Below are 144,179 nucleotides of genomic sequence, written 5' to 3' on the forward strand. Positions count from 1 at the left end.
TTCACCACTGTGTAAACATGCCCTGTGGCCGTTTTTAGTTGAGAGATTAAGTTCATTTGAATCCTGAGGGTCCCTAGGGTCCAACTAGCCCACTAGGAACCTCCAGTAAGCGCCACAGAGCTGCGTTGCAGAGAGATGTAAAAAGTGGCACGGCCTGGACCACCTCTCTGCAACGCAGCTCAGTGGCGCTTACTGGAAGCACCTGGTGGGCTAGTTAGCCCCCAGGGGCACTCAGGATTGAAGGGGAATTATTTCCCCAACTTAAAACGCGCCATAGGGCGTGTTTGCACACGTCACCTCAGGCCCCGTCTCCTCCCTTCTCCACTGTGTAAACACGCCCTGTGGCCGTTTTAAATTGGGAGATTAAGTCCCCTTGAATCCTGAGGGTCCCTAGGGTCCAACTAGACCACTAGGTACCTCCAGGAAGCGCCACAGAGCTGCGTTGCAGAGAGATGTAAAAAGGGGCACGGCCTTGACCACCTCTCTGCAACGCAGCGCAGTGGCGCTTACTGGAAGCACCTGGTGGGCTAGTTGGCCCCCAGGGTCCCTCAGGATTGAAGGGGAATTATTTCCCCAACTTAAAACGTGCCACAGGGCGTGTTTGCACACGTTAACTCAGGTCCCGTCCCCTCCCTTCACCACTGTGTAAACATGCCCTGTGGCCGTTTTTAGTTGAGAGATTAAGTTCATTTGAATCCTGAGGGTCCCTAGGGTCCAACTAGTCCACTAGGAACCTCCAGTAAGCGCCACAGAGCTGCGTTGCAGAGAGATGTAAAAAGTGGCACGGCCTGGACCACCTCTCTGCAACGCAGCTCAGTGGCGCTTACTGGAAGCACATGTTGGGCTAGTTAGCCCCCAGGGGCCCTCAGGATTGAAGGGGAATTATTTCCCCAACTTAAAACGCGCTGCTCCAGCGTGGAGTGCAAAATCCCTCCCTCCGTCACAGACCAAACATCTCACATACACACATTATCCATACATTCGCTGGTGGGGCCCATAACACCAACATTCACTCACCATTAATCCGTGTTTCTTGGGAGGCGATTATCTTCCAAACACTGGCATGAAAGGAAATACCACTTTATCCTAATGAGTGACAAATCTACGCAACCTTCTGATACTCATTAGGCCCTGAACTTCACCTTTAGTATTCCTCTCATAAATCGGGATGGATCAGTTAGTTGCTGATTTAGCTCTCATTCTCTAATTAACCTTTTCATTAACACATTTCCAATGAATAAACAACCCAACTCATTTTTGTAGATATTCAATTTCAATCTTTATATTAATATTACAAATTAAATTGTTCATTTGATCAAGTTGCCATTCGTATTTACCTATTCTGGCTAATTGTCGTCCTCTATGTCAATCTGGCAGTCTCGCAAATCTATGCCTATCAAATTTAGTAAGTTCAGTTCATCAGGAGTTTGGGCATTAATTCAGTCCGTCAAAGATTCAGGCAAACAGCTGTCCTGCAGTGTCACCGTCCTTTCCGTCAGCATAACGTCAGGAAATCGAGAAAGGCCAGAAACGAACCCGCACCAACCTCTCTATTCTACCATAATTTATAGTAAAAATCATTGACAAATTGTATCAAAAACGGGTCTTCAAATGTTCTGATTGGTCAATTGAAATCGTCTGACAGGATTCCCACCAAAATAAAGTCTCTGAGGTCATTAAACTTGATTGTTCCGGTTTTTAGAAGCACATTATTGTTCTTTCAGAAAAGCTGGCTTGTGTCCCAGGGTAACCTTGAAGGGTACAGTCTGGTTAGGGTCATGACAAGGCCACTGTAGCTGGCGTGAGTCCAGGAGCACTTCACCCAAGCCTGGTTCGGCATCGGCAGTCGGGTTAGGCACCAAAGGCAGCCATCTTTCGATAGGCCCAAATGGTTAACTTAAGCAAAAGAAACACAAAACGTAATTAATACATAGAAATCACTAAATAAATGTTATTCCCTCACTAATACCCATATGTGTATGTATTTATCTAGCAATAAGCAACACTTAAGCGGGTTTATACTTACAAAGTGAAGCACAAATCACAAATACATCACCAAAGCGACATTTATCATGCAATATTCTAATTGTCTATCATTAGAATGCGCACATATTTTAGTTTACAAATTAATAAAGTTATGCAAAGCAATCCCACGTGTATTTCAGTCATTAATAAGGTTGATTCGTTAATTCCACTTCAATTCATTAATTCGATTATGAGTAATTAATTAATCTAATTAGTAAACATGCAAAGTGGGGTGGGTATACAACATTTTTGTATTACCCGCTCCAGCACACGTCACCTCAGGCCCCGTCCCCTCCCTTCTCCACTGTGTAAACATGCCCTGTGGCTGTTTTAAGTTGGGAGATTAAGTCCCCTTGAATCCTGAGGGTCCCTAGGGGCAAAATAGCCCACTAGGTACGTCCAGTAAGCGCCATTGCAGTGAGGTGTAAAAAGGGGCACGGCCTGCACCACCTCTCTGCAATGCAGAGCAGTTGCGCTTACTGGAAGCACCTGGTGGGCTAGTTGGCCCCCAGGGTCCCTCAGGATTGAAAGGGAATTATTTCCCCAACTTAAAACGCGCCACAGGGCATGTTTGCACACGTCACCTCAGGCCCGTCCCCTCCTTCACCACTGTGTTAACGCGCCCTGTGGCCGTTCTAAGTTGAGAGATTAAGTCCCCTTGAATCCTAAGGGTCCCTAGGGTCAAACTAGCCCACTAGGTACCTCCAGTAAGCGCCACAGAGCTACGTTGCATAGAGGTGTAAAAAGGGGCGTGGCCTCAGAACACCTGTCTGCAATGTAGTTCCCTGGCGCATACTGGAGATACCTGTTGGGCTAGTTGGCCCTCAGGGACCCTCAGTATTGAAGGGGAATTAATTCCCCAACTTACAACTGGCCAGGGAGCGCGTTTGCAGAGTGCTGCAAGGAGGGGGTGTGGCCTCCGGTGCGATGCCGGTCTTTTATTTATTTTCTTTTTTTAAGAAGGAGGGCTGTGTGGCACCCCTTCTTTTTCAAATTTAATGGCCCTGGGGACCCCATCCCCCAGGTCCTGCACCCTCATTTTTTTTGTTGAATAAAATACATTTGGAAGGGGTCCACATGGCCCCCCTCCCAAGGCCTTAATCAGCCCCAGGGACCTCAACCCCCGGGTCATGGCCTTTTTTTAAAAAAAAAATCTTTAGGAGGGGGCTGCGTTGCCCCCCTCCTCATGCCACTTATGGCCCCAGGGACCCCATCCCCGGGGCCGGCCTTTGTTTTTTATTATTTAAAAAATATATATATTTATAGAAACACCGAGGACATGCTGGACAAATCGTATGTACCTATCACCATGACGATTTGCGTGATATTCATTAAAAGGCGACTATGCATACAATGAATCCACGTGGAATGTATTTACACCGCTAGTGAAGCTCTGACGTGTCTGGCGCCCTACCGTGCCTAATCCCGGCACCCCCTCCGGTGGGTACTCTCCAAGTAGACACCCTTGTCGTTTATTTATACAAACATGGGTAGCTATTGACGGGCACATTTAATACAAACGCACACCAAGCCATTCAAAGGGGATTCGACAAAAATTCGACCAAACTATGCAAGAAACCCCCCTCACGGTTAATAAAACACACATCCACCGCCGGATGTGCAATACTTTTTATTTTACTCTCTGGAAAGGAGACAAACCTCACTTGAGAGTCACAGCATGCTCCTGGCTGAGCCCAATGCTGTGTTACACCCACCAGTGCACGCCGAGTGCCACACACCTCGGTGTTGTATTCCACCAGCTAGTGCGTATGCTATGACACTCTCTAGCCAATGTCCACTGTAACACCACCCCATGAATATGTCATACCACACTTGCCTTTGCATGGGTTATATTACCCCATCTAACGTGCCTTCCTCAATGCCTATGTTATACCGCACAGCCCTATGCCATACATATTACAATCTGGGATCCATATCTTTGTCACAGTGTATATGCAACGTTACACTCCCCAGCACATATTTTATATTACAACATATCGCATAGCATGCGCTAGTGCCTATACTATGTCGCGCTCTCCAATGAATCTGTCATTGCGCACAATGTATTGCATATTATATTTCATGCCCGGTTCATCTTATATCACACTTTTTGGTGCATAGTTTATACCATATACTATATCTAGTTTTCATTTTCAATCGTGCTGTCAGGACTATGTTCTATATAACACTGCGTGCACCTACCCTTTTCACGGGCATTACATTTTGCGATGTGGGGCGGAGGGTCAGGGGGTGTTTCTGCCAAGTGAGCCCGGAGTCACAGTCACAAACGTCCTCTTCTTCCTGAATAAAAGTGAGATTATGCTGCATACTTGTACATATTTTAAGTAGTTCGCTCAGACACACATTTTAAAAACAATAAAGTTCCTAATACCCACCTTCTCTGAACAGTTAGCTTGAAGCCCCATCTACCTCCTCCCTATCCTCTGTTGACTGAATCCATGGACTAGCCTCCTCCCTCCTGCCATGCATGGTCTGATGTGCTGCCACTGTCCTGCATTTAGCATGATGCACCAGTCCACTCCTCCTGCCCTCCATTGCCCAATTCTATGGCCCATCATTGACCTCCTGCTTAGCCTCTGTGCTTAGCTTGCTGCCCCTATTCTCCTTCCCCCTGCTGTCTGGTGTCTTTGTGCATGCCCCTGCTCCATCCTTTTTGCCCACCATGTTCCATGGACCTGCCACTCCTATCTACTCTGAGTGTTCTGTTGAGCTGCCACTCCCCTCCCACCTGCCTAGCATTGTCAGATGACTGTAACCTGTCCCTGCCACATCCACCCTGCCTGTCCAAATGCCATGCCCCTATCCCCTTCCTCCTGTCCTTAATGGTCCATTTTACTGCCACACCCTTCTTCACTCGCTGGTCTGGTGTGCTGCAACTGCTCCTCCTGCCTGCCCCACGCGGTCTGTTGTGAGGCCCCTTCCCCTGAACTCTCTTGTCTGTGCCCAGGTCCTGACCCTCCCTTCTATCCTCCATGGTCCTTTGTGCATGCCCCTGCACCCTCCTTCTTGCCCATCATAGCCATTGTGCTGCCACTAACCCTCCTGCTTGCCATGCATGGTCTTATGTGCTGCCATGGCCCCTCCCACCTTCCCTGTGTGGTCAGCTAGCTGCCCCTGACCCCCTCCCACCTTCCCTCCATGGTCTGTGTGTATGCCATCATAGTCTCACTGTTGCTCTCCATGGTGTGTCTTGTTTCTAGTGCCCATCCTGCCTGACCTCCATGGTCATCTTGCTGCTCCTGCCCTGCCCCCTTGCCCCCAGCCCTCTGTTTCCATGTGCAGACCCCTATTCCCTCCCTCCTGGCTTGTCTGTTCCATTGCAATGCCCCTGATCCATCCAGCCTGCCCTTTATGGTCTGTTATGCTGCAGCTTTCTCTCCTGTCTGTCCATTACGGTCAGCTAGCTACCATTGCCTCTTTCCCCTCTGTTCTCTGTTGTCCATGTGCATGGTCCTGTCCCCTACCTACTGCTTTCTATGGATTGTTGTGCTCCACTTCCGTCCTGCATGCCCTGTGTGGTGTATTGTGCTGCTGCAAACCCTGATGCCTGCCCTGTAGGGTCAGTTTGGCGCACCTCTCCATGTCCCTCCTGTCCTCTGTTATCCGAGTCCATGACCCTACCCCAATTCCTCCTGCCTACCATGATCCAATGTACGATACTTGCAAACATTTTGAACTTGGTAAGAGGGAGATTTTGAAAAACAACTGGGGTATTGATTTTCCCCTTTGAGTTACATTGAAAAAGAGGAGATTGTTGACGGGAGACAGATCAAATAAAGCCCATTTGAGCTTAAAAACATTCGACGTTTCCTGGCTGAAACGGGTCTGTTGGCATGAATGGTTGTACTACCACTGCCTCTTCCTTCTGCCCACAATGGTCTATTATATTGCCACAGCCTCTCTTGCCAGTCCTGTATTGTTGGTTTGTTGCCCCTGCCCCCCTTTCCACTGCCCTCCATAGTCTGTTGTGCTGCCACAGCCCTTCCTGCCTGCCCAGTGTGGTCAAATTGTTGCCTCTGTACTCTCCTACCTGCCTTCAATTTTCAGAGTCCTTGCCCCTGGCCTCTGCCTCTCAACAGTATCCCAATGAACAACTAGATTGCTAACATTCTATATTTATTACAAAAGTGTGGAACGCCTGACGTCAATACCTAGAGCATTTCCTTTAGAAATTACATATATGAGAGGGTCTTATTTGCGTCAAAATTATGGTTAGTGCTCTAAAAACTAAAATGAGGACATATTTTCTGAGTTTTCAAATAGCGACAAAGAACTTTTAAATTATTTGTAATCTTTATATTTTTTTATCCAGTTGACCACTTGATTAAATGTTGCACTTAGGGGAGAGGATGTGGTATTACTTCCAGAGCTGCAGACTTTGCAACTGGGGATCTAGGTTGGAGTTTCTGCTTCAGCTCAACATTCTGTGATTCTGGTCAAATCACTTAATCTCCCCATGTCTACAACCAAAATGAATTTGATCTTGTGTGATGTAACCAATGCTCATGTAAAGCACTCCAATACCTGACAAGTCTGCACTATATAAAACTGCAATTAAACAAAAAAAAGTGTTTTGCACACTTGTGTCATTGGGCTACATGTGGGCTACATCTGGGTGATATTTGTGCTGCATTTGGGCTCTTTTGTCTCTGGTGGCCATCTTGGGAGATTTATTTGTTGTGAAGTTTCCTTATTTCCTCATTTACTGCAGTCTCCTCAGTAGGAAATGCTTTCAGTTTTTTACTTTGATTCCATCAATAAGGTATTCAGATATGTCACACATTTGCCTTAAATTCTGAATGTTAGCACTCTAGTTGCTCATTAGTAAAGCTACTGTTCATCACGGAAGTCTGCTGCTGGTATTCAAAGTGCATGTTTCAGTCTGCATGTCAGAATTTTTTTATGAAATAGAAGAGGATTTGAGAAGTCACTCAAAATGTGCCCTAATTTTTCTTTCTGCAGCACTAATCATACTTTCTTTGGCAAAATGAATCCACTCATTTTGTTCCTTTGTAAATGAAATGTTTTAAGTGTTATCAATTTATTCCAATCAAGATGGCTTCAGGTGTGCCATACTTTTGTCATAAATAAGACTGTTAGTGCTCTAGTTGTTTGTTAGAACACTCTTTGACATTCTGTCATTGGGCGATACGTGGGCTACATCTGGGTGATATTTGTGCTACATTTGGGCTCTTTTGTCTCTGGTGGCCATTTTGGGAGACTTATTTGTTATAAAGTTTATTAATTTCCTCATTTACTACAGTCTCCTCAGTAGGAAATACTTTCAGTTTTTTACTTTGATTCCATCGAGAAGGCATTCAGATATGTCACACATTTGCCATAAATTCAGAATGTTAGCACGCTAGTTGCTTATTAGATCACTGTAGTAAAGCTACTGCTCACCAGGGAAGTCTGCTGCTGGTATTGAAAGTGCATGTTTCAGTCTGCATGTCCGAATTTTTTTATGAAATAGAAGAGGATTTGAGAAGTCACTCAAAATGTGCCCTAATTTTTCTTTCTGCAGCACTAATCATACTTTCTTTGGCAAAATGAATCCCCTCATTTTGTTCCTTTTTAAATTAAATGTTTTAAGAGTTACCACTTTATTCCATCAAGATGGCTTCAGGTGTGTAATACGTTTGTCTTAAGTAGGACTGTTAGCGCTCTAGTTGTTCTTTAGAACACTCTGGAAAGCTGCAGTAGAACACAAAGGAATCAACTGACAGTCTCTGCCCTTGTTGGATGTACATGTTTAACTGAGAATGTCAGACTTCATTCTCACATGACTGAGAAAGATAATGTGAATTTACAGAAAATATGCTCTCAGTTTAGCTTATAGATCACCTTCCAAACCTCTGTGGGAAAAGCATGAGAAAATAGTTTTCTCTCAAACATGATTCATGATATCACAGCAGAAGGCTTTTTCACATGGTAAAATCACCTTAGAACACACCACAATTCCTAAAATGAGTATGGTACCATCAACAAATGATTTATAATGTAACTAAAGTCTTAAAACCTTCTATTAACTGCAATGCTTTTTAATGAGGTGCTATCATGTATATTGGTCCCAAGATGGCTGCCAACACTTCTTGAATGAAGTACTGACAGCCAATCAGATCTCACGATGAGATGTGTTGTTAGGCTTCGCCCAGATATATCTATCTTTTTAACTCTAATTTTCTCAGGAACTACTGAACGGATTTTTACACCATTTAAGCAAAAGGCACGAGTCTGATCTGATGACTACCTCTTAGCCAAATTTGGTGTAATTCCGTTCAGCAGTTCGGGCTGTAGCTGCGTCAACAGGTTCTATTGGAAAATGCATGGGGAAAACGTGTTTTGGGACCCCCCTTTTTTCTCAGCCCCCGCTTGACGAATCACCGTGAAATTTTCAGGATAGGAGCGGACCGGAGCTGGCTAAAAGTTTGGGAAATTTCGCGAAGATTAATCAATCGGTGTCAACGTTATTCCAAATAGAATGTTGCAAATTTCCTATGGAAAATAGGTCCTAACTATACCTACACCAAGTCCGTGGCACTGACCACAGCACCACACTCCCTTCGATCAGTGACGCGTATTTGGATATGCAAGGCCGGTGACACGTAGTCTCACCAACCCTCTTTAACACAAGCCGATCCCACATGTGTAACCGTGTCCTGAGTCCTAAATGGCAGTGACCCCAACTTCATGGCATCGACCACAGCACCAGACTCCCTTCAGTCTTATTTGTTGTTCTTTTCTTTAAATATTTTTTTTATATGTAAATCTATACATGACTAAGATTCTTCTTTGTCCAATTGCACAGGGACACTTCCAGGCCCAAGAAGGTTGTTGGGGGTATGATGGTAATGTGGGAAGAGGGTGCGTTACCTGCTGATGTGGGGAGAGGCAGCGTCAAAGGGGTATCTATCACAGAAAGAACTCTGATATGTTTTCACAAATGCCTCGGACAAATGCCAGCTGACGGACTGAATCACAAAATGGTTTTTCAATGCTTATGTAGTGTGAGTTATAAACAGTTTGCACCCAGGCTCGCAGAGGGCCAGCTGCAGCCCGTCCGCTCGACTCACAGATGCAGTACTATGAGCCGTCCGCGTTATTGTAGCTATCCCTGCCCTGTTCCGTCGTACGCCTCGCCACTGCGATTACGTTCCGATGCAGGTTGGCACACACACCACACCCATCCGGCACATGCGTCACAAGCCATGTGACCACGCAAATATAATAGATCGACAATATCACATCCTTTATTGCTGGTGCTGACTAGATGGTGGACGCTCCACGTGTCTCAACCATGTCTTTGAAAGGTTGCGGAGAAGGTTAGTCGCACCCTGATCTGTATACACATTTGGGGCGCCTACCACCCCCTTGGCGCGGACTTCATATGCACAGGGTTAGTACCACCCAAAACTCATAAGGCCATCAGGGGCCTACCACCATGTGCACACACTTGAGTTCCACAGGCTTAGCGGCCCCAAAAGCTGATGTGGTCTCCGCCATCGATGACTCAGGACTCAGTGACATGTGTGAGATCTGCCAGGCCGCGGAGAAGCTGATGTGGTCTCCGCCATTCATGACTCAGGACTCAGTGACATGTGTGAGATCTGCCGGGACGTGGAGAAGATGATGTGGTCTCCGCCATTCATGACTAAGGACTCAGGACTCAGCAACATCTGTGAGATCCGTGGAGAAGCTGATGTTTTCTCTGCCATTCATCACTCAGGACTCAGCGACATATCTGGGATGCACGGAGGTTTGACGGGCACATGGAGTGCCCACTGCTCCACACTCCGGTGGCACCAGGAAATTATTTGCTCATGGATGCGCAGAGGCGGCAGTGTCTCTCTCTCCCTCTCTCTCTCCCTCTCTCTCTCTATCTCTCTCTCTTCCTTCTTTTCCTTCTATCTCTCTAACTCTCTCTCTCTCTTTCTTCTCGCTTTCTCACTCCCTTTCTTTCTTTCCCTCTCTTTTTCTCTCTGACTTTTTTACCTTCTCTGTTTCTCTGTGCCTCTCTCCTTTGATATGCCCATTACACAAATCCTTATGTTGTGCTTTATTTTACAGGCTCTGTCGTCGACATCCATGGTCCCCACAGGAGTGTTCCGCCTTCTTGTTTTCTATTATTTTTGTTAAATTTTTATATCGTTTTTGGTTGATCTCTACACTGCTATGTGACTCTTTCTTGCTCTTATTACAGTTATTTGATGGAGTCCACCATGCTGTTAAATTTTGGGGCACTTATCATGGGAATACTGGTGATGTCTACAGTTTACACCAACTTCTGAATAGTGTTGAAAAAACACGTTTTGGGACCCTCCTTTTTTCTCGGCCCCCATTGACAAATCACCACCAAACTTTCAACATCGGAGCTGATCTCAACAAAGAATTAGTTAAAAAAAATTCACGAAGATTCATCACTCGGCGCCAAAGTTAATGCGAATAGAATGTTGCCATTTTCCTATAGTAACTATGTCCAAACTATAACTACCTACTGGTTACCGCCAGTACGTAATATATATATCACCATGTGATCAAGACTCGGATGAGTTGAAACGCGTAATGGCGGAGGCATCTACGAAAATAAAAACATACATTTTGCACTAAAGATTGAGGTCCGTGTCCGTGTGTGGCTATCAAGGCAGAGACGCTGCGGATTCGTATATATATATATATATTCCGCTCCTTTGCACCGTTAACCAGCGCGTCACTCTTTAGGCGGGTGCTCCGTCGCGGCGATGCCCCGCGATAAATTTTTTCGCTACCAACTCCTTGTCTTACACCAGGAAATCAGCACTCACGGGGTCCGATTGCAGCAAATATCCTTTATTTAAAACGCACAGCTGTGCGTTTTAAATAAAGGATATTAAGACAAGGAGTTGGTAGCGAAAAAAAAAATATATATATATATATATGTGTGTATATATATATATATATATATATATATTTATATTCACTGAAAAAACCATAGGTTTCAGGGATGTTATAGTTACAAATTGGCATTTAAAAATCCTTTGAAATTCACTGAAAAAACCCTAGGTTTCAGGGACGTTATAGTTAGTTTCACATTTCAATCATACAAAACCATAGAAATTCGTCGGTTATAGTTAGTTGAGCTAACTATAACTCACGCCCCCGCAATGCACTGCTGATGACGTCACATATTATATCATTCATGACATGGTCAGTGACATCACAGATGACATCACTGATGACATCTCAAATGACATCACTGATGACATCATCCAGTGACTGTGTGTTTCCCTAAAGTTTAAATATGTTTTATAAATATATTGACTAAGGTATATTGAAGAATGAGTGAGTGTATAAGTGTGTGGATGGAGGATTTAGTAGGTGCGTGACTGACTGTATAAGTGAGTGATTAAATGCGTCTTACTGAATTCATGGGTTAGTGGCTAAACTGTGTGAATGTCGGTATCAGTTTGTCTATTGCTGTGTAAACTGCTGCATTGGTTGATGAGTAGCTACATGAGTGTCTATATGGTTTATTGATTGGTTGACTGAGTATATGTATGGGTGCCTGAGTGTGTGTGTGGGTGGGTGGGAGGTGTGTAACTTTGTGCATAGATGTGTGAGTTCTTTATTGACTGGGTGTATGGGTTCAAGACTGCATGTGGAAACAGCTGTATGGGTGGGTGAGTGTGTGTATGGGTGTGTTGGTGAGTGAATTGACACCTCAGTGCTACATGTCCAAGTAACTACATATGTAAAACAGAGTGCATGTGAGAGTTGGAGTATATAAATGACTATACGCGAGAGTCAGTGATTGTGAGAGTGCTGTATGGATGAGTGTGTACTTGTATCAGTGATTGTATAAGAGAATAAGTATATGTTAGTATCAGTATGAATAAGTGAGGTTGTGTGTGTATAACTGTATAGCTGAGTAATAGAAGTGTGATTGATTCTTTGCATGACGGACTAGATATGTGTGTAACTCTGGATGAGTGGCAGTGTGTAAGTGTTTGTATAGGTGTATAAGTGCCTATAATAGTGTTGTATTGATGAGTCACTGCATGTATGAGTGACTGTATGGGTGAATGAGTGGATGTGTGTGTAGACCTAGTGTTGTGTTTCGGTTTAGATACTCGTAAATAGGTTTCCCTGAATCATGTCCTTATATAGGCACAACTCACATTTCCCTTAGAATCCCATCCCTTATTTAGGCATTAGCCATGCTAACCAAATACAGGCATGGTCACCTACATCCGTTTATCCCACTTCACAACGAGTTCTTAGAAAGCAGACCCTTAAGCTGAACGGGACTTTCCCTAGCTAGGATTATTGATTTCTCCAAGAACTCATCTATTATGCATGAACTGCTATTCCTTAGGGGTTCATCCGTGACGTCTTCCTCTGCCCGACTTTACGTCAATGCTAGCATTCCTAAATACCTTCCAGGTATAAATATACCTTCCCTTACCATAGCAAACCATGGCATGGCACGGTGGTTACACAGCACGACTTGACTGCACGGTTCACCATGGCAAGTTCGGAAGAGATCAGATCCCGGCCTGACGCACTGACCAGATGCTGTCATCCCTGCTCGCAGAGAATCCAGCTTTCAGTGTTCTGACTCCCTTCGCGGGGTGTTAGAGTTTGAGACCAGGATAGAGATTCCTACCTCACTCATTCTAAAGGTATGGAACCGACAAGAACCTAGAGGGACTCTTGGCATACTAAACTCATACTAAACTTAGTATATACCATACTATAGAAAACAGCACCTACTTTTACCTCACACCACACTTAGGTTAGTTACACCGGGGTAGGACTATTTAGAAGCATCAATCGAGTATTCACATTTTATCCTGTGTTATTTATGTATGTATATATGAATATGTGTCATAGCTAAAAAACAATGCTATTGCAGTATTATTTCTTCTTACTACTTACGCAGTGCGTAATATATATTGCTTTCTGTCTAATGATCATGACAGCTCATATCTCTTACACGAGAAACAAGACTGTTCAATAAACCCTTTTATTGAAACGCCCGTCTTTCTATTGTCTGTGGAACTCTGGAGAAACTAAGCATGCACGATTAACTGAGTGAAACTGTTATCTATCGTTTCCACGATTCTGAGACGCATTCCGATTCTAAGGGAAACAAAGTTGTCATGTTTATGCAGTTGTCAGAAACTAATCCCTTCTTGTTCATTCGAGAAGTTTCTAGTGACCTCTGAGTTAGCTGGCACACACAAGTAATTACGTTTAATGTGCTTGATAGGAGCATACTGACCTTAGTCCTATGCAACAACTATAGTGTATATTATTCCAATGCGCAGAGCCTATAAGGGAAATAGGAACTACACTACATGGCGCCCAATGTTTGGTAAGGCACTAATTTAATGCTAGATACTGAAGTAACTCAGTCATGCTTTTCTCAGAGACCCCTACTCATCATACTGCATTAGACGTCTGGAGTGGGTAGTGATAATATCTGCCATAGCTGAGTAGGACGATGTATTAGCTGTTTGGTTTGATCAACGTTGAAGGATACAGTTTTCCAAAATATTGTGCACCTTATCTTTGTTTCCTTGAAACTTGTTATGCATTTTTCAAAAAACAATGTCCCAAAACGGGGATAGTACAGAGGTTGCGGCTGACCTAGTCGCAGCACGCTTTAATACTACAGGTTTAAATTAAACTGATGAGGGTGTTATACACATCCATCCAAATTTAAGGAGAGCCATCACTCTAAAACCTATAAAACATGGCCTGACACCTAGAGGTGGTAGAGCAGTTTTTGTGATAGAGGCACATGAATCTTTTCAGACAGAGGTATTCTATTTGTGGATTACATTCCCAGAATCAAATCCAATAACACGTGTTTCACTTCTTCAAAGAAGATGATCCATCAGAGGAATACATTTCCTTCGAGGATGTTGAAATTCCACTCACTTACCAAGAGCATCAGCTCTGGTTTAAAGGTGCCCTAAAACATTACAATTAGGCCTGGGCCAAAATTCCAGTCCGTTTGCGGAAATTGCGATAATTTGGCATTTTCGCGTTCCGCGGAAAGCGCGAAAATGTCAAAATTACCGCATTCCGCAGCTTAGCGATAATTTGTTTCTTGCTCGCGCTGTAAAAAAATACATTCTCGCGTGCGCGCGTTCGCCTTACCTGAATCCCCGCGTTCGCTGACAAGCATTCCCGACCCGGTCGCGTTCTCCACAAGATGTTGGATGTTGATAGCCATTTTGCGCTGTCTCGAGAGAGTTTGCGCCCGCATTAACGTCATTTGTCGCGCTATCACGTCTTTCTTCTCACGATCATGCACCGCAAGAGTATGAGAAGATTGAGATCTCGAACACGTCATTCTCCACCGCGAGCGAAAGAGTGAGGACGCGGGCACGTCTAATCGAACGCGAAAAGGAGAAAGAGACCCCGAACACGTCATATCCAACGCGACAGGGAGCGAAAGAACACGATCAAGTAATTTTCGACATGCCATCGACATCCGGCGGCAGTAATGTGAAGCTCGAGAACTCGGACACGTAAAATGTTCAATTTGGAGAAGAATATCAGCTCTAGCAGCATGAAACCTTCTGCAAATGATGATTTTGGATGAAAACAACTCCTCAGATTCACATTTGGCTGACCTTTTTTGTGCAAGGAGCCCTTTTTTAAAAAGGTGGGGAGAGGGAGGAAGTGACACAGAATCTCCAACTTCCTGTTACTGTCCAGCAGTCTCCTTCCAGTGGTTTGTCCATCTCCTACTCATTCTGCCTTTGGATTTTGAGCTGGAAAGATCACTCTTTTTGTCTGCTGCATCATTGCAATTGGATTTGAGGATTTTTTGATTTGGATATTTCACAAGTAAGTGGTTGTTGTGTCTGTTTGATTGGGGGCATTGCAGTTCTTGTAAATACAATTTATTTTTGGTAACTATCATTATTCCTTTTTTTTAAAATGTTGTGGGTAGTACTAGTCAGTAGTAGGCCCGAGGTAGTCATGGGCATGGCCTAATGGGTGTGTGTGTGTGCATGATGAAGCAACTGTTCCTTTAGTGTTTTTTTCATGTATTTCATTTTCAAGCATCATTTAAGGGCATGGATGGCATTGGATTGAGTTGGGGAAGTGTGTTTGTTTGGGGTGGCCTTTCTGATGTTGTTGGGCCTGGCCATGTGGCTGGTGGCCATTTTGAAGCCTAGGCCTGCAAGCTTGCCTGGCCTTGTCTGCCAACAGGCCTGCTTTTTCATCCACTAGGATCAGAGCAGGTAGCCCCAGCTTTATTAATCAAGTGTTTTCTGTGTGGTCTGTTGAATTTAGACATCATTTAGGGCATGGATGGCATTGGATTGAGTTGGGGAAGTGTGTTTTTTTGGGGTGGCCTTTTTTGATGTTGTTGGGCCTGGCCATGTGGCTGGTGGCCATTTTGAAGCCTAGGCCTGCAAGCTTGCCTGGCCTTGTCTGCCAACAGGCCTGCTTTTTTTTTTCATCCACTAGGATCAGAGCAGGTAGCCACAGCTTTATTAATCAAGTGTTTTCTGTGTGGTCTGTTGAATTGAGACATCATTTAGGGCATGGATGGCATTGGATTGAGTTGGGAAAGAGTGTTGTTTTGGGGTGGCCTTTCTGATGTTGTTGGGCCTGGCCATGTGGCTGATGGCCATTTTGAAGCGTAGGCCTGCAAGCTTGCCTGGCCTTGTCTGCCAACAGGCCTGCTTTTTCATCCACTAGGATCAGAGCAGGTAGCCCCAGCTTTATTAATCAAGTGTTTTCTGTGTGGTCTGTTGAATTTAGACATCATTTAGGGCATGGATGGCATTGGATTGAGTTGGGGAAGTGTGTTTTTTTGGGGTGGCCTTTCTGATGTTGTTGGGCCTGGCCATGTGGCTGGTGGCCATTTTGAAGCCTAGGCCTGCAAGCTTGCCTGGCCTTGTCTGGCAACAGGCCTGATTTTTCATCCACTAGGATCAGAGCATGTAGCCACAGCTTTATTAATCAAGTGTTTTCTGTGTGGTCTGTTGAATTTAGACATCATTTAGGGCATGGATGGCATTGGATTTAGTTGGGGAAGTGTGTTTTTTTGGGGTGGCCTTTCTGATGTTGTTGGGCCTGGCCATGTGGCTGGTGGCCATTTTGAAGCCTAGGCCTGCAAGCTTGCCTGGCCTTGTCTGCCAACAGGCCTGCTTTTTTTTTTCATCCACTAGGATCAGAGCAGGTAGCCACAGCTTTATTAATCAAGTGTTTTCTGTGTGGTCTGTTGAATTGAGACATCATTTAGGGCATGGATGGCATTGGATTGAGTTGGGAAAGAGTGTTGTTTTGGGGTGGCCTTTCTGATGTTGTTGGGCCTGGCCATGTGGCTGATGGCCATTTTGAAGCCTAGGCCTGCAAGCTTGCCTGGCCTTGTCTGCCAACAGGCCTGCTTTTTCATCCACTAGGATCAGAGCAGGTAGCCACAGCTTTATTAATCAAGTGTTTTCTGTGTGGTCTGTTGAATTTAGACATCATTTAGGGCATTGATGGCATTGGATTGAGTTGGGGAAGTGTTTTTTTTTGGGGTGGCCTTTCTGATGTTGGTTGTCTTAAAGACATGCTTTTGTTGTATGTGTCTGGTGTGTTGGTGTGCAATGCATGCACCCTGCAGACCTTTTTGGGGCCTGTGAATGTTCGTATTTCCATTTTGTTGCATTAAAAAGGAAAAGCAGTGTGCTTTAGCATGCAGCCTTTACCTGGCTTTTATAGGCCTTTGTCAGCTCCTGGTGTTTCCCAGGCCCCCTGCTTGTTTGTGTTTTGTGAGTGTCCATGTGGCTGGTGGCCTTATTTTGTGTTTGGACTGGGAGTTATTATTGTCCTGCTTTTGCCATAGGCCTGCATGGTTTTCCTATTGGCTATTTGGCTTACTGCTTCCATCCATCCACCCCCTTTGCCAGCAGCAGCTCCATGGATGGTGAGATGCTCAAAAATTTTAATGGCAAATAGGGTCCACCCCACTTCCATTACATTTTTATTTTGGTGGTTATTATTAACTTTCCTCTCCTTCCTGAGAGTGTAGTGTGTGACTGTACACAGTAGTATAACATAGCCCTTGTTTGCACTAGTACAGTACTAAGTAACTGAATCACAACAACAAATGCAACATTTCACTGAGGTTCTTCTCCTGGCTTATTTGGTTTTAGGTGCACAAAAGACAGAGGAGGAGGTGTCATCAGCATCAGCATCACCCGGCTACCCGTTGTACTACCAGCCAGACAGAAGTCCTGCTGCGCATCACGTCCACGTGTGACCAGAACTTGTTGTGCATCTGCATCCTGCCTGACATCTGAAGAAGATGGCCCCAAAGAAAGTTACCAGGTCCAGTACCAAGAAAGTTGCCGGTGAGAAGAAGGAACAGAAAAAGGAAGTGCCATTAACCACGACTGGTGGTGTGCCGGCCAATGTTTTTTTTGGCACCCAAAAAGTTAAGCCTCCAGCAGCGTTGTCCGGGAACCTAGCTGGGAGCAGCACAGCGGTCCAACCACACCAACCTAGGTCCAAGGGCTTTAGTGTCGCAGAGGTAGCCAGTCTACTAACGAGCAGCGATGTTGAAGAAATGTAATTACCTCAAAGTAGTACACAATCAAGTTCAACGCAGGCGCAAACTCAGCAGATAAGTGTGCAGCCGCAACAAGAACAGCAGCAGTCGCAACAAGAACAGCAGCAGCCGCAACAAGAACAGCAGCAGCCGCAACAGCCCACCATAGTAGTTGTTGCTCCTGACGTAGGGGCATTTCAGGAAATCAAGCTTCCTGCAGACAAAGTGGAGCAAAGTCAAACCACTGTTTCAGAAGATCTATTGTCTTCCAGACCACCAGCATGGAAAAGGAGGCTTAGTCCATCATCTTCTTCTTCAAGCCCCGCTTCTGATGATCGTGATGCCACTTGGGTCTCACCAGCTCAGTCTGAGAGTGATATACGCCACAAGACAATGCTTCTGAAAAGGAAGGTCCCTGAAAAACTTAGAGTTATGGAGGTAGATGTAGAAGAGGGGGGTGATGATGATGATGTTGATGAAGACGAGCCTGTCATCACACACATTACTCCCGCCCCAAAGGGATTGGAGACCAACATTCTCACCCTATCCAGAAAGGCTGCTACTGAGCGGGATGTAGCACGGATATCACCAACACAGCTTACACCACCACTACCTCCAGCTGCCATATTTTCCAAGGCCCGGCAGGGACCTACATCCAGCTCAACCATCTCAGTAGGTAGTGGTAGTAAATGTCACAGTCTAGGTGCACAGGGTCACATTTCAAGCACACCCTCCAGTTCATCTGGTATTGAAAGTGGCACATCCAGCAGCGCCAGAAAGTTCTCCTCCCCAGTTTGGGACTTTTTTTCTGTTAGCAACAAGGAGGAGAACGTTGCTATATGCTCAATTTGTCGTCAAGGTGTTCGGCGTGGTAAGCTTGGTACAAACTATGGTACCGGAGGACAAGCAAGTCATCTCAGAATACACCACACTATCGTGTGGGAGAATCACCTACTTCAGTTAAAAGAAAGTAGAAAAACTCAACCCATTGAAGTTGGTCAGGAAGAATCATGGAGCGATATTATTGCGGTGGAAGGTGAAGAAGAGGGAGGCATTTCTAGCCCTGTCCCCAGTAGTGCAGTGGTATCGCCCAAATCCTCCTCAGTAACATCAGAGTGGCACCGCAGTAAGAGCCATACTCTGAGTCAGGCTGAGACACCAAGGCGACCGAGTACCACAATGAGACAATCTGTGTCGTTGAGCCTAAGTGGGTTAATGAAAACAGCACCACAAAGGAAAGTAATCCAGCCTACCATTGCGAGCATGTTTAGATTGGAGGGGCAGTTCCAACGCAACCACCCAACGGCACGTTTGTACAATGCGAAGCTGGCTAAAATGTTAGTGCTGGACCTTCTTCCTTTTTCATTTGTGGAAGGGGTGGGTTTCCTTGAATTTGTGTCTGCCATCTGCCCTCAATGGAAGGTTCCCAGCCGGTCATATTTCGCAAGAATTGCTGTTCTGGCACTACATCATGATGTGCTGGAATTGGTTGGACAAGCTTTGCAGCAAAGTGTTGTTCATAATATCCACCTGACAACAGACATGTGGACCAGTTGCCAAGCCACAGATTACATGCACACTGGATCTCTTTTGTGGGAGTTAGAGATAAGCTATCTTCACGAGGTGCTGTTGACACAGCTGCGATTTTTGAAGGTACTCGGAAACATGCAACTGTAGCCATGTTCACCATGGAGAAATCTCATACGGCTGAAAACATTTTACATGAGTTTCGCAGCAAGGTTTTTGAATGGCTGCGGCCAAGAGGGCTTGGTATTGGTTTTGTTGCCACAGACAATGGCAGTAATGTACTCAAGGCCATGGCACTTGGTTCCTATTTCAGGGTTCCGTGTTTGGCGCACTGCATAAACATTATAGTTCAAGACTTTCTGAAAAAAGAACCCATAGTCAGCAATTTACTGGCCATCTGCCGAAGAATATGCACTCATTTCAGCCATTCTTTTAAAGCTCGGAAGCAGCTGAGGATCATCCAACGTGAACATAGAATGCCAGTCAAGGCACTCATCCAGGAGGTGGCAACACGCTGGAACTCAAAGTATTACATGTTTGATCGTCTGTATGAGGGGATGCTACTGTTAAAGGCATGAACCTTGAGCTGGAGCAATGGAGCCTAATTAAATGTCTGACTGAGATGCTTTGTCCTTTTGAGGTCTTCACACGTGAAGTCAGCAAGGAGGACTGTACAGTGGGCCAAGCTATCCCATTATTGCAAATGCTAGAGCATCAGCTGAATAATGTGTCTGAATCATACAAAGGTGTAGAGGACAAAAGGGAAGCTCATGACTTGGTGGAGAGCTTAAGCCGTCGCTTAGCTGAAAATGTAAGGATACAAAATAAAATTTTGTCACAAGAACATTACATTTGTGCTACAATTCTGGATCCACGTTCAAAATTTGGACTGAAGACATTCTTTGATTTTTCCGAGATTGATGTTGCCCGCCACAAAACTTGCATAGCTGAAGCGGCCAGTAAGTTGGAAAACGAACGGCTGCTAATTAAAAGCCCGCAAGATCAACCCACAAGAAGTACTGCAGCAGGCCATGCAGGATCAAGTGCAACTTCATCGGCTGAGGGCAGTGCGTTTGGAAAACAAGACTCACCATCACTATCGACCACAGCAACAATAACTGGATCAGTAGGCGGAGTACAATCATTACACGATTGGTGTGTAAAGTTAGGCATTAATAAGCACAGTGCTGATGCACAGAGAAAAGAGCCCGAAACCTCACCAGCAGCAACCCTGAACATTGAGCGGATGGCCCAGGCCTATCTGGACGACACAACAGAGGTGTACATTGATCAAAACCCATTGCAGTATTGGTATAGGAAAAGGTCTGAATGGCCACAGCTCAGCAGGCTGGCAATAAGCTTTCTGGCTTGCCCTGTCGCAAGTGTCTCTTCCGAACGTGTTTTCAGTGCTGCTGGTTCCATTGTAACATTGAGAAGGACCAGTCTATCGCCAAAATACGTGGAGAGGTTAACAATGATCCAAATGAATCAGCACTTCATACCACCGAATTACACAATACATGAAGCAATGGAGGAAGATGAGGACAGCGGCTCAGGTGACGGAAGTATTGTGTCACATGATTACCTACTACTGGCTGAACCCCCAGAGTTTGAGGACAACCTATACTTCCCTGACAATTAGGCTTGCACTTACTGTCTTTCTCCCTTTTTTCCTCCTTTGTTTGTGTGTCTGTCGTTCCGGTTACAAACTTGTGAATCACAACAAATCTATTACCACTGTCTTCTACTCTTCTAATTTAATATACAAGTTTCAGGTGTCTGCAATTTGACAGTACAGTCCTCCGAATCCAGCTCCTCCGCTCCAGCATACTGAATCTCCTGCTCAATTCCATTTCCCTCATGAATGATGATTGGATGATGGTAAAATAATACAACAACAAATTCAAACTTTCCTAGTCCTTCCAAAAGAAGTGGAGCATGAATCAGATGACTACTATAGCTATCCTCTTTTCAGAGCCGAGAGAGACTGGCCATTAACTGAAAATAAGATGGAACAGGTAATGATTGATGCCATGCATTGGACGCAAGAATGATTTAGATTTTGATGTGTTTGTTGTGCATGAATTTATGTAATTGTGCCCTGCCACTAATCAACTTTCTACAGAACACACTAAACTTAACTCAAGGTAAATTCAATTTTCCCCTTCTTGCAAATATTACATTTGTACTTCTTCTACAGCTAGGTGATACATTGCTTTTAATTCAATACAGGAAGGGGATTCACTCAATCTGCGCAGTGAGTATGATTGACACAACAGCACCGTCCATCATGATGATGGCGAAATAGACGGCCCGCTATCTTAAGATGAGAAGGAACAGGTAATGACAATTAATGGCATGCATTGGACACCTGACTCTGAGCGATTGGTCTTTGTGTTTTCGTTGTTTGTTTGTTGTGCACAAAGTGAAGTCAAAGTGTACTAGTAATCTATCTTACTGTACACACTAAAGAATGACTCAAGTCAGTAATATTTCTACTCTTGTTGTGTAATAAAATTTTTACTTATACTGCAGGCCGATCTTCACAGTCAGTCAGTAAAAGTATCGGAGATGATGATGAAGTCAGGAGGACTTTCCATGAGTGGCATAAAACGTAAAAGCCTAAAGGTAAACACGTCAACAACAACCACAGCAGACCCAAATGTCTGTGAAGAAGTGGAATAGAGTGTAGCAGTGGGATGACTGCGGTGCATTGATTTTACTAACTTAAACTGTAAAATGCTATGTTTGGAATGGATAATGTCCTTTGCGTTTGTCCAACTCTTTTAAAAAAAAAAAAAGTACTCAAAAGTCTTAACGTAGGATGTGCTACTGCTAAGCACTGTGGGCCTGCTCTCTCCTGTTATTGTTGAAGGTCAATGCTGGAAACAGACTAGAGTAGACTGAGATGATGCATACATGCCACCTCGGAAAGTGTTCTTGTTGCACTACACCATAAGGTGTGCATTTGTTTCAACTTTTTTTCTCAATATCCCCTTTGGTTTTCCATCTACAATTACAGGCCGGGCCTTGCCCTATACTTTGGAAAACATTACAATGCACACTTACCTTACCAATAAATCAACATTTTTTTTTCCAGCCGGGCGGTGGCGAGGCGCCACATCCAAGATTGATGGACGAGAGGAGCAAGAGGAATGCCGAGATGCAAATCCAGTCCACATTTTTTACCAGGATAACACAGTAACAGTATCCACTTTAATCTTCTTTTAAATAATTTGATTAATATTTTGTATACAATCTTTACAACAGTGCGTTCTTGGAGTTGTTATTATCATCATTAGGTTTGCTCTGTGTTTACGATTCTTCCCTACCAATATTTAAAATTTCTATTTGCTATCTGTAAAAGTATTAAGGCCGGAACAACAGAACAAGAACTAGAAGTGTATGTAATCCGGGTCTCTCATCATCATGCATGCATTTCCTTTTTCTCCCTTAACATATGGAAATGGTAGTCTTCAATGATTGTCGTTTGTTTGTCCATGCATACTGTTTTTCTATGTCAAACCTTTCCCCAAAACTTCCTTCCCATCCATTAAACAAACCCTAACCCTCTTCCCCCGGGCTGTGTGACTTATTGTCGAGGTGTGACTAAATTAAATGTACACCAATACTTAATCACACACTTGCTGGGGCGGATGTGGCGAAAGCAACACTACTTCAATTTCAAGGCAGAGCGATGATCTTCTTCTGCTTGCCCACCCATGAGTAGGATATTTCAAAGGTTATTTTATTTAACAAAGGAACATATTCCTCAGCATGAATTGCCGCCATTGATTGGATTTGTTTGTTGTCATTCCTCATATACAGCACTAACTGTTAGGCTGTAGGCCTAGTCAAGTGACTCGACACAACTATAGTTTGTAACTCTGTCTAGTAGGCTATCCCAACCACCATTATGTTTTGTTGTCAAATATTTGAGCATATTATTGTTGCTCGGTAAGTTCTGTACTGTACTTCATTCTACTACTCCTCTAACAGTCTCTGAAAGGCGATTGACTGTCTCCTTTTCTTTTTTTGCAAATGCTGCCGCCCTGCCAGTGTCTACTACTACTACTATACTACCACCACCACCACCCCAATCATGGCATGCATGAAAAAGGAAACCATCTTCACCATGCAGCTATTGCTGTGCCACAGTTGGACGTAAACATCAAGCACTGGTAAGAGAGAAGTTTGGGGGAGGCAGAATTAATAATGGACATGTTGTCAATGATTTAATTTTCACACACCAGTCCAGATAAAGAATGCATAGACTAGAGGACAGACTGAAAGTACTAGAAGGACAAGTCAATGAGTGAGGTGTGTCGCATCTATCTGTTTGTGTCTTATACAGTCAGCCAATTATTTAAATCAAACACAGGCTATGGGCGCCCATGCACCAGCAAGGAAACAGTGTGATGTAAAACAGTTACCCCACCTACAAAACATTAACAACATTGCATGTAACATAGAAAAATATATTTAATTTACCCTAACAAAAATAAACTAAACCCACAAAAGCTGACCCACCCCCCTCCCTAACCCCAACCAATGTCCATAGGAGAAAAAGTCCGTAACGCCCAAACAAGTTACCACCCACCCACCCAAACAAGAATTAAAAAGGGGGCAGAACAAGATGACAGGGACTAAGGTGTGGGGCGGGACTCAAGGAGGACACGCATCTGGTCCTCTAAAGGGGCGACGCGGCGTCTGAGTGTGTGGCAGTTGCAGCCACAGTGGGGGGGGCACCGGAGATGGCACTATGGTGGTGGCGGGCAGCTGCCAGACGGTGGCGCCGTACCGCTGGAGGGTGGTGGCTGGGGCCCGGGGCACTGGAGGAGGCTTGAAGAATTACTGCCGCAGTCTCCTCCTCCTCCTCGGCTAAGACCACCAGCCGCCGGTATTCCCGCTGGATTGCCTCCAGCTTCCGGCGCCGTGCCTTGGCGGCCAACTCCTTACGATTTAGTTTCGGAGTAGCTGTGTATCAAAAAGAAAAAAACAAGACAATTGTAAAATATACTCTTAGAAAAACAGTAAGACAAGTTAATTATTTATACACATAGTGGCATGGTAGAGTAGCATTGTCTATAAAGCACAGTAGTACGTAACATTTTAAATCTCGCCCGTCCTTCTTCCTTCCACCCGTCTTTCACTTTTTAGTTGAACAGTGAGTGCACCAGGTGCTCTTCTCCATAAAACTTTCAAAGCGGAGTTGAAATCAGATAGATGAGGCCATTGGTTACTCAATACTCCCGCTCCTATGCCAATTAAAGGGAATTCTAGTCTTCTAGTTCACTCTTCAAACGTCCCCAACAATTCATACTTTCTTACGACATCGGATGGCGGGCGGACGCACGCTAAAAAGGGTGGGGGTCCCATGGGGACAATTAATTAGGATGATGCACCCGGCACTGTGGTGGGCGCGTCCTGTTTTTTTTACATTCTGGTTGGCGTTGCCGAAAGCAATGCTAAAAATACATGTTGTGCTGCTTTTCCAAGCACAACATGACGGGCCCCGCACGGAGCCTGTCACGTTTTGCTTTGAAAGGCAGGGGGGGTACCATAGCATAGGTAGGTACCCTCCATGGGGGCCCCCAAGCATACTCTGCAATGTCTGCATGCCTTTCCGAGGCGGACGTCAATGCCGCCACGCAAAGGCATTCCAAAATGCAGATTATATGGCTGGCGGTGTGTTCAGAGAGACACCACCGCCATATTGAACCCTTTTCCGCCGGGTCGACATGTGGGGGGTCTGAATATTTTCTACAGTGATGGTGGGAGGTTTGCCCCTGCGGTGTCGGCAGTGAATACCGCCGGCCCGGCGGGGGCAATACACCCGCCATCCTAATGGGGCCCTAAGTCGCAACTGTACAGTATACATATACATACAGTAAACCCTTGCAGTGAGTGTACTGTCAAGTTCAACAATAGTTAAGGATTATGAATCTAACTTACCACCGCCCGCCACTGGTGCTGCCACTCCCCCTACCGCTCCGTTGCTATCTGCAGCAACTGCCGCATCCTCGCCCTCCGCGTCGCCTTCGCTGGCCCCGGCAATGGTGGCCGGCAGTGCGCCTGGAAAACATTACACATTTATTAGGCGTCATATACACCTCCCCCCTATTGATCAGTAGCAAGGTTGAAAAATTAGTTAATACTAACATACATCACTAGTACAAATCAGGTAGTAGTAGAGTAGACACTAATAGTTATATATGATCATTGTAGCCTTTGCTTAATTAGCCCTAGCCATGCTACCATTTTACCTTTGTGTCTTTTATTTTTGCACATGTGACATTACCTTGCAGCTTCTTGTATAAGACACCTTTGAGCCCACATGACCTGCCTCACACTGCTACTGTCTAGTCTACGCGCTGCGTACAAGCGGTCAACAAAAACATTAACAAGCCACTTTTTTAGGAAGTACTGGTGTACTGTTAGTCCATATTGCTCATCCATAAATGCTACACTTTTTGGCACGGCTGAGAAATGCTTGCAAGTTGCAATATACTAATGCACACCATTTCATTTTTCGCATTACAGACAGAAGATTCCCTTCTACAAACCAGAGCTTCTGCATGATGCAACAACTACCAGTACTAGGTTCTTCTAAGGTGAGGGGTCCCTTCACTCACATCTTCATTTATAAATTTATATAAACTAAATTCCTAGGGGATGGTGGTGCTGCCTTCCACCACTGTTCAGTTATCATGATTTAATTCCCAACTGTATAAGTGTAACAATGTATATTGTTTTAAAGTTATTGATTTTCCGGTTGGTGCTGCATTTTATAATAAAACAATGTACAGAGCTTTGTTCTCAATTCAAAATAAACATTTTGAACTTACATAGACTTGGTGGTATTTGGTGTGTACTAACTTACACGAGTGAGCAAATTAAAGTAAGGGTGTGCATGTGCATTGCTTCCACGACTGAGAGGTTGGGTGTGTTATGTTCTGGGTTGTCTACTTGTTGGGAATCTTGGGGGGAGGGTTCGGAGACCTAATAGTTATGACAAGACAGTACTATAGTCGAGCAGTGGAATTGTGGTGGGTGCTGAATTTCTGATTGAGGTGTGTGAGGAAGGTCCAACCTACCATCACCAACATCCTATTTTCTGGGGCAAATGTCTGTTTATGTGCAAGATCCCTACAACAGTAGTAGTATGTCCTATAGGCTATCATATCAAAATAGTAATACATCTGGTTGGGCTTTTATTGCTGTGAATTTTCAAAGCCTCAAGTTTAACAAAGACTCAAGATCAATAAGAGTAGAAGTAGTACAAGACGACGACCCAAAGGATTGGACTCAATGGCTCGAGCTACTGGTGAATATGAGTTTTATATTACAACCTTTTACATAAAGAGTGGCACTGGCCAACTGGCCAAGACTAGCTACTACAGTACAGACAGACTGATAGTATTAGTAGTAGTAGTAGTACTGAGAGTCATCATAGCAGAGGCAGGGATAAGATTTTTGAAACCGTACAGATCGAAGGATAATTGTTGGTAAAAAAATAGCATTTGGAAACAAACAATAGTTCGTGAAAAATATGGGGCAGTAAAAGTTATGGAATAAGAAATATTATTAAAAACAGGAAGACTTACTGGGGCCAGCAGAGGAGCCCTCATTGGTGTCCTCCTGGTGCTGTTCGGACGGTTGTCCCGCCGAACCCCCACTCCCTGTCTGTCTGCCCCTGGGTGCTGAATGATGAACAGGAAAGATATAAGAAAGAGACAAACATTGATGGATGGTGTCAAACAAATACAATATTTTTCAACAACGGTCAAAAAACACTTATGTAAACAACAATTGCAATAACTAAATTGACCGATCTCATCTGGTCAACAAGTAATATTGGGGAATTTGCAGATCGACTACTTAAGTTACTATTTATCAACAGTAATCCAGTCTTCTATTCTGATTCCAGAATACTAAGTTACAACTAAGCCTAAGTACGACGTACCACCCAACCTAGCCCACCTATTCCAGGCATGCCAATTGTACATTAAGTATGCATTTCCACTTTATTCCTCAACAATGCATATGGTCAAATCATGGAGGACACATGACTACATTTTTTGTATACACCAAATTTTGGGTTGATTGATTGATGCTGATGTTCTGCTAGAGCTAAGCCAATTACCACCACTCATTGAACAAACTAGAAAAGGTTCTAAACTTCTAATAAAGACTGCCGTACTAGCAGTACGTCACGTAACTGAGGGGGCATCACGCATACCACTAACAAATTAGAAGCTCATACGAAGTACCTAAACCTAAGTATCAATCCGCCCCTATCTATTAATCACAGGACAACGTAAGGAGTGGACTAGAGTCACTGTAGCATTATGTAACTTAATTTCTCTAAAATAAACTCGTAAAGAATCACGCTAAGCAAGCGCAAACGCAAAGTTGCAAACAAGTAAGATTATTAGTAGCGCAGAATAGCACCTGTGTCATAATCACAGAAGACTTTTAAACGTAATTATCCTGGAATGTAAGCAGTAACATTCTAGCTGGTTGGAAGAAAAAAAAGATATTCGCAATATAAAACACAGAGCAGAAGAACAGACACAAAGTTGTAATATTTAAATAGGTACTCACCAAGCCCCGGGACCTCCACTCCTAGCAGGTCCAGCAGGTCCTGCTCACGGTCCAGGATGTCGGACCTGCGCATAGGTGCGCCGGACCCCAGAGAAGCGTGACACTGCCCGGCGCACCTTCCCCCACCTCTGCCGACGCTCCCGGAGGCCGTACCCGGACCCAGGCCTGCCACCTGCTGCCGGGGTTGAGGGGAGGTGGCGCTGCACAAAGAAAATTAGTGCAGCCAACTCCACCTCCCCAAATAAGGCCCGTGCCTGCACCCCTTGTGGGCGCCGCCTTCCGCAAGGAAGGCGGTCGCGGCTCTGGCTGCATCGTCCACCAGCCCTACCCTTAGACATGGTTCTGGGGTAAGAAAAGGTAATAAAATTAAAGAAGTAAAGGAAAATAAATAATAGCAGGCAATAGAAAGAGACAAAGTAGCTAAAAAACAAAAAAAAGGAGATAAAAACCAAAAATATAGAAGCTGGAAAATAGTAAGATAAATAATAAATAAGAAAGATCAAAAAAAAGTGGGTTTAAACCAAGGATTGAAAAGATTTGGAGAGGATTGAAAAACAGGCCCCAGAAACACGCAATATTAATCACAGGACAAAGTAAGGAGTGGACTAGAGTCACTGTAGCATTACGTAACTTAATTTCTCTAAAATAAACTCGTAAAGAATCACGCTAAGCAAGCGCAAACGCAAAGTTGCAAACAAGTAAGATTAGTAGTAGCGCAGAATAGCACCTGTGTCATAATCACAGAAGACTTTTAAACGTAATTATCCTGGAATGAAAGCAGTAACATTCTAGCTGGTTGGAAGAAAAAAAAGATATTCGCAATATATAACACAGAGCAGAAGAACAGACACAAAGTTGTAATAATTAAATAGGTACTCACCAAGCCCCGGGACCTCCACTCCTAAATAATAAATAAGAAAGATAAAAAAAAAGTGGGTTTAAACCAAGGATTGAAAAGATTTGGAGAGGATTGAAAAACAGGCCCCAGAAACACGCAATAGAGTGAAAAACAAGATGGCCGTGCCCATTGCGACCACGTGCGCACGTTCGCGCGCTATTTTCTCCCCGAGCAAGCAAAAAGCAACGCGATCAAGTAAAAGCGGTTGCGAACAGGAAATATCGACCGCGAATGGGCGCGAACATGCATTGCGCGACCCGGAACAGGAAGTAAGCATCGCAAGAGGGCGGGACAAGTGAAAACAAGATGGCCGCGCCCATGAGCAACCGCATGGGTAAGTTGGCGACCCGCGATCACGCAAAAAATACCGCGAACAGGCGGGAAAAAAACGTCCGCGTCTTCGTGATATTTCCGTCGTGTTTGCAGAGATTTTTAGCATTTTCGCGATAAATTGCGAAAGTTAATTTCGCAAATTCCGCCCACCCCTAATTACAATCACATTACCAGGCTCGGTCCACTAGGTAAACCAGGAGCAACATGGCTGATTTTAGCCGGCTAAATACCTCATCGCGACATTGAGGCAATGTCGGATAAGGAATTACTTAACCAAATACAAGAATTAATAGAATTACCCAGTTAAACCACAACTGTCTGAAGTTCCTGAAAAGGACTCAAATTAAACACAATCCTACATCTTCTAAAAAGAAGTGGGAAAACAAAAAACAACATTCAAAAGAGAAACGTTCTCAATCCCGAGGTAGGTCTCCCCAAAAGGAACCCTCTGATAATTTGAAAAAATCCGACAGGTATCAAGATACTGATACACGTTCCTCTCGTACCTTTCAGACATCTTCACAGACATCCGAAAGAAGAGGACGGTCAGATCACAAAAAAGAACGTGTGAAGTCCAGAGACGATCAACACGTTCAGATAAACAAACCAAAACCTCAATTCACTAAGAAAAAGGTAGCAGGTCTGAAGATCAGACATGCCGAAAATCCTGAGGACACAACTCAAGAATGGAGAATGGGCTCAGACAATGCTGGACAGTGCAGCAGAAGTAACAATAACTCGCCAGAACCTGAAGGAACTTCTGGAGACAGTGGACTTGAATGAGTATATAACAGTTGAAACTGTAGACACCAGGATTAGTTCTCCACCAAGGTTATATGAAATAACACTCTGGATGGAGGGAGACATACCAAGAAAAGTGAAAGCACTCTTTTGGGAAAAACTTTCAAGGTGTTATGATATACTTCTAGCAGAAAAAGACTGCCCACCAGAATTTGTAAGGGAGTGCCCACACGGCAAAGACATCATTATGCCAGCCTTCTCCAACCATGTTCCTATAAATTTAAAATATACTTATGCCAGGAAATGGGCAGTAGCCCAGGCCCCAGCATTATACAAAACACATGTAGGATGGGATGAGGACTCACCTCACCATAAAATCCAATTAAAATGTCAGCCTACTGCACCAAGGCAGTACCCAATTAAGCAAGAAGCTAAAAAACAGGTCAGGGAGCTCTTAGATCAACTTGAACACCAATGGGTGTTTGAAACATGCACCTCATCATTGAACAATCCTTTGTTTCCTGTTTCCAAACCAGACAACACATATCATCTATTTTTGGATTACAGACAGCTGAACACTTGTTCTAAAACTTTTGCAGTGCAAAATGCACACAGTACAGCATTAATGAACAACATTGTGCGTAAAAACTATAAAACCACATTGGATATTTCAAATGGTTTCTTTTGCCAAAACATAGCACCTGAAAGTTGGTACTTGACAGCTTTCTCAATAATGGGGACCCAGCGTCACTTTTGCCGACTCACACAAGGGTTCAAGAACAGCCCAGGGGTATTCTCAGCAAGAGTAACAGAGTTACTACAAAATTATGATGACGAGGCATTGTCATATGTCGATGATGTCTATCTGACAGACGATGACCTGGATAGGCACTTGAACAAGGTGAACATCATTATACTGGGCTTCGCCGCTGAGGGCTACAAGTTTTATTTAAAAATCTAGAATTGCCCATCTCAGTGTCCTTTTCCTAGGATATGAACTATCAAGTGAAGGCAAAAGCCTGGCAGCGAACTTTTTAGAAAAGTGTGTGCTGCTCCAACCCCCGAAAACGCTGAAAAATTTACAGTCGATTTCAGGTTTCCTGAATTTTGGAGGAACTTACATTCTAAATTACGCAGAAAGGGTTAAACCTCTCTACGAAGTAATCAAACCTGATTTCAAAAACAAAAAATGGACTCAGGAACACACAAATATCCTGCGTTCATTACAAGCTGGCTTGTTAGCAACAAATCACTTACAAACACGTGTAAATGCACTCAATCTAGTGATCCGAATAATTTCGGGTCAATGCGGATTCACCTACTTAACTTTTAATGAAGGTGAAAAAGTACCAATTGAACACAAATCACATTTGTATACCCAAGCGGAAGCTTCACTTCAACAGAAAAAATTCTGACAGCAGTTCAAACCGCTGTTGCAAAAGAAAGAGCTCTAGCCCAGGGGAAATGCATTATTATCGTGACTCCAGTACCAGCCTTAGAGGCAGTAACAAAAGCGAGCATTCCGAATGCAAAAGCTTTACATCCAAGATGGATACAATGGGTTAATTCTCTTGCTGCAACAGATGTTGAATATGTTTTTGATCCTTATTTAAAAACATAAGCATTCCTGCAATACGAACACGAATGTCCTCTGCCTATTGAGATTCTCCCTCTTGACCAGTATGAATTCATAATTTATACTGACGGATCCGCACAACCCACTACGGAAAGTAAGCAAGCTTACAGTGTAGCCTGCACGATCGTTAAAGGTCGTATGCGCAATGGTAAATTCCGACCGATGGTTACTAAAACACAATCTCTAGGAGATTGCACAGCTCAGCGAGCTGAACTACAAGCATTCAAATTAGCAGTTGAACATACGGATCGCGAATTCCCCACACTTATAGTGTGCGATTCTTTTTACTGTGTACAATCATACAATCAATATTTACAGAATTGGCTTCAAAAATGCAAAAGGAGGCCCAATCAAGCATAAAATGCTTTGGGAACAAGTAGTTCAGTTGCAAAACGGATGACAAAACACTCATGTGATACACACGCTGAGTCATCAACGTGATGGCGTTCACGGTGCAGGGTACAAAAACGAAAATAGACAGTGAGATATTGTTGGCTGTCAATGCTTCAAGCAAAGGCAGTGGTGCAACATTACCTACAAAGTTTCCACTGAAATACTCGTATATAATTGATGCGAACAACGTTCCGTTTGCTCGAATCCCTGGAGTGGGGGCTAGAGTAATTCCAAACATGGAATGTAGATTAGGACTGATCCTAGCAGCACATGAAGGGATAGCCTCTGCTCATGCAGGTGTTTCCGCCACAGTATCGTTATTAAAACAGAGATATTGGTGACCTGGCATTAGGAAACAGACCAAAAACTATATTTTGGAATGTGAAATATGCCAAAAGATGAAAGTCTCTACAGTGAAACGTCCTGCGCAGACGCCCCTGTTAATTTCAGATAAACCATTAGCTAGCGTTTACCTAGATCACTACGGTCCCTTGCAAAGAGATGGTAACTATAAATATATCATTGTCACAGTAGATTCATGCAAAAGGTTCCTATGGATGTGGCCTCAGCGCTCGGCTGACGCTAGAACTGTTATAAAAGATTTGTGAGTCTTTATCGGCACATATGCAATTGGCACACTACACTCTGACCAGGATCCTGCGTTTAGCTCTCGGGCTTACAAAAAAGACCATGGCCAGTTTTGGCATTGCATTGTGGTACTCCTCTCCATTCCATCCTGAGGGAAATTCGGTTGTGGAAAGGAAAAACTGGGACATAAAGCGGTCTATAATAGCTAGGGTATTAGGTTGGGGTGATGGGTGGGTCAAACATCTTTATGGGGTCCAACGCTCATTAACCAATTTGCCAAGAAGTTCTCTAGGTGGGGTCACTCAATATGAGGTCCTATTTGGGACAAGAATGTGGGTTCCAGATCTCGAACGTGAAGGCACAGTGGTGGAATATAAACCATTTGATATCAAAGATCGTTTGGCTGTTTTACAGGACTTAAACGAACTAAGATCGAAACAACGCAAAGTGTTCCTGAAGCAAACCACCACTGGGGATAATCCAACCATCCCAGCAAGGCCTGTCTGGATCCCAAAGCTTGGGGATCTAGCCAGAGAAAAGATCGCAGACAAGAAGGAATTTAGGCCTTCTTACAGACAACCAGTACCTGTCCTAGAAATCCACAGATCAAGAACAGTACTTCTGCCATCCCTTGCTGGTAAAAAGGAGAAAAGATTTGTGTCCATCGACCTTATCAAACCACACTATATGGCCAATGCTGAACAGTAGGCCAAGTGGACTCCGACCAAGTAGCAGATTCACTCCTCTAGCTACTATCCAAGAGGATCAAACTGAAAGACTCATCACCATTGAGAATCCAACAGTAAGAAATGAAGGACTATGCAACAATGCTATGGAAGTCGTTCCTCTTGAAACCCAAATAACAGTTCATCCTGATACATCGGTCTACACCAACGTAGCAAGTGATCCACTGGTTCCAGCGATTTCAACAAATCCTGATGCAATTTCAACCATTGACAGATCTGCTTCTGGCTATTTCATTAACTTTGATACGTTTGTTTTCTGAGGATCCCAGTGAGCCTGAAACGAAGCCAGCCAAAAGAACTTTCAAAGAACAAGCACAAGACTTTTTTCAACAAGTGAAAAATACTTATCTGGTTTCACCATGGATTGAACTATGGATTATTTCTGGAATATTTTTCTTTCTGCTTTGGTTAGCTTTAGTAATAGCTCTGAGCATGTTGATAGATGGAAGATATATTCATTTGGACACAGGAAGTAAAAATGTGAACTTACTTTTGAGACCACACAAATCATCCCATCGTGAGGCAAGAGACTTGTCAGCAGTGAACATCACAACCGTTCCTATACAAGATGGTATAGTTTGGAACAAAACGGATTATGATATATTCGGTCTGTCTGAACTTTTGAAGACTCCACATTTATTCAAAATATCATTAAGTGACTTTATTACTTCCAGTACCTATTCTGATGATTGGGACTTTGAGACTGTTAATATCATGATGTCTGATCTAGAAAAATATGCTGCATTCTCTAACCATGAATACTTAGAGGGTTTAACAGACTATGAACAGTTTTTTTGTTACAACCACTATGGTCATCATTTCTTGCATAAATCTGCGACACCTAGAAATGTATTTATGTATAACCAATGGGAACATTGTCCTACACCACCAAGGGGTAGCTGAAAAACCTTCGAAATGAAGTTTCCATATTTTTCAGGGGACAATACATCCAATCCAGAAACGTTCTACTTTAAAAATGTGAACAAAACAGGAACGAAAAATATGTTAACTAATACGAACCTGTCCAGACAGGGTTGTGAAAAACACAATTGACACAAAATCTGTCTGGGGTAAAAAAGATTGGCAAGTCCAGTGGATAGAAGCTTTGTTTAGAGCCTGCATCATCCCACAGCAGATACCTGTATATAGGTTTCCCTGAGTCATGTCCGTATATAGGCACAACTTGCTTTGCCCTTATTTGGGCATAGAATCCCAGCCCTTATTTAGGCATTCTCCATGCTAACCAAATACAGGCAAGGTCACTAAGGGTGGGCGTAATGTGCGTAAGGGACCTACACGGAGAGGCACGGAGATGAAAACAATCTCCACACTCTCCGCATAGTTCCCTTACGCACATCCCGCCTCCTGCCCGCAATATTAAAAACATAAAAAAATAAATGTTTAAATAACCTTACCTTATCGGCGGCGGCCCCAGGCTTCAAACCTCTTCCAGCGCGTCTTCTTCTGAGAACACACGCATGCGCATTCCTTGGCTGGAATACGCATGCGCGGGCTCCCACGCATGTGTAGTTTTCAGAAGAAGATGCGCTGGAAGAGGTTTGAAGCCCGGGGACGCTGCCGATCAGGTAAGGTTATTTAAACATTTATTTCTTTATGCATTTAATACTGCGGGCGGACAACTTCCGTTATGCCCTGAGTGTGCCGAGATTTGCCCTGTTTCTCCACCTATTATCACGGAAGGGCAAATCTTCGCACATTCCGTGGGCGGAACGGAGTTATCCGCCCACCCTTAATGGTCACCTACATCCGTTTATGCCACTTCACAACGAGTTCTTAGAAACCAGACCCTTAACCTGAACGGGACTTCCCCTAGCTAGGATTATTGATTTCTCCAAGAACTCATATATTATGCATGAACTACTATTCCTTAGGGGTTCATCCATGACGTCTTCCTGTGTCCGTCTTTAAGCCAATGTTAACATTCCTAAATACCTTCCAGGTATAAATATACCTTCCCTTACCATGGCAAACCATGGCTTGGCATGGCGGTTACACAGCATGACTTGACTGCACAGTTCGCTACGGCAAGTTCGGAAGAGACCAGATCCCGGCCTGACGCACGGACCAGACGCTGTCATCTCTGCTCACAGAGAATCCAGCTTCCAGTGCTCTGACTCCCTTCGCGGGGTGTTAGAGTTTGAGACCCGGATAGAGATTCCTACCTCGCTCATTCTAAAGGTATGGAGCAGACTAGAACCTAGATGGAATCTTGGCATACTAAACTCATACTAAACTTAGTATATACCATACTATATAAAACAGCACCTACTTTTACCTCGCACGACACTTAGGTTAGGTACACCGGGGTAGGACTATTTAGAATCATCAGACGAGTATTCACATTTTAGCCTGTGTTATTTATGTATGTATATATGAATATGTGTCATAGCTAAAAGACAATGCTATTGCAGTATTATTTCTTCTTACTGCTGATGCTGTGCATATTATATATTGCTTTTTTTCTAATGATCGTAACAGCTGATATCTCTTTCACGAGAAACAAAAACTTTTAGTGAAACGCCCGTCTTTCTATTTTCTGTGTAACTCTGGAGAAACTAAGGATGCACGATTGACCGAGTGAAACTGTTATCTATCGTTTCCACGATTCTGAGACGCGTTTCGATTCTAAGGGAAACAAAGTTGTCATGTTTATGCGGTTGTCAGAAACGAATCCCTTCTTGTTCATTCGGAAGTTTCTAGTGACCTCTGAGTTAGCTGGCACACACAAGTAATTAACTTTAATGTACTCAATAGGAGCATACTGACCTTAGTTCTATGCAAAAACTATAGTGTATAATATTCCAATGCGCAGAGCCTATAAGGGAAATATAGTGCTTGCGTACGTAGTAACTGGTATTGGTGTCTCGATTGCTTCAAAAATAGTAGTCTGTATTTTAGAGTGTGTATCGAAGGTTTTATTAAGGTATGAGGAGGTGCATCAGATTTTCACGTGGATGATGTCATCATTGGTGTCATCAGTGATGTCATTTGAGATGTCATAAGTGATGTCATCAGTGATGTCACTGACCATGTCATGAATGATGTAATATGTGTCTTCATCAGCAGTGCATTGCGGGGGCGTGAGTTATAGTTAGCTCAACTAACTATAACGGCCGAATTTCTATGGTTTTATACGAGTGAAATGCCCAAAAGCTTTTTAAATGCTAATTTGTAACTATAACGTCCCTGAAACCTATGGGTTTTTCAGTGAATTTCAAAGGTTTTTAAAATGATAATTTGTAACTATAACATCGCTGAAACCTATGTTTTTTTAGTGAATTTCAAAGGTTTTTTAAATGCAAATTTCTAATTATAATGTTTATTAAACCTATGTTTTTTTTATTGATTTTAAATTATCATTCCATTCTCAACCTGGTGAAAACAGACAAAATCGCCAGTTTTCCAGCAATAGCTTCTGCAAAAAAAAAATTGCCACAAATGAGAGCAGCAACTAACGTTAATAATAATAATAAAACAGGTGATAAGCTGCGTTAGCAGTAGCAATGTAACATCTGCCTTTTATTGGTGTAAAGTAGAACAACTACCTACAGTGTGAAAGGAAGCCCAGCCCAGAATCACATCTGAAGACAAACTCATGTCATAGAGCTACTGATCATGCACCTCCCACACCCAAATAGGCCACAAAACCCACTGCCACCATCCTCAGGACCTCCCCCCTGGACACCCCCCACTACTACCACCGAGGCAGCGCACAGCAGGACAGCTGACCTTCCAAAAACAGCATGGCCCCTCAACCACACAATAGCTGAATGTGGTGAGATGTGGCAACCAAACATGTGTGAAGAACGCAAGTCACCCACCAATAATAATGCACACAATAACAGGTGTAGTGGTCATGTGCTGGACAGACCTCACTATGCAGAGCACAAACCTCTCCATGTGTACATATACTGCTGGTGCTTGTAGTGTTGTAGTGATATGGACAGTGGACGCAACCATGTTACCTCAGGAAGTGGGGAAGATCTCGGTCATGTACCTGTGTCGTCATCCCCTGTAAGCGGAAGCGCAGTGGGCTGGTCCAACGTACGCCACTCCAGCGTAGAAGTGTGAATAAATAGGCCGGGGCTCTGAGCATGATTCACTTGTGTGAAGGCAAACGCAGCCCTTACCCTGCCACGTGGCTGCCACCATGACCGTGGGCCTCCTCGACACAGGCCCCCTGTGAACACAGCGGCACAGCACCAAAGAGTTATGTCTGTACACACTACTGCCTTCGATCTACACTGTGGACAGCAGGGCTCGCAATTCAGATGGAGTCGCGATTGCAGAGGACGCAGTCCAGTAGGCAAGACACATTGCTCCCAGTGTGGCCCGTACACACTGAGCGCCAGAGGTACCACTGACTCAGTGCACCACAAGTCAATGCCACATGGCCTTATTAAGGCAGAAATCATTAGACACAAGACATTGCTACCGGTGTGGCCTGCCCAGACCATGCATCATTACAGGGTGCCCACACGCTGAGTGCTTCAGGTTCCACTAACTCAGTGCACCACAAGTCACCGCCATGTGGCCTTACTGAGGCAGAATTTGTTAGACAAAAGACATTGCTACAAGTGCGGCCCACCCGGACCACGAATCATCGCAGGCTGCGCACACGCTGAATGCTTCTGATGCCACTAACTGTGCAGCTCAACTCAATGCCATATAGCTGTGGGCCCTTGCTGACCGCTACCTCTGGCCTACACTGCGGTCAGCATGGCTCATAATTAAAATTGAGTCTTGAATCATTTATTACAGAGTCCAGTAGGCAACTTACTACAACGTCCCTGAAACCTACACAATATCATTTTAGTATCCTTGCTTCAAGAACTTTTTTGATATCAATTATAGCTTTAGTACAATGACCAAATTCATCTTGCAAGTCCAAAGGAACACTGAATGGCAGTGTACACTGTGGCCAGCAGAGCTCACAGTTCGAATTCAGTCTTGAATCATTAATTTCAGAGTCCAGTAGGCAACTAACTATAACGCCCCCATATTTTATCTTTTGTTACCTACACTGCGGTCAGCAAAGCTCACAATTTACATTAAGACATGATTTATTAATTGTAGACAGAATTGTACTCTATGTCTTCGGATTTTGTTAAGAGGAAGTGACAAAAAGCATTCCTCGATGTCTGTGCTGACTACTGCCTTCCATCTACATTGCGAACTGCAGGGCTCACAATTAAGATCGAGTCGCAATTGCAGATGACGCAGTCCAGTAGGCAAGAGACATTGCTCCCAGTGTGGCCCGCCCGGACCACGCATCATCGCTGGCTGCGCACGCGCTGAATGCTTCTAATGCCCCTATCTCAATGCAGCACAACTCATGGACCCTTTATGATACAATATTTTGTGTATAATTTCACATCTGGTGCCCCTACCTCAGTGTACCACAAGTCATTGACCCTTTATGATTGAATCTCTGTGTCTGATCCAATGATTACTGCTGTACTTGTTGCCAGCACCAACCATTCCCGGAGGTCTGGCTTACACTCACCCCACACGCATCCAGCACAGACATCACTGGACATGTGTTCCTGGTAATAAAAAGAAGTCAAGCGCACGTGCCCGTACCCAGTTCCACTATCTATCTGTGTCCGTGTGTTCATTATGTATGCAACATGCTGCCCTTGGGCCCTACCACATTACATTGTGCTCTGGACAGCGTATGCAACCAACATACCTTTGAAAGTTACATAACCAAAGTTGGGAGAAAACTTTGGTTATGTAACTTTGTCTCGGTCATTGTACAAGTACGTACGTAGAGACTGGATGATTAGAGTACTGCAAGGAGAATGTATAGTGAATGTATAAGTGTGTGGGGATTGGCAGAGTGATTGTATAAGTACATAGGTTGGCGCAGCCTAACTCCGACAACGAGCTTGTCTCTAATTGGCTGCCCCCCATGTCCCAAAAACTGACATTTGGGCTTTGCATGGCCCTGTATTGCACAACTGCAATACTACACTGAATGTGCAATACACATTCACATCCACACAGATGTATCATGTCCACCATCTTTCTTGAGTGGAACTATGGATGAATGTAGGGTCAGTGATTCCCCGTACCTTCCATGTTGGCCATGTTGTAGGACACATTGATGCTTGCGACCCGGGTGACGGCAGCACTACAACAAGAACACCTGCATGGTAGTGTTGCCAGATTTTTTAAGCATTCTCTAGCCCAAAGCCAACCACAAAGTGGCCCAAAGTAGCCCAATATTGCTACTTTAAGGAAGGAGGGGCAGGGACATCGTCAAGCAGGTGGTGAATGCATTGGAATTGATGTTGCAGCAGGCTGCCAAGTAAATATTTGTCTAATAAAGCGCTTTAACATACTACTTTGCTGGAGCGCTGTAAATATATTTATAATCTGGCAACTAGCACAAACCAAAATTTTACCACACAACCGGGAAAAATAGAGCCCAATTGTGCGTGATCTAGCCCAATATGGCAACAGTGCCGCATCAGTTGATTCCTCATACAGCTCACGATGGAGCCACGCAGATAGCTCCGGAGTCATTCTTCACAGCCTCACACAGGACTGGCATACGCCAGGCCAGCCCACTGTACTTACGCTTACAGGGAATGACAACAACGCTACATGGCCCAGATTTTCATCGCAGTGATCTGCTGGTCACACCCTAGTTGTCGGTACGCCACAGCCACTCCCTCATGGCTACTATACACCCACACCACACCCCTCCAGCACAGGCGTCACAGGACACGTGACCCTCCCAATAAAAAAGAGTGGGCGCACGTGCTCGAGGCCATTTCAGACTTGTTGGCACCGGATGCACTGCGGCTGACACCGGCACACCGGCACGGGATGGTGACTTTTGGTCCACTGAGGTACGGGTATCGTAACTGCTGAGCGGGTGTGCAGCCTGCGGCGATGGCCCGTCCCGGTGGTCTGGACAGCTCAGGTTTTGTGTGCCATGCTGGACCGCAGTGTAGGCCTGAGCCATCAGACAGCGCAGGCCTACCGCCACGTGGCGTCGCCTTGCTGGTCACAGAGTTAGTGGCACCGCAAGGGCTGAGCGGGTGTGCAGCCTGCGATGAAAACCCTGGTGCACTGGTATGTCCTCTGCCATGGAAAATTCAAGACCCAGCACCAAATGTGAGACCTGGTGGCCTGCGGAGCGGGGCTGCATGATATGCAGGGTGCCCTGTCCGCGAAAAGGTGAGCAGTGAGGCCTGGGTGCGCAGGGGCGGGCAGACACCTCTGGGATGTGCAGCAGCCTGGATGCACAAATCCGGAACAGTGATTTAGGCGTGTGCAGTCGTATATACTCTGCCACTACTAATTCTGTACTATGTTTCAGATGTGGGAGCTTGAGGGCTCCACTAGGTCCCAGCACGTGGTTGGAGACACAGCGGTGGCGTAAAGGTGAGCTGTGAGGGTTTTGTCCACAGTTTTGGCCCCCTCTGTCCCTCTTCATCTCTTCCTTTCTCTCCTTCACACTCTTTCTCTCTCTCTTCCTCTTTTTCACACTCTTTCTCTCTCTCTCTTCCTCTCGCTCACTGTTTCTCTCTCTCTTCATCTCTCTCACTCTTTGTCTCTTTCTCTCTGTCTTCCTCTCACTCTTTCTTTCTTTTTCTCTCTCTCTTCCTCTTCCTCTCACTCTCACTGTTTCTCTCTTTCTCTCTGTCTTCCTCTCACTGTTTCTTTTTCTCTCTGTCTTCCTCTCACTCTTTCTTTCTCTCTCTTTCTATCTCCTTTGATGGATGCATGACACACAATCTTATCTTGCTTTTTATCTAACAGGCTGTGATTCATGAATTGATGCCCCCCAACACGGAACTCCCGCCACTCATTGCCACCAGAGCTGAACTCTTGTGGAACCTGCAATGATGCGAGGCCATCCTAACAATCAACACCCACTTTGAATTCTGCGCTCTGCTTTACCGCGAGTAGGCAACGCCTGAGAAGGTTGCTTCGGCATGTGGTGGACCCTCTTACACTCTTGCCAGTGGCAGAAGTTGAGCAGAGAGGCTACTTTCCGCAGCAGTGGGCAGTCACCTCTGGGCGCTGGAAGTGGATAGTGTGCAGCTTCCTGGGTGCATAAGAGCGCACAGACACCTCCAACCAGTGGGAGTGGATGGGGTGCAGCAGCCTGAGTGTGCAGCGGCGAAGCAGAGAATTACCTGTGTGCAGTTGTATGTATTCTGCAATTACTAATTCTATACTATCTTTTAGATTACTAAACTTGAGGGTGCACTATGTCCAGGTACGTGGTTGGAGACACACCGGTGGCAGAAAGGTGAGCTGCGAAGATTTTTTCCAGTGTCAAAACTCCCTCTCCATCTCTTTCTTTATCTCTCAGACACTTTCTCTCTTTCTCTGTCTCTTCCTCTCTCTCGCATTCTTTCTTATTCTCTCTTCCTCTCTCTCACTCTTTCTCTCTCTCTCTTCCTGAATTTGAATTTGAATTTTGAATTTGAATACAGATTTGTAAAGCGCGTAGCTACCCTGGGGCGTCCCAGCGCTGTCAGTCGACCTATTGTTCCGGAGGGGGGGAAGAGGAGGTGAAGAATTATGGGAAGAGACATGTTTTTAGTTGCCTATGGAAGGCAAGTAGGTTGTGTTCTCTTCGGATGGAAAGTGGAAGGGAGTTCCACAGTTTTGGAGCATTGTAGGAGAACAATCGCCCCCCAGAGCGGGCCTTTTTTATTCTGGGGACGCTGGCCAGGGAGAGGGAGTCTGATCTGAGTTGTCTGTTAGACAGATGGGGTTTGACGAGGGATCTCAGGATCGGCGGGCCTCTGCCTTGCATTATTTTGTGTGAAATGCAAAGGGTCTTAAAGGTGATCCATTCCTTAATCGGGAGCCAGTGTAGGCTTTTGAGGGCCGGTTTGGCAGAGCATCTGGATGTGGTCCCGGTTAGGAGTCTGGCAGCCGCGTTTTGGGCGTATTGCAGTCTGTTAATGACCGATGCAGGGGTCCCTAGATAAAGAGCGTTTCCGTAATCTAGTCTGGAGTTCACCAGCCCCTGCATGAGCAATTTCCTGGACTGTAAGGGGATCAAGTGGAGGATCTTCCGCGCTGTTTGAATGAGACCGAAGCAGATGCCTGTGGTTTTTCTGGCCTGGGCATTAAAGTTGAGCTCTTGGTCCAATCAGATACCAAGGCTCTTGACTTCTGATTTGGGGGTGGGAGGTGATCCCATGCAGAGTGGCCAAGAGAGGGAAGGAGGGAGTTTGCGTGGGTTTCCCAGGAGGAGGATCTCGGATTTCTCTCCGTTTAATTTCAGGCGTGATTCGCACATCCAGTGGAAGATGTTCTCAAGACAAGCTGCCAGATTGTCCAGGCTTTTACTCGACTGGTTTAAGGACACCACCAGTTGGGTGTCATCGGCATACATGACTGTTTTTATGCCGAATGGGGCTATAATGTCCTCTAGGGGGGACATGTAGACGTTAAAAAGTGTGGGGCTCAGGGTGGAGCCCTGGGGGACCCCACACTGGAGAGGAAGAGCTCTGGACATAACTGTGCCATCAGACACCTGAAAGGTTCTGCCTTCAAGGAAGGATTTGATCCAGGACAGGGCGGTGCCTGAAACTCCTACCAAGCTGAGCCGGTGGATGAGGATGGCATGATCCACCGTGTCGAAGGCGGCACTCAGATCGAGGAGGATCACTGCCACTGATCCTCCTGCGTCTATGATGGTTCTTGCCTCCTCGACCACGGCTAGTAGTGCGGTGTCTGTTCCTTGTCCAGGTCTACTCCCTGTCTGGGATTGGCGCAGGAGATTGTTGGTTTCCAAGAAGAGGGATAGTTGGTGGTTGACAATTCGCTCGGCCACTTTGCTGATGGCCGGTAGGAGAGAAATGGGTCTAAAGTTGGATAGGTCCATTGGATCGAGGTGGGGCTTTTTAAGAAGTGCCCTGACTGTAGCTTTCTTCCAGTTGGCTGGAACAATGCCTAGTGCTAGGGAAGCGTTAATCAGGTGGGTGAGTGGAGGGGCGACAGTGGCGGCGACCAGTTTTAATTTGCTCATTGGAGCTGGATCTGATGGAGCTCCGCTCTTCACGGATTGTAAAGTGGTCAGGAAAAGTTCTGTGGTGACCTGGGAGAATGTTTGGAGGCGTGGAGCCTCTGCATAAGGGGGGGGGTAGCGGGGAGTTGGGAGGTAATGGGAGATGGGAGGGATTTGAGGATATTATTAATTTTTGTTGCAAAGAACTCAGCTAGCTGGTTGCATCTGGTGCCCGATTGGTCTGGTGTGGGCAAAGGGTCTGGGGTTTTAGTGAGAAGGCGAACGATGCGATAGGTTTCTTTGGCAGAGTTAACTGCAGCTAATATTTTTTTCTCGAAGAAGGTTGCCTGGGTGTTTTTTATACAGATTTTGTAGTGCTTCATGCCGGATCTGTATTAGTTTTTGCTTTCAGTCGCCCAGTCCTTTCTCCAAAGGCGCTCGAGCTTTTTGCACTTTTTCCTGAGTTGGAGTAGTTCTTGGGTGAACCTCGGAGATTTGGGGGTTTTCTTCTTACTGGGGAGGGGTTTGACGGGAAGGATAGAATCAAGGGATTGATCGATCCAGCCGCGTAGTTGAACGTCTGCTCTGGAGGGGTCTGGGTCCAGCACTGGTGAGGTAGAGGCAAGTGCTTGGGCCCAAGAGGCCGTATCCAGTTTTTGCCACGGGCGGGATGGTGCTTGGGGAGGAGGTCTCTCCGGTGCTTCAGCCGAACGTTGAAGCTTAAAGGGGATTAAGAAATGGTCTGACCAGGGAACAGGTATGGGGGTATTGACGACTAGTCTCGTGAGGTTAGTGAATATAGGGTCCAACAGGTGGCCCTTAGAATGGGTAGGCTGGTTGCTTTCCAAGTGGAGATTAAGGGAGGCTAGGTCTTCTTTAAGGTCGACGGCTGTTTTGTTTGTTAGGTCGTCGAAATGGAGATTTAGGTCTCCTAAGACCGTAAAGTTAGCGGTCAGGCAAGCAAGAGAGGAGATGGATTCCACAAGGGAGTTGCAGAAAAGTCGTTGCTGTCCTGGGGGACGGTAGACTAATATCCCCGAGAGGGTTGTGGATGGTGGCAAGTGGATAGAGAACTGGGCATTTTCACAGTCCTGAATTGGGCTGTCCTTATAATAGCAAGCCAGGTGATCACGGTAGATGATTGCTATCCCACCTCCAGTCCCGGAGGGTCTGTCCTGGTGTTTGATAAGGTAGCCCGGGGGGAGTGTTTGGATTATGTCTGGGTCAGAGTTGGGGTTGATCCAAGTTTCGGTGAGAAAGAGGATCTCGATCTCAGAATCCTGCAGGAGCATGTTGATTTCTGCTTGGTGTTTCGGGAGGGATCTGCAATTGAGTAGAGCCATATTGAGCCAGCGTGGTTTCAGGGGGAGTCGTGGAGTGAGCCTATATGGACAGTTTGCGCAGCAGGAATGTCCAACCTTTAGGGAGATAATGCTGCGACAGGGAGCAGAGGGAGAGCCCCTGAGTTTGAGGAGAGTTTCCTGGGTATATCTCAGGAGAGAAGGTGCGGCCGAAGCAGGGGTCCTGGGCTCAGGGCTCGGTCTGGCGCGGACGGGCGCAGACGGGCTTGCCTTAGGCGCGCCTTCGGCACGCAGACGGCGCTCCCGCTGCGCTCGTCCGCTGCGCTTCCGGCAGATGCACATGGTTTATGCGGAAGGAAGAGGGTGGAGGGGAGGGGGCGTGGCCTGAAAACGGGGCGTGGCCTCTGTCCTCGCCGGTAATGGCGTCAGGAGGAGTGTTCAGGTCAGGCTTCGTGGCAGCGCTAGAGTGCGCTGCGCGGGCCGATCAGGGGCGAGCAAGTGCACGGAAATGCTTTGCAAGCGTGGTGAGTTTAAAAACACAAAGTTAAGTGACAATAGATTTTGTTTTTAAAAATAGCGCAAATTCGCACTCCCGGCTTCCGCCTCAGGAGATAGGTTGCTTGTGGTTATGGCGCTTGTAATCAGCGTCTTTTCTACCAGTGGCAGTGGACGTGGCCTGAAAACAGGGCGTGGCCTCTGTCCTCGCCGGTAATGGTGTCAGGAGGAGTGTTCAGGTCAGGCTTCGCGGCAGCGCTAGAGTCCGCTGCCCGGGCCGATCAGGGGCAAGCAAGTGCACGGAAATGCTTTGCAAGCGTGGTGAGTTTAAAAACACCAAGTTAAGTGACAATAGATTTTGTTTTTAAAAATAGCGCAAATTCGCACTCCCGGCTTCCGCCTCAGGAGATGGGTTGCTTGTGGTTATGGCGCTTGTAATCAGCGTCTTTTGTACCAGCGGCAGTGGGCGTGGCCTGAAAACGGGGCGTGGCCTCTGTCCTCGCCGGTAATGGCGTCAGGAGGAGTGTTCAGGTCAGGCTTCGCGGCAGCGCTAGAGTCCGCTGCGCGGGCCGATCACGGGTGAGCAAGTGCACGGAAATGCTTTGCAAGCGTGGTGAGTTTAAAAACACAAAGGTAAGTGACAATAGATTTTGTTTTTAAAAATAGCGCAAATTCGCACTCCCGGCTTCCGCCTCAGGAGATAGGTTGCTTCCTCTCTCTCATACTGTTTCTATGTCTCTTCCTTTATTACACTGTTTCTCTCTTTCTTGTATCTCACTCTTTCTCTCTTTCTCTGTCTTCTTCTCTCTCACTCTACCTCACTCTCACTCTTTCTCCCTCTCTCTTCCTGTCTCTCACTCTTTCTCTCTCTCTCTTCCTCTTCCTCTCTCTCACTCTTTCTTTCTCTATCTTCCTCTCACTCTTTCTCTCTCTCTCTTCCCCTCTCTCACGCTTTCCCTTCTTCTCTCTCACTCTTTCTCTCTGTCTTCCTCTCACTCTTTCTTTCTTTTTCTCACTCTCTTCCTCTCACTCCCACTGTTTCTCTTTTTCGCTCTGTCTTCCTCTCACTCTTGCTTTCTTTTTCTCTCTGTCTTCCTCTCACTCTTTATTTCTCTCTCTCTCTCTCTCTCTCTTTCTCTCTCCTTTAATGGAAGCATGACGCACAATCATTTCTTGCTTTTTATCTAACAGGCTGTGATTCACAACTCAACGTCCCCCCCAAGACCACCACAGCTGAACGTGTGTAGAACCTGCGATGATGTGTGGCCATCCTGACAATGCCTGAGAAAGTTGCTTTGGCATGTGTTGGACCTTCTTACACACATGCCGGTGGCAGAAGGTGAGCAGAGAGGCTTCTTTCCGCAGCAGCTGGCAGTCACCTCTGGGCATTGGGAGTGGATAGTGTGCAGCAGCCTGAGCACACAAGAGGGCACAGACACCTCAGAGCAGTGGGAGTGGATGGTCTGTAGCAGCCTGAGTGCGCATTGGTGAAACAGAGAATTGGGCGTGTGCAGTTGTATGTACTCTGCAATTACTAATTCTATACTATCTTTCAGATGACTAAACTTGAGGGTGCACTATGTTCCAGCACGTGGTTGGATACACACCGGTGGCACAAAGGTGAAATGCAAAGATTTTCTCCAGTGTCAACACTCCCTCTCCCTCTCCATCTCTTCTTTTCTCTCTCTCACACTTTCTCTTTTTCCCTGTCTCTTCCTCTCTCTCATTCTTTCTTTCTCTCTCTTCCTCTCTCTCACTCTTTCTCTCTCTCTCTTCCTCTCTCTCACACTGATTCTCTCTCTCTCTTTTCCTTGTATCTTACACTTTCTCTCTTTCTCTCTCTCACTTTCTCTCTTTCTCTGTCATCCTCTCTCGCTCACTCTTTCTCTCCTCCTCTCTCTCACTCTTTCTCTATCTCTCTTCCTCTCTCTCAGACTATTTCTCTATTTCTCCCTTCCTTGCATCTCACTCTTTCTCTCTCCCACTCTTTCTCTCTTTCATTGTCTTCTTCTCTCTCTCTCTCACTCTTTCTTTGTTTCTCTCTCCCTCTCTCTCTCACTCTTTCTCTTTTTCTTTTTCTCCTTTGCTAGACGCATGACGCACCATCTTATATTTCTTTTTGTCCTGCAGGCTGTGATTCACAAATGGTCCAGCGATGATCCGACATGGGTGTACATAGTTTTATTTGTTGTTGTTTTGTTTTAATAAAATGTTTTATATGTAAATCCATACATGAGTAAGATTCTTATTTGTAACCCTGGGCGTAGTTCATGTAGTAGCGCTACACATAGCTACACGAAATGCACTTCGCATTACGCGAGATACGTGTAGCACTACGCGAACTGCGTAGTGAGCTGGTCGCGATGATTGTACAGTGCCGGATGCTTGTCTGCACTGTGCAATCATTGAAAACGGCATCTTGCACAGTGCGAGCTGTCATTTTTTGCAGCTCGAGTAGATTTTTACTCGAGCGGCAGCTTTCTCAACTGGTAGTTTCTCATTGCGAGCGGTCGCAAGCATACGCGACCACTCGTAATGAGAAACCTGATCTCCCTGCGTTGAGAATCTCACCGGAGGTTTATTTTCCACGCTCGCGATCAGCAACTTGATGTTACTGATCGCGAACAAAGAAAAAGGAATGTAATTTTGCTCGCTCGCTGTCGCCAACTTGACGTTGAGGACCGCGAGCGAGCAATAAATGCCAACTACGCTACGCAACGTGTTTTTGCACTGTGCTATGTGCAATTCGTGTAGCGTGAAGTAGCACAAACTACGCAAACTTTGCGAGCGTAGCGTAGTTGTCCGCCCAGGGTTACTTATTTGTCCAACCTCACAAGCATCTTCTTAATAATAATTGTACAACATTACCCAATTTTTTACATTCCAGATTCCCTAACGTGACTGTCACATTTGTTTGTGGGGGTTTGGGGGTGAGGGCGGATGGCGGACAAGGAGCTCCTGCTGGAGGATGTCAGAGCAGTGTTGGGTGTCCGACCTGCATGATCGTTGCCTCCATTGCATCTGTTCTCAGAGACTTACGAGCCGGCGGGCTGGCTCGTAGATGAAGAGCTCAGAGGCGACTGGCAGGCTTATAGAGGGAGAACTGCGGCCCGTCAGTTCGCAGATGGAGAGTTTCGGGCCAGCTTGCAGAGGAACACCTGCGGGCCGACTGGTATAGTGAAGGGTGCGGGCCATCAGCTTCCAAAGGGATAGCTGTGGAACAGTGATGTGGGGAGAGGGACCGTGAAGAGCGTATCTTGCAGAGAGAGACCTGCGATATATTTCCAGTCTTGGCTTCACAGATACAACTGCGGGCCCGAGAACTCACACCCAAAGAGCTGTGAGCCGACAAGTGGTTCGCAGATGGAGGCTTATGGGCCCAAGAATGGTGTTGGAGGTATGCTGTTGATGGGGAAAAAGGGTGTGTTACCTGCTGATGTAGGGAGGTGCAGCGTGAAAGGGGTATCTCACACAGACAGAGCTCCGGTATATTAAATTGCCACTGGGACCTTTCTTTTATATTTTCACTCGATGTTAATACTGCCTGGTTTGAAGTGTTAGCAGTCAATCAGAGAACACTTCCTGGTTTGAACAGCCAATCAGAAGCAAGCTCGTGCTCGGGAGTTAGGCACAGTCCAGATATATATATATTTTTTTCCTTTAATATCTCAAAAACTACTGAACAGATTTACACCATTTCAACAAAAGCGTGCTTTCTGGACCAAGACCTTTCTCACTGCCAAATTTGGCGTAATTCCGTTCAGCAGTTTGACCTGTAGCCTTGTCTAAAGTTTCCTATCAAAAATGCATTGAGAAAACACTTTTTCGGACCTCCCTTTTTTCTCAGCCCCCCCCTTGACCAATCACCCTGTAATATGTCTTTGCAGTTGGATGGCTCCGGTCGTGGGTACAAATATCTCGCAATAAACTTGCTTTTAATAAACAACCAACCTTGTACATCCTCAATGCACCCCTAAACTTTCAAGATAGGAGCTGCTCAAAAAAGAGAAACTTTTTATAAAATTTAGTAAAGATTCCTCAAAAGTTATAAGCACATGGAGGACTCCAGGATGGGGGCCACGCAACCCCCCTCCCAACATGAGTGTAGCCCCGGGTCTGCAGGGACCCCAGCAGGCCCCCGCTATTATTTTTTTAGAAATGTCCCCGGGACCTAGCCCACCCCGGGGTATAATTAAAATAAAACGCGGGAACCCGTGACCCCAGCACGAATTGCGCCGAAATATATATTTTTTTAAATGCTTTCTTTGGCCCTGAGGGTCCTTCTGGGATCACATGAGCAGGCCTAGGGGGTCAGGATGTTTCTACCCTGCCCCCTTCTCTTGTTGTATACTTTTGTTTCTCTGTTTTCTGGTGACTCGCTTCTACCGAGTCACAAGATGGCTGCCAACACTTCCTGGTTTGGAGTGTTGTCAGCTAATCACAGTGAAGCTTGTGCTCCGCCCAGATATCGAAACTTTTATTTTTCTAATTTCTCAGCAACTACTGAACGGATTTACACCATTTTAAAAAAAGGTCGCTTTCTGATCCAAGCACTAGCTTTTAGCCAAATTTGGGGCAAATCTGTTCAGTAGTTTCAGCTCTAGCCTTGCACAAAGTTTCCTATGGGAAATCGATTTTTTGACTCTTATTCATTGAATTTCTCAATAACTACTGAACGGATTTACACCATTTTAAAAAAAAGGTCACTTTCTGAACCAAGCTCTACCTTTCTGCCAAACGACACCAAAGTTATTAGCAAATAAAAAAATGCTTTTCCTATGGAAAATAGGTTGTAAATATATATATATTTCTATGGTTTTGTACGAGTGAAATGTCTAGCTAAGTATAACACCCCTGAAACCTATGGTTTTTTCAGTGAATTTCTAAGGTTTTTTAAATGCTAATTTCTAACTATAATGTCCCTGAAACCTATGGTTTTTTCAGTGAATTTCAAAGGTTTTTTAAACGCTAATTTCTAACTATAACGTCCCTGAAACCTATGGTTTCTTCAGTTAAAAAAAAATATGTATATACAAAAACGAATACCCTCCCACTCCTGTGGGAGAAATGAGCCACTCTGGTTTTGGGTGATGAAAATCCAATTTAATGGCAAGAAAACAACCAAATGCATTTCGACTTCCTCAGGAAGTCTTGGTACAAAGTTCATGGAATTTTACAGTGCACCATCATGCAGGACGCACTGTGCAGTTGACATAGACAACAGACTGTACAGTTTTACGCTATGAAAAGTGACAACATAATCTCAATCATTGGTAAAGATTATACAAAAATAAAATGAATAATAACCAAATAAAACATTTAATTTGCCAGGTTCCAGCAGACTATCTTAATATGCATTCTTTGCAATATGTCATCAAAATCAACGGTTTTACTGTAACAAAGCATAGGATATTATAAGACGTATCCTATATCGTCATGTATTGGTAATCTGATTTTAATCCATTTTACTAATCCAGAAGGTGCCTGAATTTGGAGGCTAACCCAGACAGTGTGACCCACAAGAAGGCTCCACCGAGGTATTTATTGATGGCCCATAATTATGAGGCATAATAAGTATAATGCCCAGTATAACTTATTGGTTATGGAGAGAAAAGGAGGTACAGGTTGTTTACCGCATTAGGTGGATGACTGTGTCATTACCCCGAGCTCTCATTTAAAGTCAGACTAAATGTGCACAATTAGTGCTACCTGGTATTATTTGGTATCTGTTCAAAGGAAGTAAAGGAGAACAAACATGGATGTTTCTCTACCCTTCGTGCTCTTAGCTGTAACAGAGAGTGTAACATATATATATATCTATATATACATATACATATAGACGTTGCAGTCAGTGTTCCCATGGTTTTTGATGCATTCCCAGATTTACCAAACCTGGTATATTGGTAATGCACCAAAAAGAAAAACCTCTCCAGGTAAGGGAGCATTGAGGAAGAATATCTTTCTTTCTCCTCATTTTTGCCTCTTTCTATGTGTGTTGCATTCTGTGGATTGTTTTTGTGCAGGAAGGTGCCCATTCCTGAACCAAAACATTCCTGTCTACTATACAGGCACCCTTGCACCATGGAGTGAGGGTGCCTGTGTTGGTGCAAAGCTGCCAAGAGGGAAATAACAGGAGTACATCATATTGGACAAAACTGCATTACTATCCCATTTTCCTGTGATGCAGGGCAGCTAAGAAAAGAAACTTGTTTTGCTGCCCGGATCCACAAATCCAATAAATATGCCCCTTACACTTAGGTCTTAAATTAGACTTCAGGTTTAAACTTACCTTTGTAAATCAGGCCCAATGACTTTTCTGGATTCTATTTCATAAAGTCATTGGTGAATAAAGATTGTTTTATGAACCATTTACTTACCCTCATACCAAATCCAACCAGTATGTCTGTGATTGACTAGTGGATGGGGGTTCAATAGTGTATTGGTGTTTTTTTGCTTTTTACTCTCAGTGTACTCTCTGTCTGTAGTGAACACCTTCTGCCCTCACATCCTTTTGGAAACAGGTCACTAAGAGCGTATTATTTTGAAAGTGTTATGATGATCCCACTAGGTTCACTTACCCAGAAATCCTTGTAAATTTAAATCATTGACAAAAAAATATATTTTCTTCACATTTCTGTGTGTGAAAATTGTGGGATGACCAGGCCAGCATTAATTTACTACCATCCAGCATTCCCCCAGGTATCCCGATAACAATACTACCTCACTTGTATGGATGAGCATACTTCCCGCAACAGGGCAGGTCCCAAAACATTTTGTGGGGACATCAAAATTATCTATAAAAAAATTAACTAGTTTTGGCCCAGGGTCAGCGGCCATCTAGAGAAACCTATCAAACATTTCTGAAAATTGGGAGTCCAAGGAAGTGTGGTGTCAGGGTTTGCTCTCCGGAGTACTTGTACTGGGGACAGGTAGAAAACTCAGAGGCAGGTTTGGATTGGAATAAAGCTGTATTTATTGCTATTCCCACGAATCTTAGGTTTGTGAGCAGTCCCGAAGGCACAGTCAGGTGTACACAAATGAAACACGAAGGTTCCCAACGAGTATTCTCTCTCTGTGTGTCCTTGGGCTTTTCGGAAAATGCTGTCTGTATACTCGGCGGTTCCTCTTGGGTCGTTTCCCGGGTGTGGCCGTTGTCAAGATATGCAAGGCAAGGGAGACAAGAAAAAGTACTTGTAATGGCTTGTTGTGATAGGTGCTGTAGGGAAAGGGCGTGAGTGACACCGGTGCTCTAGCGATGGAAGGTGCAGTGTGATCCCAGGCATTAACAGAGGAGGACAGAGGGGAGAGACGTCTAAACCTTCTCCCGCCTCCCAAACCACCCTGCCATACGCCCACGTACCTGGGTGAGCCACACGCCTCCAGGCATGTGGCTGGGCGAAGCGCCTTCCGGTTGGCCTCCTGGCTTTCGTTCTCCGTCTTCGTCCGCTCTTCCGTCCCGGGGTCTCCTCGAGTCCTCGTCTGATGCGGCGTCCGGTAAGCTCTCCAACTCCTCGGTTCCCGGTGCATCCACGTCTGCTTCTCGTCCTAGCGCGCTCTCTTTGATGCTGTCTTCCTGCTCCCTTTTCATTGGTAGAGGGTAGGTCACGAGGTAGTTGGGGGCGGGCCTCCCCGCACTCCCGGGAGTCTTAAAGGGGTCCGTCCCTGTTAGCTGTTCATCAGGTTCGACGACATCATAATCCCACTCATGTGGCTGTGGGGAAAAGACAGGGGACCGGCAATGTGAATACTGTTCTGACGTCATAGGGGTCTCCGCGTTCCCGTGCCTCCTCGATCTGTGTGAGTCCGGGGCAACCCCGTGACATTCCCTCCCCCTAGGAGTCTCCCGTTCGGGGAGAGGCAAAATGCGGGACAGGAAATCCGCATTACCGTTCTCACTGCCTTTTTTGTGCCTGATGGTAAAGGAGAAGGGCTGTAGGGTCAGAAACCATCTTAAGACTCTAGGGTTGTGTCCTCGGTTCCTGCTTAGCCACTGTAAGGTGGCGTGGTCTGTATACAAAGTGAAATGGGTCCCTTCCAGATAGTATCTTAGTTTGTCTATAGCCCATTTCACCGCTAGACACTCCTTTTCAATTGTAGGATACTTCAGTTCTCTGGGGAACAGCTTTCGACTTATAAAGAGAACAGGATGTTCTATCCCATCCCGTGATATTTGTGACAGCACTGCTCCAATCCCACACCCTGATGCATCAGTTTGCAACAGGAAGGGGCGTGAAAAGTCGGGTGAAACCAGGACTGGACTAGTAGTGATGGCGTGTTTTAGGTTTTCGAAGGCGTTTCTTAGGGTCTCCGAAGGCTGCTGGAGGGCTTTGTTCTTTACGTCCTTCTTTAGAACATCAGTGAGGGGTCCGGCTATCTCTGAATATAAGGGTATACACCGTCTATAATATCCAAGGAGGCCTAGGAAGGCTCGGACCTCCCTTTTGGTGCTAGGAAAGGGTGTCTCCCGGATGGCCCTAACCTTGTCTTCTTGCGTGTCCTAACACATACCCTAGATATTTGACTGATTGGTAGCCTACCCGTGATTTCTTCGAATTGATATGCAGACCCGCATCCCGCAAAGCTCTTAATACCAGGTCGAGGTGTTGTAGGTGTTCTCCCCACGTTGAGCTGAACACGACTATGTCGTCTAAGTATGCCGAGGCACAGTGTTGTACGCCTTTCAGCACCTCATTCATGAGGCGTTGAAAGGTCGCAGGCGCTCCATGAAGCCCAAAGGGAAGCACTAGAAACTCATACAGCCCGTCCGGTGTGGAGAAGGCGGTCTTTTCACGGTCGGATGGGTGCAAGGGGACCTGCCAATAACCCTTGGTGAGGTCAAATGTTGTAATAAATTGGGCCTCCCCCAGCTTCTCAATTAAGTCATCCACCCGTGGTATGGGGTATGAGTCAAATTTTTAGATCTCGTTGAGGTCCCTAAAGTCCATGCAGAAGCGAATGGAACCATCGGGCTTTGGGACCATCACTATAGGCGAGTTCCAATCACTTCGGGAGGGTTGTATGACCCCCATCTGTAGCATTTCATGTACCTCTTTTTGGACCGCTTTCTGTCTGGCCGCTGGTATCCTGTAAGGCTTTTTATTAACCACCTGTCCAGGACGAGTGTGTATCCTATGCTCTGCGAGGGTAGTTCGACCGGGTAGGTTGGAGAAAAGAGGGGCATATTGTTGTAGGGGGACGTGGAGCTCTTCCCGTTGGGCACCGTCTAGCTCTTCATTGACTACCAGTTGCCCCATGGTAGAGTCGGGCGTCCTATGGGTGGGTAAGGTAAAGCCCACCGTATGGGGTAGAGGGCCCAAACATTTTCGAAGGAGGTTGATGTGGTAGGTTTGCACTCTATTGGGCTGTATTTGTAGTTTGTAGCTGGTTTTCCCCACTGTTCCCACGATCTTATAGGGTCTCAGTCTCTCTGCTTTGAACTTCCAGGTGGAAGAAGGCATCATGACTAGTACCCAGTCTCCCTCCTTCAGTACTCTCCACTTTTTCCCCTTGTTATAGTGGTATGCTTGTTCTTTCTGTTTTTTTTCTAAATGTGAGTATGCCAGATCTCGCAACTTCCCTAATCGGGTCTTGAGATCTCGAGTATACTCAAGCATTTCTTTGGTGCCTATCTCCTCTTCCCGTTCCCATGCCTCCTTGGTCATGTCCAGCAGTGACCGGGGTTGACGTCCATAGAGTAGCTCGAAGGACGTACAACCGAGGCTACTCTGGTATTGGCTCCGGATGACATAGAGAGCGAGGGGTAGGAGGCGGTCCCAGTCCCTTCCCTCTACCTAAAGCATTTTCTTGAGGATGAGCTTCAAGGTCCCATTGTACCTCTCCACCAAGCCATCGGTTTGTGGATGGTAAACCGAGGTACGTATATGGGACATATCCAGGAGGGTACAGACCTCTTTCATAGTCCGGGACATAAAAGGGGTTCCCTGATCCGTGAGAATCTCTTTGGGAAACCCCACTCTCGTAAACAATTCCACCAGACAATTGGCTATGTTTTGGGTTGTCGTAGCCTTTAAGGGAAAGGCTTCGGGGTAACGTGTGGCATAATAAACCACAACGAGTACGTATTCATGTCCTTTCCGGGTCTTGGGGAGAGGACCTATTATATCCATCCCTACCCTGGCGAATGGCGTACCCACGATCGGGAGTGGTTGTAACGGTACGTGGGGTGGTTGATAGGGGTTGCGTTTTTGGCACGTGGTACACTCCTGGCAGTATTGTTTCAACTCTTGGTATATCCCTGGCCAGTAGAAATGTCTTAACACGTTTTTTAAGGTTTTTTCCACACCGGTATGCCCAGCGGTTAGGTGTGAGTGGGAAAAAAACATTATCTGAGGTCGAAATGCCCTAGGCACCAACAACTGAGCCTCGTCCTCTGGTGAAGGCTTTCTATACAACATGTCTTTTTCGATACAAAAATAGGGGTAGGCTGACATATCGTTAATCTTTCGTCTACGGGCGCTTTCCCAGGCATTACGCAGAGTGTCACAATTGAGTTGGGCAAATTTAAAGCTTCGGTCCAGCAGCCAGGGTTCTGGGGTAAGTAAGGCGTGTGTGACTGTTGGTTCTACTCTGTCCCTGTCCAGGTTGGGGGCCTGTGCTTGGAGGAGTTGCTGAAATTGGTCTAGGAATTCTGGATTATCTGTTCCTATGATCAAGGCTTCGGGGAGACCCGCCATTACACCCAGCCAGACTGTGAGTGGAGTCTTTCCTGGGTAAGTGATTTCCACAAGGGCTACAGGGTAGGGTTTAATGTCTCCGTGGATGCATCTAATGTGTACCTGTTCTTCTGGCAATATCTGGTTCTGCTCTACTAATTCTCTTTGTATCACCGACTGCCTACACCCAGAATCTAGTAAGGCTCTCACTGACAGTCTGTTCACCAGGACACTCACTTAAAATGCGTTTCCCAGTTCAGCTGTATATAACACCGTCTTCGGTAAATACCCGATCTCCATGGGTTCCTCTTGGGGTCTTCTCTTGGGGCAAGCTCTGGCGATGTGACCCCAGTCCCCACATTCGTATCACTGCGGCCCCTTTGGTGGCACTGCTTCCGTGCGGCGGGGGACTAAACGCAGAGCCTCAGGGGTAGGTCTGATCGCTCTTCTTTCAGGCCTTTGACTCTGGGGACGTGTCCCTTGCTCCGTTTCAAGTTGTGGTATCCGTGGTTGGGCTCGGGCAAACGTGGAGGCCATCTCGATAGCATCCGTAGTTGTAAGACCTGAGTGTTGGCGGAGCCACCTTTGTGTATTGTAGGGGAGGGCCTCTAAGAACTGCTCCAGATAAATTTTATCGAGTATTTCCTCTTTCGTGCTTTCTTGTGAGCGAAGCCATTTATCTGCTTCGTTCTTTAGGCGATAAAAGAGGGTCTTGGGGTTCTCTCCCGGGTGTCCCTTTTCCCTGCGGAAACGGATGCGGTATGCTTCACAGTCCATGCCAAGGTGGTCAAGGATGACAGTTTTAATGGTCTCATAGGGGGTGGTACCGTTTGGGTTTGCCACCTGGTATGCGGCCTGCGCGTTCCCCGTGAGTAGCGGAGCCAAGACAAAAGGCCATTGTTCAACTGGCCACTTACAGGCCCTCGCAGCCCTCTCAAAGTTCAATAGGTACGCGTCCGGGTCTTCGCCTGGTATAAATTTTTGTAGGGCGATGCCCGTTGGTCCAGTGGGAAAGGAACGGGGTACCTCTGTCCCCCCGCTCGCTTTTTCGCTAGAGAATTTCAGTAGGTGGTCTAGTTGTGCAGCGAAGGAGTCTTTGAAGACGTCTCTATCGGCCTGAGCTGATGCCATCTGCCGTTCAACCGCCCATTTAAGTTCATCCTGTCCCTTGATGAGGTGTTGGATGACGGCTTCCATTATTTCGATGCTAATGGCTACAGTGCCCGCATTCTCCACCAAATGTCAGGGTTTGCTCTCCGGAGTACTTATACTGGGGACAGGTAGAAAACTCAGAGGCAGGTTTGGATTGGAATAAAGCTGTATTTATTGCTATTCCCATGAATCTTAGGTTTGTGAGCAGTCCCGAAGGCACAGTCAGGTGTATACAAATGAAACACAAAGGTTCCCAACGAGTATTCTCTCTCTGTGTGTCCTTGGGCTTTTCGGAAAATGCTGTCTGTATACTAGGCGGTTCCTCTTGGGTCGTTCCCCGGGTGTGGCCGTTGTCAAGATATGCAAGGCAAGGGAGACAAGAAAAAGTGCTTGTAATGGCTTGTTGTGATAGGTGCTGTAGGGAAAGGGCGTGAGGGACACCGGTGCTCTAGCGATGGAAGGTGCAGTGTGATCCCAGGCATTAACAGAGGAGGACAGAGGGGAGAGACGTCTAAACCTTCTCCCGCCTCCCAAACCACCCTGCCATACGCCCGCATACCTGGGTGAGCCACACACCTCCAGGCATGTGGCTGGGCGAAGCGCCTTCCGGTTGGCCTCCTGGCTTTCGTTCTCCGTCTTCGTCTGCTCTTCCGTCCCGGGGTCTCCTCGAGTCCTCGTCTGATGCGGCGTCCGGTAAGCTCTCCGACTCCTTGGTTCCCGGTGCGTCCACGTCTGCTTCTCGTCCTAGCGCGCTCTCTTTGATGCTGTCTTCCTGCTCCCTTTTCATTGGTAGAGGGTAGGTCACGAAATAGTTGGGGGCGGGCCTCCCCGCAATCCCGGGAGTCTTAAAGGGGTCCGTCTCTGTTAGCTGTTCATCAGGTTCGACGACATCATAATCCCACTCATGTGGCTGTGGGGAAAAGAAAGGGGACTGGCAATGTGAATACTGTTCTGACGTCATAGGGGTCTCCGCGCTCCCGTGCCTCCTCGTTCTGTGTGAGTCCGGGGCGACCCCGTGACATTTGGCTTTCATGGATTTGCAATGTTTTCTTAGACAGAATACCCTGCAAAGATGAAATGTTGAATTAAAACATGAATTTTCCGTGCATTTCTCTGACATAAACTACAAGAGTGTACAGGGATCCTTAAAACTCCTACCATTCAGTGTTCCCCCACTTGTCCCTATAAAAAGACTACCCCACTTGTATGCCTGGGGCGGGTGACCGTGTCAGGAATGGATCACACCAGGGTCAACAGCAGCCCTCATGCAAGGACTACCAGTGATCCTTGTGTGATCCATTGCTATAAATTCAGAGATATACAAGCAACCACTGCTCCTAAACTCAGTATCTAGTGTACATTTCAGAGTTTTATTTAATACACTTGTTCCTTTCTTTATAACTTACAAGGTGAATTGCTGTATAGTTGGTTCACAATGAAAAAAAAAATGCAAGGTGCAGCCCGGTTGTTGGCTCTTGGTATGTTTGGTTCTTGGAGAACCTACAAACCCTTAATATACCTGCAAACATAAGGGTCCAGTGGATGTAACTGTATATAGCTTTCAAAGATCTGTCATACAAAGAAGAAGTTACAGATGAAAATATAGTTACATATGGCTGTGTTGTTCAACTCAATTCCAATATTTTTTTTTCAACAGTTACTTTTACATCCATTCCCATCACAAACTGCATGGGGACTGAAAGCACACAACAAAGAAAAAATGGGCAATCTCCCAGTAAAATGCAATACTGTGAGAACAGGTTTTGGGGCATATTTACAATAGAAGTGGTGGAGCACGGCATTAGCACCTTGGCTTGATGCCACACTCCCCCACTTCTGAAATGCAAGGCTGCACCATATTTACAACAATATGGTGCAGCCCTGCGTTAACCCCATCACAAGCGCTAAATTTAGCTGCTTAGCGCCAACTCAGGCACCCTTGCACGGGTCTGCGTTGCAGGGGAAGATTGTTTATGTCCCTTCCAGCTTAATGCAGCACACATAGAAGTTGCAAAACATAATCTTTAAATGATTTTATGTGCAGGAAGGAGCACCTTCCGGCATGTAAACAATCAATGGTGTTTTGCTGTTTCCATGTGTCCTGCACAACGCAGCACACATGGAAGCAGCAAAAACAAGGAAAAATAAAAATGTCTCCTCGTTGTGCCACAGTAAGACCAGGTTTTCCCCGGTCTCAATTTTTTAGTGCTATACAATTGCCCTCCCTTTCGTGATAAGTATAGCGTGAGAGGGTGCCTTATTTGCAAGGCAGCATTAAGCCATGTTAAATAGCCAAATCCCAAATCGCCCAAAAAACTAAGAAATCGGGGGAAAAGGGCTAGCAACAAAAGGGTTAATAATTTTGTTTTTTATGCATTATTCAGATTTTTTTTATTTTGCAAAAACAACAATGATAAACCTTACAATACAGTGATACATCCTTCACAGCTTTCCCAGTCCCAGGCCCATTTTCAACCATTCCCAGAAGCAAAATCCATCAAGAACACGTTAGAGAAGTGTCCAATGCAAGTCCACAGTCAAGGAGCCCAGGTTCCAGCCATGCCAGACCAAATCATTGTGTGGGCCACCTCCATCTCCTCTTTATGACTTAGCTATCTTAATCAGCCCTCCCTCGCCCTTCCACCGAGATCCTGGTGAGCTGTTCTTCCCTCTTGCACCGACTTCTATTCCCCAACCATCCCATATCTTATCAAACTTGTGCAGGCATCCCCTGCCCTTGTAGACTTTCGTTTTCAGCAGCAAGCAGTTATCCACTCTTGCCTTCCATTATTTTATCCTTGGGGCTGTTCGGCTCACCTATTTCTTTGTAATATCTCTCTTTGCCACCATGCAACCTAATTTGATGAGGAGTGCCACAGATCCCAAGCAAAGCAATTTTAGGTTACAGCTATATCAGGCCCCCAATTGCCTCCTCTAGTGATGTGAGAAATGGGGTGTCTGTTGCAGTACCCCCACGCCTTTTGCCTGGTTTTTGATGCAACTTTGACTGAGGTGTACTGGGTCCCTGCTAACCAGGTTCCCAGTACCGGTGTTCTTTCCCTAAATCTGTACCATGATTGGCAAAACTTCAGGCACCCTTGTAAAATCCCTCGTAATTGGTATCTCTGGTACCTAGGGAATTGGTACCAAAGAGGGCCCACTGGGGTTGCAGCACAAATTGTGCCACCCTATGGACCCCTCACCAAGACCATGCAAACTGCCACTGCAGGCTGCATGTCTTGGAGCACAGAAAACCAAAGAGTTGACATGGCACATAGCCCTGTGTGCCAAGCACTGACACACTATTTGAGATATAGGTAAGTAACCCCTACTGTAAGCTAAGGCAGGGATCACTATATCCCATGTGTGGTCATAACTGCGTGTGCAGATATGGTGCTGCAATATCTGAGCCATTCATGGATATTGAAAGTGCACAGGGAGACCATAAAGGGTGCACAGGCTGGATACTGGTCACTATGAGTTTCATAGCTACATGATGGCTTCACTGCACCCTAAATTGTTTGGTATCTAACATCTTGTCTTAATAAATTCTCACTGATTCCAGTGAGAGATTTATTAATACATGCACAGAGGGGACCCTTTTAGATGGTCTTCTGAAAACCCACAAAGCACTGATGTGGTCGCTTACTAGTCATAGTCAGTCTGCCCTCACTAGACATGTTTCTGACCTCATGGGGGAGACCAGAAACAAAGTCTGCTCTGGATGGAGGTGCTTCACCTCTTCCAGGTGGGAATTGCCTTCCAGAGTGGGACTCTTAAAAGGCATTTCTGCCTTTGAAGTTCAGCCCAGGCTTCCCCAGATAGTGGGGGATGTCAACACCCCTGTCCTACTCCACATTGGGTGGGAAGGCAGGTGGGAAAATTAGTTAAATGAGGAGAGAAGTGTCCAAATTCAGCCAGCACCACCCGTAAGGTGTGGCAGGCGATGTAAACCCCTCTCCAGAATATTCACTAAACAACTAGAAGTAGAAACAACTTATCAGGGCTAGGGTTGGTCCCCTTTTCACAGGAAGCAGTTACTTAGTGGGAGTAGGCACCCCAAAAGTAGGTAGCGGATTGGCTACTAACTGTCTCCCCTTGTAATTCCCTAAATTCAGTATTTGGGTGGCATCCCTACACCTGGAACTTAGATTCGACAGACAGGAAGACTTGGTGCCTGAGAACTGAAGCCCTGCAGAAGAAGAAAATTGGTGCCAAACCCTGCCTGCTGCCTCGAGGACTACAACAATCATAGTGTTTGGAGACACCAGGACTTACCAGATCAGCACCAGTACCGCACCCCAACAGCAAACAGTGAGCCAATGTGTCCATGCCAGACTCCAACGACACTAGAAGCAAGCACCCACTGAGAAATAATGAGACCCCTGGGACCCACATGCTGAGTGGTCCAGCTGTTTCAAAATTGCCTCTACAATTTTCTTAGTCCTGACTGTGAGTATTTCTCACTGTACGATGCACGGCTAACCTATATGCTCTGCACCCTGCCCCACTGTCATTGGTAACAAAGAACTTGCCATGCACCCATGGCCTGGCAACCGTTGTGACCTCCTCCCTTCAGGCGGACCATCCAGACCTACCTCAAGATTCTCCTGTGCACTGTCTTTCCAGGTGGTTCCCTTTGTTATAGCGCACCATCTAGCAACACCTTCAGCACCATGCTCCCCGCTGAATCTGGGATAGTCCTGATCTTCTCCTGCTGGAACTTTGGACCTGGTCCTGCTATCAACCTTAAACGCGAAAGTGAACTTCATGAAAGCATTGCCTGATTTTTTATGCATTTTTCTACTTTTCTTAATTGACTTCAGTGGTGCGTAGTGATATATCACAAAAGTGATATCTTTTCTGAACTAATATATACATAAAAATTGATACTTTTTAAAAAATTCCTCTTGGATTTATTCTTGAGTGTGTGTCTCATTTATTGCATCTGTGATTTCAACAAATGCTTAGCACTACTCTCTGATGAGCCTAACTGCTCACCCACACTATCATAAAAAGAACATCAGCATTATCTACATTAACTTCTATGCACCAGTAAGGCATCCACTGGACTCTCTGAACAGTGAACTTTGTTTTAGTACACTGCATAGAGAGTCAGCTTCCTACATTGGTAGTCCAGTGGTCAGACAGAAGTCTTTGCATTTGGGGGAACCACTTTGTCAATCAGTGACCACATGAATAAATCCCAAAATTGTCTTTAGTGCAGTTGTATTTTTTTCAATTGGACACATTTTTCTAAAATTCTAAAATGTATTGCTAGGGCCTTGGCAAAGTCTAAGTAGTTAGAAATGTAAAAGTCTATTGCTATAGTTAGGACAAGTATTTGGTGTTAGCGTCTTTTTAACTTCTTAAAAAGTTCCCAACTTTAGTAAAATAATGTCTGATACCGATAACTAGGCTCAGGAACTCAACCTGACTCCCTGTATGGACCTGTCTTATGCCAGGCTACGGGCCCTTTTGGCGGGTTATGGTAGCAATACTGGCAAACATGCTAAAAAAAGACAAGTTTAGAAGGCTTGTAGCAGAGTTTAACAGAGATCATCCAGAACTAGTGGCTCAATCTTATGACGATAAGACTGCTGGGGACGACTCTGAAGATCAAGTTGAGGAGATGGCTGAGTCCATCCACTCAGAACCAGATAAAAGTCCCTCAGAGCAGGACCTCATGTTAGAAAGATTGACAAGGAGGCTCAACTTAGACGCTCAAGTCCTGGGCATAGAAAGACAAAGAAAAGAGATGGGCCTACGACCTATGTTTGGTGGCAGCAATTTTGTGACTAGGGAGAGAGAAAATACCTTTGATACAAAACTCCCCAAAAGGATTTGTCCGGAATAATACTCAGAGGGTAATGACATCACCAAATGGTTCACTGCTTTTCAGAGGGTCTGCCTAGATATCAAAGTAGCCACAAGAAATTGGCTCCTCTCTTCTTGGAACTGTTCACAGGAAAATGCAGAGATAGACTCCTGAACTTGAATGAGAAAGATACTGGGTCTTATGACAACATGAAGTATACCCTGATTGCGGGCTTTGGACACACAACTTAAGAATTTAGAATGAAATTCAGGGAGACTAAAACAACTCAGAGTCAGTCCTGGGTGGTTTTGTTGACATTTCCGTTAATACACTACTTGTTGGTTAACAATTAACAATGAGCATGGTTATGATGGACTTCATAATTTAATAATGAAAGAACATATGTTAAGTAATTATGTGCAGGAAAAGATGCATCCATACCTAGTGGACTAGGGGCCAGTATCTCCCCAAGAGTTGGGGAAGAATGCTGATCATTGGGTAAGAACCAGATCACCAAAAACTGCACATGGTGGGGAAAAGAAAGAGGCAAAAAGACCCCCCAGAAAAGAACATGAAGCTCTCTGAAACAGATAAAAGTAAGAAGTCCCCTGTAGGCCCCTAAAACCTGTCCAGGACGGTGGGCCCAAAGACACTTCATAAAATAAAGGTGGGTACCAGTGTAAGAACTGGTACCCCAGGAAAACTTGGAGCCTTAACTGACATCTAGCCGGGACCCCTGTTGTGCTAAAAACAAACCCACTAGTACACTGCTAGGGTTGCTGGTATAGCTTTGAGGGTAACTCCTCAGATGAGGAGGTCATCCTATCCTTTAAATGAGAAGTAAGCCCAAAAGGTTGAAGATTCCAGAGGGGAGTAAACACTTCTACCACCTACTGGTGACCGGAATACCAGTCACTGCCCTGAGAGATACCAGTCACACTGTTGTGTATGACAGGCTGGTTCACTCCAGCCAGTATATCCCAGGTGATACAAAATGAATAAGGGTCATCCCAGGGCAAGGGTTCAGAAGACATTAGGCTTGGGATGGCTTAATTTTTATGCTCCGTTACACAAGAACCCTAATCTTCCAGACATTTTCTGGGACTTTCATGTGAGAAGAGGGTGGCCTGAACAAGCTAGGGAATTTCCTTCAGAAGGGCAAAATAATCATGTTTGAGACCCTATGGCTCAGTTTTAGTCTAGAGCATAATGAATTATTTCAATATCTTTAGATTCACGATTTCCTTTGAAAAAAGGTATAAGGTCCTAAAAGTTTTCTCAGGAATGAGCTTGTCAAAAGGGCCCTGATAATGAAAACCCCCATGGGATGTTTATCAGCTGTTGAACGGGTTAATGCCAGATGACATAGACAAGCAGGAAAAGTGGTGGCAAGAGAAGGTCCAGGCAGGAAAAGATGTCCTCTATGGGTCTAGGAACCTCCCCCTTTTCATTTTAATGTCTACTAATTTGCAAGTGCATTCTTCCAAAACCAGTTAAAAGTTATACTACATCACGGGGAAAATAGCGAAATGAGGTAGAGCCAAAAATGTGCACTGTCCCTGATGTCATTATATTGTGCTATTTCGGTACACATATTTGCAAGCTGTTCAGGGACATCACTGAGTTCCTGGAGGGAAGATTGGGTCTAAATATAGAACTAAACCCACAACTTATACTACCTGGCGTTATTAATGAAGCAGTCCCAAGTCAGGCATAGGCATTTGTGTTAATCGCAATGACAGTTTTAAGACTGTGCCTGGCGACAGATCTCTTACCACCGTCATTTCACCATGGGCCTGTCCGCTTATGACTATGTATCAAACACAGACAGCAGTTTATGCACGAAAGTGCAAGGGCGCTAGGAAAAAGGGCTACGGATGTGGGCTCCTTACTCGGGATGGATCTCGCAATGGGGGAGGGATAGGAGAGCCTCTTTTTTCTTCTCCAAGACAGGGTAATAGGTGATAAGGTAGTTATTTTATAGTTTTTGTTTCTTTTTTTCTCTTAACTCTTCATGGGACAAATTACATTTTGTTTAGACAGATGAATTTACCTTTGCTATGTTTATTGGATGCGAATTGATGTAAGATGATTTGGCTACTTGGGTAGGGGGTGGGAGGGATTTAAGTAATATAAAGAAAATGGCAATAAAGATGTATAAAAAAAGGAAATGATTACCCTGAGGTTGGTATGAGACAAACAGAGGTGCTAGTCTGCTGCCAGACCTCACCCAAAGACCCTGGGGGTCTGATTCTGCAGCAAGTGCAGGTAAGTCCCAAAAGAAGAGAAAGTATAGGAGTGGTGGGCAACTGTTAGCTACAGTTCCAGTGAGCTCAGGAGAGTCTACGCCAGTAGGGCAGAACTCCAAAATTGGCACTGATAAAACCCCAGCTACCTCACAAAATGTCCTGACTAGTCAGCCAGCTGTTCCGCTTAAGTTGGTGTCTCTTCAGCTGACAGAAATGAGGGTGGAAGAAGGGCGTTTGCTACAGGAGGTAGAAACTCCCCATTCTAAAGCAGCAGACAGGCAACCAGGACCCTAAGAAACATGTAAATTGGCTCCTTCACCTATCAGTGAAGAGCTGAAGGTGTGGTTGTGGGCACTGACAGCTGTCAGTGGCCCCGGCTGGGTGCTAGCCCTTATGGCTGGCCTGTCCTTGGCATGGTGAGCTGACCCAATGTCAAATAGTAAGGTAGGCCCCAGACCCTGTTGGTCATGGTGGGGTTACACAAGCTGTCTGTAAACTCTTTGGGTAAGCTGGGTGTTGCCCTGGCGAAGATAGAATTAGCAGAGTTGGACACCTCTGACCCAAACTAAAATGATTGGGTGATGGCACTAAAGAGATAGGAAAAGGACATTTTAATTTGGGTCCTGAAACTGTTGAGGTAGGCCAGCTCCTCCGAGGGACTGACCTTGACAGAAGGATGAAAGGCAGAGTTTGCCCTGCAACGCACCAACCAGTTTCCCTACTCTTCCTCGCCTGATAGGCTAGGAAGACTCTCCCTGTCCAACCAACTGAAGCACATTGTGATGCAGCGCTAGAATAGCAACTCTGGCAAAATAGGAACCACATGGTACCATCCATTTCTGGCAGATGGCTGCCACAAATTCTGAGAATCCCACTCCTTCCACAAAGAATAAGAGAGGAAGTCCAGTGCTAACATTATTGCCAGATTCCCATTCTACAAACGTGCAGTTGAGTGGTTCCACTTGTAGGGCCTCTCCTGCCTAAGCATGCCTGTAATAGTAGCCTAGATTTTCTTCTCCTCTGAGGCTACTGACACAGGGGTCATTCAAGAAGTAGATGGTGGTAATAGACTCAATGTGCTTCATGGTGGGGCAGTCACTGTATGCCATGGTGTCTCCATCTCACTCTTCAAGTCTTCTTGTGCCATTGTGAAGTCACTGAGGTGGGTAATTCTGCTGGGGCACTGCTGTGGGCAGGGTTGCTTTATGTACGATTTCACCCTGTTCTTCCTCATCGTCACCTCCCATCAAGATTGGACTTGTAGTTGTAGTCCCCAGTTCTTCTCTCCACCACAACCATGTTCAGCATTTTTTAAGGTACTCCTTCTACCAGATTGCATGGTGCTTTTTCTCCAGTACCATAATGTAAACCAGGTTTACCTCGATGAACATACATGTTGCAAATGCTGCATACTGCAATGTGCTCCCCTCTGTGCTAGCCCAAACTGTGGAGAAGTACATTTTTACTGTGCCACTGCCAACTCTTGAAGAAGAACTAAAGGTAGGTGGGCGTGTCAGCAATTGTCTCTCTGCAGCGAATATTTCTCCTGAGATACGGGTTGGTGCAGGTCTCGGCTAGAGCTTTGCAAATATGGGAGCTGGCGATGCTACCTGTGCCACATCCCTCAAATGAGGTTTAATTACAATGTTGGACTTCTCTGTGCCACATTCCACAATGACTGCCTTGGCATTCTCCTCATCATCCCCTTTTATAAGTCTAATGTTTTGATGAGCTTATTTTCTCCTTTGCCTCTCCTGTCGTCTTCTCAACTCTGCCGGGGTCCACTGCATGTCGCTTTCATCATCATCTGCTTTGGTGCTTGAAGAAGATGTTGGAGAAGTACCCTTCCATTTCCTTGCTGGAGATCAGAGAGCTATCAATTCTAAAAGAGGAGGTTATTACTCAGAAGTAATCTCAATCTTCTGTTCTGCTCCAACATCAGGAAAATGTACTATTGCTGGCTGAGGCTGCTGTCCACTTTGCTCTGTTTCCTGAAATTATTGGGCACTACTTTGCAAAAGAGACAATACTAATTCAGTGTCACTGCTCATTGACATTGCCTTTATTGCAGTGGCCGCCACAGTGACAGACATGGTCTTGGGCTTAAATTGGGGTACTGCTGTTGATGCAGGAGTGCTGCTCTCCACATGCTCCCTGGAGGCCAGTGAGATAGGCACACAATGTGGTAGTCCAAATAAAATTTGGAGCTACATGCCACTGGTGGGAGGCTGATTCTTCTCACTGACCGCTTTCTTGGAAGCATCCTAAAGCTCTCAGTTGGCATTTGCCCTAAGCTGCTCAAGTTGAAGAGATTGAAGAGATTGAATCACTGATGTGTGACTGCACAGGCTTTCTGTTTGGCAGAACAGCTGGTGATGTCTCTTCTCTTGAGCACCTAAAAGCAAACAAGCAAGAAAAACATTATGGGGTCCATTGGGATGGTGGGCGGACTTCAGTCTGCCTGCCACCCTAGCGGTGCTGGGACCGGCCGCGAGTGGTGTGGTGGTCCCGCACCGCCAATTAGGATGCGACCGCCAGCGTGTCGGTCTCATCCCACATATTCTACATTGTGGCGGGTGGTGCTGTGAGTAGCACCCGCCACAATATAGAAAATGCATGTTGTGCATTGGTATGCACAAGGTGACAGGCACCACACGGTGCCTGCCACCTTGTGTGTGCCAACATAGGGGGGTACCATGGGTATCCCCAAGTGCAGCCTCCCACCCCCCCAGCACCCCGGGGGCCCACAACGGGCCCCCAAAGCGATTCCTGCATGCCTTTCCATGGCGGAGACTCCGCCATGGAAAGGCATAACACCGCCCACGTCATAATATGGATGGCGGCCACCATACTGTAGGCCTTTTCTGCCCGTTAGGCGATCGTGATGATTGCCTACCGGCAGAAGAGCAGCGGACGGCCTTTCCATCCACCGCGGTAACCCCCGCCATGCTAATGTGGCGGGGGTTAAAGGCTGTCCAGCGGGCTGTTTTGGCGGGCGGATCCCCTCACCATGCTAATAGGACCCTTAGTATGAAACGTCACGTAGCACTGTGTGCAGTTTGAATTAGTACAGACAAATGCAATATTAGTGTAGTTGTTAACTTAGATAATAAATTATCACGCCTTTGAAGTCAAACCACACCACTATACCATAAAATGTAATTCCACATCAGATACCACACACAATATACAGAATGACAGAGTTCTTTCCTTTATGTTCACTGTATATTCTAAAGGAGACACCTGTGGCACTCAGGGAACTGCATGGTTAAATAGAATACTTATCTTTTTATAAAATGAAGGTTAGTGTGCATCTAAGACAGGCAGTGAGGTCCAGGGGAAAATGGAATAATCACCACTACACAAATGGATGATGCTATGTGTTTAAACGTGCTCCGCAGCCAGGGTTTCAAGGAGGAAATGGAATTATATATCTGAATGCTGTTGTGGATGGATGGATGGATGGATGGATGGATGGATGGATGGATGGATGGATGGATGGATGGATGGATGGATGGATGGATGGATGGATGGATGGATAATGGATCGACAGAGAAAATGGAAAAGAAATTAAGAAAAAAAATAACATTAAATAAATAAAAGTACAGAATATTAAAATAAATATAAAAAGTTAACATTTTATATTTCGAAAATAAATAGGCAAAATATGGAAACATTTAAATTATTTTCTTCAAAAAGACAAGATAAAAATTCCAATTAAAAAAATTGTCATCGCCAATGTGTGTTTATTTGGGAGTATGAGAAGAAACCTATTGGAGGTGAAAAAAAAAGAAAAAATGCATGTCATATATATAAAAGCACTGTTCATCAAAAGTAAATCATATTATTAATATACATACTACAATGATCCTCAAGCATATTATTAAACTGATATCTTTTCCATCCATGCAAGCCTATTGCAAAGGCGGACACACAAAGTGGCTGACAGACAGTGCCACATCGTCACAACAACCAGTAAGAAGGCATGGCCACAACAAAGAAGAACACATGCAGACCTATGGCAAAATCCTACTGTCTGCTTAGAAAAATGGCCTCCAGTGGCATGGTCACAACAACAACCAGCAAGGATGCATGGCCATAACAAAGAACGTATGCAGGCCTATTTCAAAAGCACACTGGCTGCCTAGACAAAATGGACACCAGGAACATTGTGAAACAACAAGCAGGAGGCATGGAAATCAAAGAACATATGCAGGTAAATGGCAAAAGCGCACTGGCAGCCTAGACAAAATGGCCACCAGCCACATGGTCAAACAACAAGCAGGAGGCATGGAAAACAAAGAACACATACAGGCCTTTGGACACTGACTATACAAGAAAATGGCCCCTGGCCACTTGGTATGGGCACAAAGACAAATGGTGACCTATGGCAAACAGTCTCACACACTGGCCAGATAAAGGAGGCATGGTAACACAGGGGAACAGAGCATTAATTCAGCAATGGCAAAAATGTAAATTAATTGGGCTAATGATTTTTATAACGCACACCCTCCAAAGGCATCACATATAATCAACCCACCTATACTGTGTTTACAGAAAAAGAATGTGAAATGCCACCCCAAAAACACATTTTATAATTGATTCCAATGCCATCCATGGCCTAAATGATGTTTCAATTGAACAGACACCACAGAAATAGTTGTTTTATACACCCATGACTAGTACTGGGCCAACTGACTGGAATGCCCATTGGCAGACTAGGCCACATACTGAATTAAATGAATATGACAAATTTATTTTACAAAAACATGGAGAAAATGTACTAAACTATGCAATGTTTTTCTGTTACAAAGCAAGAACATTTGCATTGAAAAAAAAAACTAGGCACCTTTTGAAACTGCGGGTCACCCACCACAATAAATTAAAAAAATCAAATACAAATACAAATAAATCCTGGCACATGCCACCAATCATTCAAAGTCATTAAATCCAGTTGTCTCTGAGGAATTTCCTTCCCATTGGAAAAAAAAGTAAAAATAAAAGGCTTCTCACATACTAAAAAACAACTCCAATAGCCGTTGTAGAAGAAAATCCATTCAGCTGCTTCTCAAGCACAAAAGCTGCTTGAGCAGTGCGTTCGCGATCAGCACTACATTCATGCGTGCAAGTGAACAAGTGAATACGAAGTATCACACGAAAATGCCAGCAGCCAGAGTTTATCGTGGCACTCCTGAGCGGGTGCCAAAACAAATCTCAAGTGTGTTAATGGAAAAAACATCTGCTTCGCCCCTTGGAAGGTGGAATTCAGCAACAAAATATTGCAAACTCTGCGAGCAGAGTGGAGTTTACCACATGGGCCTAATTATAGCCCAGATGCATGAGCTGGTTAAACATGGTAATGCCTGGAAATATCTGCTTAACGTAGTTCCAAATAAGATGAAAAATGTTTAAAGTCACAAAGCGAGTTCACTTAAGGTATACTGTGTGCACGATCCCAACTCCGGGGGGTATAAAGTAACCCAGAGGTAGAAACTCAAGAAACATATGCCCCTGAGGCCATGGGCCCCAACTCAATACCAGCCGCAGATGTGAAAGAAATTATGCAAAATAATAAAACCTTAGAATAAGGAGTGAAACCACCACCATCTTCCTTAGGTTGTTGTAAAAACGGAATGTTACAGCTAGGCTTCGGAGAACGCCAAATAAACTTCTGCCATAGGGCCTCCACTATAGTGAAGAAAACAACTGGCAGAACAAGTGGGATAAAACGAAAAAGATAAAGGTACCAAGAGAGGATGATCATCTTAATGAGGTTTCAACATGCAATGAGTCCCAAATGGATATGATTCCACTTCAATAAAACATCAACGGAATGTTGAAACAGCTTTCCATAATTATTCTGCAGCATCTCCAATGTATTAATAGTTAGAATATCCTCAAGATAAAACAGTTAAAGGACCCACCTCACATCCTGTCCAAAAGAAACAACATTAGATAAGACCAGGGTCCTATCTGAATTTAGCTTATAGCTGGATACCTCCCCAAATGATTGGGCTGCTGAAATGACTGTGCTTAAGCCACTGATCAGAGCAGATGTCAAAACAGCCACGTCATTTGCATATGTCAGGATTTTAACCTCATAAAGGTGAAGTTTCAGGGGCTGTCTCTCTTCTGAACGTTTAAAGGATTGGATACACCATTCTATGTATAACACAAATAACTGAGGAGAAAGAGGGCACCCCTGCCGGGTAAAGTGGATAATATTGATGAAATCTGATACTAGACCAGTGCTGTGGATCTTTGTTTTCAGATCAGCATACAGATGACTAACTCTGGAGACAAAGATTGAGCCTAAGCCTGCGGACTCCATGGCACCCCAAAGGAAGTTCCAGGAGAATCGGTCAAAGGCCTTCTCCACCTCCAGATATTTCATGCCCACTGTACCCCCACCAGAAGGGGCCACCTCCAGAGCCAAGATCGCTGTATTAACATGTCATGTTGTGTTCCGACCAGGGATGAAACCATGCAGGTTTGGATTGACCACCTCTGAAATTATCACAAACAACTGAATAGCAAGGACACAGGTATACATCTTAGCATAGACATTGATTAAGGAGATTGGATGGTATGATCCATAGAGTGTGGGGTCTCTCCCCTTTTAAGGGAAGATAAAGATATGTTTCTCCCTCCACAATTCAGAGGTCCGGTCGGAGGACACAAAAGAGTTAAACAGATCCCTTAACATGCATTAAAACTCTAATGGTATCTGGTCCGGGCCAGAAGCCTTCCCACTGGCAAAGGAACCAAAGGCATTTTCAGCATTCAAAATAGTAAAAGGTGCCTCTAATTTAGACCACTGGCTAACAGTAACCTTTTGGAAAAACTGTTGGCCAATATACATTGAGAATTTTCATCAGTGGAAGCCGAACAGTCCTCACTATAAAGGTCCTGATAGAATTGATGAAAGACCTTACAAATTGCGACTGCTTCAGTAGTGAGAACACCATTACCATCCATGATCTGCTGGATAGTATTAAAACTAGTTCCTTCTCTGACCTTAAAAGAAAAAATGTGCATAATTTTTTCACTATTTTCAAAATAAGCAATCTGCTGTGCCCTGCCATTTTTATTTAACCACCCTATCCCAGATTCATTTTTTAAGGGAGGCTCTGAGAACAGTGGACTGCTGCAAAAGCTGGTCGGACCATGGCTCGTCATTCAACATTATACTGTGTCCCAGTTTGAGTTCCAATGAGCTAAGAGTCCATCAAACCATGGACTCATCTGCAAGTAATGACCTCCATTGATGTGAGGTGAATGGAAGGGTCTGGTCAAGACGCAAAGCCTTAAGAGCAGCCCAAACCACAAAAAGGGGTGCTGATCCAATATAAAATTCTAGGATCTCCCTTAAGTGGGCATTCATGACACTAACAAAGTTAGGATCCAGAGGTAGTCTATGCTCAAATGTACAGCACCGAGAGCCTGGTATCAGAGTGGGCTCACCAAGTTGGATAAACAATAAAACTGAGTTATGATCAGTTAAAATCACTGGTTAAGTACCATCTTAGAAAAGGAAATGAGGGTATTACTAATCAGGACCATGTCTAACCTTGACAAGGTTTTAAGAGGAGCATAATAAAATGTAAATCCTGGTTTTTTAGGGCGCAGAAAGCGCCAAAGATCTACCAGTGCATATGACGACATTAGCTGATATACTGCACTCCGAAGCTGGTTCTTTTCCCGATGAGCTGAGTCATTGTGAAACAAATCTAGAGATGCAGACTGGGATGCCGAATCGCACATAGGACACAACACCACATTAAAGTCCCCAGATACAATATACGGAGGAGCCCAGAGATGCAACTCAGACAAGAGTAAGTCCAAAACCTTCAGTTCATCCGTGTTTGGTCCATATAATACACAAATAGTGAAACGGCCCCAGTCCTTCTGGATAGTCGATACCAACCAGTCCATCTTTTGTCTTAAATACCCCCCAGGTACTATCCCCTGCCAGGAGTGCAACCCCCCTCCGTGCAGACGAAAAACAAGAAGTGAAGAGAACCTAATAACTAAGCTCACTTAACAGTACGTTCTCCGTCTGAGACAGGTGTATCTACTGCAAGCGGAGGATTTGTGGTCTAATTATATTCAACTTTTTGTGTGCCAGTTTACGTTTATGTGAGAACTTAATCCCATTCGTATTCCAAGACAGAATGTGCTACTGCTGACCAGGACTGCTGCCATTACTGGTTAATACCATAATAGCACAAGATCTACGAGCTACTCCTCCACCATGCATGCTGTAATAAACAGTATTTATAGATGTACTGCCATTTAAGGATAATCATTTTAATGTTACCATGCTCAGAATTGCTTGCAATCACATTATCATAAACAATACCAAAAATATTCTGAATAAAAAGACCACTGATCCCCCTCCAATACCCCTCTACCCGGAACCCCCACAACCTCATCCCTGGTTCTCAAAGGAGGCAAACCAATCCACCCCTCAAAAACTATGCCCTATAAAACCAAGGGCAAAAACATATTCCACTAAGGTATTTGTATCAACGTGGCCCATTGCTGAATCAACAATTTGCCCTGACCCCGTAATGAGGAAGTGGAAGAGGAAGAAAGAAATACCTGCGAACTCCATGAAAAACCATCCCAAAAAACCAAAGCAAGAAGAGAAAGCCGACATAGGAAGTTGGGAATGTCAAACACTAAAGCCTCGCAGACCTCGTTGCTCCAGCACAACAGAGATCAGTAATTAAGACAACATCAACACCTGGGTTGCCACTTGTTTGGCAGCTCCTGAACTTTTTGCCCAGCATAACAATAGAGAGTCTGGTCATCCATTCTGGTCGGCAGGGTTGCAGATTCCACAGGGGAGACAAAAGCCCCCAGTTTCTGAAGTGCCAGGTGGGCTTACCAAGCTGCCAGTGTCTCACTGCAGTTTGATGGCAGAAGTTTGAATGAACAAAGAACTCGGTGCCATGTGTTTAAACTGTGAGCCTAGGAGATGCAGATCAGAAGATCTCTTGTCAAATGATGAAATTCCTAATATAGACTAAAAGAGCCCAGGTGTACAGAGAAGGCTTACTGGGAGGTCTAAATGGAGAGTGATGTGCATGTTGGAGCATACAATCCATGTCCCAGTCACTCAATGCATGGAGCACTTCTCGGAGCAAACGTACCATTAAGCCATGAGGACCATCCCCTTCTGCACCTTCAGGGATCCCAAGCACCCACACGTTATTCTGATGTGACCTATTCCCCAGGTCCTCCACCCTAGATGATGGTGGAGTAATCTGTGACTCATGCTGGGTGATACCAGTGCTGTTAGAATCCACAACCTTGTGAATAGCTGACTGGGTGGCTTCCACCACTGCTAGTCTCGACCGGACTATGTCCATGTTACTTTACAGCTTTCGTAGAACAACTTGGGCCTTAAGATGAGTGGCCTTCAAGGCCAAGGAATCATTCCAATAGTCCTCTGTGTGCTGCAGAAGAAGATCATTGATAGGACAGGGTGGGTGCATCCTGTGCCAGAACCACAGGCTGACATGCTGTGAGAGAAGGTGATCGCCAGGTAAACACTTGATGTGACCTCACAAGCCAAATTACTTGGTTTTTTAACTTCTTGTTAGTTTGATTTCCTAAATAACAAGACTCCTAGGACTCCTGTCCTTTGCACTTTACCAAAAATGCATGAGAGCTTAATGAGCCCATCTGGCGGACCGATCGTGTCTGGCTGTGGTTCGGTTCTCAAGACTTTATTTAAATATATTGATAACTTTATATAAGACTTTGCTAAGAAAACCTGCAGTTATGTATGAGACTGTGGAGACACGATTGCCCAAATTGAAGACAATGATTTTGATTCCGATACTGAATTATTGGTGTGTTTGGATATTGAATCCTTATATACCAATATTCCTCAAGCCGAAGGAATCGCTGTAATAAAGGATATTTTGGACAGTTGATCCGGTCCTGTAACTGTTCCTTCTGAATTTCTGATTGCACTCTTAACAATTTCTTTAACCAAAAATGATTTTGAGTTTGATGGGCAATATTATCTACAGATAAGGTGACTTCAATAGGGGATTCTTATTCCCCCAATTTTGCGATATTGTTTGTAGTTTTGAAAGAAAGTACATCTATGATAATTCGGTCAATATATTCTTCAATATCATACTCCATTGGCAACGTTATATTGGTGATTTTTGTTTTCATTTGGAAAGGGAACGGGACATCCTTATTGGATTCTATTGATTGACTCAACTTATGTTCTATCGATTTAAAGTTTACCTCTAACTATGACAATGAATCCATTGCTTTTTTGGGACCTTACCATTGTGACGCCTGAAGGTACACTGGCAACTAAATTGTATACCAAACCGACTGCTAGGAATTCTTTGCTTCAATATCAAAGCAATCACCTTAAATCCTTGAAGGATGGGTTGCCTTTTAAACAATTCTTTCGGATAAGAAGAAATTGTAAATTAAAAATTATTACTTCAACAAGGTTAAGATCCTAGCAAAGAAATTGGAGGCCCAGGGTTATCCCTTACACTTAAAGCTATGACAAAAGCGAGCATGGTATAACCATTCGGAATTTTTGCTCACCACACGCCCTAAAAAAACAGTTGAAAGGGTGGTCTGTTTTACTCCGTTTTGCACTCAGAGTAATGCTATAAGTATTTATTTATTTTTTATGAAGTTGTATTTAGCGCTGGAAAGACCCGAGGGTATAGGAGCACTTTACAACAGTCGTACTGCAAAAGTCACAGAATACATTAATAGAATAGAACATGGAAAGAAAGTCCCAGCAGGTTGTGTAAGCTTAAGGCACTGAAGTCCTGTAGTGTCTTAGATGAGATGCCGTTGCTTGGGCAGAGCTCCTCTTTTGGGGAGGAGGGAACGAAGTAGGGGTCGGTGTAGGAGGTAGAGGTCCTGAGGACACAGAGTCAAAGTGCTGCGATGCGCCGGCTTAGGCACTTCGGCGGCTCCTATCGGTTCGCCAGGGAACAATCGAGGAAAAGGTCTTTGAGCAGTCTTTTGAATTTTGCGAAGGAGGGGATAGTTCTAATGTGGGAGAGAATAGAGTTCCAGATTTTGGGCGCATTGCCAGCTAAGTACCGGGCCGCGGTTTTTTGTTTTTGTGTTTTCAGCGGGATGAGTAGTAGCGTGTTGGAGCTCCTGAGGTTCCTGGTCTGACCGGCTTTTTTGAGTTTGGAAGCCAGGTATTCCGGTTAGCCTGTGGAAAGTGATTTGTGCGTGAGGCAGGCTGTTCTAAAGCTGGCACGCATTTCAAGTGGGAGCCATTTAATTTTCTGAGTGCGGGTGAGATGTGATCGAATTTCTTAACTTCGGTAATCATTCTGGCTGCTGCATTGAGGTTTGTTTTGAGGGGAGCAAGGTGTGATTTTGCTGTACCAGAGAGGAAGGCATTCCCGTAGTCTAGTCTAGACAACACCAATGCTTGAGTGGCTTGTTTGAGGTCCTGGGCGGGATGAGGGGTTTTATTTTGTTGAGTAGCTTCAAGTTGAGGAAGGCTCTCTTTGCAGAGTTCTTAATGTGTTTGTAAGTAAAATCGTCAAGAAGCATTGGCCTCTGGTTAAATCAAGTGGCATTTCTGATGATCTGCCACTATTTTCTTTCAAAAGAGGTCGCAACATAGAAGACCATCTGGTACGTGCAGCTATACCAAGAACAAATACACCTGATCTAGCAACTGTATGGGGGCTTGATAAAATAGTTGTCTGTGTAACCTCATCTATGTGGGCCAGGCATCTCAAAAGATCAAAATGAAAATATCACAACATAAGAGCCGCATTAAATGCCGCACTTTGAATGTCCCTCTAGTTTTCCACTTCCTTGATTGTAACCCTCATGAGAATGAGATTAGATGGCAGGTCATTGAACATATGAAAAAAACCTGTAAGAGAGGGAAACATGCAGATGTTATTGAATCCAGCAGAGTGTTGTTGGGTCCTAAAATGTGATAGGATTAACAGAGGGTTGAATACATTGGAGGAGTGCAACTCTATTGCTCATAACTAATTCTGTATTGCACAGTGTTGGCCGACATTAACTCCATTAATGTTCACATCTGATGTTCTGTTGAAACTTTTATTGCGACACTCCTGAGGCACAGCCGGGAGCTTTGTTTGTGTGTATGTTACAGAACGCTGTTATTTTAACTTTGAGCAAATCACTTTTTAAAACATATACCTAATCCTACCTCGTCTCGTGCTCCCTTGGGCATCTCTCTTCATCTTCTGACCCCGCGCAGCCGAGGTAAACGCTGCCGCGGGTGACCGATAATTCACATTTGCCGCCATTACCCAGCCTGACCTCAGGCCACGCCCACTCGCACTAGGCCACGCCCCCTTCGCCTACTTAAACGGACTGATTACGAGCCCGCCAGTAGATTGCGACACTCCTGAGGCACAGCCGGGAGCTTTGTTTGTGTGTATGTTACAGAACGCTGTTATTTTAACTTTGAGCAAATCGCTTTTTAAAACATATACCTAATCCTACCTCGTCTCGTGCTCCCCTGGGCATCTCTCTTCATCTTCTGACCCCGCGCAGCCGAGGTAAACGCTGCCGCGGGTGACCGATTATTCACATTTGCCGCCATTACCCAGCCTGACCTCAGGCCACGCCCACTCGCACTAGGCCACGCCCCTAACACCGCCTATAAGTAATGTGCTTTCCACGTACGCGCAGCGGACGGGCGCAGCGGGCGCGCCGTCTGCGCGCCGTCGGCGCGCCTAAGGCAAGCCCGTCTGGGCCCGTCCGGGCCCAGCCGGCCCCAGGCCCAGTCACTATGCCCATTCTCACTGCTGGCCTACTTACCTACCCCAGAGACAGGCTCCTTGCATTTAACCCCTCGAAAAACTCTAAGTGTAACTACATCTATTCAGGAGAAAAACCCTTTATTAACTGTGACCTCTGCAATCCGGCACCTACCATTGCAGAACATCACGGCCTACAGCTTGGCCTTCTTAACTGCAGGTCCCTTCCTAAACATTCCCACGAAATTAACCTTCTGGTACACAATCATGCCATCGACATTTTGTTCCTCACGGCTCTGACTCTGACATTGTCAACGCTCTACCACCTGGCTACCAAATACACTCTCAGAATAGACCCCTCGGTAGAGGAGGTGGCCTGGCAATAATCTACAGAGAGCGATTCTCCTGCAGAACCGATGACGGTAATATAGACGACTGCGAAAGTTGCCATTTTGCCCTACAGATATCCCCTGCAACCTCCCTTTCTGGTCTATTGTTATACCGCCCGCCGGGAGCCCCAGCCAAATTTCCTAGCGCTCTTGCGGACACAGTCACCCATATGGCAACCACCACTTCCAACTTTCTAATCCTGGGGGACTTGAATCTCCACCTACTAGACCCCAAGGACATAACTGCTTCCGAACTTCTCCTGGACCTCATGTCCTATGGCATCCGACTAGTGAACTCAGAGCCCACCCATAACAAAGGACACCTCCTGGACCCCATTCTCACCAACATCTCTGACCTCAAAACCCACACTCCTCTTCCCCTACCCTGGACTGATCATTTCTTTATACCCATTCACTGGCATCTCTTTGTCCCACCCACCCTGCCCTCTAAAACCCGGATCATCGATCGTCGTTGGCACAAACTTTCGCCAGAAGTATGGGCCGCTACACTCAGGGCTACTCCTCCCCATCCGGCCTACGACCCAGTCACTGCGGACAATCAGTTCAACACCTGGATCACCCACTCACTGGACGATCTCCTCCCCAAAACCACCAGTTTAAAACGAGTCAAAAGAGTGAACCCGGCTCCCTGATACACTCCTGATCTTAACCTCCTACGTAAGGAGTGCAAAAGAACAGAGCGCTCATGGAGAAAGAACAAATCCATAGGAAAAAAAGCCGCGTTTCGCACCTCCTTAAAAAACTACAAATTCGCCCTTCGCAATACCAAAAGCACATTCTTTGATGAAAGGATAAAAAACTCCTCTTGCTCCGCCAGGGAAACCTTTATCATTTTGAAAGAATTACTCAAAGTCCCAGAGCCACAACCAGAGAAACTTCCAGACGCCAACACCTCTGAAGATAAATGCCTCAATGTGGCCAAATTCTTTGACGAGAAAATTCAGAAAATTCTCGCCTCCCTCCCTGCTGTAGACCTCAGTCTCATCGATGAGGGCTGCACTAATTCGGACCCAGCCACTACCCACCTAAACTCTCTCGGCCCGGTAACTATTCAAGAGGTTCTAACGACGCTAGCTACAATCAAAAGCGGTTCCCCTAGCGACCCGGTGCCCTTACGCATTCTAAAAAAAGTGGCCCCTACGATCGCCCCTCCTTTAACGGACCTCATTAATTCATCATTGCTCCAGGGAATAGTCCCCCCCAGCTGGAAAGCGGCCGTCGTAAAGGCGCTCCTTAAAAAACCTTCACTTGACCCCCTGGACATGGCCAACTATAGGCCAATTTCCCTCCTCCCTGGAATCAGTAAAATCATTGAAAAGCTAGTCAACAAAAAGCTTTCGCAGTTCCTAGAGTCCAACAACTTGCTCAGAAACTCGCAAACCGGATTCCGCCCAGGTCAGGGCATGGACATCGCCCTGCTTGCGGCAGTGGAGTAGGCCAGAGTCATTTTGGACACAGGAGGATCAGTGGCAGTGATCCTCCTGGACTTCAGTGCGGCCTTCGACACTGTTAACCACCAGGTCTTAATCCAGCGACTCAAAAACATCGGTGTGGATGGCACTGCCCTGGTTCGCATCAGTCCTAGACCATCGCTCTTTTCAGGTCTGGGAGAACGACTCCCGCTCCCCTGCAACCCCCCTCCAGTGTGGAGTGCCCCAGGGCTCGTCATTAAGCCCGACATTATTTAATGTCTACATGTCCCCACTGGAGGTGGTGGTCATCCCGTTCGGAATAAAAATCATCAGCTACGCGGATGACACGCAATTAGTGGTGTCTCTATCACATCCCAACCAGGAACCATCTAACCTTCACAGCTGCCTATCAGAAATTCAGGGATGGATGAACTGTTCATCGTTGAAACTTAACGGATCAAAAACAGATATCCTACTCCTTGGCCAAAAGGGCCTCTCCCTTACCCCTAACATCTGGCCTCCCTGTTTGGGTGAACCTCCAGTCCCCAAAACCGAGATCAAGAGCCTGGGATTCTGAATAGAAAAAGATCTGTCCTTCAAGACCCAAGCCAAAAAAATCGCCGGGACTTGCTTCGGGCTCCTTAAATCTATCAGAAAAATTCTGCCCCTGCTCCCTCCTGACTCCCAGAAATTGCTCATCCAAGGCCTCATCCTTTCTAGGCTGGACTATAGCAATGCCATCTATCTGGGGGCCCCCGAAGCAACCCTCAACAAACTGCAAAGGATCCAAAACGCCGCGGCTTGGATTCTTACCAACACTCCGGCCAGATCATCGGCCAAGCTAGCTCTGAAGCATCTTCACTGGCTCCCAGTGAGAGAGCGAGTCAAATTTAAGGCTCTTTGCCTGTCCCACAAACTCTTGCAAGACAAAGGCCCCCCCATCCTCAAGAAATTCATCAGGCCCTACAAAGCCACAAGATCCCTTCGCTCTGACCACAAATACCTTATCACCACTTTCAGAGTGAAGAGGGCACGCACTGGCGGAAGACGTTTCTCTGTGAACGCAGCCCGCCTGTGGAACGCCCTCCCCCGTAATCTCAGGGTGGAACCAGACTACCTCTGGTTCAGAAAACGTCTGAAAACTCACCTGTTCCCCTAATCTCCTCCCTTACATCAACCTCTTGATTGTCCTGATCTTAGCGCTGGGATGCTTACGGGTTACTACGCGCTTTACAAAACCCTAAATAATAATAAATAATAATACCAAGGTTGCATAATTATTTTCATATATAATGTACAAATTGTGGATTTTAACCATGTATTGTTTGGTTCCCTGACTACCACTTTTTTTAAACTATTTCTTTCTGGCCCATTCTTATATGTTTGGTTACACTCGGAATTACTAATAATACATATATTTAGCTCACTAATTATTTCCTCTTTTTCACTAACTAACTCATAGTCTATTTTGCAACTCCGTTAGGATATCTTGATGAAATGGCGGCTCTTTCATTCCCATTATTCCGGATGTTTTTGAATTTGTGAAGTGTGTTTTATATTGGGCCTCTTCTTCCATTTGTTGGTTAGGGCTGATATGCTGTTAAGCATGCCGGCACGATGTAAGTTTATTGATTTTCTACCACCTTGGAGTGCACATGGGGCGCTGTTCTCAGCATAGCGCATGCGCACTTCAGAGGTGTCCATGACTGAGACAACATTGCGTTCGTCATGACTCTGAAACCTGTCATTCTTTTTAGTATTAATATTTTGTGAAATTTCAATTTAGTATTATTTTTTGCAATTTTTTATTTTTAAATCCGGAAAGTAAACGTAACAGGTTTCGAAAGAAATGTATTTTGATTTTGTATGGAGTCTAGCCATTTCTTTCAATTTGACTAGAGAGTAGTGCTGATTAAGACATGCACTACTGAACGGTGACACTCACGTGCACTGACAAGGAGAGCGGACTGTATCACAGGTACGGGGGTATCTCCTGAATTGTTCGGTTTTTTTTGCTTAATAAGACTAATTTGGCTACGTCTTTACCCGTGGTCCAGTTAAGAATTGGAATTTCTTTTGTTGACAGTTATTGCATCAACAATCTTACGGATTGAATCGGGAGGAACTAGGTACTTGGTGACTTTGTTAGCCCTCAAGCCACATGAAATTTTTTGTGGTTTTGAGTATACTGTACGTAACTAAGGATTTTTACGTAATTATATCAATTCTGTGCATGAAATGATGGACGGTATTAATGAATTTTGGTGTCATGTTGCAGAAATTTTGGAGCAGAGCGTGCACGTGAGTCGCGTCTATTGATGTCTAGGATGGAATTGTTTCTGGTAATTTTCAGTTTTTAAATTGAGCAAGCATGGAAATGTATTCCTTTGGATGATTTTGGCACACCCTTTGATAATAAAAGTTTTGTTCATAAATTCTTATATTTTCGCAATTATCGATTCATTTGATTTTTTTTTTTTATTTAATTAGGGCACAGGACCCCTTCTTGGCTCTGGGGTTCTGTCACTGTAAAAGATTGAATAGGATTATATTTTCTTGTAGAGACTATGACCAAAACCTTCTCAATGCTCTCATTTTGATTTCTATTCCCTTTTCAGCCTGAACAATTGATGGTTGCTCTTTATTTGTTTTTGTCCTGATGATGACCTGTCAAATTAATAAGGTTGAAATGTTGTCAATGCCTTCCTGGCAAAAAGATGAGAGGAAGTATTAAGTGTATTGTGTCTTTGTGATCCCACAAAAGCTGTTGTTGTATACAATATTTCTTCTTTCGCCATTTTTGTTTACACTATAGTTTGTTGGTTGTTATTCCTATTTGTTTGTGTAACCCTGTATGCACTGTAACTTAATAAAAAAACATATTTTTTGATAACTGAGGGTATTTTGTTATTTTGTTCTTTGATTTTTCAAAATGTTTCTATTGAAATTATAAATGGTTCTTTTCTTACACTAGAAACCTGAACCGTTGTAGCGTTCATATTGCCAGGTAAAGATGCCATAGTTAGGGACCGATTCATGGGTGTCAGCTCGGTCCTTTCTGGGGGCTATAGCAGGTCCTCTTCCTTCTCCGGCAAAAAGACTCGGTCAATTACACACTGGTCGAGAGCTGCTGACACCAAATCCTCTTCTTGAGCTCCTGGCAGGCCACCCTGCCTTACTGTCTAGTCTTTCGCTGAGAAGAGATAACAGAACAGTCAGACCCCGGGGATGGCTTACTCAAAAAAGTTAAAGCAGTCGCCATGGGCATTTGAGGCCAGTACTGATTGAGCCGCTATGTCCAGATCGTCATCCCAGTCACTGCCAGATACAATTGAGAAGGAGAAGAACGCCTCTTGGCCATCGGCTCCTGTCATGGTGGGCTCAATGCTATCAGGACACGGAGGCTGTGAGACCCGGGAAGATTGTAACAGTAGTTGAGCTAGCAAAATCTGATGGGTCATTAGAGGGCCTGCTTCAGCATGCACGCTCAAAAAATCCAGAGGTATCTCAGAGCGATCCGGTAGATGCAATCGACCCCTTACTACCATAAATACCTTCTATTGGTCTGGAAGAGAGGGTCTGGGAGAGTTCTGTTGTCCTGTTCTGCAGTCAAAAATAAATCCATTGTTCGTTGTAACTGGAGTATTGTGGTAAAGTTACAGAGGGCCTTCTCAGAGTAGGATATATCCTGAGTATTTAGAGCTGGGGGATCCTCCACACTTCCCTAAGTGCTTAAGGTAATAGCCGTGGCGAGCAGACAATCTCTTCCCCCCACTTGAGATAAGAGAAACATTTGCAGGACAACTAGAAGCCGATTTCCCCATTGACATTCCTGCTACACTGGAATTCTGTGTTCCCTTGGTGGCAGCCATAGAGCTCTGCAACTTTTCTTCCAGCACATAGACAATAGGTAGGCTCCAAGCTTCCTCAGGCAGGGCCATTCATGGAGCCCGTCACAGCTCGTCATTACTAGGAGTGAGACCGCGGGATGAAGCAAGGAGTTCAGGGGGGCAGAGGAAGGCTCCTGCCTTGACTGACACTCCAGACCATCAAGGGGCCACCTTCCAACCAGGCCATCCAATCTGCCAGAGTTGTCCAATCCAGGAGCCCGAACACTTGGCTAAAGGTCTGGGTCTCATAGCCCACTCACTCCACAAAGTCGACAGCACTCCCTGGACACCCCAGAATTGCTCGATTTAATAGGCCCCCACCACGTTGGTAAAGAGCGGGCAGAGAGGGTGGATCTTAACCATCCTGTCAGGAGGCTTAGGGCAGCATTGCTTTAGGCAGAATAAATTCAGGAAGCAGGACCTCCATGCCGGCTCAACTGTGGGCCTCCATCTTCCCACCAGTACTAATAACCTTGACTTTCTGAAAGGCAGGTTAAAAAAATTTATAGCCTCTGTTATGTCTCGAAATGTCTTCTAGGATGACTGGTATTCCATGTGCAGTTGATCAATTAACCCTTTTAAGTGCAGGATGTGCAATTATGTTATCATAGATGTGTAGTGCTCAGACTCATTTAGAAAAGGATTACATATAATTAGACAGCAAATAAACCCAAGTTATATACATGTTAATGCCTTGTCAATTTGTTAAACCAACATTGAATATAAGACCTTAAAACAACTCTGCGTGAATCATCCATCTGAAATAGTATAAATACTAAAGATGGCCAGTAACACTTTATTGTTTGCAGTCAGTTTACTTCTTCTTCCTCGTACGTGGTTGAACCCCTGGACTATGTAATGATTGTAACCTTTGGCTGGAATCATATTGGACTTGATGCAAGTAGTTAACCTGGTGAAATAGAACTCTTGTGAGCTAAACTTTGAAGATACCATAACCATAGGAGTTTGCCAGAGCTCAAAAAAGGCTTTTTATGCTGTCCATTCACCCCTTTGCATTATCTCAAGATCCACAGGGGAACTCAACATGATACATTGTGCAGCATTATTCAGGGGTCTCCTCTGGCTACCATTATATTTTACATTTGTATTGAGCCCTTTCTCCATCCAATCAATAAGGGCTCTCCATGTTAAAGTGGAGCTACTAAATTATGCTTTCATGTAGATAATCTAGCTTTTCACCAATAAGTAGATTCAAAAATTGGACCTGAATAATGTGATCTCTCATCTTATTATCAAAGGTGTTGGTCGAATAAATTAAAGCAAAGTAGATGCTGATTAATGTAGACTCCTAGAGGTATTGTCTGAAAATAACCCATGGGCCTCAGAAAGATAGTTGAGGGTGAGAAATAAATGCAAGATCTATATATTATTATATTAAAGAAAGGGGTTCTGCAGCTCTTTGGCCGTGGACTTTGGGTATTATCCATAGAAAGAATAAACATGATCTAAATCTTCAAGCTTTCTTTAAATATGTGTTTGTTCTCAATGGATCTTTTTTGCACATTTTATTCTTTATTAGAGACAACTGCAAGCCAACCAAGGCATTCTGGTATATGTAATCTTTAGTATTCTGAACCCACTGCTGTTGAGTGGAGGGTATGCGTGTGTTACACTGGCATAATCAATTTGACTGTTACTTTTCAGTCTCAGCATTGTTCAGCTATTACTAATAACTGTTTATGTACATTTCTTGTTATTTAGCAATTAGAAGAGGGATATATTTGAAACTTTTTTTTGGGCTGGAGGTGATGCTATCCTGTTTCTTCAGTCAACTTTGGTAAAAATGAGCAGAGCATTAGAAGAACATGATATTGCCATGGTGGAATGTGAAAGGTACATTTAGGTAGCAACTTTGTAATGGTTGTGAGGTTTCCTAGAGTTTTCTATCTGCAATTTCTATGAAAACATAGTTTTGAAAATGTTATTAAATGATTGGTGGTGCTGAACTTCCTTTGTAAATTGAAGAAACCCAATTATATAAAAAAAAAAAGGTTTACATAACAGGTTTTATCAGATTGAAAGTGAAGAAAATTTGATTTTGCTTTTGCATTTGCTAATTAAAATGAAACAAAGTGAACAGAAACAGGTCATGAAATAAAGTCAATTTCAAACTTCTTTGGAAATAGAGTAGTAGATGTCAACACCAAGGTAGTGTTTACACATATCTGCAAATCATGAAATACATTAACTTTTGTTGAATATAATTCTGAATATGTTTAAAGCCATTGAGATTTATTTCTTGTTCTTATTCCTTGTTAAATGCAACAGATCAAGAGCCCAATTTTGGTGGACAAGGTACATCCTGTTGGCTCAGTTGACAGAAAACATCCTCCAACAGCCTGATATAGAAGGTCCTTCAGAAGGTGAACAGTACACTGCCCACCCTATCAATGGTGAATGGTGGACAGTGTAATGCGTCTTTTTTTCTTCCTGTTTGCCACCGCCAGAAAAGACCTGGTGGTGAGGGGCAGAAAACAATAATGACTCCCACAGGCCGGGAGAAAATCCCTTGAGTGTGATGCAATTTGGGTGTTTGTTTCAGAAGAACTAAAACTTTTGTAAAGTTTGGTGAATGGCTGGCACAACAGATGGCAGCTGATCAGTAAACATTCTGTGCATTGAAAGGAGCTACCATGATGGTGACGTCTTTCAAGAATCATCATAACAGTTGTCCATTTTGATGTAAAGCAATAATCACTTCGCCAGCAGTCATCTAAAAATGTAATGGACAGTAGTCCAGCAGGATGGCGGAGGTGATGTCCATCACCAACTTGACAGACAGCATACTATCTGTCAAACCATGACATAAATCAGGCCTTTTTCTATAGTGAAAAGATGTTTACTCAGAATTGGCGGCTATGTTAATGGAGAGAGATTAAAAATATATTTTCTACTGTTCATTAACCACCAATTGAGGCTAGTTCGCACAAAATTCAGTTCTCGGGGACATTCCACTTATAACATAAAGGGCACAGTGTGTGCCTGTGGATGCCCTAGATTTGGAGATGATGAAGAGTTTTCTGAGCATATGTCTTTTAGAATGCCCACATCAGCAACGGTTTGGAAGGTGTTTAAAAGTTTATTCAATGCAATATACCATTCCAGTTGTTGGAATTCTGAAATAAAGGCATGATCTTTCTGCAGCTTGATATTTTGCAGCAGTTTGGTGGGTAATTCACTACACTTAGGAGCAGAGTTACTAAATGTTTTCGCACACAGAAAGGCAAGTTGCTGTGCTGTGTTGCATGAACCGGAGTGGGTAGAACTGTGTTAAATTTACAAAGATATTTGTGAGACCTGCTCAACTCTCTTCCTGCACTGGTGCACTTGTGGCTGCCTAGCATCAACATAGGCATCCTTGCATCATGGAACCTGACTGCCCCATGGAAACAAGAGTGCCTGCATTACGGGTAGGATTGTTTTTGTGTTGGAAGGTATTTGAGACACATTCCTCTTTATATGTGTTTTGCACAACACAGCACAGTTGTAAAGACGAAGTAATGAGAAGATTTGTAGATATTCCTCATCATTATGCCTCACTCAGGTAAGCGCACCATTTTGGTGGCAGCTCTAGTTTAATTGCTTTAATAGATCTGGTTTTGATTCAGAATACATGGATGGATGTGTTGGGATGCCCATGCACCCCGGCGTAGCATAATTCAATGGAAAGCCTAGATTAATACAACTGTAGCAGAATCAGAACAAAACAAACATGAATGCCCCTTACTTCTATCTTTAATGTCAAACGGCATTTTATTAGAAAATAATTACATTTCTGGGGAAGCAAACACAGAGGTATGTTTTGACTAGGGAATGTAAAGACGCAAATAAAGTGACATTGTTTTGAGATCTCAATTGAGTACTTTAATTTAAATTTATTTTGTGGTTCAAGTAATGTAATTTATTTTGTGGTTCAAGTAACATATGTGCAATTTTTAAAAAGCAAGAATACATCGAATGCTATGTTAAAATGGTTTCAATGTAAAGATGCTATTATGTTTTTTCGTACAAGGATAATTATGAAAGACCATTATCAAATAATAATAATACCGATATTTATATAGCGCGAACAGCTACCTCGCAATAAGCACAATAATGAGCTAAAATAAGGGGAGAAGATGAGATCCAACAAGAAATTCAATTTAGCATTAAACGGTTCAAGGTAGCAGAGGCTTCCCAAAAAAAAAAAAATTGTAGGTTATCTGTAGGTAATCTGGGCGTAGGCTACATGGATGAGAGACTGAAGTTCCAATGTAGATTGTGAATTAGATCACACATTGAAAACACAGAGGGACACCTGTAAACCAATTTGCCTGGGGACATCTTTATGCACCTTTGATTATTTTGCAAGACCAAATATGCAATCAGTCTAAACAGCACTGTCTTATGTCCTGGGCAGGTCCATTGCCGTTTTCCCTAAGTTAGCCTGAGCAAGGTTCAGGCTGTGCTCAGCTTTGCACACATTACTATACAAACATATTTTGGTTCTGCCATGCTTTATTTTCACAAACAACCTGGTGTTGGTTTTGCGTTCTGTCCTTTCCTGTGATTTAGTCTGAACACCGAGGACAAGGTCAAACTACAATGCACCTTGTTATTCTGTTCTGGTCAGGCTATAGCATCTAGACAAAACACCTGAATGCAGCTGTTGTTTGGAAAAACTTACTTTTGTCATATAGTTAGGCACAGACATGCAAAACACTCAATGGAAATAGATCTTTCAGAGACCAGATAGGGACTACAACCGAGATGTAGAGCTTTCACTGTGCATGCTAAGGTATGGGGCCTGCTGCAAAAACCCAAAGATCTTTCGATATTTCATCACATTGCTTCTGTAGAAGGGGAGGGGGGATAGTCTACCTTGTCTAATATCATTACAACTCTGTTTATGGTTTATGGATTACTTACTATGCTCACCGTATTTTTGTTTGGTTCCTTCTTACTTATTGTGTCACGTATACTTCATACTAGGGCATGATATTTAAAATAAATCTTTTAAACTCTTCTTGTGTCTCTGTCAGACCTTATTGTGGACAAGTACAAATGTGAGAGTGAAAGGTGTATCCTGTAACCACGATTCCTGAGAGGGTCGGGAATGTTGTGTTCTGGGGTATCTAATCACTGGTTCCTCTGTGAGTGAGTAGGAGGGCAAGTGAGACACTATAGCTAGTAGTTCTGAGGGTCATGGGTACTACAGTGGTAGGATAATTCAGTCCTTGCCTACTAAGTTTCTATAGCACAAATTTAAATTAAAACAATAAAATAAATAAAACATTTAAACATCAATAACACCATGTATTTAAAAGAACTTAATTGTATAAAACAAATTCCACGAAACATGGAAAATTGATAAAGTGGATCACAAGATATTAAGGTTCAAAGAAATTATTGAAACAGCAGTCGCAAAACCCTCAAATAATCGTAAATCCTCTTACTGGACTTCACTGGGCACAGGGATGATCAAAGACTGATCAATGAGTGTGGATGTGGTCAGACTGAAGTTGGGGCATGGGTTGTGAAGGATTTTGGCATATGACTTATAAGGCACTACTTAAAAAAAATTGGTCAAACCAAAAGGCTATATCTGCTGAAGAAACTTTAAAGTACATAATATGAAAAGCAGTAATAATCTGGGTACTGAAAAAAGATCAAAAATTAGGGGACAATATCTTTCAGCAGTTGAAATTCAATATAACCTCTACAAATGTTATATGAGCTCCCTCTTAGTTTAGTCTACTTTTTTCAGGTTCACAGAGATTTCAAAGGTACTTCTGATGTTATGGATCCTCAGTTTTTAAACAGGGATTCACTAAGATGATCTGACATTCTCCTTGCTTGCACTGAATGGATTTTATAGAGAGGCATGTTTATTATTCATGATGAGTCTATTCCTAAACTTAGAGGTTTTCTCTTTATTCAATAGCTGTCACAGGGTCCCCACTGTCTGCATAAGAAACTCCAGCAGTTGTAAACATAATTCCAATAACATGGTTTCAGCACTCCTTTTTCACTTGTAAGCAGTGGTTTGGTCCGTAGAAGCTCCTAAATTATTATTCAACTTCTTTCATTCCTCCGGTCAGGAAGGGAAGCTAATTATTTTCAGTAGCATGTTGTTTCTCTGTCTAACACCACTCCTCCTACTGGGCACATATGGAGATACCTCAGAATGATACAAACTAGACTCCCTATCAGACTAGGAGCTCATTAGTGCTGGAAAGAAACTTACCATTATGCATGTTTCATCAAAGGAGAATGAAGAAATATCTGTTGGTAAATTGGGTTGTGTTTGTGCATGACAGTTATGGTAATTTGATTACTATTCAGTAGTTCCAAAATAATGGTAAACAGCCCATAGCTAAAGTAAAGCTGAAATAATGCGCCTAATTAATTTAAAATACATTTTTCTCATGGATATGCAGAAACCGAGTGATGTCTGGAAGAAGGCCTTGTGGAGAAAGCCCATTTGTCAAAGTGTACTTTGTTTGCACTATCGTTTTTATGTCTCCTTCCTTTGAAAGTGGGCAAATATTGAAATCCTCTAATCAACCCTAAAAATCCCCAAACTCTTGAAATGATTTAACCTTTCTCTGTAGGTTATTTTCTCTTGCAATTCAAATAAAAACCTTGGAGTCATCTTCTTTTTCCTCTTAAGTTAACTCTGACCAAGCACACATTCTTTTACCCCCTTTGCCTCCAATGGATACGCCCATATGGCAAAATCAAGGTCATTTCACCTTTGTCATTTCCGTGGTCTTCTCAAGGTTCAACTACTGTTTAGAGTTTATAGGTGTCATCCATCTAAAGCGTTGTGTGAACTACAAAGAACAAAAAATGCTATGCACCTCATTTTCAGCTTGTTTCATGGAGAAGGCAGAGTGATAGATTTTGAAATCGGAAAACCTAAAACCTCCATTAGATTTTTCCTTTTTTTAAAGGGGACAAAGCTATATCTGTAGGCCTTTCCTTCCAAAGGATTTTTTTAAAGAAGGATCTATTTTCCTAAATAGTACCCAGGAATGTGAACAGGAATCATGGACATAATATAGAATATCAGGGGAGTGAGCATCATTTAAATAGAATCAACTCTGCCCCAACAAGAGAGGAGAAGTGGGTGCCAACAAGCAATAGTATAATTCAATATTTTGGTAATGTAATCAAAATCTAACCTAGTTACTTTAGATTGGAGGGCTGCCATGCAAAACATGTGTGTACAAAAAGGTGCTCATGACATAAAACATATAAAGGTAAAACCTCACATTTACCAGTATTAAGCCGATAACCTGATAAATGAGAAAATGTGGGGACTTTTTTTCAAGGAAAGGAGGAAGAAAGCCTACAGGATTAGAACAATACAGGAGAATGTCATAAGCATATGCTGATATTTTAACCTGATGAAGCCCAAATTGGAAATCTGAAATATGAACATCATGTCGGATTTTGGTTAAATAGAGTTCAATTGCAATGATAAACAAAAGAGGTGATAAAGGACACCCTTGCCGTACCCCTCTAACAAAGAAAAAGAATCTGAAAGCTCACTATTAACAAAGATTGCAGCTTTAGTACCCGAATATAGTAGTAGGAAAATGAAAGCAATCAATTAGGGTATGAAACAAATGCATTTTAATGCATGAAACATAAAATCCCATCCCATCCTATCAAAAGCTTTTTCTGCATCCAAAGCAATAGCAACAATAGGAAGATCCAAAGTGGAGGCCTTGCTTAGGATGTTAAAAAAGACCAGAGAATTGTCAGAGGGTAGTCGTCCCTTAACAAAGTCAGATTGTATCAGGCAGGACAGGGTCAATAGGCAATGTGAAAATCTTGGCAAAGATTTTGTAGCCAGTATTGACTAAGAAGAAGGGATGATAATTCTTGCACAGGAATATACCTTTATTGTCCTTTGGAATTAGACATACCATGGATCCTTGGAAAGTGCCCTGTGAAGTACCTTCAGCAATGAATGAATTAAATAAAAGTAAAAGGATGGGAAGTAGTAGGTTTGCAAAGTGGTCATAATATTAAATAGTAAATTGGTCCAAAAAAGCTTGTCAACAGAGACTGGTCCATGCACATTAAAAATAGTTAAAGGTCTGTTAGCAATAAGGAGTTTAACAATAATCCAATGACCTTCAGAGTCAGGTTCCTGCTGAACACATGTATCATACAATTTTTTATGGCAAAAAATCAGTACCCTGTGTTTCTTCTCTAAAGCTGAAGAAGTGAACGATTTACCCACCCAACATCATCTTAACTTGAAAACCTCAAGTTCGGAAACATATGATTTCTGAAGCAATGAATATCAGTTTTTAATTTAGCTAAATGAGGTAACACCCATTGCATTTTAATAGGGTTGCCTGACCCTTTAATGTCCCAAGTACTAACCCAGAATGTAATACTAAAACAGTAACATGAACAATCAATATGTCTACAGCAGCAACATTTTGGTACTTATCATTCTTTTTTTTAAATTGCTGGGGGTAGCCAGTAGGCCCAGAGCTATTCATGGGTGGGTGCATGATGAAGCAACTGTTCCTTTGGTGCGTGTTGAATGTTTTTCAAACATCATTTAGGGCATGGATGGCATTGGATTGAGTTGGAAAATGTGTTTTTTGGGGGTATTTCTGTTTTTGGGAGTGTGTTAAAGAAATGCCTTTGTTGTGTGTACCTGGTGTGTTGGTGTGCACCCTGCAGACCTTGTTTTGCCCTGTGGATTTACGTTTTTGCATTTTATTGCATTAAAAAGGCACAGCAGTGTGGTTTAGCATGCATCTTTTGCCTGGCTTCTTTATAGGCCTTTTGGCAGTTCATTGTTTGCCAGGCCTCCAGCTTGTTGCTTGTGATTTGCGAGTGTCCATGTGGCTGTGGGCCTTTTCTGGTGGGTGTTATTAGTGTGCTGCTTTTGCCATATATAGGCCTGCATGGTATTGCTTTGTGGCCTAGGCTTCTAGTTGTGGGCCTGGCCATGAGGCTGGTGGCAATTTTGAAGGCAGGCAGTGTGTTTTTTTGCAACAGGCCTGCATTGTCTGTCTTCTGTTTCTTGTAGTTGGGTGGGCCTGGCCATGTGGCTGGCGGCCATTTTGAAGCCTATGTCTGCAAGCTTGTGTGGCCTTGTCTGCCCACGGGCCTGCCTTCATCCAGTAGGCTCAAAGCAGGTAGCCACAAGTGCATTAAACAAGTGTTTATCTGTGTGTTCTGTTGAATTTAAACATAATTTAGGGCATGGATGGCATTGGATTGAGTTGGAAAATGTGTTTTTTGGGAGGTATTTCTGTTTTTGGGGGTGTGTTAAAGAAATGCCTTTGTTGTGTGTGCCTGGTGGATTGGTGTGCACCCTGCAGACCTTCTTTTGCACTGTGGATTTTCGTTTTTGCATTTTATTGCATTAAAAAGGCACAGCAGTGTGGTTTAGCATGCATCTTTTGCCTGGCTTCTTTTATAGGCCTTTTAGAAGTTCATTGTTTCCCAGGCCTCCTGCTTGTTGCTTGTGAGTGTCCATGTGGCTTGCGGCCTTTTCTGGTGGGAGTTAATATGGGCCTGCATGGTTTTCCTATTGGCTTACTGCTTCCATCCATCCCCTTTGCCAGCAGCAGCTCCCTTCCATTACATTTGTATTTTTGTGGTTGTTCTTATTCTTTCCTATCCTTCCTGAGAGTGTAGTGTGTGTATACTGTACACAGTAAGTAGTATACCATAGCCCTTGTTGCCAAAGTCTCACAAATGGCTACGCTATATTCTTCTATTTTTTTGTTTGTACTAGTAGTAATTGAACCACAACAACAAATGCATTTCACTGATGTTCTTCTTCTGGCTTATTTGCTTTTAGGTGCACAAAAAGACAGAGGAGGAGGCAACTATCAACATCATCCATTGTACTGCCAGACAGAAGTCCTGCTGCGCACCACATCACGTCCAACTGTGATCACAGACATCTCTGCAACTTGTTCACCTGCGTCCTGTCTAAGCTCTGAAGAAAATGGGCCCAAAGAAAGGTCCTCCAGTACCAAGAAAGTTGCCGGTGAGAAGAAGGAACAGAAAAAGCAAGAGGCACTAACCACGACTGGTGTGCCGGCAAATGGGTTTTTGGGACCAAAAAACACATGCCTGCAGCATCGTTGTCCGGCGGGAACCAAGCTGGGAGCAGCACATCTGCACCAGTGGGCCAACCCCACCAACCTAGGCCCAAGCCCATGAGTGGTAGCCAGTCTACTAACGAGCAGCGATGTTGAAATGTCATTATCGCAAAGTAGTACACAATCAACGCATGCGGAAACTCAGCAGATAAGTCTGCAGCAGCAGGCGCAGCCGCAAGAACAGCAGCAGCAGGCGCAGCCACAAGAACAGCAGCAGCAGGCACAGCCGCAAGAACAGCAGCAGCCGCAAGAACAGCAGCAGCAGCAAGAACAGCAGCAGCCACAACAACAGCCACAACAACAGCCCACAATAGTAGTTGTTCCTCCTGAAGTAGGGGCATTTCAGGAAATCGAGCTTCCTGTAGACAAAGAGGGGCAAGCCACTGTTTCAGAGGATCCATTGTCTTCCAGACCCCCAGCAAGGAAAAGGAGGGTTATTCCATCATCTTCTTCTTCAATCCCTGCTTCTGATGATCTTGAGGCCACTTGGAAGCCACCATCTTAGTCTGAGAGTGATGCACGCCACAAGACAAGGCTAGTGAAAAGGAAGGTTCCAGAAAACCTTAGAGTTATGGAGGTAGATGTACAAGAGGGGAATGATGATGATGACGAGCCAATCATCACGGACATCACTTCCGGCCCAAAGGATATGGAGACCAACATTATTACCCTATCCAAAATGGCTGCAAGGGATGTAGCACGGATACCACCAACACAGGTAACACCACCACGACCTCCAGCTTCCATATTTTCATTTGCAAAGGAAAGGCAGGGACCTACATCCAGCTCAACCACCACCTCAGTAGGTAGTGGTAGAAGTCGCAATGTAGCTGCTCAGAGTCACATTCCAAGCACACCCTCCAGTTCATCTGGTATTGAAAGTGGCACATCCAGCAGCACCAGAAAGTTCTCCTCCCCAGTTTGGGACTTCTTGTCGGTTAGCAGTAAGGAGGAGAACATTGCTATATGCTCGATTTGTCGACATGCTGTTAGGCGGGGTAAGCTTGGTACAAACTATGGTACCGGAGGCCAAACAAGTCATCTCAAAATACACCACACTATCGTGTGGGAGGCTCACCTACTTCGCTTAGAACAAAGTAAAACTCAACCCATTGTTGTTGGGCATGAAGACTCAGGGGACGATATTATCGCGGTGGAAGGTGAACAAGAGGGAGACAATTCTAGCCCTGTCCCCAGTAGTACCGCCCACATCCTCCTCAGCAACATCTCAGTGGCACCGCAGTAAGAGTCTGAGTCAGGCTGAGACACCAAGGCGACCAAGTAGTACTGCAATGATTATGAAACAAAGTGCGTCATTGAGCCTAACTGGGTTAAAGAAAACTGCACCACAAAGGAAAATAATCCAGACTACCATTGACAGCATGCTTAGGTTGGAGGGGCAGTACCAACGCAACCACCCAACGGCACGGTTGTACAATGCGAAGCTGGCTAAGATGTTAGCGCTGGACCTTCTCCCTTTTTCATTTGTGGAAGGGGTAGGTTTCCTTGAATTTGTGTCAACCATCTGCCCTAAATGGAAGGTTCCCAGACGGTCCTATTTCGCAAGAGTTGCTGTTCCAGCACTACATCATGATGTGCTGGAATTGGTTGGACAAGCTTTGCAGCAGAGTGCTGTTTACAATATCCATCTAACAACAGACATGTGGGCCAATTGCCAAGCCACTGATTGCATGTGCATCACTGCACACTGGGTCTCATTTGTGGGGGTTAGAGATAAGCTATCTGAAGGTGCTGTTGACGCAGCTGAGATTTTTAAAGCTACTCGGAAACATGTAACTGTATCCATGTTCGCCATGGAGAAATCTCATACTGCTGTAAACATATTGGAAGAGTTTCAGAGCAAGGTTTTTGAATGGCTGCGCCCAAGAGGGCTTAAGATTGGTTTTGTTTCCACAGATAATGGCAGTAATTTACTTAAGGCCATGGAGTTTGGTTCCTATTTCAGGGTTCCGTGTTTGGCGCACTGCATTAACATTATTATTCAAGACTTTCTGAAAAAAGAAGCCATAGTCAACAACTTATTGACCATCTACAGAAGAATATGCACTCATTTCAGCCATTCTTTTAAATCTCGGAAGCAGCTGAGGATCATTCAACGTGACTATAGAATGCCAGTCAAAGCACTCATCCAGGAGGTGGCAACACGTTGGAACTCAACTTATTACATGCTTGACCGTCTGTTTGAGCAGTACAGGCCAATCAGTGAATATGTCATGCGAAGAGGGGATGCTACTGTGAAAGGCATGAGCCTTCAGATGGACTAATGGTGCCTAGTTAAATGCCTGACTGAGATGCTTCTTCTTTTCGAGGTCTTCACACGTGAAGTCAGCATGGAGGACTGTACTATGGGCAAATGCTAGAGCATCAGCTGAAGGAGGTGTCTGAAGCGTACAAAGATGTAGAGGAAAAAAAAGAAGCATATGAGTTGGTGGAGAGCTTAGCCCATCGCTTAGCTGACAATACAAGGGTGCAAAATAAGATTTTGTCACAAAAACATTACATTTGTGCCACAGTTCTGGACCCATGGACAAAATGGGCACTGAAGACATTAATTCCTTTTTCAGAAATGGATGTTGCCTGGTACAAAAGGTGGATAGCTGAGTCAGCGAGTAAGTTGGAAAATGAACAGCTGCTAATTAAAAGCCCGCTAGATAAACCCACAACAAGTACTGCAGCAGGGCATCCGGTGTCAAGTTCAACTTGGGAGCCTGAGGGCAGTGCGTTTGGCTCAGAACACTCACCGACACTATCTACAACAGCAAGAACTGGATCTTCAGGCCCAGACAAAATCGTTACAGGATTGGTATTTACAGCAAGGCATTGGTAAGTCCAGTGCTGATGCAACAAGAAAAGAACCCGAAAAAAGTTTTGCACCCTTGAACATTGAGCGGATGGTCCAGGCCTATCTGGACGGCCCAACAGAGGTGTACATTGATCAAAACCCATTGAGGTAGTGGTATGGAAAAAGGGCCCAATGGCCAGTGCTCAGCAGGCTGGCGATAAACTATCTGGCTTGCCCTGTCGCAAGTGTCTCTTCGGAACATGTTTTCAGTGCTGCTGGTTCCATTGTAACAGTGAGAAGGACCAGTCTCTCACCCAAAAACGTGGAAAGGTTAACAATGATCAAAATGAATCAGCACTTTATATCACCGTATTACACAATACATGAGTTAAGGGAGGAAGATGAGGACAGCAGCTCAGGTGACGGAACTGGTGTGTTAGATGATGATTACCTACTTCTGGTTGAACCCCCAGAGTTTGAGGATGAGCTATACTTCCCTGACAATTAGGCTTGCACTTCCAGTTCTTACTGTCTTCCTCACGTATTTTCTTTTATTTGTGAATCTGTCTTTCTGGTTGGAAACTTTGAATCACAACAAATCCATCACCACCGTCTTCTAATTGTTTTATTGCCATATACAAGTTTCGGCTGGCTGCATATCACAGTACACTCCTCAAAATCCTGTTCCTCCATCCTCCTGAATCTCCCTAAATCCATTGCCCTCAAGAAGTCAGATGATGATTGGATGATGCAAAATAGAAGAAAAAAGAAAAAATATTTCCAAGTCCCTCCAAAATAAGTGGAACATGATTGATGATGACTACTATAGCTATCCTCCTTTGTGATCCGAGAGAGACTGCCCATTAACTGAAGATGAGAAGGAACAGGTATTGAATGATGCCATGCATTGGATGCTGACAGTGATGTTGTTGTTGTTGTGCATGAAGTTACTTCATTGTGTGCTTTATGCAATAATCTACACACTAAAAGTAACTCAAGTCCCTTTTTCATTCTTGTATTTTTAATACCAAATTTGTACTTCTACTGCAGGGCGATACATTGCATTTTGAATATAGGAAGGGGACTCACTCGGTACACCCAGACTGAGTTGAACAACACCATCATGATGACCACAGTGACATAGTATCTTCACAGTCACTCAGTACACAGATCAGAGATGATTGATGGAATAAGTCAGGCCGTTTCATGAGTGGCATATAAGGTAAACAAGTAACAACAACCACAGCAGACCTAAATGTCTGTGTAGCGGTGGAGTCAAGTGTAGCGTTGGTATGACTGCGGTAAATTGTAAAATGCTATGTTGCTGAATATGTGCTTTGTCCAACTCTTTCAAAAAATGTATGCTAAATGGAGGATGTGCAAAGGGTGCCGTCACCGTGGGCCTGCTCTGTCCTGTTGGTGTTGTAGGTTAATGCTGGAAACAGACAAGAGTAGAGATGATGCATCCATGCCGCCTCGGAAAGTGTTCCATTAACTTGTCCATTTTTTTCAACTTAGTTTCAATCTCAATATCCCTTTTGTTTTTGCATCTACAATTACAGGCCGGGCCTTACCCTGTGCTATACTTGGGAAAACAATGCACACTTACCTTACCAATGAATCTACATCTGCCAGGCAGGCAGTGGCGTTACCCAAGATTGATGGACGGAGTATCCATGGAAGGAAGGCCCAAGAGGAATGCCAAGATTCAACTCACCATTTGACCAGGATAACACAGTAACAGTATCAACTTTCTACATCTTTTAAATAATTTGATTCATTTTTTTGTCTACAATCATTATAACAGTGTGTTCTTCTTGTTATTGCTATTATTATCATTAGGTTTGCTCTCTGTCTATAATTCATCCCTAGAGATATTTAAAAAATGTCTTTGCTGTCTGTAAAAGTAAGCCCGGTAACACTGAACACAAACTGTATGTAATCTGGGTCTCTCCTTATCATCAATCATCATGCATGAATTTCCTTTTTCTCCCTTAACATATTTATATGGATATGGTAGTCTACAAAGATTCTGTTGTTTGATGTTTGTCCATGCATAATGTTTTTCTTTCTCAAACCTTTCCCCAAAACCCCTTTTCCAACTATTCAACGAACCCTAACTCTCTTCCCCCGGGCTGTGTGACTTGTTGAGGTATGGCTACATTAAATGTACACCAATAATTTATCACACTCTTGCTGGGGCAGATGTGGCAAAAACAACAGTACTTCAATTTCAAAGCAGGGCGGGGATCTTCTTCTGCTTGCCCACCCATGAGCAGTATTTTTGTAAGGTAATTTTTTTACCAAAGGAACGGGCTAATACATCAGCATTAATTCCCGGCATTGATTGGATTCATGGATTTCATTCATTGTCATCCTCCTACACAGCACTAACAGTTACGCTTGTGTCCAGTGTACTGTAAGCCTAGACAAGTCAACACAACTAGAGTTTATAACTCTGTGTACTACTAGGTTATCCCCACCACCATTATGTTTTGTTGTATTTGGGCATATTATTGTTTGGCAGTAAGTTCTGTACTGTACTTCATTCTACTACTCCTCGAAGAGTCTCTCTCAGGCTACTGACTGTCTCATTTTCTTTTTTGGCAAATGCTGCTGCCAGTGTCTACTACTACTACTACTACTACCACCACCACAACCATGGCATGTTAGGTAAGAAAACTATCATCACCATGCAGCCATCGCTGTGCCTAAGTTAAATATCAAGCAAAGGTAAGAGAAGTTTGGGGGAGGCATAATTAATAATGGACATGTTTTCATTAATTCAATTTCACACACCCCTTTGAGTCCAGTTGCAGAGTGTCTAGAGTAGAAGAGACTGACAGTGCTAGTAGGACAAGTAACTCAGTGAGGGGTGCCGCATCTATCTGTTTCTGTCTTACAAAGTCATCCAATTATTAAAATCAAACACTGGCTGTGGGTGACCCTGAACCAGCAAGGAAAGAAGGATACAGTGTGATGTAAAACAGTAACCCCACCCAGAAAACATTAACAACATCGTATGTAAACTTAAGTAGAAATATATTATTTAGTACCCTAACAAAAATAAACTATGTAAAAAAAATCCCACACCTGACCCACCCCTCTCCCTAACCCCAACCAATGTCCGTAAATTGCCCAAAAAAGAAAACCCTTTACCCGGATCCCACCCACCCCAAGAACAATTAAAAAAGGGGCAATAATAGCAGGGTCTAAGTTCGGTGGGCTTTTTTCAGGAGGACACGAACTTCCTCCTCCAGGCGGGCAACACGGCACTTCAATGCGCGGCAGTTGCATCCACAGGGGGGGCAGCACTGATGGAGGGGTGGCGGTGGGCAGCTGCCAGACAGTGGCGCCGTACCACTGGAGGGCGGTGGTGGGGCATTGGAGGAGGCTGCAGCTGCTGCCTCCTCCTCCTCCTCTTCCAGGACCACCAGCTGACAATATTCGGTCTGTATGGCCTCCAGTTTCCGGCGCCGGGCTTTGGCTGCCAACTCCTTCCGGTCAGGTTTTCCCTTGAAAGGAGTAGCTATATATGAAGAAAAAAACAAGACTATTGTAAAATATACTCTTAGCAAAGCAGTAAGACAAATATTTCTACACATAGTGTCACGGTAGCACTAGCAAGCACATAACATTTGTGGTATGTACTATCTATCCTCCCGCTTTCTTAGACTTTAACATTTGTGGGAGTTTCAGGCATTCAACCAACCATGCATCTGATTCCTATCAGCCACCAGTATGCATGCTGCATGCATCCCACGAATCCTTCTCTGCCAGTCACAAATCTTAAATCTCACCGTGCTTCTTCCTTCCACTCTTCTTTCCGTTTTCGTTCAACCCATCCATCAAGGTCATTTGATCTGACTTTAAGTCTTCTCCATAAAACTTTCACAGCTAAGTGAAATCATCAGATAGAAGAGGCCATTGGTTACTCAACACTCCCGCCCTAATGCTTTTACTAATGCTAAGTAAAGGGTATCTTCAACCGTTCACAACAACCTCTTACTTAGTAAGTCAACTGTACAGTATTATACAGTACACCCTTGCAGTGAGTGTAATGTCAATAAGTAAGGATTAGGACTCTAACTTACCACTGCCCGCCACTGCTGCTAGCTCACCCCCTGCAGTTCCTCCTGCAACTGCCGCCTCCTCCTCTCCTCCGTCAGCAGCCACGTCGCCGCTGACCCCGGCACTGGTGGTTGGTAGTGCGCCTTGAAAAAACATTACACATTTTTTAGGTTTCATATACACCTCCCCCTATTTTTCACTAGCAAGATTGAAAAATTAGTTTATAGTAATACATACATATACAACATACATCACTTGTACAAATCAGGTAGTAGTAGAGTAGACACTAGTAGTTATATGGTCCCTAGAGTCATTCTAGTCTTTGCTTAGTTAGCCTGTACCATGCTACCATTTTACCTTTGTGTCTTTTATTTTAGCACACGCGTCGTTACCTCGCAGCTTGTTGTATAAAGAGTGACGCCTTTGAGACCACATGAGCTCATACTGCTACTGTCTAAGCACTGCGTACAAGGTCAATCAAAACAAGCCACTTTGTTATGGAATTCTGGTGTTAGTCCATATTGCTTATCCAAAATGCTACACTTTTTGCCACAACTGAGAAATGTTTGCAATATACTAACACGCACCATTTTTCTCCTAACAGACGGAAGATTCCATTCTATGAACCAGAGCTTTGCAGAGCTTATGATGTAACCAGTACTAGCTTCTTTTAAGGTGAGGGGTCCACAGAATTCGCTCAGATCTTCATTTATAATTTTATATAAACTATATTCCTATTCCTACAAAGGGGATGGTGGTGCTTCCACCACTGTTCACTTATTATTAATCATGATTTCGCTTTTTTTTTCTTCGTTCTATGGACTTGTAGTTGTTGTAAGTGTAACTAAGTGCAACAATGTTTATAGGTTTAATCTTATGCATTTTGCTGTTGGTGCTGCATTTTAGAACAACGTACAGAGCTTGTCAGTTGCAAATAAAATTTTTGAACTTACATAGACTTGGTGGTATCTGGTGTGGATGAACTTACACGAGTGAGCGAGCGAAAGGAAGGGTGTGCAAACTGTGCATGTGCATTGCTTCCACGACTGAGAGGTCGGGAGTGTTATGTTCTGGGTTGTCTACTCATTGGGTATCTTGGGGGGGTTTGGAGAGCTAATAGTAATAAAACACTATTATAACCAGTCGGGCAGGGGATTGTGGTGGGTTCTGTTCTGATTGAGGTGTGAGTGTGAGGAAGGTCCCACCTCCCCTCACCAACATCCTATTTTCTTGTGCAATGTTCTGTACGTGGAAAATCCCTACAACAGTAGTAGTATGTCCTATCCTATCAAAATAGTAAAATCTGGTTGGGCTTTTTGTTAGTGGGAATTGTCGAAAAACATCAAGATTAATAATGCCTCAAAGATTAGAATAGAAGGAGTACAAGAGGAAAACCTAAAGGACTGGACTCATCAATGGCTAGAGCTACTGGTGAATCTGAGTTTTATTTAAAACCTTTTAAATAAAGAGTGGCCAACTGGGCATGCTTAGCTACGGACAGACTAATAGTAGTAGTACAGAGAGTCATAGCAGAGGCAGTTAGAGGCAGGGATAACAAGAATCTAGAAACAGATAGTCTAGATCGAAGGGTAATTGTTGGTAAAAAATAGCATTAGGAAACGGAAGCAATAGTTCGGGAAAAAAAATACGGTGCAGTAAAAGTCTGCCCCCGTCTTCTTGCCCCTGGGTGCTGATCATGAAAGATATAAGAAAGAAAGAGACAAACATTGATGATTGGTGTGAAACAAATAAAATATTTTTATAAGACTGTCAAAAAAATATTTGTGTAAACAACAATTGCAATAAAATTGACCTATCTAATCTGGTCGACAAGTAGTATCTGGGGATTCGCGGACCGACTAGTTATTATTTATCTACACTAATCCAGTGTTCCATTCAGATTCCAGAATACTAACTAAGCCTAAGTAGTACGTACCACCTGACCAAGCCCACCTATTCCAGGCGTGCCAATTGTACATTAAGTAAGCATTTCCATTTCTTTTAGTCCTCAAAAATGCATAAATGGAGGACATATGCCTGTATTTTTGCACACACAAAATTGTTGGTTGGTTGATGCAGATGTTCTGCTAGTGCTAAACCTATTAGCACTCACTGAACAAACTACAGAAGGTTCTACTAAGGACTGGGGTAAGCACTAGCAGCGCTCAGCAGCACTTGACGTAATAGAGGGGGCATCGCAGACCACTAAAAAATTACAAACTTATAATAAGTAACTAAACCTAAGTAACAATCCACCCCTATCTCTTAGTGACAGGACAAAAGAAGGACTAGAGTCACTCTAGCATTACCTAACTTAAGTTTTCTAAAATAAACTCTTACATAATCACGCAAAACGAGCGCAAACGCAAAGTTGCAAATCACAAGATTAGTAGTGCAGAGCACCATTGTCATAACAATCACAGAAGACTTTTAAACGTAAATTACCTGTAATGTATGTAAGCAGCAGCATTCTAGCTGGTCGGAAAAAAAATATATTCGCAATATATAACCCAGAGCGGAAGAACAGACACAAAGTAGTAATAATTAAATAGCTACACACCAAGACCCGGGACCTCCACTCCTAGCAGGTCCAGCAGGTCCTGCTCCCGGTCCAGGATATCGGACCACCAGTGCGTCAGCTGGTTCTGGCTGCGCCGGACACCCGAGCAGCGAAACACTGCCCGGCGCACCTTTCCCCACCGCTGCCGACGCTCCCGGAGCTTGTACCCGGACCCAGGCCTGCCGCCTGCTGCCAGGGTTAAGGGGAGGTGGCTCTGCACATAAAAAAACAGTGCAGCCAACTCCACCTCCCCAAATAAGGCCCATGCCTTCACCCCTTGTGGGTGCCGCCTTCTGCAAGGAAGGCGGTCGCGGCTCAGGCTGCGATGCCCCCTCTCGCCCTTTGCCATGGTTCTGGGGTAGGCGGGGGCAGAAAAGAAAAGGTAAAAATTAAAAAGGTAAGTAAAAGAAGTGAAAAAAGCAGGTAATAGAAAAATTTGTTAAAAAACACACAAAAAGTAGACAAAAACAAAAAATATAGAGTCAGGAAAATAGAGAGAGAGAGATAATAAATAAAAACGATCAAAAAAAGTTTTCAGAAACAAAGGATTAAAAAGATAAAGGGAGGATTGAAAAGCAGGCCCCAGAACCATAACATAGAGTGAAAAACAAGATGGCCACGCCTATTGTGACCACATGGGCAAGTTTGCGAGATATTTTCCCCCGAGCATGCAAAAAGCATCACGAATACGCAATACGCGTTCCCGAACAGGAAATACCTAACGCGAACAAGCGCGAGCATGCAATGCGCGACTCAGAACAGGAAATAGCATTGCGAGCGGGCAGGACAAGTGAAAACAAGATGGCTGCGCCCATTAGCGACCGCATGGGCAAGTTGGCGACACATTTCCAACGCAATCATGCAAAAAACATCGCGAACGGGCGGGACAAAAACTTCCGCGTCTTCGCGATATTTCCGTGTGTTCGCAATAATTTTTAGCGTTTTTGCGAAGATTTGCGTAACGCGATTACGCAATTTCTGCCCACCCTTAGCGGAGACCATATGGGAAACAGGTTGCAAGAACATATACCAGCATTATAAAAGAGAGACAATATGAATATAATTCAAATAGACAAAAGAAAAAGCAACGTGGTGATTAGACAAAAATGAAACAAGTACTCAATGAGTTTTTCAAGCAAGGAAAATAGGCAGAAAAGAACAAAATGAAAATCAAGTAATCTTTGAAGTATCAATGTCTTCTGCTCCGTTGTTCTGAAAAATGTCTGTAACTCAGCTGGCTCCTCATATGTGTTTGTCTTTTCCTTGTATGTTACTTTGAATAGGCAAGGATGTATTAGACCATATCTGGCATTTATAGCTCTTAGTTGAAGACGCAGGTCAAGAAATGTTTACGATGATCTGCAGTGGCTTTAGCTAATTCCTGGGAGAAGATAATGACTAGCCCAATAACGTGATTTTCTGGATTTGGCAGCTGACATGACCTGTAACATGTCAGTATATTGCAAGAAGAACAAAATGACACCACGTGGTTTGGTTGACACTCTGGGACCAAGTCTGTGAGCCCGTTTATGTTAAGTGGGGCTTTTATGTTAAGTGGGGAAGTAGTAGACACATCAAGTTGTTTTGGCACAAATTTTTGAAAGAAGATTGTCAGGCGGAACCCTCAATGTTTCAAGGAAGTCCATATATGCGGAGAGTATTCCTGCAATTCCAGTTCTCAAGAGTTTCAGCTTACCTTTTGAGAAGAGCTATTTCTGATTTCAGAAAAAATATACTTGAGCATGCACACTGAAATGTTTCTGTTCTTTGTTCCACAATGAGAACTCTTGATTCAAAAGAAAACCATTTATCATCCAGGTGCTGTAATGTCTTATTAGTTTCTTCCATGAAGAGTTTTAGTGCATGTATTTCTTCAAGAAACACATCCATAGAAGCTGATGAGGACTGCATTGGAGATGAGGGACCTTTTTTTGGCTGTTTAGTGGATCCCACAGGCATTTTTCTTGATAACAGTGCTGTTTGAATGGGACCTGAAGAGTTTAAGATTTGTGGGACGAGGCGTCTTCCATTTTGTTGCAATTAGAATCTGAATCTGAGTGTGTAGTATGATTGGAGGTACCAGAGAGCTTAAGATTTTTTAATTTCCCCATATAACAGAAAAAATATATATATAAAGCACCGCAGAGGTTGCAACACAATTTTAGAACCTCCTGTGAAACAAGGCAGTTCAATCGCACAATAAAGAGCAGCAAACCAGAGGCTCTATAAACTAAAGCACAGAGGAACATATAAAAAGACTCCAAAATATGAGAATCTCTTAAGACACAAAACCGCAGGATCAACTTTCCCCTCAAATTATTGAAAAATGAAAGTTCAAAAAAGTGTTAGAGTGATCAATATGATGGGAGCCATTAATATTATCAGTCAGGTGCAGCAAAAAGATAATCCACAGAGATATATTGCTGAGGTAAAAAAAGCTCCTGGGTTATGAAAAGCAGAGTATCCTTTATGGGTCAAGCCAAAAAGAAAAACCATTTGCAGAGAGAGAATAAAAAGGAAAAATATGAGGCACCAAATAGAAAAACCATAGTATTTGAGGCAAAAAATTTAGAGAAGTGCCTGTGAAGCATGAGCGCGGTATATGCTTGCTGCATCATGAAAGAAAGGAACGTGCTTACTGCTCAAAATGGTGAGCACAACCATGTAAATGAGGAGTAATCCACTGGGCAGCCATGGTCAGAAAAACAACAGGGAGTTATATAGAGCTCCAGAGACTCACCAAGCCATGAGGGAGAGACGCCGTATTGTGTCTTCCAGCGGCAAGCGCTGTAGCGGTCTCCAGCTGAAGGAAGGCTCCCCGGACCTACGGAGTTCAGCAAGTGTCGCCATCCTGGTTCAGCACAGAAACCACGACCCCCAAGGCTCTTCTCTCTTGAGCACTTTACTCCTTCATCAATGCTATGAAACTAACATCAGATCTTTCAACATGGTTTAAAACGCTACTCTTCTGAAAAGGTTTTATACTTGCAAAACTTTAATCAGCCTGCTGTCCTTCCTATTTTCTTGTTCAAATGGTACTTTGTAGCAGTTTTAGACATATGAAAGCAATTTAAAAACAGAAAATAGATTATTAAGTAAAATGAATATTAACTCCACTAAAAGTGTTGATCATTATGATGTAAAGAACAGCTCCTTGAAGATGTACGTCTGGCTGATTCACAGCAAACAAAAATCAGACTTGACCCATGTGTGCTGATTATGATCATTCACGTGATATATATTAGGAATGTGGAGCGCATAACATCAACGAAAAAAGGGGGATATTTGCGAGGAAGTGCCTGAGAGAGGCGTTAGCCTTCCTGGCTTAAAACCTCTCTCCCCCACTTCTGAAACGCAAGGCTGCACCATATTTACAGCGATACGGTGCAGCCTTGTGTTTCCCCTTGCGATGGCGCTACACTTAGCCATAGTGCAAGGGTGTATGTGTGCAGAGGAGGATTGTTTATGTCCCCCTTCCTGCACATAAACAATCCTGAAATGCCATTTTGTCACTTTCATGTGTGCTGCTTAATGCAGCGCACATGAAAGTGACAAAATGGCATTTTTTTAGATTGTTTATGTACAGGAAGGGGGACATTCCTGTACCTAAACAATCCAAGGCACTTTGCTTTTTCCATGTGTGCTGCACAAGGCAGCACACATGGCAAAAGCAAAAACGAGGAGAAATGATGCATTTCTCCTCGTTTCACCAACTTAAAAGCAGGCTTTCCCTGGTTTTAATGTTGCCGCTGCTTCCTATGTACACCACCCTGGCACATAGGGGGCAGCTTCAAAATCAATGGGTATTGCATTGCAACTTCCACCGCAACACCCACTGCCCACCCCTTTCACACTAACCATAGCGTGAAAGGAAGCCTTATTTACATGGCAGCATTGAGCCATTTTAAGTGGCTTAATGCTGCCTTGGAAATAAGGCTGGGCCCCTATCGCCACCACAACATCGGTAAAAGAGACATTGTGGTGGTGATAGGGGCTTGTACATATGCCCCTACATGTGGTATTAGGAATGTCTTGTACATCACCCATCTTCGAGTCCAGTTTTTTCATCTGGACAAATCAGACTTTTTGTGTTTGCATATGACCCTCTGCAGATTACAAAAGTAATATCCAGTCGTGGATAAGAATACCAATATTTGCAAGTGTGTTTTATGCTCAAATATATTTTTCATCAATGCCACTAATAATACGAATGAATCTGACTGTGGGAGTACTGTAGAAAGGCTTGCCCTGTACAGTACTAATGTATTGGTTAATGAAAAGACTGTTGCCACCTTGAAAACCCTCTTTATCAGCAGCCCAGTCTTGTTCCGATTTTTTTTCTGACTCGGGGAGCATACAGATCTCCCCTTGCCATAACATACTTTCTCCTTCCCTACTCCCACCACCCCTCCATTAGCCCCAAACCCACCCTCAAGCCTGGACGTGCACTTATCACCTCAGAGCAAGCAGCAAGTGTATGTTTTTAAACTTCATAGAACAGTGAAGTTTGTGTGATTGTATGACCTAAATCATTGGTCCCACACAAAAATTCCCCATTCAATGGGGTTTTACTCCTGATTGTACGGTACTCCTGCAAAATTATCAAGGATAGAATCGCATGCAGTTTTTCCTTTAACCCAGTACCATGCAACCTACAATCAGGGTCTGATTTGCATCCTCTATAGTTGTTTTGCAGTTATCACAAATATCACATCACAAACATATCAAAAGTGAAGCGTTTCGATTTAAACACAAGTGTATCATTTGATGCGTGTTTCTTTCCACATATTATACACGCGAACTACCTTCCACATCACGTACCTGCATCTTTTTTTATCGACAGATTTGAAGGTTGAAAATGCGTGCTGCCTCGGCTTGAGGCCCCCGCCGCCCCAGGTGGCGCTAAATGGGCATGACACAATTAAGACAATTTAAAGAACAACCATAGCAGGAATCGTAAAACTCGTGTACCATTTGAATTGGAATGCACCCAGCTATTTAAATGCCATTCTGTTATTTTGGGTAATTAGCTTTATAATGCTTTCCAGAGAAACAAGTGCAATCACACTGACAGCCAGTAGCACTGCTTAAGAATTAGAAAATCAATCTTCTTGTCTGAGGGCTGCTCTTCACGGCTCCTCTGAGCACTGCAGACGCTTGCATCCTCGGTAGGTACACTCAGATCTGTCTGCGAATACTTCAGCTCTAACAGCATCATTGCTTCCGATTATGTCTATTCAGTCCTCTCAGACAGAGCTGAGCTATTTATTCTTGAAAGACTACTTTCGCTCATGCCCTACAAAATGCTATATGTAGCTGCTCGTGTCCTCTGCAGTAGGCGCCTGTACTATAGATTTGTCACCTGACTGGCTATATCGTGCTGAAAAAGAGAACATTGCATTTTTGGTAAATCTGTTTGTCTTACAGGGTATTTGTGCCGGTTTTTAAATGTAATATGCTTTGTTTTAATTTAAAAATCATTTTACTTTTTTGAACTATATCTTTCGGTTGCTTGATAGGAAAGTCTGCTGTTATTTCTTGAAGAGGCAAGACCGAGCTCACAGGCAGGTGCAGACTGAAATATAGCTTTCAAGCCAGCGTGCGAATGGTGCTTTGCCCCAGTGCGCGCAAAATGAGTAAGTTGCAGCCCCCCCCCACACCCTTAACATCCCACCTCTCTAGGCGTTCAGGAAAGAAAATACAATTATGTTGGTTTACCCACGGTGGAGCCTTTTATTCAAAGAGTAACATTTAAGCTTTGTTCAGTAGTCAAGACATCATATCATTACAGGATGCAACAAGAAACAACAACACTACCGAAATAAATATCCAATTCTTCATTTAAAACACTCCACACTACTTTGTCATACATTTTGCTGGATACATTGGGGCATATGTACAAGCCCCTAACGCCATCACATTGTCAGTTTCAGTGACATTGTGGTGGTAATAGGGCATCGCCTTATTTACAAGGCAGCGTTAAGCCACTTAACGTGGCTTAACGCCGCCTTGTGAATAAGGCACCCTATCACGCTATGCTTAGCATGAAAGGGGTGGGCAGTGGATGTTGCAGTGGGTGTACCACCACAATACCCATTGATTTTGATGCTGCCCCCTATGTACCAGGGTGGCATACATAGGAGGCAGCGCCAAAATTAAGACCAGGGAATACCTGGTCTTAAGTTGGCAAAACGAGGAGAAATGCTTTATTTAGGAAAGTCTGCCATCACCTCATCCGCCTGCGACCACAATGCTCTGAACTCCGCCAACTTAGATCGGGATAAGTCATCAGCTACTGTATTGTTTACCCCAGGGACATGCTTGGCAGAGAAATACATTTTAAACGCGAGGCAGCTGCGGATGAGGGCCTTGAGCAGCCTCAACAAGACAGGGCATCTAGGGCTCTGATTGTTAATCACCATCACGGCTGACATGCTGTCTGACCAGAAGATGATCCTGCTATTGAGTTGCAGCCACCCCATATCTGGAAGGGCACTACAATAGTGAACAGTTCTAGAAAAGTAATGTTGGAGGTGAGCCAGAAGATACCCACTCTACCAGCCAATGCCTACTGCACCACTTGTTGCTAAACACTTCCCTAAAAGCTACGCTGCCCACAAAATCTGTGTAGAGGGCCAAATGTGTGTTGCACTGTCCTGGCTGGTGCCATAAGAATGTCTGACTAAAGTTTGCAAGTAAGTTCCTTCATATGTGTGGACCTTCTCGGACATCCCGTGCAAGCCTGCCCATTGAGATGACCATGAGAGCAAAGTTTAATTGGCCCACCAGAACCTGCAATTGATGTAGCATGATTTTCTTGACTGCCAAGCAAGAATAAATGGAGGCCCTGAAGGCAGACGCCTTGCTTTGAGGTAGCCTACACACCCCTGCTACCTAATCTATTTCTATGCCCAGGAATGAGATACAGGTCTTAGGGCACTCTGCCTTATCCTCGTCTAATGCTACTCCCACCAGTTCGTGGAAACCCAACAGGGCATTCCTGCATGACGGGGAGCCTAGAGGTCCTATGAACAAAAAGTAATCTAGGAAATTAACCACATCATTGGAGGCCACTAGGTCCCTGACCACCAACTCCAATTAAATGAAATACCAGAATTTGAAAAGCACACAGTTACCTCCGTAGAGGTGTCACATCTCTGGGGGCTGTCGGGAAGATTGATTAATTGAGTTATTGCCTGTATAGTCGCATGGTGCTGGGCTAACCTGCAGTAGGGGATCGAACCGTGAACCCAGTGGTGCGGAGTCAAGCACCCTGCCCACTGCACCACACCTCTTCCTACTGAAGGTTTCAAATAAGGATCATGCAATGGAACACCCCATGGTTATGCACAAGCCCACAAAGAATTGCCCCTCAAAAGTGAAACACAGCAAGCAGGTGTCCTTGGGGTGAAATGGCAAAAGGCACAAAGCTGTTTCTATATCGGATTTCGCCATCAGCGCCCCCACTTCTGCATCTTAGAAATCAATTTGTCAAAAGTAGTGTTAAGCACTGTGCATAAACCCTGGTCCAGATCTTCATTAACATAGGACCCTGGAGGAAAGGACAAGTTGTGCATCAGGCAGGACTTGCCTGGCACTTTCTTTGGGACTAGTCCTAGAGGTGAGAAGACCAGAGCAGAAAATAGAGGGGAGACATATGTGCCTGCCACCCCACCAAACCTGCACGTCTACCTAGCAATTTCTGGTTGGCACTCCACCAACATTTGATTTTTGGGTGGGGCTCGGGTTGGAGCTGCGCTGGAGGGAAAGCCGAAACCGTCCATAAAACCATGATACAGCTGGTGAGCATTGTGCTTACTTTTGTATTTGCCAAGGAGATGAGCTAACACAAGCAGATAAATAGGTGAGGGGAGCTTGGTGGATGATGGGAGAGGGTCTATGACTTTTTCAGTCAGGGTGCTACTTTGGTTTTTCATGCTTTTTAAAACACTTACTTTCAGGATGTCCTTGAGCTCTGCAGAAGGAGACGTGCCTTCATGACATTTTTTTTGTTGCACTGCCAGCATGCCAACTTTTTGTCTCCAAGACCTTTTTCAGACCAAAGGGACTTTGAAACTTTAGCTGAGGAAGGAGGCATGTTGAATCAGAGTGCCACATGTTAATCTTCCTTTGATCCCATGCTACGTCTGTCATAACTGCCCTCATTTGCCTAAATTTGCCATCATATTGCAATCAGGCTGAGCCTTGAAATCTGAATGCTGTACTGTGTATTGGGGACATATAACCTAACAATTGGGGGCCAAAGCAGGGAACCTTTCAGTCAGGATAGCTGAGCAAATGGAAACACCTGTCACCCAATTCTTAAGAGACCATTTCACCCAAACCCTATTTGGTTTCTGTTTGCCCTACTTTTTGACCTTGGTTTTCCCGGGAACTACTCCTGCATTAATCAAGTCAGATACATTACAGTATTCCCCTTTATGTGTCTTTTCTTTAGTTTTAGCTGGAACATGTCAGGCAATAGCTGAAGGAGGGGCCAAGGTAGTTGATGTTGAGCCAAACAGCATGGGACTGACAGAGAGCAGCGACTGCCCTGTGTTGCCTGCCGAAAAAGAAGTAGAGACCCCGGGATGTGCCCATACCTGCATGTCTGCACCACCATATTTATTTGCTGGGACTGACTGGCTAGGTGTGGGAGCTGCCCCCACTGCCCCTGTCGGCGCAGTTGATATGAGGGGCATGCTAGTGTTGGTGAGCACAGTGGAAGGTGAGATGTGTGGGGGAAGTGTCACTCCTGTCATATGCACCAGCATAGGGGCTGACCCTGCCAGGGGGAGACCATCGCTCTGGGGTGCTGGAATAATGACCATGTTACTCTGACACACCACTCTCACATTAGCCCTTAAAACAGGCCCAATGAGATCCTACCACCTTGGGTGGAATGCGCGTGATTGCCCCACTGAGTCATCCTCTTCTGTGGGCATGACCGGTGGCTGAGAACAAGCTTCCCTTCTTTGCATAGTGAGGGCATCTTTGAAGCGTTCCGGTACTTTTCTCTGTAGCTTGGTGAGAGATTTGGTCAGCTCTTTCTCCTTCTCAGGTTCTTCATCAACTTCATGATGGCCCAATCAATGCCATGGAGCTTTGCCCCATTTTAGAGCTCACTGAGGGAGCAGAATCTGTCTTTTGTAGTAGGGGTATCTGCGACTGAGCGCATGCCTTTAAGGAAGTTAAGGCGAGTGAGGCATGAGCAAACAATGTCTAAATGCACAAGACCCGCACCCCCCCAGAACCCTGCAGTACAGCTGCAGCAAAGCTGTGTCACCCCACGTGTTTGGGGTCCGCCCCCACAGAAGAGTCCTGGGGTATGTGCCCTTGCCACTGTTCCTGATCTTGAGCCCCCTCAGTCTTACCTGAAAATCCAGTGAGCCAAGGTGTACTGTGAGGAGCACAAAAACCAGTATATGATCAAAGAATACTATGCTGGGGATAGAAACAAAAACGTTAACATCAGTGCAAAACTCCAAAACAAAAAATAGCTAAAGTAAGGATGCACAAGTGGCTTGAATACCCGGCGCTAAATATGCACTTCCTTGGGGGCCTCAAACCGTAATCACTTGAAGTGCTGTCACATGACAACAGACACCAGTACAGAAAAGAAAGATGCCTTGTGGAAAATAGCTGCAATACTCATCATAGATGTTAATACAATAGAACTTCATTCAAATATACAACACCAACAATATCACTAAAAAGAAAATACATGCAGGTGCTCAGTAAAGTGTAGAGCTTCTACCACTAACAAGCTAAAACTATCCATGATGCCTAGGGTGGAACAACCCTGAGCATCAATTCACCAAGAAAAAGAGTGCATTATAATGTTCTCAATAAGGTAATGAACCCAGATTTCTTATACAATAATACATGCCAGGGAACAGCAAATAAAAATATTCTCTGTTTATCAATATAGGCTGGCAAGCAGGCAAGAAAATTGTAGTAAGAGGCAGCTACATGCCATCCTGCTAAGCGCCGCCGGCCGCGGATAACAAAAGGTGACAGTCGCCGATAGGAAAGACTTACCTGCTCCTGGTTGGTGCTGCCATCCATGATGAATACTAGGAAACCCCGGCACAGGCTGCGACAGCTCACTTTCCCTGCAACAACATGCCACACCCAGAGAGGCTTCCGTGCTCCGGGCGGTGCAACCGACATAGAGTGAATGAATCCCAAATTCCTAATAAATTGCAAACTCTGTTCCACACACTAACGCCCTAATTTCACAATTTTTCTGTAACACCAGTACTGTTCAACTTATGATCAGGCCCCTAGTGAAACATGTGGTCAATTTGGGTATTTTTAGAGATTCACTCGGTCTCCCTCTGCTGAACAAGGGTAGGTCTAGAAGCCCGAGGTCTGTCACTGCTTTAACTTTTTCTCCCATACAAGACTTTGATCTTCCCTTGCTGGGACAATCCAATTACTGGTCAAGCCTTCAGGAATTCTGGCCTCATTAAGCTAATTTTTGTTAACTCCTATTTTCTCTCTGGGTTGGAGAGACAAGGTGAGGTTTTTCGGGACCATCTGATGTCTATCCAGTGCAGTGCATTATCTAGTAATGACAATTTTTTCATCTTTTCATTCTTTGGTGCACTGGTCAGACAAACAAAGGATATTAGATGTGGCTCGTCCTTTTCCACTACTTGTTTAATCTTCCCACATACCTTGCTCCTAAGCGCATCTACTTTTGGCACGGCAGCATCAGTTGAAATATGGTTCCTATTTGTTGCACATGCAGCTTTCAGGTGTATCACTTTTCCATTCTCTACAGATATCTGTGCAAGGTGTAACGTATCACCAATTCAATATATACAATGCTGCTAATGCAGCTCAAGCGAGTGGGTTTTAAATTTAGTTTGAAAGGTCAGATGTTGGTTGAATAGCCACAGTTTGATGCATCGCTTGTTAGATATTGTAACCAGCATTCTAGGATGGTTCTTTAATGAAGATTAACACTTTTTGATGTTAAATGCTTTCGGACTTATAGTTTCTATGGCCATATGTGATAAGCAGCCAGCTCTGAAAGTGTGTGTTGTTTCAAAAGACAAACGAAAAGGCATCTTCTGCATGGTCAAGATTGGTTTCAGTCAAGCGTGAAGCACAGGCTTAATGGGAACGATGCTTTTTAAATGGCATCCAGCAGGGCACCTCCTAAATAAAAGAGGATCTATGCACAGTTAGGGTCAGTTGTAAAAACTCATTTGTAATAAAATATAAAATACCCCATTACACAAACTGGTGGAAACTACTTCCTGGTAAATGCCCACCTGCCACATAGCACTATCCACTGCCCATAATGCAAATATCAACAGAGGCTCACAGGAGACTATGCTAGAAGGAAATCAAGCCACACGATCCTTAACCCGTCAGCAACAGAATGCCAGGGGAGTTAAATTATTATCGGGATGCGTCATGTTAAAATCCGATCATTCTCCCTTTCTCCACGAACTTCGAATACTGTAGCCGCAGAAGGAAGCTAGAGGGGGCAGAAAAACCACCCTGCCAGTACAAGATTAGCTTTTTACTTTAACTGTGATGATTGATATTCCTCCCTGTCTTACTGAGACATACCAGGATGTGAAACACATAGGACCCCTTATGATGGGTAATCATAAAGCACTCTCCATCATCTGGAAGAGCTCAGCCAGTCAGCTGGCTGCCAGATGACTGATATTCCTCCCTGTCTTACTGAGACCTGCCAGGATGTGCAACACATAGGACCCCTTATGATGGGTAATCATAAAGCACACTCCATCATCTGGAAGAGCTCAGCCAGTCAGCTGGCTGCCAGATGATTGATATTCCTTCCTGTCTTAGTGAGACCTGCCAGGATGTGCAACACATAGGACCCCTTATGATGGGTAATCATAAAGCACTCTCCATCATCTGGAAGAGCTCAGCCAGTCAGCTGGCTGCCAGATGATTGATATTCCTCCCTGTCTTACTGAGACCTGCCAGGATGTGCAACACATAGGATCCCTTATGATGGGTAATCATAAAGCACTCTCCACCCATCTGGAAGAGCTCAGCCAGTCAGCTGGCTGCCAGATGACTGATATTCCTCCCTGTCTTACTGAGACCTGCCAGGATGTGCAACACATAGGACCCCTTATGATGGGTAATCATACAGCACACTCCACCCATCTGGAAGAGCTCAGCCAGTCACTGGCTGCCAGATGATTGATATTCCTTCCTGTCTTACTGAGACCTGCCAGGATGTGCAACACATAGGACCCCTTATGATGGGTAATCATAAAGCACTCTCCATCTATCTAGAAGAGCTCAGCCAGTCAGCTGGCTGCCAGATGATTGATATTCCTCCCTGTCTTACTGAGACCTGCCAGGATGTGCAACACATAGGACCCCTTATGATGGGTAATCATAAAGCACTCTCCACCCATCTGGAAGAGCTCAGCCAGTCACTGGCTGCCAGATGACTGATATTCCTTCCTGTCTTACTGAGACCTGCCAGGATGTGCAACACATAGGACCCCTTATGATGGGTAATCATACAGCACACTCCACCCATCTGGAAGAGCTCAGCCAGTCAGCTGGCTGCCAGATTATTGATATTAATTCCTGTCTTACTGAGACCTGCCAGGGTGTGCAAAACATAGGACCCCTTATGATGGGTAATCATAAAGCACTCTCCACCCATCTGGAAGAGCTCAGCCAGTCAGCTGGCTGCCAGATTATTGATATTAATTCCTGTCTTACTGAGACCTGCCAGGATGTGCAACACATAGGACCCCTTATGATGGGTAATCATAAAGCACTCTCCATCATCTGGAAGAGCTCAGCCAGTCAGCTGGCTGCCAGATGATTGATATTCCTCCCTGTCTTACTGAGACCTGCCAGGATGTGCAACACATAGGACCCCTTATGATGGGTAATCATACAGCACACTCCACCCATCTGGAAGAGCTCAGCCAGTCAGCTGGCTGCCAGATTATTGATATTAATTCCTGTCTTACTGAGACCTGCCAGGGTGTGCAAAACATAGGACCCCTTATGATGGGTAATCATAAAGCACTCTCCATCCATCTGGAAGAGCTCAGCCAGTCAGCTGGCTGCCAGTGGACACTCATGCATAAACTCCTAGTGGTGCAGAGGACATCTCAACCATTTTTCCATGCAACCGCTTGTACAGCGATAACGATAATAATGATATCTTCTTTACCCGGTTATTGCACCTTGGCAGGCACATTCAAGTCCCACGAGGCTGGTAGAAAAGGTTTTCTTAGCAGACCCTTAATAAAATATAGCTGGGGGTTTAAGCTTCAGTCATCACTTCTACATAACTACCCAGCTTCAAACATGTGTCTACACTGAATCCCAGTGACTTCAACTGTACTCAGGAGTGGTCACACCTCCCACCACAATCGTGAGTCATGTGCTTTCATTAAACCAGAAGGAACATTCACTTATTTAGATTTAATCTCAGTTTGAGAAAGCAATAGGCAAAATTAATTTGTATTAGTTTAATAAGCTTTGGCTCCATAGCAACCTCAGTGTAAGTATTGACATTCATCCTTGGGCAAAAGGTACCTTCATGTATACTTATGTCTCTGCGTTGGCTAACCATAAGGTGTAGCCCTTAGAAAGCAGTATACAGAAACATATTTCATGCTAGTCGGAAGGAGTAGTAGAAGACAGAGGTTTGGAATAGTGTCTGACATGGCAAAAAGTGTTCTTCCCTTTTGCTTATGCCTTGGTTTCGGATGTGATGTTTTCAAACTTTTCCAAATTACATTATGGGGTATGTTATGATTTGGAAGATTTTTAATTCGTCAGTATACCTTTTGTTCTATCTAGCTTATCCTTATTGTATGTATATGATTTATCCAAGAGAGTTTGTAGGTCAACAAGATTGGATGTTACAGTACGTCATTACTAATGAAGAATGTAAATATGAATAGTTATAAATACATATTCCTAGAAACGTAATTACTAGATGATTCCTTGAACATAAATAACCAAGCAAAAACAATTACATACACAATACTATATTTATAATTCTGATACATTCTCAGTTTCTAATTACTGTACAATAGTTAGGAACACTGTACTATCCAGCAAATTACATATAGAGAATAATGGCGTAAGATCGCGTTTTTAAGTTAATTATAAAATCAGTAAAAGGTTGCAGTCCATAATTTTTCAAATCTACACTTGGGGATGCTAATGAAAGAGGAACATTTGCTTGAACAGAAAGCTCAGAAGGGCAAGAAGAAACCTTGGGTCAGATCTATAGGAAGTGCCGCAGCTTGGCATCGCAAGCCCTTTGGCAAGAATATGTCGCTTCTCTGTGCTTTCCCCTGCGCTGGCACACAAACTGCAGCCATGCATTGGCAACATGGTGCAAGGATGCCTGCGTCGTGGGGAGATTGTTTTTGTGCAAGAAGGGGCACCTTCCTGCACAAAAACAATCACTACAAGCATTTCCCTCTTTCAATGCGTGCTGTAGAATGCAGACCGCATTGAAAGAGGAAAAAACGAGGAGAAATGAAAACATTTCTCCTCGTTGATCCTTGCTACGCCACCTCTAGGGTGGCGTAGCATTCAGACGCATCTCCAGATTTATGATGGATCACTGACAAAATATCGAAGGTCAAAAAATCGACCTACAAAAATATCGGAGCAAAAATATCGATGTCAAGAATATAGACATCCAATCTACAACATGGTAAGTACAAAAATATCGAAAATAAAATATAGATGTCAAAAATATCGTTATTAAAAATATCGTTTTTTTTAGTTAAAAAAAATATGTAAAATAAACCAAATAATACTTATAAATAAAATAAACATAATTAAATATATTTTTTAATGTTTAAAATTAATAATTAATAGATAGAATTTAATAATCCAGCAGTGGCCTGCAATATGAGGGGTGGGTGCACCTCACTCCCAGCAGTGGACAGACATATATGGGTGGGTGCAGAGGACTCCCAGCAGTGGACAGACATATATGGGTGGGTGTGTATGACTCCCAGCAGTGGCCTGCAATATGAGGGGTGGGTGCAGAGGACTTCCAGCAGTGGACCGACATATGTGGGTGGGTGTATATGACTCCCAGCAGTGGCCTGCAATATGAGGGGTGGGAGCAGAGGAATCCCAGCAGTGGACAGACATATGTGGGTGGGTGCACATCACTACCAGCAGTGCACAGAGACATGGGGGTGGGTGCATATCACTACCAGCAGTGGACAGACATATATGGGTGGGTGTATATGACTCCCAGCAGTGGACAGACATATATGGGTGGGTGCAGAGGACTCCCAGCAGTGGACAGACATATATGGGTGGGTGTATATGACTCCCAGCAGTGGCCTGCAATATGAGGGGTGGGTGCAGAGGACTTCCAGCAGTGGACAGACATATGTGGGTGGGTGTATATGACTCCCAGCAGTGGGCTGCAATATGAGGGTTGGGTGCAGAGGACTCCCAGCAGTGGACAGACATATGTGGGTGGGTGCACATCACTACCAGCAGTGGACAGAGACATGGGGGTGGGTGCAGAGGACTCCAAGCAGTGGACATAGACATGGGGGTGTGTACATCATTAGCATATGCCCACGACTCCATGGGTGTATGTACGCATCCCTGAGTTTTGACTATGATAATAGTACCATAACAACACATTACTGACAGCAGTGTCCCATTCCCAGGAGGATGGCTGTCTTTCCCCCACTGCATGACACACCACATGTGGGTGTGAGGACAAATGACACATGCATACCCACCCCTGGCACATGCAGCACAATACACACACTGAGATCATACCACAAGACTGAATAGTCATGTCACTGCCTACTAAAGTAAGAGAGCCAAAGGGAACACACATTGTCACGCACATCCCAGGAATGATAGGAATGTACAGGTGCTGGGCCAGCCACCAAGATGTTGTCTCTCATGGAAGGAATAGGGTGGAGTTTCCACAGATACAATGCCCACAATTGTGAGTCACGTGCCCAAATACCCAGCAGAACAAGTACCAGATATGTGCTAGGCCTGGATTACACACATGCATAGTGCTGAAAAGGGAGGATTTCCACATGAAGGCATTTCAACATACTCAATACACAAGTACTGTGACTAGCAAGGATGGCACAGACGATGCAGCCGGAGACATTGCTGAGCAGGCATGGCCATAGTTGAAGGGATCCGTCACCACAAAGGAAATATAGACACAGGTCAGCACAACAATTGGGCAACTCTTTGCAGGGAAGATGTCAGGTGCCACAGAGGAAGGAACACTCCTTGGGACAATGCCTCAAAACCATCATAACACACACTACAAATGATACTTGGCAGAGACCTTGTGATGGCACGCAGATACCATGGTCAACCTCATCACCATCAGACTCGAACATTTCTCAGAACAATAACACATTACCACAACCCCAACTCCTGGAGCCTCAGCACCAACATCAATACCTGAAATGCAATAGTGTTCAAATGAAAAATAAAATACTTTATTCAGCATTAAACAAAAGGAAGTAATAAGACTATATACAAAGGCCAATGGCCAGTCCATCACATAAGTCCTTTGGGGGACACTGGGGCACATGTCTCCCCTAGCTTGCCTGCACACTGGAACCCTCAGGTTCGTCGACTGGGGGGGGGCATCATGTGGGGAAGAACCAGGCACCGCAGGGACAGGAGGAGGAAGGGTAGGTGGGGTGGGTGCAGGGGTGGACGTGTCCACCACAGGGGGTGGGGCAGCGCCAAAGGTGGTGGTTAGCTCGGCGCTGCACACTTCTGCAAGGGCGGACAGAGTAAGCCCTGCCCCGGAAGAAACCCCAGGGACAACGGAGGGAGGGGGCACAGGGATGGGTTTCAGTGCTCCTGGGGGAGGGGGTGGACATGGGGGTCTCCCTGTCCAGTGAACACATGTAGCACACTTCGGATAAATAATGATAAGGCCAGGGAACAATGCCACAGAGGCAAACCAATGCTGAACACACAGAGAATGGGCACAGTGTTGGATGACACACCTGATTACGAGGCAAGGGTGTCTCAGGGGACTGTAGTGTGCACACTGCTACTTGTTCCTGGAATGATCTGACTGTAATATGAGCAACCGTCCTGGCACCATGCATATCTCCCACTCATGCACATCATGTCTGAGGCCACAACATCGGTCATGCATGCTGCAAGTGTGTTCACTGGAAACCTCACACTCCTATGGTGAGACTCATCATCAGTGCAAACCAATATGGACCCCCAACTGAGTGAAGAGGACAGGGCACAGGCAAGATACCAACACATGTCACAGACCACCCTCACACATGATGCATAAATCAATGTGCACTTGGATTAACTGGCAGCCCAGATGACCATGTACAATAGTGATTACACACAGACCAGGGTACACATGTCAAGGAGGGGAAGGGATGAATAAGAGGACCGTTTGACTTTGGGGAACAGAATATGCACTGCACATATGAACCCTGGCAGTGTATCCAGGCGACAGAGCACTTCGAAAGGCTGGTGACACACAACACAACAAACACACATGTACCTACCCCCTCCTTGCTGCTGTAACTCCTGGAACCGCCTATTTAGGTCAGGGACGACCACCGCCAGGACACACTGCATGTGGGGGGGTCATGCGTCGGTGCCTGCCGAGTTTGCGTGGAGGTGATAGTTTCAGCTGGACCCGGGCGATCCGCCGGGTCCAGCACCGGATGTCCTGCCAGCGTTTCTGGACTTGGGCCAGGCGCTGCCTGCGTTCCCCCGCCGTCCTCAAGGCCCTGACGATCCTCTTGCAGATGACCCCCTTCTCGTAGGCAGTTACCTGTGAGGATAACAAAGTGAGACAACATCACTACACATGCTCCATGTCACAGAGACACACATTTGAACATCTTTGACATGTTGGACAGGGCATCGGATGCTGCCAATGAATTTATTATTTCTCATATGTCCAATGGCCTCTGTGGAATCCCCAATGCACTACATGCCATTGAAAGTACACAGGTGGCAGGAGGGGTGCCACACACTTTCTGATCATGGCACACACTGTGCATCACATGCAACACCAGGCTGATGGACAGCACCTTTAAGCAGTTACGTGCCCTAGGCCACTGACGCAACCTCAGCAGAGTACACAGATACACACAGGCACAGAACAATAACCTGCCATTGGCAACAGCGGATACATACATCACTCTGCACATGTGCCACTTGCCTGTGGGGTGTCACAGGTGTCGGGCTACCTCATCAAGTCAGACACACAGCACAGCTTACTTCTCACATCAGATGGTTAGAGCTGTTGCCTCCTCCATGCAGCTGTGGTGCAACACTTCACATACACACTCACCCACATGACAAGGAACATTCACACACATCAATGTCCATGGGGCGTACACATCACTTGGACACTCTCACCACAGCTCCACTCAACTCACACACATCTGTGGGTACAGTCACCTGTCACACCGGGGGGACCACTGAATCATCTCAGGACAATAGACAAAATAGGGAACAAAGGATTTGCCAGGCTGAATGTGTCATGCACTATGCAGTGAATGTCACAGTAAGCACAATGCAAGTGAGGAGTGCACACCTGAACTACATCATGTTCAGCGTGAGAGGCATAAGCCTTTCCCCCCCCCGGGACCCACTGTAAACAACATTGCATGTCTGTCACACCTGCACACAATGGCAGAAGTGACAGTCACAAAAAAGGTGCACAGTCAAAGGTAGTGGAGTTAGCACTCACCTGTTGCCCTGGTCTCCCATACAGGCTGGGGTACTGTGGGAGGAGCACATCCAGCAGGGCCTCATTCTCCTCCAGGGTGAATGGCTGTGCCCTCTCCACAGTCCTTGACATGGTGCCAGAGCAAACCCACACATCAGCAGTGGTTGACAGGAAAGTTGTGCAGGCAAGTGCCCTCTCATGGGTTCAGCCTGACTTATATCTGTCTTGCTGGGTGCTTTCATTTACAGGAGTACAGAGTGATTGGTCAGACTCATTTGCATCCTACGTTTCCTCCAATCCCTTTAAACATACACCAATGACAGGATTTTGCATGGTTCGAAATTTGAGCATCATAGCAAGGCAAACACCACTTTGCAACATTGTAATTTTTGGCCCAACTGACTTTTCCAGCCCACATGATGTGCACATTGCAACAGACATCTCAGTATCCATGACAACCTGCATGCATTTTGGGCCTAATACTTCTCCACTATGTTTTTTTTGAGTCAAAAACACAAGTACGGTTCGTTTCACACATACCCGAACACGTACGGCACCACTACAATAGTGATACGGACCGTACACACGCTCTCAGAGCGTGTGTACGGTCTGTATCACTATAGGAGTGGTGCCGTAGGAGTACGCATGTGTGTACAGAGTGTACACACACGCTTACTCCTACGGCACTACTCCTATAGTGATACGGACCGTACACACGCTCTCAGAGCGTGTGTACGGTGCGTTTCACATGCTTACACTGGTGATAGGATGCGCACACGAAAGGAATGGAGGTATCAGACTCGCACAAGGCTGTACATCAAGTCATTGTCATTGCAGATGTTCGTGTGCATGGCCTAGGTGTGTCAGGCAGTGAAATTGCACATGTCTCCTCATGTAGTTGCACAATTGATGTGTGATGACCTGTGTACACATGTCATGTGTGATGGGGCACTATGTGGCACACTTCCCCTTCACACTTTGCACATGTGTGCCTGTTCTCCACACCTGTCACGCACAGCATCACTGGCATGGCACAGTCACCACCACCCGCAACTGTCCCTTGATGCCATGGACAGGGACACCACCAACTGACATTTCACGATCAGCGCGCCCCGATGTGACTATGTCATGTGTGTGTCATGTGTTCCCATGATCTTGCTGTTAGTGTTCCGTCAACTACATCTGCTGTTGCTGCATCCAACATGTGTCTGTGTGGAGATGGGCATGGCACACATCTGCGCACACCATGTCACATGTGGATTCCCACGTAAGCATGGTCTGTATGCATTGGACATGACATTTTCACATGAGGACATATCTGCGTCATATCAATGTCTGTGGTTTCTGTTTTCACGTGTACCCCTTCAATGCAATGTGTTGGATCTGTACATTTGACATTCCATGTGACCTGTGCATCGAGCTTGCTGTCAGCTGTCTGTATGAGATGGCATCCTTTAAATGCAGCTATGTGGATGTATGTCACTCCTGTGATGTCTCTGGCTGTTCACTCAGACTGGCCCCCAGCTCGTTTCAGGGCATGTCATGTCAACTTGCCAATCAAGGGATGTATCTTGGTTTTTGTAGGAGTCTCACCAAGCTGGCATACGTGTCCTGGATGTATTGCACAGACCAGGCTCTGTTTTCATCTGATGTGTAGTAGCATTTTAGCATGTGCTCTGTTCATTGACATTGATGATGTCATGCTCAAAATCTTCGGTATTCAATTCAATTTTCTGCAGGGCACCACCTGTCCCCCGACCGATGCCAGACTTGGGTGCCATGAGGGAACGTGACTGCATCCGACGGTACAGATTCACACCACATTTGATTGAGGACTTGACCGCCAAGCTGGAACCACACCACCAACCACGACACAGGTATCCCACTTCGCTGACCCCCAAGATGAAGGTGATGGCAGCCCTACATTTTTTTGCCACCGGTACGTTTCAATTCACCATAGCTGATGTTGGTGGCATGTCCCAGACAATGTTCAGCCGTGTCCTGTGTGATGTTTTGGCAGCCATGTTGGTGCACCTTGATGAATTCATCCATTTCCCTAATCCTGAGGAGTTGACAGGTGTCAAGGGTGATTTCTATGCCCTGGGAGGGATGCCCCATGTCATTGGGTCCATTGATGGGACACATGTAGCTTTGGTACCACCACAGGCACAGGAGGTAGCCTATCGCAACCGTAAACATTACCACTCTATTAATGCCCTTGTGGTGTGTCTTGCTAACATGCTGATTTCCCATGTCTGTGCACGGTTTCCAGGGTCAGCACACGATGCCTACATCATGAGGCGTAGCAGGGTGCCACAAATGATGCTGCGGCTGCACAACGAACGAGCATGTCTTGTTGGTGGGTAAACTCTGTTTGGCCTGTGTGTTGCGGTATCTTTTGCACTTACGGCATCTCCTGGCCAACTTTTTTACATGATGTGTCCATGTAGGTGACTCAGGATATCCCAACATGCCATGGTTGATGACACCTCTCCGCACCCCAAGATCAGCTGCAGATCACCGCTACAAGAATGCACACGGGCAGACAAGGCGAGTGATTGAGAGAACTTTTGGCATCCTGAAGAGCCGTTTCCGGTGCCTTCACAAGACAGGCGGGTCCCTCCCATATGCACCGGTGAAGGTCTGCAATATCTTCCTCGTGTGCTGCATGCTGCACAACATGGCAGTGAAGAAGGCAGTGCCACTCTTCCTGGATCCTGATGAGCAGGAGCATCCACCTGTGGAGGATGAAGGGCTTGGTCATGAGGCAAGTGACGAGGAGGAGGAGGAGGATATCCGGAGTCAGCTCATACGCAACTTCTTCTCATAATGGTGAGTCACTGGGTCTGAGGGTGCACGCTTGTATCCTTGGGTGGCATGTGTTGCAATGTGTGTGTCCAGCTGACTGTATGCTAAGTGACTTAGATGTGTGTTCTGATGTGCCACTCGAGTGAGGATGTCATTCCACACATTTTCCCAGAAACACTGTCTTTTTAATTAGCATGGGGACAACATTGTTCAGGTTTAGTAAATGACCATGTATGCGTCGAAAACTCTTTGCGCTGACTTCTTGTGTGTCTGTCATTCCCAGGTACTTGCGCATGTTGTCTGCTCGTGTCATCGTTGTCCTCCTGCTATTCCTCATGAGTATTGCAACGTGTGGTGAATCAGCGTTCCATGCACGGACACGGGGAAAGGTCATTTTGGGTAAGGGTTGAAGCAAGGCAATGTTTGGGGTGGTACGTGTTTGGAATGTGTGGGTACTGCTCCTATGCATGTTGTGTTCCCATGCATACATGTCGACTCACCATGGGGCACATAACATGTAGCATGACTCCCATGAATTGATAGTCACCCTTCCTGACAGTCATCTGTAATGGGTTTAGGATTCAGGTGAAGGCATCAATGTGTGTAAAAATTCCCTCTGAAACCTATGGGATGCTACGGGTGGACATAGTGTGGGACATCCCCATGACAGGCTCAATAGGGAATTGCAACCTCTCCGTGTGCAGCAGGAGGTGTTTGGCTCATCCCCTTAACTTGTGTGCCAGTTCATTTGGATTTACAACATCCGTGTTGTGAAGGGGGTGTCAAGCGTAGAACCCACATGTTCAGTCAATTGACCTGTGAGTCTGTGCACATAGATGCATTTCCCTTAGTGTGAGTGTGAGTAATAAAGGTATTCCTCACACTCATAAGTGCCTCATCTCTGTCAATGCAGGTCTCTTGCCACTTTGCATGCGTCATCTCTAGCATAGTTGTCAAAGATTGTGCCTAGGAGTGTATGTGTATTTCGTCAACATGCATGTATTTCTTCATGGATAATGATCTCTATTGTGCATGAGGTTCATGGGTGTGTATGTTTTTGTCCAGGTTGCTCACCCCAACGGGCCGGACATGCCTGCTGAGGGTGTGTCTCCTGTGCGCAGATCGGCATTCTGTTCCCTGATCCTGTGTCAGTCATCTTTGGTGATTGTTCAGCCATTTTCTCTGGGTGACCAATGACTAACCTGACATTCCTTCCTTTACGTACACCTGTTGCAATTGTTGTCCTTTCTGACCTCCTTGTCTTTGTGTGCTACTTTCGGCATAGTTTCCAGTTAGTTTCCAGTACATGCCACCTGCTGCTGCGGGCCCTGCGGCAAGGGCCCACCAAGTTCCCAGATTCTGCAACCCACACGCCTCCAAGATGCTCCTCCCTTCCTCCCTCCACCCATTCATTCGACTGTCATCAGCTTGTCTGTGCCACTGTTGCCGCCACGCGGTGCCAAAGACAGGACCGTCAGCGCATGCAACGTGCACATTGCACGACACTCATGTCCTTGCATGATCCACATCACACAACAGTCTCATGTTGCAGCCACCCCCAAGCATAGTGCAACCAAAATTCAACCACATGCTCTCAGCCATGCCCTAAGCGCGCACACGACCTCTTCGCATGCTGAGTGTGCAACTCCAACTGCCTACACAGCACTGCCCCGCCTTCCAGGCCAGGGCACACCAACCAGGTCATGTCCCTCCTACTCCACACCGGCTCTGTCCAACAGCACGCCATTGGACTCTGTTACCTCCTCAACACAACAGGACCACACATCACCTTCTTGACAGTGATGTGGATAAAAGCATCCGCAGCACACAACTTCTTAATTGCCATCTCAGACGGCTACAAGAGCAGCCGCAGGGACAACACTAACAATCCCGGGGGATGAATTGATATCTATTCCCAAGTACGCACTCAGGGTCACTAATCGGGTTTGGCACAAACCCCCTGCAAACCCTCAGAGTAACACTCATCTACAGATCTCCAAGCCTACATCCACAATTCAACAAAGCCATCAACACGTCCATCTTCACGCACGCACTCACATCCACAGGATACATGTGGCTGTGGGCCCAGAACTTCTGGCTGGATGAGAACCACACCAGCAACCATCATTGGTCCATCCACATTGTCATCCACGTTTCTGACAAGCAACACACTGCCACACACCCCGCTACCACCCCCCACAGATGCTTGATGTAAGTCAACACAGACATGCTGTGTCGGACACTGGAACCAACACCACTGCCACACCCTGCAACCTCACACACTGGATCAGCAACTGATCCAACAATCTAGCCACGTTGACGGACTTTCCTGTGACGCATATAAAGAATTACGCCACCTGTGACCAGGCACAGCTAGTGGACTCATACACGTCTAACAGGACTATTATGCACAGCTTGCAACAAAAATACCCATCAGTGGCCTTACAAGTAGGGCAAATGGCACAAACAGCCATCACCATGTCATCATCAAGGACAATTGGAGATCCTTCAGAAGGTGCAGAGGCAAACACAGCGCACAACATCAAGGAGCTCTTCTGCATTGTTTGTGCACTGACATCAGCTCTTCATCCACAAGACAGCCCACCCTTGCAAGGCTGAGCCAATCCCTTTCTACTTTCTACCACTGCAAGCAAATCGACATACACGCAAGCCTTGGCACACAGAGGCAGAACGCACTATTATACGCGGGACCAACCCCCCTCAGGTTTAGCACTTCCATCATCAGGAGATACAACACCCGGCTCATGTGCAACATCCACTGGGGATCTCCATCAGGCCCCTTCCCACACAACATCTCAACCACATCATTCCCCATCCTTGTAGCCCCCGTCCAGCACGTCATGTATGTATCATTGGAGTTAGGCACATTCCATGGTAGATAGATGCATGCAGTGACCCAGGCTCTTCTTAGAGAACGGACGGCAGGAACGCAGGCTCTCAAGGAACATCACCGTGCTTCCCTAGCCTGCAAATGTCATCAGGAAGACAGGCAACGAGCAACTGACAAACTTCCTCCACGCAAAGAGCTCCAGGCAACCTGCACAAGGCCATCTTCCACTGTAATCACCCCACTGCAAACGTCATCAAAACCAGCAACAACTACAACTTTGCCCTGCTCCACAATGGTGAGGCCACCCCCCTTGACCACTTCACAGCATTAGACATGATGTGCTCACACACTGTCAGCTCCCACATCTCCAACACTGGTATCCCGGGTATGGACCCTGATGAAATCACCTAGTAGCTCACCAGCAAGGCCATGGGAGTGGGACTCAAGCCTTAAGCATGTAGTATAGTGGCTTCATCTGGAACATGGCCAAGGGCTCGTCTCTCAGCATCTCAATCTTCAATGTGTCCATGACCCGCCCTCTCCACCATCACATGCGCACACAACCTCATCATCATCTCGTATGCCATTGACAGCAGCTGCTCCTCACCCTCACCAAAGACACAGCCATTGCAGGTTCCAACCTTCAAGTAGGCATGAGCTCCGTTGATGTGCGCATCAGCCACATGAGGCTGGACTTGGCCAGGACTGAGGTTATAATCTGAGGATTGTCCCCTTACAGCTGGGTCAACTCCTTGTGTCCCACCCGCCAGGGCACTGCACCATCACCCAGTGACCACGCACACAAGATGGTGTGCATCCTGTACTCGACGCTCACAATTGCCATGCTACTCACCAGCATCTGTACCTCATGCTGCAACACCCTCCGCATGATGCACATGATCCACAGATAGATCCACTCCAAGGCAAGACAGACCATCCCCAAGGTCCATGATACCAGCTGTGTCAACTACAGCCCCGCACCCTACAGAGCAAGTACAGCCAAACTCCCGGCAAACTTGTCCACATCCAGGGTGCATCTGCACACCTCAGCTTCAACATCCCGTGCACCAGCCACATCAACGTCCACCTGAGATTGCTGCAAGGGATCACTGTGTGCTGCAGGATGACCTTCACACTCCTCACACACACTCAGGAGGCAGTTAACAACCCCAGACCCCAAAATCAACCTTGTACGTCTGTCATCCAAGACCCTTTTGGACCAACTCTATGCATCCAAACTTGCCCTGGCCACCATTCTTCACATCCACCAAACTCCAGCATGAAGGAGATGGTTCTCCCACCTGGCCAAACATACCTGGGACTCCCTCCCAGGGAACCTCCACATAATCCATGACCTCTAGGCCTTCATCATCCTCTTCCTGATTGGTCTGTCCGCACAATATTGCAAGCCCCCCTCAGCAGCTTGAGGCCATCACGGGTGAGTATTGGGCTCCCAGTCTGTATCGGATGATACATTGTGACCCATGTGTGTCCTGTACCGGACTCAGATCCCAGGGTATGGCTGGAGTTAGTTCAACACTCAGGCATAGTTTGACATTTACCCACACGTATGTTGTGGACTAATGAAAAATGACTGCAACATCTAATTATAACAAATTAGTTTTATTCTCGGTGGGGTGTGTGTTGTGTTAGAAATAAATAAGGTGCTCTACCGGGTGCATAGAATCCAAAGTTCACAGGGGGAGATGGGATCCTTGGCATTTGAAGTCATCAGAGTCCAGACCACAGTGTTGGTCATCATTGGTCAGACTGTGACCAGCAAGTCCATGTGGCAGAGAATGTCAGTGAATGAGGTGATGCTGTTGCGCATGAAGGCCAGGTGCCAGGCCAGGTGACCTGGGAGATGTGGATGGTCCACTGCCGCTCACGGTCTTTTCCGTGGATGACCCACCTTCCTCCGGGGACTCAGCCGCAGGCCTTGACGATGCTTGGGACGCTCCGTTGGATGAATACTCCTCCTCCTCCTCCCTCCCTGTAGCTGGTGTAGGTCTTCGCCTGGTGGCACAGGGAGGGTTGCCCATGTTGTCGACGAACCGATGGAGTGAATGGCTTATGTCCGTTTGCACCGCCAGGAGCTCAGCCAGTCTTGCCTCCATCCGTCCTTGGTGTTGTTGTTGACTGGCGTGTTGCTCGGCCTGCTGATTTTTAATGTCTGTGAGGGTCGCCACTACCTGACTGATGGCCCTGGTGTCACGCCGATATGCCTCCATGATGTTGCGTACTTGTGACATACCGGTCCCTTCAGCTGGCTGGTCAGGTTCTCGCCTCCGCCTGCCTCCACTCCCACCACCCCTGCCCACACGAGCCTGGCCTGCCGTTGTGGGCACATCGGGTCTACGGGACCCCTGAGGGATGGCAGTTGCGGGGTTGTCTGCCTCCTCCTGGGTGCCCAGCGAACCTTGTCCCTCCAGGTCAGATTGGCTCAGTTGTTCAGTGTGGGCAGGGATCCTGGGTGTCCCCTGGGATGTGGCAGGAATGGGGGTGGTGGTTGGCACAGATGTACCTGAAGCAGGTGCTGCAGGGGCTTGGACACCAGAAAGGGCCAGGTGGGTTGGGGTCATCCGCAGAGTGTTGTGAGGTGTCGCTGCCGGTGGGATCAGGTTCCTCCTGACTGAGCCTGGGACTGTGGTACTTCCCCCCCATTGTTGGGGGGAGATCCATGACGTTGCCCTGTGTGTGAGAGTGAGACAATGTTAATGCTGTTTAATGCAACATCCATGTTTCATACATATTCTAGTTGCCACAGTTCCTCCAGGTAGTTGTATGTTTCTAGCATTCACATCAATGTTCACTTGTGGATGGGTATGTTGCAGGGGACGGATTGAAATGTTCTCCAGAGTGTTTGACATATCGAATTTGGGCTTGGATGCTTCTTTGGCTGTGGTTTGATCTTGTTGTGTCACATGTCCATTGTGAGAGTGGGTAACTCCACTGGCTGCCCCGGGGGTGTGTGCTTGTGTAAGGGGTGTGTGATCATCCCTCAGCCCGACGCTGTTCAACATCCACATGGCTCCCCTCACACAAGTGGCCCGCCACCACAACCTCAACATCATCTCCTACGCCGAAGACACCCAGCTCATCCTCTCCCTCACCGTGGACCCGCACATCGCCAAAACAAACATCCATGAGGGTATGAAGGCCATCGCCGACTGGATGAGGAGCAGCCGTCTGAAACTGAACTCGGACAAGACGGAGGTCCTCATCCTCAGACCCACACCCTCAGCCTGGGACGACTCCTGGTGGCCGACCGCTCTGGGGACAGCAACGACACGCACCGACCACGCACGCAACCTAGGATTGATCCTCACATCCTCCCTCTCCATGTCCAAGCAGGTCAACGCCGTCTCCTCCTCCTGCTAAAACACCCTACGCACGCTCCGCCGGATCTACAGGTGGATCCCGACCGAAAAAAGTAGAACAGTGACACAGGCCCTCGTCAGCAGCAGACTGGACTACGGCAACGCACTCTACGCAGGACTCCCATCCAAACACCAATGGCGGCTACGACGCTTCCAAAACGCCTCCGCATGACTGATCGTCAACGCCCCCCACCACAGCCACATCACCCCCCTCCTGAGAGACCTGCACTGGCTCCCCATCGACAAGAGGATCACCTTCAAGCGCCTCACCCATGCACACAAGGCACTCCACAACACCGGACCAGCCTACCTGAACATCAGACTCAGCTTCTACACCCCCACCCGCCAGCTCCGCTCCGGCAGCCCCGCCCTCGCAGCTGTCCCCCGCATCCAACGTACGACCGCCTGCGTCAGATCCTTCTCCTACCTCGCCGCGAAGACCTGAAACACCCTCCCAACTCACCTACGACTGACCCAAGACCTACTTGCCTTCAGAAGACTCCTCAAGACCTGGCTCTTCAAGCAGTAGTGGAACCCCCCCAGCACCTTGAGACCCTCACGGGTAAGTAGCGCGCCTTACAAGTACCCTGATCGATTGATTGATTGATTGACGTGCCTGCTGGTAGGTGTAGTGTGATTTGGCAGTGGGCCTCCCAGATGATGTATCGGTCCTCCCATGGAGCATGCTGCCATGTCAGTGAGTATGAGTTCCTGTCCTAGATATCTGAGCTTGTTGTGTTTGTGTTTGAGTTTGCAGTGGTCACAGGAGGGCCTTGTGCTGCCTACAGCAGGGCCAAGTGTCAGCTACCTTGTCAGTACTTTGCCAGTCCCTGTGCATTGAGAATAGTGCATGGGTATGTACCTGGGCCATATGGGCTGAGGGCAATGGTGTCTGTTTCTGAGTTGTAGAATGTGTTTTGTGACCCCCACCCTCCCAGCATCCCAGACATCCAGTCTTGGGTTTGTGGTTTGTGTAGCCTGGGACATGGCATGGCCTTGCTTTGTGAATAGGGCATACACATGTTAGTGGCATGAGCATTGTTTTTAGTGTGGTTGTGTCCGGTGAGGGCTTGGGGGTAGGTGAGTGCATTTGTTGTAGTTGGGGTGTGGATGCCATTACCCCCATGTTACGTAAGTTGTTTGTGTACTCACCAGGCTCAGCAACTCCTTCGACTCCGTGTACTCCCACCGGCGGAAGCAGGGCCATCACCTTCTCCTCCCAGGGATGGTAATGTACCGGTCTGCGGGGCAGCCCACCTCCAGTGATGTTGCTCTGGGCGTAGTCCTCGTTCATTTTGCGCTTGACTGCCCTCTGCAGATCGTACCACCTGGCTTGGCATTTATTCCTGGTCCTTCTGATGGGCGCAACAGCCTTCACCCGATCGGCGATCCTCTGCCACATGCGTGTTTTTTCGGCTATGCTGGTCTGTCTGACCAATGTTCCAAAGAGCTGTGGCTCGACTCTGATGATTTGGTTGACAAGGATGTCCAGCTCCTCCCTTGTGAACTTTGGATTCTTGTCTGTGGGCATGGTGTGGGGTGAGGGTGTGGATGGTTGTGGGTGTGTGGCTGTGAATGTGAAGGTGTGTGTGGGAATGTGGAGAGGGGGTATGTGTGAAGGAGTGTGTTTGAAGGTGAATATGTAAAGGTGTATGGGTGCAGTTGTTGTGGTGTGGTCTGTATCTGCAGTGAGTCTGTTGGTAAGGCTCATGGTTTGTGTGTGAAGGCCCTTTTTATTGGTCCATTTAAGGGTGTGCCTGAGTTTTAAATTTGGGTGGGTGTGTTATAAGAGGTGGTTGTGAATTTGGGCCTCTGTTTGCCTGTTTGGATGTGCCAGGTCAGTCATTTTGATGTATTTTCTCCTGTAGACGTGTTTTGTGGTGTTGTGCGAGTCAAATTGACTCTCCTTGTGCTGGTTCAGTACGAGTCGTTTTAGCGTATGTATGGTGCGTACAGACGCAATGCTGGTGTATGGGCTGGGGTACGGTGCGTCCAAGTACGGGGCTGGGGTACAGCGAGTCCAAGTACGGGGCTGGGGTACGGCGCATCCAAGTACAGGGCTGGGGTACGGGGCTGGGTTACGGCGCGTCCAAGTACGGGGCTGGGGTACGGGGCTGGGGTATGGCGTGTCCAAGTACGGGCCTGGGGTACGGGGCTGGGGTACGGCACGTCCAAGTACGGGGCTAGGGTACGGGGCTGGGGTACGGTGCGTCCAAGTACGGGGCTGGGGTACGGGGCTGGGGTACAGTGCGTCCAAGTACGGGGCTGGGGTACGGCGCGTCCAAGTATGGGGCTGGGGTATGGGGCTGGGGTACGGCATGTCCAAGTATGGGGCTGGGGTACGGCGCTTACAAGTATGGGGCTGGGGTACAGGGCTGGGGTACGGCGCATCCAAGTACGGGGCTGGGGTACATGGCTGGGGTACGGCGCGTACAAGTAGGGGGCTGGGGTATGGGGCTGGGGAACGGCACATCCAAGTACGGGGCTGGGGTACGGCGCATCCAAGTATGGGACTGGGGTACGGGGCTGGGGTACAGCACGTACAAGTAGGGGGCTGGGGTACGGGGCTGGGGTATGGCGCGTCCAAGTACCGGGCTGGGGTATGGTGCGTACAAGTAGGGGGCTGGTGTACGGGGCTGGGGTACGGGGATCGGGTACGGCGTGTCCAAGTACAGGGCTGGGGTACGGGGCTGGGGTATGGCACGTCCAAGTACGGGGCTGGGGTATGGCACGTACAAGTAGGGGGCTGTTGTATGGGGCCGGGGTACGGCACGTCCATGTACGGGGCTGGGGTCCGGTGTGGTAATGGGGGGGTACGGTGCTGACATACGGGGGTACGGTGCAGACATACGGGGTACATGCGGCCATACGCGGGGGGGAGGGGGGGCTGTACAACTCGTATCCCGGTCAAAGATTTACCCGGGATACGAGTGGTACGGAGTTCGCTCCGCAAGGGACTTTTTACATACGCTTGTGTATTGGGAAGGGCAGTACGGATCGTACTTGTGCGCTCGGGCTTCATTTTTACGAGTTGTACGTAAAACATTACGACGACGTCTCGTAGACATTTCCCCAATACGAGTTGTATGTATTTTACACGTACGAATCGTACTTCACCGGTGGGACAGCACTTGTACGATTCGTACGTAAAAAAATACGGATACGAGTCGTAAGGTAATTTTTTTTAACGGATCGGAATCGGCACCTTAATAATCAGTTTTAAGAATTATTTTAATAACTTTTAAATTATTAAAAACAATTATGTAAAACAAATTTTAAAAAATTACATTTAATTTGAATTCTGTTAAAATTAATTATATATTACATTAGCTAAAATAATACAAAAAATATTAAGGGCCCGATTCGGATCCTGGAAAAAAGTTCCCCATACGATTCGTATCCGGTCTTTTTACCATACGAATCGTCCAAGTAGCGTACAAACTGCCAAGTACGATTCGTATGGGAAAAAGACCATACGGAGCGTACCAACACCCCACCAGTGTATGTACGGCGCGTACCAACACCACACCAGTGCATGTACGCGCCGAACCCCCACCCGTGTATGTACGGAGCGTACCAACACCCCACCAGTGTATGTACGGCGCGTACCAACACCCCACCAGTGCATGTACGCGCCGAACCCCCACCCGTGTATGTACGGAGCGTACCAACACCCCACCAGTGCATGTACGCGACGAACCCCCACCCGTGTATGTACGGAGCGTACCAACACCCCACCAGTGTATGTACGGCGCGTACCAACACCCCACCAGTGCATGTACGCGCCGAACCCCCACCCGTGTATGTACGGAGCGTACCAACACCCCACCAGTGTATGTACGGCGCGTACCAACACCCCACCAGTGCATGTACGCGCTGAACCCCCACCCGTGTATGTACGGAGCATACCAACACCCCACCAGTGTATGTACGGCGCGTACCAACACCCCACCAGTGCATGTACGCGCCCAACACCCACCCGTGTATGTACGGAGCGTACCAACACCCCACCAGTGTATTTACGGCGCGTACCAACACCCCACCAGTGCATGTACGTGCCCAACCCCCACCCGTGTATGTACGGAGCGTACCAACACCCCACCAGTGTATGTACGGCGCGTACCAACACCCCACCAGTGCATGTATGTACCGTACAGACGCCAAAAACACACATACTGAACCAGGACAATCCCAAACAACACAAGGAGAGTCAATTCGATTCACACAACACCACAAAACATGTCCAACAAGCCCAGATACACCCTATATACTGACCTGCAACTGCCAAACAGCTAAACAGAGGCCCAAAACATAACAACTCCTTATAACACACCCACCCAAAGTTCAAACACAGCCACACCCACAAATGAACCAATAAAAAGGCCCAACACACACAAACCATGATCCTTTGCAACAGATCCACCACTGCCAGACCACAGAGACAACGCACTGCACCATACTACAGCCATCAATACACCTTACACTTGCACTCCTTCACACAACCACCATCACAAACACCCCCTCATCACATTCACACACACACACCTTCACAACCACACTCACACACCCACAACCATCCACACCCACATCCCCACAACCATCCACACCCACACCCCACACCATGCCCACTAACAAGAATCCAAAGTTCACAAAGGAGGAGCTGGAGGTCCTTGTCGACGAAATCATCAGAGTCGAGCCACAGCTCTTTGGAACACTGGTCAGACGGACCAGCATATCAGAAAAATCAGACATGTGGCAGAGGATAGTCGATGCTGTGAATGCTGTTGGGGCCACCAGAAGGACCAGGCATGAGTGCCAAGCCAGGTGGTACGATCTGCGGAGGACGGTCCGCCGCAAAATGACAGACGATCACAACCAGGGGAACATCACTGGAGGAGGGCCGCCCCGCAGACCGGCACAGTACCATCCCTGGGAGGAGAAGGTGATGGCCACGCTGCCGCCGGTGGGAGTAGACGGAGTACAAGGAGTCCCAGACCCTGGTGAGTACACAAACAACTCACCTCACATGGGGGGAACGCCATACACAACCAAAATCCCAATCATGCACGCAACCCCCCCAAAGCTAGCACCGGACACAACCACACTCCAAAAACACACACATGTCACTAGCGCCTCCATGCCCCATGCACCAAGCAAGGCCATGCCAAGTCACAGGCCACACAAAACACCAACACAAGACAGGATGTCCCTGATGCCGGGAGGGTGGGCCCCAAAACTAATACAGAGCAACTCTGAAGCACACAACAATGCCCTCAGCCCATATGGCCTAGGGCACAGCCATACAAACAGTGTGTCCCCACACAGTACTGTGTTGCCTGCAAATGGTGGCCGCGTTGCCGGATGACATGGGTATGAGGCACAATTAGCACATAACAGCAGCTAATCAAGACGCATCACTCTGGAAGAGTGTCAGCACACACCGCCACAGCAGCAGCGCAGACTCAGACACTCCACCCAATGGGTGCCCAGAGACTACAAACAAACCCACATGAACAAGCCAATGGCCTTTGAAAGACCTGCAGACTGTGTGTCCCCAGGAAGCTGGGCTGAGGTGACAGAGGGTGACACACAGAGGGAGGGAGGAGGCTGACAGAGGGAGGGAGAAAGGGAGACAGAGGGAGACGGACAGAGGGAGGAGGCTGACAGAGGGAGGGAGAAAGGGAGACAGAGGGAGACGGACAGAGGGAGGAGGCTGACAGAGGGAGGGAGAAAGGGAGACAGAGGGAGACGGACAGAGGGAGGAGGCTGACAGAGGGAGGGAGAAAGGGAGACAGAGGGAGACCAAAATCACCCTTGGGTGGTGTGGCCATGTCCGCTCGTCAGCAGGTGGACTGTGTGCATGTAGACAAGGTTTGGCAGTGCCTGAACCTCCCCTTTTTCCTCTGATAAACACTGGGACATGTGTCAATCTGTGCACAAGTACATCCGTGCTGCAGGCACAAACCTAACCTTACACTCAGTAAACCTACCCACTGTGTTTGGTAGAACCCTGTCACAAATGCTCAAGTCACCTACCTGCATTCTCAAATAGCATGGTGAAAACACCATTTGGCAAAGTACAGTGCAACACGTAAGGTGGCTCTGCATGGCTTGCTAAGCCCACTCACTACACTGCTGACTGCGTTCAAAAAAGATGCATCAACTAAGATTGTGTCACACATGGGTAAAGTGTCGAAAGCTGTGGCCAAGGGACATACCCATGCACAAGTGCACTGCAAGAGGAATGCAAGCCATATCCAACCACCCAGAGGAACTGTGCCAACTCAAAAATGAATGAAACATGGATGTCGCATGTAACACAATTAACATTGTCTCTCTCACACACAGGTCAACGTTGTCGATCTCCCCCAACATTGGGGGGAAAGACTCACAGGACCAGGCTCTGCGTGATGAGGACCCCACCGGCAGCGACGACTCTCACCACTCTGTGGATGACCCAGACCAACCTGGCCCCTCTGGTGTCCAACCACCTGCAGCACCTGCGTCAGGTACAACTGTGCCAACCACCACCCCCACTCCTGCCACATCCCAGGACACACCCAGGAGCCCTGCCCGCAAACAACAACACAGCCAGTCTGTCCAGGAGGGACAAGGTTCTCCAGGCACCCAGGAGGAGGCAGGCGACACCGCAAATGCCATCCCTCAGGGGTCCCGGAGACCCGATGTGCCCACAACGGCAGGCCAGGTGCAAGTGGGCAGGGGTGGTGGGAGTGGAGGACGGCGGAGGCGCGAACCTGACCAGTTGGCTCCGGAACCGGTAATGTCACACGTCAGCAACATCCTCGACACATACCGGCGTGACGCCAGGGGCCTCAGCCAGGTAGTGGAGACCCTCAATGAGATCAAGAACATGCAAGCCGAGCAATATGCCAGTCAACAGCAACACCAAGGACGGATGGAGGCAAGACAGGCTGAGCTTGTGGCGGTGCAAACGGAAATGACCCGCGTACTCCGTCGGATTGCCGACAACATGGGCAACCCTTCCTGTGCCCCCAGGTGAAGAACATCAGGGAGGGATCAGGAGGAGGAGGATTCATCCGACGGAGCATCACAAGCATCGTCACGGCCTGCATCTGAGGGTACCCGCAGGAGGGTGGGTCGTCCATGCAAAAGACCGTGAGAGTCAGCGGAACATCACCATCTCCCAGGTCACCTGGCCTGGCACCTGGCCCTTTGGGCCCAACAGCAGCACTACAGCAAATGACATTCTCTGCCACATGGACTTGCTGGTCACTGTCTGACCAATGTTGACAAAGACTGTGGCAAAGACTCTGATGACTGCCATTGGCAAGGATACCAACTCCCCCAGTGAACTTTGGATTCTACACTCCCGCCAAGCACCTCTTGTCATCCCCCCAAACATGTACCCCACCACAAATAAATATCCTCACAATCACGAGATGATGCCTTCATTTTGCATTATTCCACTACATGTGTGTGTTGTAAAGTCAAACCATGCCTGAGTTTTGAAGTAACTCCAACCATGCATACCCTGGGGTCTGAGTCTGGCACAGGACACACATGGCTCACAATGTATCATCCAATACAGACATGGAGCACCCTACTCACCCATGATAGACCTAACCAGCTGAGGGGGTGCCCGCACAACTGTGCCCACAGACCTATTTAGAAGAGCAACAGTCATGCGCAGAGGTCAGGGATCATGTGGAGTGTCCTGGGGTGCAACTCCCAGGTATGTGTAGACAGGTGGCAGAACCATGGCCTGCATGCTTGAGTCAGGTGGATGTGGAGAATGGTGGGCCGGCCAAGGTTGGATGCCTGGAGATGGCACAATGGGGTCTTGGATCACAGTGCCACAAGGTTGTGTTGTGGTTGTGGGCTGCATCCTGAGTGTGTGCATGGATTGAGAAGGTCAACCTGCAGCTGGCAGTGATCCATTCCCCCTATCGCTGTTTGACGTTGATGTGGCCTGGTCGTCGGATATAGAAGCAGAGCTGTGCAGATGCACCCTGGATGTGGACAAGTATCATGGGAGTTGTAACGCACATGTCTGTAGAGTTCAGGGTAGGATTAGACACGGATGTCATAGTTGACCTGGTGGATGGTCTCTCTTGCCTTGAGGTGGATGGAACTGGGGAACTTGTACATAATGCAGAGTGTGCTGCAGCATGAGGCACAGATGCCGCTGATCAGCATAGCACATGTTAGCTAGCAATCCATGATGAACACCAGCTCGTTTCCGTTGACACTGGGTGCCCTTGCTGCAGGCCCTGCAGCAGCATGCGCCATGTCAAGAAAACAATGCCCCAAGTTGCACACAAATACAAGGATCTCAGGAAGGAACTATGCAAAAGGTGTATGTCAAGGAAGGAATGTCTAGTTCAACATGCCACACACACACACAATGGATGCACATGCAGCACAGTGGCCGTCGTGGAAACTGACATGCCACAATATCTAGACAGCCATGGACATCATGCACAATACACATTCTAATCCCTGACAATCAGCTTGCATCTTGCTACTCTACACATAGACCCATATGCACCATCTCTGATAACTATGCCAGACATGCCGCATGCACAGTGGCAACAGACCACCATTGACAGAGATGAGGCACCTTGGAGGCAGAGTGACACCTTTATTAGTCATGTGTGTCGGAATGCTAATGCAACTCTGTCAACACATACACAGGTCATGTGGATGAACATGTGGGACCGACACTGGCACCCCCCTTTGCACCACATATGCTGGAAATCCATAGAACTGGCACACAAGTGACGGGTTACAGCTAAACACCCCCTGCTGCTCACGGAGAGGCTGCCATACACCATTGTGCCTCCAATGGGGAATTCACACACCATGTCAACCCGGTGCAACCCGTATGTTTCCGAGGGCAGTGTTACCCACATTGATGGCTCCATCACAATCCACAATCCCATTACAGATGACTGTCAGCAAGCCTGACCATCAATTCAGATGAATTCAGCTCCATGTCATGTGCCCCATGGTGAATCTACATGTATGCTAAGTATCCAAACATGAACAGGAGCAGTGCACACACAATCAAAACAAATACCACACCCAAAAAGCCGTGCTGCATCCCTTACCCTAAGGCGATTTCCAAACGTGTCCGTGCATGTAACGCTGATTCAGCACATGTTGCCGTGTTCATGAGGAATAGCAGGAGCACAACAATGCCACCAGCAGACAGTATGCGCAAGTACCTGTGGATGAGAGACATACCAAAAGTCAGCCATTAGAAGCACATCCGCATGCATGTGCATGTACTCGACACGTATAAGGTTGTCAACATGCTAGGTGACAAGGATGACTCTGGAAAAACATTCATCTATTGCACCATCACTCGAGTGACACATCCAAACACACCTCTGACTCACCTGGCAGACATGCAGATGGACACACACATTGCAACACATACCACACACGGCCCAATGCGTGCACACTCAGACACTGGAACTCACCACTAAGCAAAGAAGTTGCGTATGAGCCGACTCCAGATGTCCTCTACCGCCTCCTCCTCCTCCACATCACTTGCCTCGTGACCAAGCCCTTCATCCTCCACGGGTGGATGGTCCTGCTCATCCGGATCCAGGATGAGTGGCACAGCTTTCTCCACTGCCATGTTGGGCAGCATGCAGCACACGAGGAAGATCTTGCATACCTTCACCGGTGCATATGGGAGTGCGCCACCGGTCTTGTGGAGGCAACGGAATCGGCTCTTCAGGAGGCCAAACGTCCTCTCTATCACTCGCCTGGTCCGCCCATGGGCGTTGTTGTAGCGGTGCTGGGCAGCCGTGCTGGGGTTGCGGAGAGGCGTGTTCAGCCATGGCATGTTGGGATAGCCAGCGTCCCCTACATGGAAACATCATGGACAAAAGTGGGTCAGGAGAAGCAGTAAGACAGGAAGATGACGCTAAATACAGGACTGACATAGTATACCCACCAACAAGACATGCCCGTTCGTTGCGCAGCGGCAGCATCATTTCAGGCACCCTGCTACGCCTCATGATGTAGGCATCGTGTGCTGATCCTGGAAAACGAGCACAGACATGTGAAATCACCATGTTGGCAAGACACACGACAAGGGCATTAATGGAGTGGTAATGCTTGCGGTTCCTATACGCTACCTCCTGTGCCTGTGGTGGTACCAAAGCCACATGTGTTCCATCTATGGACCCAATGACATGGGGAATCCCTCCCAGGGCATAGAACTCACGCTTGACACCTGTCAACTGCTCAGGAGTTGGGAATTTAATGAACTCATCTAGGTGAACCAACATGGCCTCCAAAAAATCATGCAGCACATGGCTGAACATGGTTTGGGACATGCCACCAACGTGAGCAATGGTATGTTGAAAGGTACCCGTGGCAAAGAAATGTAGGGCTGCCATCACCTTCATCTTGGGTGTCAGTGCACCAGGATACCTGTGTAGCGGTTGGAGGTGTGGTGCCAGCCGTGTTGTCAAGTCCTCAATCAAACGTTGGGGGAAGCAGTAGCGGCGTATACAGCCATGTTCCCTCAGGTCAGCCAAGTCCGGAATTGGTCGAGGGAGAGGCAGAGCCCTGCAGTGAATTTGAAGGGACAACAAAGAGTGAGTACAGTACACCACCAATGTCAATGTACTGAGCACATGTTAAACAGGCAATACACATATGCAACATACAGAGTCAGGTCTGTGCAATGAGCCCTGGACACGTATGCCAGGCAGGGGACACTCCTACCAAGATCCAGCTACAAACGTCGATTCTCAACCTCAATATGCCATGCCATGAAACTAGCTGTGGGCCAGTGTAAGTGAACAGGCAGACGCATTACAGGAGTTACAGACATCCACATATGTGCAGAAGAAGGATGTTGATTGTACAGACAGGTTGCGGAACACTAGACGCACAGGTCACATGTCATAGAAAAAGGACAGACCACACACCTTGCCATGAGGGAGTACATGTCAAGACTGATCACACATACATTGAGAGTATGCAGATATGTCCTTGTTATGAAACTCCGCGTCCATGCATACATACACACCTTACGTTGGATTACACATGTGGGCTGGTGTGCGTAACAGTGTGCCATGCCCATCTACACACAGACACATGTTGCTTGCAGCAACTGCAGATGCATTTGACCAAACATCTACAGCAAACCTATGGGAACACATGACACACACATGACATAGTCACAGCGTGCAACACGGGCATTCACATCTCAGGGGTGATATTCCGTGTACCTGGCATCAGGGGACAGTTGCGGGTGTCGGTGACTGTGCCATGCCAGTGACGCATGGCTCAACAAGTCTGTACTACATGCACACATGTCAATGGAGTGAAGGGGATGTGTGGCACATTGTGCACCATCACACATGACATGTGTACACAGCTTATCATACTTAAATTGGCTTCACACCTCAGGAGTAATGTACCACATCACAGTCTGACACACCTGTGCCCGACACATGTAGTACTGCACAGACAATGTCTTGATGTCCATCCTTGGCCAAGTATGACAGCTGTATTCCTGTCAGTGTGCCGCCTGTCACCACTGTCAGGTGTGAAACGCACCGTACAAACGCTCTGAGGGCATGTGTACAGTCCGTATTACTATAGGTGTGCTGGCGTATGCGTACGCCATAGTAATACGGACCGCACACATGTGTGTACGGTCCGTATTACTAGGGGTGTGCTGGCGTATGCGTACGCCATAGTAATACAGACCATACACGCGTGTGTACGGTCCGTATTACTAGGGGTGTGCTGGCGTATGCGTACGCCATAGTAATACGGACCGTACACGCGTGTGTGCGGTCCGTATCCCCATGGGTGTGCTGGCGTATGCGTACGCCATAGTGATACGGACCACGCGTGTACGGTCCGTATTACTATGGCGTACACATACGCCAGCACACCCATAGGGATAGGGACCCTACACACGCGTGTACTGTCCGTATTACTGCATTTGGGGTGCCCTAGGGCCGTGGAACGCACCGTACCTGTGTGAAAATGTTGAAATAACATAAGGGACACATGAGGGACAAGTATAATGGCCTAAATGCATGCTGGTTGTCATGGAGACCGAGTCTACAGTTTGAATTTTTGCATCAGGTGGCCAGCAGAAGTCGGTTTGAAAAAAATACTTTGTTGCAAAGTGGTTGTTGACTTGACATCATGCTCAATTTTAAAACCATGCAAAGCCCCTCACTGGGGTAGGTTTAAAGGGATTGGAGGAAACGTAGGATGCTAATGTGACTGACCAATCTCTCTGTACTCCGGTAAATGTAACAGGCCAGCAAGGCAGATATAAGGCAGCCAGGTCCCATGAGAGAGCACTTGCCTGCACATCCTTTCATTCCACAACACTGCTGCTGCTCGTGATTCCTCTGGCACGATGTCCAGGTCTGTGGAGAGGGCCAGCCATTCACACAGGAGGAGAACCTTGCCCTGCTGGATGTGATCCTCCCACAGTACACCATGCTGTATGGTCGACCAGGGGAGCAGGTGAGGGCTGACTCCACTAGCTTAGACTGAGCCCCTTTTTTGTGACTGTGACTTCTGGCATTGTGTCCCTGTGTGACAGACATGCAATGTTGTTTGGAGTGGGTCCCAGGGTGGGGAAGGCCTCATGTCTCCCATGCAGCGCATGCTGTAGTTCCTGTGTGCACTCCTCACTTGCATAGTGCTTACTGTGAAAAACAATGCATGGTGCATGCCACATTCTGCCTGGCTACTCCTCCTGGGAATGTGGTTGCTACAGTCCTGATGTGATTCTGTGGTCCCCCCAGTGTGACAGGTGACAGTACCCATAGATGTGTGTTTGTTTAGTGTACCTGTGCTGTGAGTGTCCAAATGATGTGTTCATCCCCTGGACATTGGTGTGTGTGTGTAAGTCCCCTGTCATGTGGGTGAGTGCATATGGGAAGTGTTGCACACAAGCTGCATGAGGGATGGATATACCCTGGCCATGTGATGTGTGCAGGGAGCAGTGCTGTGTGACTGCCATGCTGAGCCAGCCCCACACCTGTGACACCCCCCAGTCTAGTGGCACATGGGCAGAGTGAGGTTTGTACCCGCAGTTGGCAATGGCAGGTTATTGTCCTGTACCTGTGTGTGTCTGTGTACTTTGCTGAGGTTGTGTCAGTGGGCTGGGACATGTGACTGCTTTGAGGTGCTGTACATAATCCTGGTGTAGCTTGTGATGCAGTGTGATCCAGGATCCTTAATTGTGTGGCACCCCTCATGCCACCACTGTACTTTCACTGCCACGTAGTGCATTTTGCCTTGCCCAGAGGATAATTTCCCTATGACAAAGGTGCAATGAGTTTTCTGCATACCATGGCCTGTTCAAACCAGACAAATTATTAATATGTGTGTCTCTGTGTCATTGCTCAGGTGTATTAAAGTATTCTCACTTTTGCATCCTCACAGGTAGGCGTCCATGCCAAGGGGGAGATATGGAGGCGAGCCGTCAGTGCCGTGCGGAAGACGGAGTGTCGGAAGCGGCGCCTAGCCCAGGTGAGGAAACGCTGGCAGGATATCCGGTGCTGGACAAGGAGGATTGCACGGGTCCTGCTGGGGGACTCACCTGAGAGCTCC

Source organism: Triturus cristatus, chromosome 9 (assembly GCF_964204655.1).
Source record: "Triturus cristatus chromosome 9, aTriCri1.1, whole genome shotgun sequence".
Lineage (NCBI taxonomy): Eukaryota > Metazoa > Chordata > Amphibia > Caudata > Salamandridae > Triturus > Triturus cristatus.